The sequence below is a fragment of the Natrix helvetica genome (assembly GCF_964273705.1).
Source record: "Natrix helvetica genome assembly, chromosome: 1".
Classification (NCBI taxonomy): domain Eukaryota; kingdom Metazoa; phylum Chordata; class Lepidosauria; order Squamata; family Natricidae; genus Natrix; species Natrix helvetica.
The window spans coordinates 201980535-202084886 of record NC_138548.1 but is presented as its reverse complement, the minus strand read 5'-3'; the positions used below and the strand labels follow the sequence as shown (position 1 = coordinate 202084886).

Sequence of the window (104352 nt, the reverse complement as noted above, 5' to 3'; positions counted from 1 at the left end):
GATTGGGGTCAGCTGCTTGTAAAGGAGACGGACTGAGGCAATTCTGAGCCAGAACTCTGACCAGCCTTCATCAGCCTGGTAGTCCTCCCATCAGTCTGCCTGCGGCCAAAGAGCTTGCGATCTGGGGTAGGTGGGTGGATGATGGGAACTAGTTCAAACCAGTTGGTGGACATCTAAACGGAAAAGGCTGGCATAGAGTGCTTTCCCCATACCTGTGAGTCAGTTGGAATGTAATGACTGAAGCTGCAGATAGTAGTATCTGACATAATACATGCACGCGGTGGCCTATTAAAATGCAGAAAGCCATTGACTTGTCTGTCATATAAAACTTTGTAATTTGGTGGCAGCTTTTAAAAGTGTTCTTTTTACCACCCTCAAGCTTTTAAATGGCCACTGACAACCTCGAGGCCTCAGATGGTACATCCCTGTCAGAAGGAACAGCCATAGCCTTGCTCTTCCATTCGATTAAGAATAAACAGCACTCTCAAATCATTAAAGTTGAAGTTGACTTTACCAACAGTTAAATATGTTAAAATTGGAATGACATGATAACTCAAGGCCCAGGAACTGATGATGTACTTCCCAGTTCAGACCAGGCATGAAATCCACTTACCTTTGCTACCAGTTCAGAACCGGAAGCATGCATTGCGGCGCTTGTGCACATACACAGAGCGTCCCTGATGATGTCTGGGCAGGTGGGCGGAGCCTCCCGCTGCCGCCATTACTGGTTCGCCCGAACCGGGACAATAGCACCTCTAGTGCAGACTGATCTAAAGTGAGTGTACTTATAAAGTCCCCATGCATGATGATCCAATATTGCCTTTCCTAAGTGGGGAATAAAACGGCTCGTGCAAACTCTTTCCTGAGAATTCTAGCTGCCTCCTATATATGAAGTTCCATTCGGGCACCTGAACTTCAGGGCTTGGACACCTAAACCAAAAGTGGAAGATGGGGTCCCTAGAACTGTAGGATTCCCCTCCCCAGTCAAACAGGAAAGATGCAATTTCCTATTATGGGTACTGTAAAATGCAAACGGTTTTCAAAATCTGGGGTGAAATGCCAGCCCACAAGATAGTTTTGCCTACTTTGCTCTTAAAGTCTTCAGTAGCCCTCTTTCCCTGGAGAATTATTAAGGGTAGGCTGTTATGATCCAGAGATTGTTCATCTCTGGTCTAGAGGCAAATTTGCAGGCACGAGGTTCTGCTGATCTGCTTTATGTTTGCTCCCTACTTCTCTGGATAGTAAAATATTTGCCTAATAGGCATGAGGGTTTTTTATTTTAGAAAATTATCAGATGCTGGGAAATCTGGTCAGTTTCTTAAGAAACCTTCCTAGGGAAAGAAGTTCTAATGAAGTTTGACTGAGGATGCAGAAGGAGAGGGGAAAAAAATAGTGGGTGCAGTGTGGCAACATAATTACTCCTTTGATCCATGATTTATTCGAAGGAAGCAGATCTGGAGTATATGAAAATGGGTCATATTGGTGAGGTGCATTTTTCTTGAGGCTTGGTGAGAACGGGGCCCAATGTAGCATTCTGCCAGATATGATCCACCAGCTCAGATTGCAGATGACCGATTTGCTTCCTTGAATTGATCCTTCCCTCCCCCTGACTAAAGTAGAAAGTAAAACGCCAAAGACTGAAACCTTGGTTTCCGTGAGGAAGAGCGGTAGGTAAGTAGCATGGGATTGGGTCAGTCTTGAGATCTCCAGGTGGATCTAGAAAAAGCTGTCCTCAAAGCTTTTAAAGATATGGCTGTGGAATATTAGTGGCCAATGAACAGGATTAAATGGCATTTTCAAAAATTCATCAAACAGGCTTTCTGTGGTCTCCAATATTTCCTTACCTCACAAAAAGACTGGCAACTTATTCATAAGGATGAATACAGTTTAAAAGTAAGCAAAACTGCACATTTTGCTTAACTGATAAATTTTGGAAGAGCTAAACCACTGCTTTCAGAACATTGATTTTTTTTTTTAAAAAAAGTTGCAGAATCCACCCAGGGTAAGGTAAAATATTTGACGTGAGCTGTGGATGAACAGCTAGGAATCGCTGAGCCAAATCAGACCAGAGGAATTTCTGTACCACAGCCTGATTGTCTTCAGCATTGATTCTGCTCTACAGGATCCAGTGAGATGAACTTAAATATAGCCTGTTTTCCGGGTAGCTCCAAATGAATAAACTACTGCATATTTCTTGGGAAGCCCTAGGCCTCTCTTGGAACTATTAATTTTCACTACCTTGGGATTCATTTTCATTATTAATTTTCACTACCTGGGGATTTTACCACTTCTTCATTCTGGACTTGTAACCATACTGACAAATTTTTGCTACTTTGGAGGTTCATATTTGAGCATTAATTTATAATTAGATTAGAACCACCAGTAGTTGTTTGCTGTTATCTCTTACAAAATACTATTAACAGCAATAACTCTTAGACTTATATACTGCTTCACAGTGCTTTTACAGCCCTCTCTAAGCGCTTTACAGAGTTAGCCTATTGCCCCCAACAATTTGGGTCCTCATTTTACCCACCTCGAAAGGATGGAAGGCTGAATCAACCTTGAGCCTTATGAGATTCGAACTGCCAAATTGCAGTCAGCAGAAGTAGCCTGCAGTACTGCACAGTGCCACCGTGGCCCTGTTGTAAATATTGTGTGTTCCGTGGCTACTTCCCACAGAACATACAGGCAGGAATAATTGTCATGGTTCGCTTATCATGCTTAACTATGCGCTTATTGAAACCTACGTAGTTTTAGCACAATATGCTGAGCCACGATTGGACTAATAATGAACTAATAAATATCAATTAGTCGAAACTGATTTGATTCACACAACATGCTAACCAACTAAGAAAGCCACAATTATGTTTTAGCACAATGTCTAGACTCACTTTGGGGGTCCATTTCAAATGTAAGTTGAGATATTTGCTTGCTCCATACAACAGACAACTGCTATGGAGATAACTCTTCTTTTGGCACTTTTTTTTTCTTTGCTAGATATGAGAGATATGGTAATTATTGCTTTTTTTTTTAAGGTGGTCAGAAACACCCAGAGTTTTGTGAGTTTCAGAAAAAGGAAAATACAGATAAAGTTTGTTTGGACATACAGTGTTGTTTCTGCAGCTGAAGTATAGTATAGTGTCATAGACCAGAGGTCCTTGAAAGAGCCTGTCCTTCTTTTCATGGTATGCTTACTCTGAAGCCATTCTACACTGCCTGGAATGAGTTAAATGTACATTTTTCAATGCTTTCTTTCTTTTTTTACTCTTTCCTAAAACGGCAGCTAAAGCAGGGCTTTTCCTTCAAATAAGTTTAATTTCTAATTGGAGTTTGTTGCATGAAAAGAATTCAAAATAATATTCCCCCATCTTGGGGTGGGTTTTTGGGGGGGGGGGGCTCAAACTACATTGCTTGTTGGCATGATTTATTCTGGCTGAACGTATTTACAGATCTGGCTTAAGGAGCAAAAAAAGGAGGAAGTACTAAATAGGTCAGTGTCCTAGTTACTCTGACAACATTGTCGTAGCAACCTTGTGAAAATAAGAACACAATGTACCACAAACTGCTAAATGTTTTATCCTAGCTTATGGTGTCAATTTTGATATCATTTATAATTGATTGCATCCTGCAAATCCAGGAATCTGGGTTAACTGAGTAAACTATTGGTTGAGATAATTGGCTGAGGATGTAATTGAAACACAGCAAGTTTTTGTAATGTGCTTTTTAAAAAAGCCATTGTTGTTATGACATGGAATCTTTGTATAGGATTCCTCTTTGCCAAATGGGCGCTGTTTCCCCTAAACTATATGATGATCTATTAAGTGGACAAATGGAATAACTACTAAATTTTGGCTCTTCCCATAGAAAACATTCAGACATATTCTTTGCTCACTTCACTCCAGTCACTTTAGGTGGCTCTAGCTGGAAGGGGACAACTCTCCAATAACCAGAGCTTTGAAGTTGCCTTCCCTGATCCAAATGCAGTAGTCAGGAATAGAATTTATCCCCTATTGTATTTTCAGATGTTACCAAACCGCCACTCCAACATTTCCAGCCAGATCGGTTAATAATAAAGGATGCTAGGAATTGTGGTTCAGGGCTGTTTGGAAAGCCACGGATTACCCATTCTGGCAGTTTACCATGTTGGTCTAAGTAAAGGCGCCATGCTTAGCAAAGCTATCACAACCATCTAAGAAGTTGAGCTGAACTCAAGTTACAAAAAACCAATGGCATGCTCTCCAATCCTGCTAGATGGCTTAATTGGCCATCAAAGAGATCTTTCTTCCTAGGGATATCCACAAGGTGTCAGCAGTGTAAAAATGGGAGTGCAACTAGGTGACCATGCCCCAGTCTTTCTACATGAACCTAAGAGGGGTAGGACTTTGATCCTCCCCGTTGTGCCTGCCATTTTGCCCCCATCCCTGGTGCCCCAGCTGAATGTCTTTGAAGTCCTCGTTAAGTATAAAGAATTTGGGAAAACTGTAATAGGCAAATATAAAAAACAAGAAATCATGGGAGTTATATGCCTCTGATGTAATGGTCTCTTGCTTTCCAGGCAAACTTCATTTTCTAATCTATCCAAACTTGAAATGTGTTTTTTGTTATTCCTAGCAGATGGAATGTCCTAAGAGTTGACAAATCTCCAGGTCCCGTCCCCGACTGAGCTCAACCATTCTTCTGCTTTTTTCCAGGGTCTCAGCTAAAGAAAAAGGTTCTTAAAGCAGCAGAGAAAGTGCCACCCGAAGACTTCAGCAGCATTTCAGCTGTGATGCTTTTCTAGATTAACGGAATCTTCTGCCTGCGCTTACAAGATGCAGAACAATTCATGGCACTGAGTGCACACGAAAGACGGGGCTAATTTTCTCAGATGTGCCTTTTGGTTGCCTGATGCACTTTACCAAGCTAAACTTGGTCACCCATTTTAAGATCTGCCTCACGTACGGAGCTGAACCATAGGGGCCCCAATAGCAGTGAATGGCTCATTTAGATCAGGGCTGTCAAACTCGTGGCCTGCAGGCTGGATAGGTCATGCGCTGGCCAAGCCCATGCCCAGTTTAGCGAAGGGGTGGGGAAGTTGTGATACAACACGAATTTGACACCCCTGATTTAGATGATCAGTTTTATATCTTCCCAGAAGAGTAAAGGAGCTATTAGAGCCATTTTTTTTAAAAAAAAATGAAGCAATACCCTTAATCGATTGTCTCAGTAGCCTGGTGTACAATTTGAATTCTAAGGTTTGTTCCTAGTGTTTGCCAAATTCTTCCAGAAGTCTGTTACAAATTGCAACGCTAAGGACCAACTTCAGGGCTGGACTTTTTTTTTCTTTTTCTTTCTCCTTCCCTAATTCTGTTTTGTTTACAATGCAGCTGGGGTGGGGTGGGGGGAGCAGCTGATTTTGTAAGTTCAAAAACTTGTGATATTAATGTTAATTACAGAATGGTCCTATGTGGCAGTATGAGTGAATCCAGAAAAAAAAAATCATGTGTGAACCACCCTTGGCCCCCGATTCTTGTGAACTGAGATTGATTCCAAACCACCATTCCGTTTCTGATTGACGTCAGAAGAGCTGTAACTTGTCTTAAGTCTTTGACTTTGCTCCTGGTTCCACCTGAGAATCTGTAGCAGAGACTAACCCAGTCTAAATTCCATGGCTTCACTTTGCATCGCTTTCCAGAGCTGAGCTGGCAAAAGTCTGGCCTGGGCAAATCCAGACCGTGGAGATCAAAAAGACAACAACATATTGACTTTTCCTCGCTGTCCATTTCCGTTTCTCTTTGTGCACTGAGCCTTTTCCCTCCCCCGTACAAAAGGGAGAGACAGCATTTCTTTTTACTCCCTATCCCCAGCCATATATTTATGCAGAACTGTAGCATCGTATCAAGTATTAATTGCATTATAAAGGCAGTGTTGAGATACGTTATATGGAACTAATGTGTTACATTTTAAATATACTCACTTAGGCAGCTTTGTATATTTTATTTATTCTTGTAAAAACATAATACAGATTTCTAAAGCAAGCCAGCTCAGGTGTCGTCTGATCATTTAAGCAGAATCAAAGAGCTGCGTATCTTATAACTACTCGGATCTGGGGGGAGCAGAGGGCGGAAAGGTGCGCTGGCTTCCCTCACCTTGCCTTGGCTGGTCCTTATTGGCCAGACTCTACAAACCTGTCTGCAAACATTTTTCTTTATGCTATGCAAATATTATAAGCTGATCAAAATTGTTATAGGGGAAAAAATGAAGCGGGTTTTCTCTCCACTTCTTTTTTTTTTTTGAAGAAATTCGTAGTGGAATGGGGAGATAGAGACTGGTGAGGAGACTGTCCCCTGCAGAAGTTAGCAAGTCAAACATGTAACATTTCTTCTGCAGGGTGCACCGCCTCCTGAAAGCCCCAAAGATGTTGGGAACTTTTGCAGCTTTTCGGAAGCCACTGAACGATAAAAAAACCACCCTCTCTTACCGCTGACATGCCAGAGTTGTAGTAAAGATTTGGAAAGGCTACCGCTGGCCCAGTCTGTAGTCCAGAGGGAGTCCTGCTCTTGCAGCGGGCCTTGCAGAACTTAACGCACACATTGAGAGATAAAAGGAGGAGTGGGCATCTCAGTCCTGCTGCTTGGCTCGAGAAGCTTCTGCGTTCGCACGTAAGACTGCCCCAGGGCTTGGATAAGGGCGCTGCTGGAACAGTGGGCCGGCAGCTGTGGTATCTGCACCAGTCTTGGCTTCATTTCGCTTGGGCAGCCCCGTGGACCAGGTTCCCCTTGAGAGGTAGGAAAGATGCAGAAACAAAGTTGGCATCATTGGCTGCTCTCCGATCCTGCCACTGGGCCCTTATGACTTTGCCTCTGTTTTCTAACTTCATCTAGCCTTGGTCCTACTCCGCTGCACCCACTCTGCTACGTAGTTCTCAGCTCCTAAAACAGCCTGAAGTGCTCGGTGACTTTTAAAATGCCATGAACCACAGTAAGACACCAACTTATGGCACCAACACTTGAGCGTCTGATCGGTGTAAGTTGGAGAAAATGAAAGAATGTAGTTAGAGACAGAATTTCATTTCCTTATAACCCGTCTTTTCATAGAAAAAGCAAGTTTATAGTACCGATAGATCATACATGCGTTGATACCATTTATGTACAAACGTTATAAAAGTCTGCTAAAATATTGAATGGATAATTGCCTGAATGCATCTCATTGATAATTCCCGCAGACTGGGGAACATCTGAAACTTCCATAATATATCAAATCCGAGCAATGAAAGGTGTAGTCCAAAAATTAGTTCTGATTAGTGAAATCTCTTTAAGATCCAGCTACTCACAATTTCTTTTAAAAAAAACCTCCCACTTCCTGTTGTCTCTTTCAATCCTGGAATTGGAAACATTTGTCCTCTCCCAAGGGTCTACTGCTGATCTGCCAATCTAGCCCCCTCTTTCTGCAACGATACTCGGCTTCAGCAGTAAGGGGGAGCTCTCTATTGAGCAGACTCACCGAGGTGCATCTGAGTAAGCACTGGGGTCCATGGGGTCAAGTTCTTCGTCCTTTCGGCTCGCTGTAGAAGACAGACAAGAAGGATGCCAGAGGTTTTTTTTTAAAAAATCCTTTTTATTCTTAAATTTTTTAATAAGTTTTACAATTATCACCCCCCTTACCCTTCCCTCTTCCCCCATCCCTACCCCTCTTCCCTCCCTCCCTCCCAGAGCAAAATACAGGGTATAAACATTTAACAACCATACGCTAACATAAGCTAACTAATTTTAACATGTTACCATTCTTGTGCTTTAACTCCCCCTTTATTAAACTAGTTTTGAATAAATTGTAGCATTCCTTATGCCTTCATTCATAAGCTAACTGAAATTTTTTAGTCGGGCATTTGTTTTGAATGTAGTCAATCCATCTTCTCCAGTCCAGTTTGTATTTCTCATCTGAGTGATCCTTCAAATACGCTGAGATTTTGGCCATCTCTGCTAAGTTTACTACTTTTAACATTCATTCTTGGATAGTGGGCAACTCTTCCTTCTTCCAATATTGCGCCACCAACAATCTTGCTGCCGTCGTTAGGTTCAAAATCAAATTAGTCTCTATAACAGTACCAGAGTTTGATAACCTCTTTGGGGCTAAGAGGAATCCATTCCTCCAGGAGATACTGTAGGGCGTTAGCCGAAACACCTTTGGGTTGCGGGGGGGGGGGGGGGATATGTGCGCTTACCTTTTTTGCTCTTAGGGTAGGGGGCCAGTTCTTCCCGCCGGTGATAGCGACGCTCTTTCACCTCTTCCCGCTCAATCTTATCATGGAAGCGTTCTGTTTTGCTTTCAACATCTAAAGGAGATGAATAGTTTACTTTGCATTTTCTCAACAGCCTACCACTTGCCTTTTTCTTCTGTTTTTCTTTTGGTTGTTCTTAAAACAATAATGTATGTAAGTAGACACCGGACTCCAGCATATACAGATGGTCCTTGGTTAGAGACCACAATTGGAACCAACAGCTTAAGTGATTGCTACACACAACTTTCCGTATGATCTTACTTCAGCGTTCCTTTGCTTTACAAACCTCTGAAGGTTGTAAATCCTAACATTGGTAATAAAGTTACTTTTTCATTGCTGTAGCTAAATAAGGCAGTCACTAAATGAGGACAACCTGTAAGTGGAGTTCCTCCTGCTTTGGAAATGTTTTTGAAAACTGAATTGCCCACAAGCAGCAGAATTAATGGCCACCTTTTACCGCCTTAACAGCTCCAAAACCAGTTAAGTATCAAAATGGCGGTATGCATGGCTCCTTGTGAAAGAAAGGGAGAGAAGGTTATTCAGTCAGTTTTAATAGCTTTTCACTGCTGACGAACACTGCAAATACAATCATCTATTTCCTTTCATATAAGATGGCCCACTGACTACTTGCTGTGGTGCAACAAGCAACTGTGGCAGAGGATAGATGAAGCTATCCTTTTTCACAAAGTGAAGTATCATCTGTTAAATGAGCCCAAATCAAATTGCTGGCAATTAACTCCACATTTCCATTATCACCTCTCTTCATGATTGCACTTATCTTCTGTATGTCCCCATGTTTTGAGGGAGAGAAGGAGGGAGGGAGGGAGAGAGAGGGAAAGAGAGAACAAGAACTGTGGCTCACTTTGCTGGCAACAAATAAAGTGGGAGAATCTGGTATATTTCAAGATTTTAGATAGCTATTTTTTTTTTAACTTCTGATATTACAGTTGAATGTTTTCCCGCCTCAAAGTGATGGAAAAAATGCACCACTCAGTTTCAATCCAAAAGAGATCTACAGTTTCTTCTTCCTTTAAAAATAGAGGCGGGATCATACCAAGACTCATGGTTTCACTTTATTTAACTGAGTTGGTTCCAATTGTGGTCTTTGAGGACTACCTGTATATTCTTATTACTTCTGCACATTTTTGTTTAAGAACAGCCAAAATAAAAATACCAGTGCAGAAGGGGTGTTCAGAGGCCATATAGGTTGCACACCCCCACTTTGTAGCCTTAGGCATACATTCATTCTCACTAGAGGCCAGATAAAATCTTCTGTGCTTCCGGAGAGTAATTCCCCTATTCATTTAAGACCAATTTATAGTTTTCCTATTATGATCTATACTTATACCCAAAACACTATATAAAACAATTTCTTACCTAAATTGTTCTTCAGCTTCTTGGCTGCTTTGGTCATCACAGAGTTGGGATCGTTAGGCGAGAGCCATGAAACCAGATCACTTTCTATGTTCCAATAATAAGGGAGGCAGCTAGAAGCAGAAGAGAACTATATTTGTTACCTCTAGAGCCAATAGCAATAGATCCAAAATTCCCCCATTCTCCAAAAACCCTGAAATGTATTCTCAACACTTTTTGTCAAAAACCACTGGCATTTAACTTCAGAAAACTGAATTTATTTTAGTTAGACTGATATCCTACTGTTTCTTTCCACTATACCCTGCTCACAATTGGGTGTTGCTTTTAGGATTAGCTGTCAACTACTATCAGGCATGCAAGAAATAAGCTGCAGATTCTAGAAAGATCAAAATGACACAGGCAATGATGTCCCTGTGACATGCTATGAAAACAACACTTGGACTTTTAAGCAGGATAGATAGCTTAGATCAGGGGTGTCAAATGCAAGGCCCATAGGGTGCTTAGATCCGGCCTGCGGGGCCACCCTGGAAACAGCAACGGACTGCCCTGTGGTGCCTCTGGCAGTGAAAATGGAGTTTGGGAGGGAGCAGGAGGCCGTCGCAGCCACAAATGGAGCCTGTTTTTGCTGGCAGAGTACTTGGGCCACTACAGGCGAACAACACGAGTAACGTCGAGCTGGCCACACTCCCCCCAAGGTAAAACACAACCCTGATGCGGCCCTCAATGAAATCAAGCTTGACACCCCTGGCTTCATTAAGAAAACAAATCCATGGCTCAAGTAACATATTAATTCAGAGTTTTCACTGATTGCACGAATGATCAAATTTTGGACACCTTATGCAAAGACCTAGCTCTCTTGAAAAGTCTACAATGTTGGCAAAGGTGGGAGGAAGCAGAGAATGATCAGCAGCAAGCTGAACAGACTCAATTACAACAGTAATAGGTGCATGAATCACCCTTCATTCAGGAAGACCTGAAGGACCAAGCTGGAGAAAGATTATCCTAGAGAAAACCTATTTATGTGATCACTAAGATCAACACCAACTTCATGACGCATCACCACCACCAGAGCCATTACAGCTTAACTTTTCAGAAAGGCATCTAGCTACTTCCACACCACATTAATTGATTTTTGCGTTTATATCCTATTATATTAATACTGTATGTACCACAAGTCTTTAGATTTGGAAACCTATATGTCATAGTAATAATACTCTGCTGGACCAGAGATACAAAAAATAATAAAAACTTTGCCAACTCATTGATGGCTAAACAGTACCTGGCAGCCGTCCAGAACCACCAAATCTTTTCTCCTTTCAGAGATCAGCTAACACAGGGGTGTCAAACTCATGTTGTCACCGCAGCGTCATATGACGTATCAGGACTTTTTCCCCCTCTGCTAAACCAGGCCTGGTCAGCGCATGACACATCCGGCCCATGGGCCAAGAATTTGACAGCCCTGAGCTAACAGAACCAGAAACATGTCCCTGATTGGGCACCGATGAATAGTGGTACCAATCCTGCGAGCACAGACTAAAAACACTGTGATAGAAATCATTAGCAGGACATCACTATATGCTTACCAAACAGGGTCGATGACTTTGTACCAGTTTGGTGGCAGGTTCTCCATTCTTGTGGCTTCATAATCAACGTGATCATCATCATAATCTTCTGCAATTATTTCCTCTTCTGGCTCTTATGTGGAAAGAAACAGGATCAGGCTTGAAAAAAAAGACGGGGTCAACAGGTGGCAAAATTGCACAATCCAGAATGGATACCAATTTTAGAGAGCCAAAAAATGACTTGGGAACTAACCAACTCTCATTCCTGGGAACTATCCCTGATCCTCATCCTTGGTTTGTAGACAGCCTATACATCTTCCTCCTCATCCCCCCCCCCCCCCTGTACTTACCAGGTTCTACATGCTTAAGCAGGCCTCGCCTGGCTAGGCGGGACTGCAATGCCACCGGCAACGGCATCAGAGTGGAGCAGATGTGCAAATGTTGTTTTTCCAATCACTTTTCTATATTTTGAGCAGAGAGAGAAATATCATAATTACATTTTGCGCTTATCGCTGCTCTTTCCAGAACATGCACTCTCTCCTTAAGTTTTCATACCAGAATTCTTGAATACTATTTCTCAGAATATATGGGATTCAACTTCTAGGGTTGATGGTAGATATAATCCATCAGGGATCACTTTGGGGTGGTTTATACCTTTTTTTTTCTTTTTTCTATCTACTTGCATTTCCCTGGGAATCAAGAGCAATCTTTAAAAGTGTATTTGACTCTCAGCAACTTAATCAGAATTTGGAATGACATAAAATGGATAGCTTAGTGACTGCCCCACTAGAAAAACAAAATAGGAAATCAACTCCATAAGGCGGCTAATTTTTTTAATATTGCGATTGGGTATTGCAACAGAATCTTGCAAGTTTAGCCTCTACCTTAGGAATGCTCTAATCCAATTCTTACCAAGCTGATGAATTTGCTGCCACACCATGTCAGACTACAGGCAGGACTGTTCAGAACAACAGCTCTGATCTAGCTGGTTCAGTTTTCCATATACAGGTAGGCCTCGACTTACAACAGTTTATTTAGTGACCATTCAAAGTTACAACGGCACTGAAAAAAGTGACTGTTTTTTTTACCATTGTGACCTTTCCAGCATCCCCATGATTATGTGATTAAAATTCAGATGCTTGGCAACTGAATCCTATTGATGACCCATTGCTGTGTCCCAAGATCACGCGATCCCCTTTGGCGACCTTCCGACCAGCAAAGTCAATGGGGAAGCCTGATCCACTTATTTACTTAATCAACTGCAGTGATTCACTTAACCGAGGCAAGAGGGGAAAAATTCACTTAACAAACGTCTCAACCGCAGAAATTTGGGGCTCAATTGTGGTCATAAGTCGAGGACTACCTGTAAAATGATCGTATTTACTCTAACCGTGATTTATTTTTTTAAAAAAAGTTGCATTCTGTCCCCATATAATTGAAGAGCACAAATACGAGAGTTCTTTCCATTTTTAACATATTTTATCCCACTTCTAAAATTCCAAGAGTTTAGGACATTTGCACAACGAAGCTCTACTGATCATCACCATCTTCGTTTTCTGTGTCAGAAGTGAACCTTGAAACCCGCTTCATTTTCAGGCTCACAACAATTATCGCAAACAGCCTCAGTGGACGCTTCTACAATTCCTCAGCCTTTACCTTCTTATCGACCCGCAGAGTCACGCAGCCGCCCGCGCGCTCAATAAAACCCCGGCGTCCCCTCGCAAACGGCCCTTCCCCGTTGCCGGATTCAAAGCCGCTCCCGTTGCTCCAAGGAGCCCCCTGCACGTGACACATTCCCACCAATCCGCGGCGCAAAAGGAATTCCTCCCGCTACCCTTTGCACCCCCGCCTCGTCAAACGTCATCGTTAAATGAAAACCAACCGACCAATCCCCGGGGAAGAAGGCTCAATTAGGTCCACCCACTTCGGCGCCCTCTTTGGCCTATCGGAGCTGGTTTGCTCCTCCTCCGGCAGTGACGAAATACAGATCCGGTCGCATCCTTTGATGCCCCCTCCCCCCCCGCCCTTCGTATCTTCATCGGCCGAAGGAAAACACGAAGTCCCGATCTGCGTTGTAACTCCTCCCCCTCTTGTGTTCCTTAGTTGTCAACTCATCAGAACGTTTGAAAACCACGCCCCCTCTGTCGCTTTCCGCTTGGGGGGGGAAACCAACCAGCGCGTGACGTAAGCTACCTTCGGTTCCCTTCCGAAGCGCGAGTGCTTTCGACTCTTGCCACGTGCGCCGGCCGGCCAATAGGCGTTGGTCACGTGACTCGCCCGGAGGCTTCTCCCTTTTTCGCGTGGGCTGGCGAGCTGAAAGGCCGGGAGCTATGGAGGAATACGCCCGGGAACCTTGGTAACCGAGGCGGTGGGTGGGCGAACGCAGGGCTGGGAGTGGGCCTGGCTTCGGAGGAGTGCGAGCGTCTTTCGCTGGCCGACTTCAGCCCCTTCGAGGTCGCGGGGAAAGCGAAGTTTGGGGAGTCCCTCCCAGCCCTCCGTAGCCGGGCTCCTTCTTTATAGCTCGCCCCTCTTTTCCTTCCGTCTCCATCGGCTGCTCCTTTCCCTCGGCCCGGGAGGGAGGGCCGGTCGCCTTTTTGTATCCCATCACAACAGCCCTGCGAGGTAGCTTCAAGGTCAACGGAGAAAACGAACCGGCGTCCCATCTCTGTGCGGGGTCAATTCCTGAAAAGGGATTGAACCCGCAGTCCAAAGCCTGCGCTGGAGCCACCTTAGCCTTTTTTTTTCTTTTTTAAAGCAATGGCACTTAGGCTTCTTTATATACTGAAACGCTTTCCTTCCCTCTTTTTACTCCCCTCCTGGTTATACAAAAGCGGCCAGGGCAGAAACGCCGTTCAGGAGCATTGCATAAAAGGCACACAGAACCGAGCCAGGATGATAGAAGGGGTGGGGGTGGAATAGCGGCAAGGTCACCCCGTGAATGTTACGAAACACGAGGGCGTATGTACACGTACTTCGGTGTCCTTGATCCGTGTCCATCACTCTTTGCCGCCTCTCAAGGCTTTACTTTGCATGCTGCCTTCTGGTGTGGAGTGCTCTGGGATCGCTGCTGGTACTTGAGCATCTTTCCTTTTTGCTTATTAGCTCACATGTCGGTGTCAATTAGGAACTTGCAGATTAAATTTGGTTGAAAGTTACAACTGTAACTTTGTTGTCATGGATTGCACCAGTGAGGCTAAAACCAATTTCGTTGTATACATGATGTATAATGACAATAAAGGCTATATACTATACTACGGTGAAAAAAGTGTCATAGGACCAATGGTGGGATTCGAAGTTGATGGGTGTGGCAGGGGAAGGATACTGCAAAATCTCCATTCCCACCCTAATCCAGGGGAAGGTTACTGCAAAATCCCCATTTCCTCCCAATCAGCTGGGACTCGGGAAGCAGAGAATAGATGGGGGCAGGGCCAGTCAGAGGTGGTATTTACCCGTTCTCTGAATTACTCAAGATTTCTGCTACCGGTTCTCCAGAACTAATCAGAACCTGCTGAATACCACCTCTGCTTATTATCATTTTTCACACTTTTTGATCATTGCGGCATCCCCATGGTCACATGATCAGAATCCAGACACTTGCAACTGGCTGATATTTAACAACTGTGGCAGTGTTCCTGGATGGTCTGATCGCCTTCTGACAAGCCAAGATCAATGGAGAAGTCAGATTCACTTAACAACTGTGTTACTAATGTAATGATTGCAGTGGTTCACATAACAACTGTGATGAGAAGGGTCGTAAAATGGAACAACATTCACTTAACAAATGTCTCGCGTAACAACAGAAATGTGGGGCTCAGTTGCGATCGTAAATCAAGGACCCCCTGTGGTTGGTGTTGTTGTTAACAACCCAGTTGTCTTTTATTCAGAGGTGCATTTTCATGTTTGTGGCAGCATTTCAACATGTAGTGGCATGTTTAGGGAACAACTTGTGTGGGTCAATATCTGTATCGAGTAACTTATTATGTGTAGTGTGCTTTCAGCCTCATGTAATTTCTGCAACCCTTATGTTTTTGAGTTGTCTGTGATAGTTTTATTTTAGGAATGATATTTTCAAGTATTTTATGTAAGTAAATCAGTAAAAATGTATTTTTAATACATTTGAAATGAAATGTGATGCATGGACATTTGTAAATATAAATAAAAGCAGAGAATTCACATCAATTGGTTGTCAAGGAAGTGAGGTTTTTGAGAGGGAACTAGTACTGTAAGGCTAGCAGCTCAATACACTAGCCTTTGTGTTTCTATGCAGGTGATATTCTGTTGCAACTATTCTACACTTTTCCCCAAGCTGGTGTTTCTGTCTATACTTAGACTGGTAAATTGTTGCTTCTTTGTGTATGTGTGTGTGCTGTTACTTCTTTGTGTATGTGTGTGTGCTGTGAAAAGGAGATCACTTATTGGTTGCCAGTCCTGACGTTTTTCATTTGTTATGTGTTAAAACGTCAGTAAAACGTATCAGTATAATATTGAGGTAGTATAATAGTTCAGAAAAATTAAATTTAAATACTTTTACTATTTAATTAAACACAAATTCTTAGCATATCACAGAGCTTCCTATGTGAAGGGCCTACACTGACTTGTTTCTATCTGACAGCCCCTGGCGGATCGTGGATGACTGTGGTGGTGCCTTTACTATGGGAATGATTGGTGGAGGTGTCTTTCAGGCAATCAAAGGCTTTCGCAATGCTCCAGTGGTGAGTTCTACATATTTTATTTCTAGTCTTTATTTCATTTGATTTTATTATCTATTGCTCTCTTTAAGCAGCAGTAATGAGTAATGATCAGTAGTAAGTAATGAGGAAATGGAGTATGTGGGGTCAGAATTCTTGTTCCAGTGACATTTGCTATAATAAATTTAGAGGCAGTACTGGGATTTAATGTAAAGTATTTTGCTTTATGATTTAACAATATGAAAAAAATGGTTATCGTTTGCATCCATATGCAACCTTACTGTTCTGCAGTCTTGTTACTTATTATTGATTGAGCATGGAATTTCCCTGTTTATCCAAACAGTTCATTCTTAATTTCAGTTGTTATTGTTTGCTAATTGGTAAGCCTCTTTCAAAAATACTTTACCTTTTCCTCAGCTTGATACCCTCTAGGGCAGGAGTGTTAAACTCATGGCCCGTGGACTAGATGTCTCACACACACACGCACGGGTTTAGGGAAGGGAGAAAAGTTGTGATATGTCACATGACGACGTGATGCCTGCTCTAGGGGTTGGATTACAATTCTCATCTGCCTGACTTTTTAGGGATGATGGCATTTGTATTCAATACCTCTGAAAGATTGTAGCCTAAAAAGACTGACTGTAATTAGAGAGGTTCAAGTATACATTTTTCTTTGCAAACCACTGAATCCTAAAATATGAGTTCTGTGTGCATTGATTGAATTATGAGTCCTCTTTAAGTGTGGAGTTGATTAACCAAAAGGGGTTTTGCTTCTTCTTCGTTTTTTTAAAATTCAGGGTGTCAGGCATCGATTCAGAGGCAGCATCAATGCTATCAGAGTCAGAGCACCACAGATTGGAGGTAAGATAGAGGGTTTTGCAGGGGGAATGAATGTCATAAGATGGGGTCCCCAACCCCCCAGACTGTGGCCCACTACCAGGTCACAGCCTGTTTAAAAGCAGACCGTTGTAGAGATGGGCAAGTGAGTGTGTGTGAAGCTTCACTCTCATAAGTGGCAGACAGATGCGGGCGCGAAGCTCCATCCATGCGAGCAGAGGGTGCTTTTGCTTGCAGGCAAAGCTCCATTCACCCAAATGGAGCTTCTTCATGAGTGCAAGTGCTTGCCACTTATATGCTCCTGCTCTTCCCCCCCTTCTCCCTCCCCAATGCAGGGCTTACAAAAGATCAGGGAGAACCAAAATCAAATTCTGACACTGTTGAAGCAGAGGAGTGACTTTGGATCAGTCTGTTTTAGTCTGTTTTGACCTATAGTATGCCATATTTTTTTTGTTACAAGGATTTAAGTGTCTGGAAAAATTGGAGAATATAAATTTGGGACAGGGATATACAAAATTGTGTAGTCTATTTCCAGAATGTTCTGATGCTTCTCCATAACAAGCTGATCTAAGAATTTGAGAGAAATGGTTTATTCATTTCTGCAAGTGAATCTTCTGCAGCATAAAGACCTTTGTAGTCTTCTAGACTACAGACAAAGTATTTTTTGATGGTTCAGATGAAGAAAAATTAAACATCACAGGCATGTACCTTACATTTTAGAATTGGTTAATCCGATGGCGGGGGTGGGGTGGGGGTGGTCCTGCAGCTCTTACCCTGGTTTCAGAACTTTCAGCAAGCCATCATGTAAAAAATGTCTGTCCCAGCCTATGATGAAGGAGACAGTGGAGAGGGTAGCAAAAGACAGAAAAGAGAGGCTATACCAGGCAGAGAATGGGTGGCTTCACTTAGCCCAGAATGCGTTTCATCTCCTATATAACTTATATTATTATTCTGAAGAAAGTGGAGTGCCTGGTTGGCATTCTTTCCCAATCCTGGTATATATTTTTGAAAATACTCCCAAGCAATGGAAAATGGGAATTAATTGAGAAACATTTACTTGCTGAATTCATCTACAGCTCGGTGGCCTTCAGATGTGTTAGACCAGTTTGTAGAATTTCTAGCGTAGCCATACTAACTTGACACATTGGACATGGAAATCCAGCTTATCTGGTAGGCATCAAATTGGGGAAGGTTGGGTTTTCCCTTCTTGAACATTGCAGTCCTATATAGATTTGAGTAAAGTAAGTAAAGATAGACCTTGAGTTTGGATTAATTCATTCAGCAACTGTTTGATATTACAATGACACTGGATAAAGAATATACTTGAGGTCCTTGAAGTTTCAGTCATTGCAACAAAACTCACGTGTGGCAACCATCTCACATTTAATGACAGGTTGTGGCATCCTGCAATCATGTGATCACTGTTATTGACCTTCTCTGCCAGCTTCCCGTAAACAAGGTCAATGGGGAAGCTGACAGGGAAGGTCACAGGTAAGTCTTTCCCCCCAACCCAACCACCAGGCCCTCCGTTCGCTTGCACCATTACTCTCCTTCCTCGGCCTCCATGTGCTCACACACATGCACATTACATGCTCTTTCCTTAGCCTTTATAAACTTGAGCTGCACTGGAACACACACACACACACCCCATTCACCATAGTCTGTGCCAAGCCTCCTAGGGCACCCCACCCCGCTGTGCCAGTCCACATTCCTTACCTGGGACTCCCTTAACTTCTGACTTAATGACCCATGTGTCTTGGGGTTTGATGACAACTGGGATTGGCCTGCATTGATGTGGTCACATGATATCATGCTTTACAGCCACATCATTTAGCAGTAGCAATCTTGGTCCCAATTTCCATTTTACCTTAAGGATTACCCATTATACTAATTTCTAAGGTCATATTGTATAGGTAGTCCTCCACTAACTGCCACAACTGGGACTGGAATTTCTGCCATAAGTTGTGGTTTGTAAGTCAAGTCAGATCCTATTTTGCAACAATGTTTATGGTGGTTATTAGTGAATTACTGGGTGGTTACTGTGGTGAGGCACATGGTTGTTAAACAAATCCAGGTTCTCCCATGGGTGGTTTGTGCTATTTTTTGCTGGAAATCAGTAAAAAAAAAAAAGGTTGCAGATCATGATCATGTGACTGCAGGATGCTGTAATCCGTCATAAATGTGATCTGGCTGCCAAGCACCCAAATTGCAATCACATGACTTGATTACTTGCATCTGTGAGACCATTACTTGCAGTAAGCTGCTCTTTCTATTACTTATAGTGAGCTATTATGAATCCTATACCTGTGTAACAGTTTGTAGAATGAGATCACATGTTTAAAAATACCAATGTAAACAATACAAAATAAATTAAGTCATTTGCATTGTCTTATGCTTTCCTACTTGTTTATTCATACCGTTTTATTTTCAAGAAATTGACACATTTGAGATTGCAATTACTTTAAAAAAGGCAAAGTTGTTTCTGTCTTTCAAGGTTCAGGTGATAAATTTGGAAATCAGTTGCTCGGGAGGTAGAATTGCTGCCCCTTTTTGAGAAGCTCTGAATATCTTTGGCAATAATTTATAAGATTCTGGGTTGTTTTGATCCAATTCTCATGTGCACCCAACAAGTATTTATAATAAAGTTGCTTAGTATCAGGCAATGGGGCTTTTTCGATGCAAGCTAGGAACAATTCAACATTCAACTAGTGACTCAAAGGCTTTTTCTCTTTGTCTTCCCAGGGAGCTTTGCTGTGTGGGGTGGGCTTTTTTCTACCATTGACTGTGGTCTGGTGAAGATGCGAGGCAAAGAAGATCCTTGGAATTCCATTACCAGCGGGGCACTCACTGGGGCTGTATTAGCATCACGTAGTAAGTGATGTTTCTTAGCTCAGCCAAATACACACCACCCATTTATCATCACTTTCTAATAATTGCTTCCTTGGGGCTTACTAACTGCTTTTTCATTTAGGTGGGCCGTTGGCTATGGTAGGCTCTGCTATGATGGGAGGCATCTTGCTTGCCTTGATAGAAGGTGTTGGCATTTTGTTGACAAGATATACAGCCCAGCAATTCCAAAACCGTAAGTTATAATTCTGAGAATAAAAGGGTCTCAGAAGGAGGTGGGATTTGGGGGAAGCTGTGGACCTCCAAATATAGTTGCAAGAAAAAACTCCTTTTCATTGTTGGCCTTGATTCCAGGAATGCTGGGATTGAAATGTAATAATATCTGGAGAGCTAGAAGTCTCCATTACATCCTGGGAAAAATAGTTGGAATACTTTTTCATACTACTACTTATGTGTAGAGGACCTGCAGCCCACCAAACACTTTGTTGCATGCCACCTAGAGTCACTTGATTAGTGAAATGGGCAGCTATATATATTTGAAAAACAAATTCCCAGCAGCCTCAGCCAGCATTATCAATAGTGAGAGATGTCGTTCAAAATCCAAAGAGCCAGATGTTAACGCATCTCCCTTGTCTATCACCTTGTAATGATAAAATTTAGTGAGAATCTTATGAACCAATTGGCAGTAGAGCTGGGGGAAGTGGTGTGAAGCCAGTTCCACTTTGTGGTGAAATAAATTTTGGCTTTTCTAATCAATCCCCCCACCCCCAAAGTGATATTTCTTTGCAGTTACCCAAAATGCAAGAAATGTCTCTTTCTGATCGCCATATCTCTCCCTATTTTTATCCCAGATCTTGGTGCCTCTATAGGGAGGAAGCATGCCCCATGCCTGTGGCACCTCCATCTCCCTATTTTAACCCAATTCATTATGATAATGGCATTTTGCTGATGGTTCTATAAATGTGTTCCAGGGTTACACTTCTTCCCATGCTGTCTGGCACCTTCCTCTTCTTTATTTGCTGATTGACATCAAAACCTCTTTTGAATTTTCTAATAGTAAAAGTTGAGATTTTTCACTTAATTTAATGAATCACTTCTCCCTTAAACCCCCACCTTCTTTCCACCTAGCTTCACTGTTGTTACTTCTGCTTCAGAAAGTTTTCCTCTGCTGTTTCCTATCATGAATAACAGTAGCCTTATGTTTTCATGTATCACTAATGGGTCCTTCTTTTCTTCTTAGCCAATCCGTTTGGAGAAGATCCCAGTCAACTGCCTCCCAAAGATGGTTCACCACCTACAGGATTTACAGGCTATGGACAATATCAGTGAGCCAATGTGGGGCTTGAATCACTTCTATTTTTAGAATCGAGCAAGATTTTTCCCCTTGAAACTAAGACATTCACCCAAGAGTGCAAACAAAGCATGAAAGGGATTTGATTCTTAGAGCTTTTTTTAAGTTTGGCAGAGGGGAGGGGCAAGGAAAACGTGGTTGGGGGTTTGAGCTGTATAGTATCTACCTCTGTGAGGAGTTAAGAAGCTTGCAGTAATGAAAGGAGGTGCCCAGGATTAATTCCATACAATGACGGAACCAAAGCTTTTTAGGAGAACTTGGAATCCTAGGATGGTATTTGCCTGAAAAACTGGGGTGTGCAATTACAATTAATCGACTATGGCAAATTTTAAAGGGCTGTTTTCCTGACTTTCTGATGGAAGGACTCCTCCAATTTTCTCTGTTTGGTGGGAACTCCTTTTAAGTTATCTTTTAAAAGTCTGTAAACAAACAATGTGTTTTCCCAAGCCTTGGATGAAATAATTATTGTAACAAGGGGAAGCTCTGCCACTACCAATGATGATATCCTGTGATAGGTCTCTTCATTGTAGTTCAAATGCCCATATGCTATTGAGCCAGAATAAGAGATGCTGCTACCCTGAATCCTCACCCTTTTCCTTCACTTAGTAGTACTGTTGTTGCTGATTGCTTAGGTTTTAAAAAAACAAAACAGAGGGAATGATGGTGGATCAAAACAGGGTTTGTGGCCTTGGCTCACCTTAAAATACTGGGTAGGCCTCTCTTAGAACTAAGTTTTATTCCAGTAAAATGCTGTGCCAGTTCCATCTTTAGAAGAACTAACTAGGACAGATTGGCAAAACCAAGAGGGTGCTTCAGACTCTTAGTTGCCTAGAAGCCATCCAGGATATTGAAACAGTGCTATAGTTATAGATACCAAACAATCCAAAGCTCTTTTGGGATCTAAATTGACATTATCCCTCCCTCCCCTGCCCATCTAAGCCAAATCACCTCTAATCCGGCAGTATAATTTTAGTTCCAGTTTTATATACTTGGCCTTTGTGGGCTAAAGACCTCATTCAGAATTCAAACAGCCTATTAAGGTAGCATTAAAATTTTACAGATCTAGTAGTCCATTTTCTCCAACTTGAAGATCGCCTAATGGTGGGGCAATTTGTATTTCAATATCATTGTAAAGAAAGACACTGTATGATATTACAGATGTAAATACAAAACTGGCTTTTTTGCATCTGTTTTGGGAGAATTTAATTATCCGTTTGACAAAAATGATAGTTACGGTTTATAGGAAATCTCTCATCAGTCTTTCACAAGAAAGTTTAGAACCATTTGAACCAACTTGCTCTTCTGTTTCCCCCAAAAAAGAGGGCTAAATCTTCCTTCTGTTAATCAAAGGTCTTTGATTCCATTTCCCTTAACTAAGAGCAACAATGTCTTCGGCAAAGTTACAGGGCATCCAGCAATACAATGTTTTGTCCTCTCCTTCATCATGAAGTTGATGATAATGACAGTACAGAATACAATGTCATGCATTCTTCAGAAATGGGTTTTCCATTCTAACAGACTTTATTTCCTGGGATGGATCTGAAAAACAAGCCAGGATAAATTGTTAAATGGAAATTCAATCTCCACCACTATTTGTACAATGGGCTTTAAAAAAAAGTAACAAAACCTTTACAATCCTTAAGACTAGATACACATTTGAGATGCGGGAAAAGAAGTGGCATCCTGTGCAGACATGACTTTTGTCAGGGTTGTGAGAGACCTTACCTTGGTGGTTTTAACACGGTTTCCTAATGAACACATCCAGCCTGAGTTGTCGGGTAATGCTTTGCACTCCTCTTCAGCCTGGCAGGGCTGCATATCACACCACCACTTTCCTGTCACAATGGAGGCTATATAATAGAGGGAGACACTTGTTACCATCCCTCCTTAAAGCCAGGAACTTTACTGACATTGGCAACTTGTTCACTGCGGATGTGGCAATTCAATAGGTTTGTGGTCAAGATGGAATGCCTCTAGTCTATTTGGGCCTCTTGGCATCAAGAGCTTATAGACCGGAGACAAATGGGACTTCCTGAATTCCAAACTAGCTAACGGACTGTCCTGCTTGAATCCAGTATCTTGCTTTATCATGGAAGTCTTAGCATAATAAATACTCTGAGGACTTTTAAGACATAACCACTACATACATCTGGCCTGAGAGCCATTATATAGAACATGCATACAGTCCCCTAATAAAAGAGGCTACAACTACCAAGCCTGTCAATCATCTTTTCTTCAGTCTACATGCTATAAGCTTATCCTCATCCTCACCCATATCTGTTTATGCACATTTGGTGGGTTTTTTTCCTCTTTAGTTTGGATCCATATTTTAATCTCTTCCCAGGATTCTTATTGCTTAGATTCTTGGTCCTTATTTCCCCTTGGGTTTTCTTGCCACTTGGGGTTAGAGAAAGAAAGATCTTGGCTCCTCGTACTTACTATCCACACAAGAAGGTTTGCCACGGGTTGTGCCAGCTACTTTGCCTTGGAGACAGGAGCATTGGATAGTTTGGGACCGTTCTTCAATATGGTTGCGGTTGCAGCAGCGTTTGACAGCAATCACTTTGCATGTTCCCCCACCTATAGTGGGGAGGAGTTGAGAGGGAAGATGGGAGGAGGAAGCAGCACTGAAGATTTTTGTCTGCTGCACCCTTTTTTTCTAGCACAGAAGAGTGAAGGGTCTAATCTGGTGTCAACTTCTACACATGCACACGTACCCAGTATTTTACCTCTTGTCGTTTGTTTGTTTGGATTTATATGCCGCCCTTCTCCAAAAGGACTCAGGGCGGCGTACAACATTAAAAAACACACATCCCAAAAGTTTTAAAAAAATTAAATCCATATCCCAAAAAACAAACCGAATTGAAAAGACAATACATTTAAAATAAGTTAAAATTAACAGGCCAGGCCGGCTTGCTGGAAAAGCCAACTTTTTAGGGCGCGTCGGAAGGACCGGAGGTCAGGGATTATGCGAAGCTCCGGGGGCAGCTCATTCCAGAGGGAAGGCGTTCCCACAGAGAAGGCTCTCCCCCTGGGGGTCACCAGCCGATACTGTCTGGCCGACGGCACCCTGAGGAGGCCAACTCTGTGGGATCATACTGGACGGTGGGAGGCTACTGGTGGCAGTAGGTAGTCTCGCAGGTACCCTGGGCCTAAGCCATGGAGTGCTTTAAAGGTCATAATACCTTGAATCGCACTGGGAAAACAACCGGCAACCAGTGCAGGCCACCTAAAAGGGGTGTAACATGGGAGCACCTAGGTACCCCCATGACAACCCACGTGGCCGCATTCTGGACCAGCTGAAGCCTCCGGGTGCTCTTCAAGGGCAGCCCCATGTTGAGAGCATTGCAGTAGTCCAGGCGAGAAAGGACGAGGGCATGAGTGTCGTGTGACAAAACTGCAAGCAAATTGGAATGCATCTGGGTGATAGTTACTTGAAGTTGTTATTTGCATTGTCAAATTTGCTGTCATTTGGGTGGAGTGTCTTCTGATGCTTAGGGATTACTATGCCTATTTGGAAGACTCACCTCCACAGTTTAAGAACTGACGTATACAGTAATTCTATTTGTGCACAAATACAATTGGGGGTGCTCAAATAGTGATGTTAACCGAAAATGCCCAAACTATTATCCAATCAGATAATGGGGGGAAAGACAGTAGGCCCTAAGTTTCCAAAATGAAGGCTGGAGTTAATAACTTTTACTCAACCCTCCCCTTCCCCAGAACAGAAGGAACTCACTGATCACTGGGATTTGATCTACTGTTGTCTGGTACCAATATTGATCATGATGATGTTGACTCTGAATGGGAAACTCTTGAGCAAAGGTGCCTGGCCGCATGAGAATGATGGAGATCATTAAGAATGCTGGAAAGGGGTGACACATCGTGATAGAGCTGCAAAAGAAGGATGAGATTGCAGTGAGAAGGAGAAAGGAAAATGGAATCCTATTTTACCTGGTACTTTTTACTTAACCTTAGCTTTGGCAAAGTTACCATAGTGAGGAGAACAATTGTACCATAACTACTTTTGGGACTACTTTTCCATGAGAGGGGACATATTAAAATATGGAAGAGCTTGAAGACAGGTTCTTCCACCTATGCTTTGAAAGGGTGTAATAGTATAGTGTAGTCTTTATTGTCATTGTACAAAATGAATACAACAAAATTGGTTATAGGTAATCCCTGACATATTCCTTATCATTTGTTTTGAAGTTGTGAATTGGCTTCAGAGAATTTGACTGCTGAGTCTCATTTGACGATCTTGACTTGTGAAGTGCATGACCACAGAGGCTCAAGCTGACAGAAAAGAAAGGGACTAAAAAAACCAAAAACCATAGAGATAATTTTATGATACCTGTGTACTTCTCTTCAGGAAAGACTCCCCAGATCTTTGGAAGGCCTTTTCTCAATGTGAATTCTAGTTGTGTCTTCAAAATAAAAGGGGGGAAAAAAAGGGGGGGGGAGAAGAAAGTATTGGGCAAGTATCACCAGTACATTATCAAAAGTGCATACATGCCTATTAAAAATATTGTTAATTGTGAAAGTATACCATGCACCTACAAAATAGTATGTGCTAATTAGATGTATTTAATTTCCTAAACCACTTTAAAATGCAAAGTGAAACAAAGCTAGGATTCACTTTTCCAGAATTCTGTATTTGTTAGGACTAATATCAATCTTGTATCATTGTTTCTTTATTTGTCCCATATTCTCAATTTGTCCCAAATAAAATACATTTTACATTGCTTGACTTTCACACTTTTGGAAGGTGTAGGCTAGCATACAATGTGCAGCCCAGCACTGATCAGGAATAGCTTGAAGGCTATCTGACTGCTTTCTGTGCTGCAAGTTCAGGAAGATATTTAATACCTTCGACCAACCTTACTGACCTGAATGGGCACCTTATTTCTGAATCAGCACTTGAGCAGGTTCAACCACCAGCAGCACTTGTTTCAAAGGAGTTTGTTGTTTGTCAAGCCTAGATGAAAGAGGGCAGAAATCAACTCGGAAAACTTAAACAACCTAAGTACAACAACAGAGGAAATGTTTATTTTCAACGAGAGAAACAGAGATATGTTCGTGTGTTGATTTTTACAAGTACAAAGCACAGGTAGTCCTCAACTTACAACCACAATTGAGCCCAAAATGTATGTTGCTGAGACGTGTGTTAAGTGAGTGTTGTTCCATTTAATGACACTGCCACATTTGTTAAGTGAATCAGTGCAGTTGTCAAGTTAGTAACATAGTTGTTAAGTGAATCAGGTTTCCCCATTGACTTTGCTTGTCAGAAGGTTCTAAAAGGTGATCGTATGACCCTGTAACACTGAAACTGTCATAAATGTGAGTCAGGTTGTGAAGCATTACGTGACCATGGGGGATGCTGCAAGGATCAGAAGTGTGAAAAACAGCATGTCATTTTTTTTCGCTGTTGTAACTTTGAACAGTTACTAAGCGGAGTGTTATAAGTCAAGGACGACCTGTATGATTTGTTGGCGAAGAGAGTGGATCATTTTGTGATGTTCTATGGGGCAATGTTAATGTCATTCATTTTGTGGCATGATTGAGGGAGAAGACCTTTCTTCAGCATATCCATGGATCTTGTGGGGATTTTCTATTGGAAAAGTGATATCTGGTAATATAGAATCATAATAACTTGGAATTATTAACAGAGGTAGATCTCCAGTTTGTCTAGAATTCTCTTCTGGTCTACATGATTAATTCCCAGTTTTTCAGCAGGCATCCTATGGTGGAAGGAAATTGTCCTGTGCATTAATGTTACTTCAAATTAGTTTCCATAAATTAGTTTCCTGAAAACTTAGAAGTCTGATTTAAACACATAAGTTACTCATAATGCAGAGAAGCCATTTTCCCAGCTAGATGACCTGAGCTATTTCTTGAAGAAGCAATAAGCATCTTTTCTGTTGGCCCCCACCCTATTATCCTGCTGGGGGTGAGGTTCACTCCACACACTCTTGGCCTTCCAGAAGAGCACAAGTAAGTGATGCTGGGAAAGCACCTTGAGGGAATATAAGATGTTGAAGAAAACAGTTCAACCCCATCTAGAACACAACAAAATTTGTATACATGAATCATGGCTAGCCTTGATAATGCAAGAGATCTTGAGTTAACGATAAACAGTTCAATGAATGTATCAACACCGTGCCTCTGCTGTAAAAAAAGGGGCAATGGCATGTTACGAATGATAAAATAGATTATAATGTCCTTATATAAATTGTGTGACAGTGTCTGGAATATTTTGTGGGTTTCTGATTGCTACGCCTCAAAAAGGATACAGTGGATGGAGCTGGAGGAGGTTCAGAAGAGGGCAACTAAGATCATCCAGGGACAAGAGCTATCGTGAAGAAAGGCTAGAATGTTTGGGGGATTTTTAATCTAGAAAGAAAGCAAATGAAAAGTGACCTTACAGATTTGTAGAAAACTATATATGGGGTGAATAAAGTGAAAAGGGGGAAACAATTTTCCTCCTCCCAAAATACTAGAAGCAGAAAAAACCCAATAAAATTTGAATCCTAGAAAAATCCAGCAATGCATATAATAGTATCTAAGAGAGGGATATAAATCCCAGTCTAATCATTCCATCTTCATTAGATCCAGCCCCAGTGCTTCCTAATTATTTCACAAACAAAGGCTGCTTACAGAAAGCATGTCTTCTCATTTGGTCAAGCCAAATGGTTTAACTACGAGAAGCATAGTTTAAAAAAAAACAGTCCAAAAAACAGTCTCTAGTAGGAGAGGATGATGTTATACTTGGTCCCTATAACCACAAATGATACAGTATTAAATCTAACCCATAAAAACATTCTGTGTAAAATGTGATTAAGATAAATATTTAAAATGTTCTACTAAATGGTGGCTAAATAACAGTTCCTGTAAATAAGAATAAAGTCTATGCTGCTTTTATTGCAGTGGTCCTTTCTTGTACCCTTGGAGCAAGAATTGAACTGGGAGGTCACAGTAACACTATGCTTTTCTTCAAGGGAACAATTGAGAAGGGAGGGGAGACAGCCTCTCTCATGGTGTATTTTAAATCAGTATCTTAATTAGCAAATTCTCAAATCTGCCTGTATAGAGAAAATACCTGCTTCCAGAGACAAGAGTGTTTAACCCAACAAGAATTGCAGCTCATATAATCCAGCATTCATACATTTCTATAAACTTCTATAGTCTGTTGCTCTACAGTAAAAGACTAAAAAGATACTATGTAAATAATGGGTTGCATTATTTAGAATGCCAAAATAGAAAAGGTATTGATCAGTTAGTGACTTCAAGTGTTACTTGAAGCACTTGAAGTCATGCTTATGCACTCATAACATCTAGTCAAATGGAAATGCAATAAATTGTGCAATACCTTGTATAAGAGCTTTTCAAGGAAGGGCTCATTGAGCATCTTGTGCAAATCAAATCGAAGTCCTGGATTTGTTACTTCTGTGGGAATTGACATGTGCCAGTGACACATTTTATACCAAAGAGTTCAAAATGTGTTTCTCCTGCTGCTGGTAACTTACTCCTAACTTGGAAGCTTTGTTCCACTGCATTGAGAATATCCAAGTTGCATTCTGAATTTTTCAATCCATCAAATACTCTGCCATAGCGCTTTCTATGAATGCCCTCCCCACCCCCATGTTAGATGGGTTCAAATGCAGAAGGGGACAGAAATACAGAATAAACAATTTCTTATTGTGTAATAAGCAAGTGATAAAAGCTGCAGATTTAGTTCAAGTGGGGTTATTTTACTGTTTTATGTCAGGGACAATGATAAATGGAATTTTAATTTTGCTTGGAGATTTGAGACATTTTTAAAATGACTAGTTCATCCCACAAAATACTGATGTAGTTTATCATTTGATTGCCACTTCTCCAACAAATCATTACTGACCATACTACAACATTAACTGAACAAGCTTTTAATAGTCATCCAGGTCCCTTTCTCATTCCTTACCTGTGATCCTGTCCTTGGTGCTGAAGTGTTCTCACCTCTCTGTCCCAGCCATGGCAGCAGGGTCTAGGGAGCCTGGAAGCATCCTCTTCTTTGTTCGTATTAATTCTCTTTTTTTGGAAAAGATGGAGAAAAATATTCCAAGTGCTCAGAGTTCTGGAACCAAAGTCACTATTCTGGCAGCTTTGATTTGCCCTGATCATAACCTTACAATCTAGCAACTCACTGCTCTCTCAGCCAGATTTGGTGCCAGGACCAAATGTTCTGGCTGCCAGCCCTCCTTCTGTAATCCAGCAGATGTCTCAGTATCTGTGCAAGATTTTGAGTCTGCCTGTTCTTCAGCTTTGCTTTGACTGATATATGTATACACATGTGCCTGTGTAGGAGAGCTCCAGACGGCCTCCTTTGTGCTTTTCTCCTTTATGCTTTCTGTTCAGAGAGCCCTCCTGCTACATCCCACACAATGCTGCCTCCTCCAGAGTTTGTTTCTGACACCTCTCTTGCTGGGATATGAGCCAGCTTTGATGGTCTCTCTTTGCCTTCACTGCTTCTCACTGTGGGATGGTGTTAAAAAAAAGTTGTAGCAACAGAGGATGCATCTAGAGATTTCTGTAATTCTTTGATGAAAGGAAAGAAAAAGAAACGAGGGAGGGAAGGAAGGAAGGAAAGGTCATGGCTATTTTGCTTTCCTAGGATTGGTGACACATATTGCTTTTCTTATAAAACAATGGGAGATATGTTTTATTTTAAAGCATATTCTTTGAGTTGCAAAAGAGTATGTTTTGTATGAAAATTGCACAGGAATAAGGTGTGGTTATACTGTGGTAGATTTTAATCTATAGCTGAAATTTCTGATATTTTAGTGCTATTATCTCTTATTTTGGCAGCATATTTTCCTCTGATTCCTCTGATTCCTTTTCAATCTTAGCCACCCATCCCAATTTGAGGATCCAAAAGACAGTTACCGTATCTATGATTGAGATTGCAGACATTAATGGTGGAGAGTGATGGATCCTAGTGAATCCCATTGTTTTCTTTTTTCCAGGACCAATTCCATCATTAACCACAGATGGTAACTGAGTTGAGGTGGCCAGACTGAATTACAGTTTATCCTTTTAACCTTTCTCTTCCTTAACCTCATTCTGCATTGAAGGTACATTTCTCCACAGTTAAGCACCATCTTCACTAATATGCAGAAGAAATCGTAATTGTCAATGTAAGCTCTGGTGTCAATTGAAAATGAGGGTGTGAGGAATGAAATGTGATAAAATGTCCTCCTAGACAAATCTAGGTTTGCTATTGACCCAGTATCACTGAAGATGGTGAGAATAATGACAAAGTGTGCGTGTTGGTGTAATACACAATTTATTAATGAGGTCAGATATGAATAGGCTCTTAACTGTTCAGTTGCTTGGTGGGGTTTTATGAGAACTATCTTATACTGTATTGAAGTAGAACTTTGCTAGTGTGTCAACCAGTAGTAGGAATTTCAAAAAGCTCTTAGGGGTAAAAGGGCTTGCCTGGAATGTAAGCTACATTTTTCCACCAATAGGGCTTTTTTTTTTAATGTACATTATTTTATTAAAGGAACAGTGTTCCTTTGGCCATATCCAGACTTTGGCTTCATTAAGAATAGGAAAAATGAAAATTTCACCTCTAAATACAGTTACAACAGTTCATTTAGTGACTGTTTGAAGCTACAATAGCACTGGAAGAAGTGACTTATGACAATTTTTCACACTTATGCCTGTTGCAACATCTCCATGGTCACCTGATCAAAATCCAGAAACTCGGCAACTGACCTATGTTTACGACAGCTGCAGTGTGCAGGGGTGGGTGGGGGGATGATGAACACCTTTTGCAACCTTATAAGAAGGAAAGTCAACGGGGAAGCCAGATTGACTTTACAACCATGTTACTAACTTTACAACTGCAATGACTCACTTAAGAATTGTGGCAAGGCAAGTCATAAAATGGGGGCAAAACTCACCTAACAAAGGTCTCGCTTAGCAACAAAAATTTTGCACTCAATTGTGGTTGTGAGACGAGGACAATCCTGTAGTGCGTTTCCCCCCTTTACATTCAGGATGAGGATTGGCTTTGAAGGCAGGAAGTGCAAGCTGTACACATTCAGTGGTGGAATCTTCTTTGCGATTACTCTTATCAGACAAGCAGGTGTTGATCTTGTTTAAATCAGTCCCTCACTAATACAGCTCCCTCTTTCTAGGACTCCTTGAAGCAATACCACAAGACAGATGTGCTTAGAAAAGAGTTCTAGCTTTCAATAAATATCTGTATGCTACTCATGAGACACTGCCAACTACATTTTGCCAAATCTAACATTGTACTTCTTTTAAAAAAGCATTTCTCTTCTTTTTGTTCAGTCATAAGAGAAGCAATTGAAAAGGAGTCAAGTTGTGGTGTACTGTGTGTATAACAAGTGAATGAATACAATGGTGCTGTTGAAAACATTCAAGTTAAAATTAAACAGAATAAAAGCAGGGGCCCATTGTGCACTATTGAGCACCCAAATAAAAATACACACATATATATAGGAGGAGGAGCCAATGTCGCAACGAGACGACATGCGATCTTAATGCTCTGAGATCGCCGTCGATACTTTTGCCGCTGGGTGGTCCAATCAGACCTAAACCATCCCGCAGAGACGGTGAACAGGAAGAATACATCTTGCTGATCTCAGGGACATCGCAAAATCCCTGATCGATCCAAGAGAAGTTCTTCAAGCCGGCGACAAATTCCAGCCATTAGGCTGATGAAGTCGGGACGGCTCCAAAATGGAAGGATACGGAAAGAGAAAGTGTTTCCAGCTGGTGAGGAATTTTTACTGTTTTAAAAGTCACTGCCTATAAAAAACTTAAAATTAATTTAAATTGGAGAACAGAAGAAGTAAGCGGCGGAATTGAAGTTGGAATGGTTTTGGACAGTGGATTATCTTACTTTTTAAATGCTATCTTCATGAATGGAATTTATGCAAGCCTTTTAAAACAAATGGATTAAGTTTTCTTCTATTTTTTTTCTTTTATTATTCTTTGTAGCCTATGGACTAAAATTCTCCTCTTTCATTACTGTGGGTGTTCTTCTAACTCATTCAATAATTGGACTTTTTAAAAACTTCAAATACAAAAAAGATACCAAAAAAAAACCAAAGAAAATTGCAACAATAACACTGCTATTCGGAGGCTGGAGGTTTGTGTATTGGAAACAAAACACTCTTACTTTTCTCACGGATTATCCTAGCTTGGTACTCCAAGGTCTCACTCTTGTTTATAGAGAGTGATAAGAAGAAAAGCATACAGATGTCCCTTTGAAGTATATCTTTAACCAGAGAAAGGTGAAAATAAAATGTTATTGTGAATCTATGCTTAATCTTGTTAAAACCTTCCAAGCTAGAGCAGCAGTGTTTGTTAGCTGGAGATAATGGCACAATTTCAACAGCAGAAAGAAATTTTAAGTCTGCAAAAGATATTCTCAGAAGTACAGAAATTATGAAACACATATGAGAGGATAGAGAAAAGGTTGGAAGACTTAGAGCATCTAACAGCAAAATATGATGAAGAAGTTGGAGATGTTTATCAAGTGGAAAAAGTGGTGGTTAAAATCCAAAAAACCAAAGAGGAAAATGAATATAAAGAAATTAAAATTGCTGATATTTATGGTGATTAGTTTTTCTCTGAAAATGGAAAGAGTGGAATACTGAAAGAGGAATTAAATGGAGGGGAAATCTGGCAAGATGGCAAGACACAGAAGAAGAAAAAATAAAAGAATTTATGGATTTAAAGAGAGAAATTTTATTAGCAATATCATTCATAATACTATCGACAATCAAAGATAAGCTGATTAAGGAAACAGAAGAAGGGCATCGAAATTACATGAGAGATTTTATAAGCAAGGAGTTGCTAAGAGGAGTCCATACAAAGTTGATTAAGGAGATGATTAGAGGACTGATACCACAAATGGCAGAACATATGAGACTGTTTTGATACTGGAAAGATACAAGTTGATAGATGGAAGAGTATAATTTAAAACTAGTTAAACTTAGTGAAATTTAGTGACAATAGATATAGTTAAATAAATAATTGATAATGATAATAATGTATACAATGTGTAGTGTTATGATAAGTAATAATGGTATATGAATATTGAATGGTACCCATGAAAGGAAGATTAGAAATTCTTTTGGATTATATATAAAGGTTAATAAAAAAGAACTAAGTTAGATACAGTTAAATCTTGATTATTAGGTGGAAAATATTATGATGCAGAATATAGTTAAATAAAGGAGGGATAATACTAACAACGTATATACAGGTATGGGTACAACATAAGGAAACTGGATGTAAATTGTAAACAGTGATTTGGAAAGGAGGATTAGAAAAATTTGTTATTAAATATTATGGATGTTTAGCTAGAATAGGACATAAGGATTCAGTGTTATTGGAGGATTTTAGAAATAGTAAATGAAATGCCAGTATGTGGTTATGTATTAAATCTTGGTATATTTTATGAAGAAGGACATTTAAACAAGTATAGTCAAATGAAAATGGAGGTATGATAATGGTAACATGTATAAATATCTGAGTTAAAATACTTGAGTTAATATGAATTATGTTTGTTGACTGTGGAAGAGATGCATGAAAGCCTTTTTGTAACCAACTGATACACTTTCTACAGTATGTAAAGAAGGATGTGTTGTATTTGTTTTGAAAATTAAAAATAAAAAACTATTTAAAAAATACATATATATATGTATATATATAAAATATATATATATATAGACAATGTATTCCAAATAAAATGTTCAGATATTTTTAAGAGCTACAAGATAGTAGAGATGGGCGAACTGAAATACTCTGCTATCTGTTGGTAGATAAATTCAAAGAAAGCCATCCAGGGATGAAAAATGGAAGACAGCCGAATTGAATGTGTCTGCATTCAGAAAAGTGAGGAGAAAATCTAAAAAACCAAAGGAATGACTATGAGAGTGGACAGATCACCAGATCAAAGAGACAGAGATGGTGTCAGGAAAATAAAAGCTCAGAATGGTTGAAGGTGTGCATAGGAAGTGATATTTATAACAAAAGGAACGATATATTAATTGTTCAGTGAAGAATGCAGAAGAGAAAGGAGAAAAAACATTTAAAGTATTCAATTCCTAACTTGGGTTGGACTGAGAAAAAGAGTTTACTAGAGAAACATAAAGAAAGCAATTAAAAATAATTTCAACATGAGCTTGACAGAAATATAGGGAATATCTATTGATCTTTATTGAATTCAGATTTTCAGGGCCAGATAGATTGCATCAAAGCTGAAGAAAGCAGGCCAAATCTTTGTTTGTTTGTTTATTACACTTATTTATTAATTAAATTTATATGCCTCTCATATTACTATTCAACAACTCCCGGGCAGCTTACAAAATGGTAAAAAATATAAATTAATTAAAAATAAGAAAGATTAAATAGAAACTAAAAACCAAGAAGACAGCCAACATAGGGGTGGGGATCTTCTCTCTATCCTCTCAGCTACCCCCAGCACAGTGTATCCCCATCGGGACCCCAGGTCAATAGTCAAAGTCAGATTTTAACGCTTTTCTGGAAGGCCAAGAGTATGGGGGGAACCTCGACTCCAGCAGGAGAATCGGGTCTGAGCCAGCAGGAAAGGTTCTTCTTCTGCACCATCAGCTGAAATTCTTTGACAGACGAAATCTTCAACAGGCCTGCTGGAGCAAGTGGGATGAACCAATCCCATTAGGGGCAAGATGGCTCCTCAGATATTTTTATCCTTGAAAAATCTGGAGAAGAGGGGCATCCACTGAGTGGAGGATGGCAAACATTGCTATTCCCCCTGCTGCCGTCGCCCCCAATTTTATACACTATAAGACAGCTTCTCATGAATAACAGAGAAAATTCTGAAGGAAAATTTAAAGCTGTACACTTCTAGAAAATGGTTTGCTATCTACTAGAAATCAGCATGAATTTGTCATGGAGAAGATTTGTTGGATTATATTTCATGTTTTGAATAGATCCCTTCCCTAGCTCTACAGATTAGTCTGACAAGTAAAATATAAACTTTTGTCTTAATATCAACATTTCCCCCCACAAATAGAATAGAATAAAACAGTTTATTGGCCAAGTGTGATTAGACACACAAGGAATTTGTCTCCAGAGCAGAAGCTCTCAGGGTACATGCAAAGCAACAGAGTAATAATAATCATAATAATAATGATTCCAACAAGAGGGGTAAAAATACACTACTATGTTCCGCTTAGCAAACTAGACAGGCTGAAACTTAGACTGAGTGTAAGGTGTTTTTGACTTGCCTTTCAAAAGTAAATAGTATTGTCTTCACCATGCAATGATGACCTCCTCAGACGACAGAAGTTGTGGAATGTAAGAAGCAACACTTAGCACTGTGCACAAAATGAGGATTGGTCTTTTTTAGCATTTTCAGTAATCTTTGGATGTAGAGCAGTGGTTCTCAACCTGTGGGCCGGGACCCTTTTGGGGTCGAACGACCCTTTCACAGGGGTCGCCTAAGACTATTGGAAAACACATATTTTCAATGGTCTTAGGAACTGAGACACCAATTTTATGGTTGGGGGTCACCACAACATGAGGAACTGTATTAAAGGGTCGCGGCATTGGGAAAGGTTGAGAACCACTGATGTAGAGGTATAGGAAAGACCCATCAGATCTGACACACCACTGGGTAGCATAACTAAATCCTAAATTAAAAATAATATCAGTATGTAAGGTCTGAAAATGCTAGAATGGTTTTTAACAGAAAAAAAATGCAAACATCTTCACTAAGAAAACAGTTAGAGATGGGGATACCTGTGTTCCCTAATACTGATCTTAGTATTTGATTAAGAACTACATATACATTATGGAAGCAATAGTTTCACTACATACACTATATTGCCAAAAGTATTTGCTCACCCATCCAAATAATCAGAATCAGGTGTTCCAATCACTTCCATGGCCACAGGTGTATAAAATCAAGTACCTAGGCATGCAGATTCTTTGTGTTGTGTTTGTTTTGAAAATTAAAAAAAAAGATTGTGGGGTCTATTCCCATCTTAGGCACAAAGTCCCTGGGGTGGGGATTTGGGGCCAGTTCTTCTTTCTCAGACCTAGGAAGCTGAGTCCTCTAGGAAGAGCAAACCATTTCAGAAATCTTGCCGAGAAATTTGCAGTGACGTGTTCAGAATTGCCAGGAATAAACACTGACTAAAACACACACACACACACACACAAACACACACAGAAAGTGATGTAGAAAGATGAGGCCAGAATATGCCTTAGAAAATTGCACCACCATAAACTTTGCCATGGTGAATTGAGATGCCTCAGGATTTCATCCTGTTTCCCATTGTTAGATATTAGCATATATCGTGGCAAGTCTCCCCTCTGGTCCGCTGCTACAGCGGGAAACAGGTATCGTTCTGATTGGTCGAGGGGCGTACCCGATCCCTATAAAAGGGGAACCCTCCGACCACAGAGCAAGCTGGATCACTACTACTACTAATAAAGAGCTGTTAAGTCACTTCGTGTCCGCAGTCTGTCTCTCGTTGCCCAGATCTAACATTGGCGACGAGGGTGGGATCGAGAGGCAGATAGGACGAAGAACGCTACCTCCAGAATCTCCGGATTGATCCAGCCCAGGAATTCGGCAGAAATTCCGGCAGCCATCTCAGATCACCGCAGCGCGGCAAATTCAAACAGAGAAGATGGCGATGCATGCTCCCCCCGCTCCTTTCGACCCAGCAACCGACGAATGGGAAGCCTTCATGATTCGTTTCGAGTGTTTCCTCGAAGCGAACGAATACACGGGAATCACCGACGCGAGGAAGAAAAACATCTTCCTCGGCTACTGCGGAAAGGAAGTCTTCAATACGGCCAGAGACCTCACCGCGCCTACTCCAATACAGGCAGTATCGTGGACAACGTTGCAACAGGCCCTGCAAACTCATTACGCGCCAAAACCTTCCCGCCATGTCTGCCGCAAGGAATTCAACACGAGGAACCAGAGGGCGGGAGAATCCATAAATCAATATGTTGCAGCCCTACGAAAAGCAGCAACTCACTGCGAGTTCAGGGATCTGGACGAGCACATCTTAGCGCAGCTCATCTGTGGGTTAAGAGACATTTCACTACAAAAGAAGCTGTTGGCAAACCCGAATTTAACCCTACAGATAGCGCTAAACGAAGCAAGAGCGTCAGAGTCAGCGGAGAAATCCTCGGTGACCATACAACGAGGGGCCAACGTAAACCAGCCAGCACCAAGACAAACCAGAGTACACTACGAGGACACAAGCCCCGACTACGAGAATCCCGAGTTCGAGGACAGTCACATGATGCAGAGCAGTCACTTGAGGCCTGGGGGGAGACCCGGATTCCGTTTGCCGCCCTGCGCAAGTTGCGGAGGGAATCACCCCAGGTCTACTTGTAGGTTCAGGAACGTTGTTTGTTCGCACTGCAACAAACTTGGGCACATCGCACGAGTGTGCCGGAGCGGAGTCCCTGCCTCACGGCAGCCACCCATGTACCGCCAACAGAAGCCCAACCCAGGGGCTTGGCGAAATCAAAAAGGGCGCCCAGAGAGAAATCCACAAGTGGAGAAAATTTCCAAAGAGCTGAGCGAGCGTATCCCCAGAGAGATTACTCACAAGGAGCTGAGCGAGCGTATCCCCAGAGAGAATACACACGAAGAGCTGAAAGAGCGTTCTATCAAGACGCTCAACGAGAGTATTTTCAGGATGTAGACGATGAGATAGAGTTGACCCAGAGAGAGGAGTTGCGAACGTATCTCACCACAATACATCAGGTCCGCCCTAAGCGGCCAAAAAGGCTGAGAGTCACAGTCCTCTTGGAGGGCTCACCTTGCGAGCTAGAAGTTGACACAGGATCGACCCTGACGATTATTTCATGGGCATCCATGAAACAGGCTATCCCTAGCCTCAGAAAGAGCCAACTACGCGCTCCAGACGTCCTGCTACGAGACTACCAGGGGAACCAAGTCCCCATCGTGGGCCAAGGCACATTCCAAATCCGTTTCAAGGACATCGAAGCCCAGCTGCCCGTGACCATCGCCAGCGCGCCATTACAGAACCTTCTGGGGCTTGATTGGTTTGAAGCCCTGGGGTTAGAAGTCACCGGAATCAATGCCATGAGAAACAGCAGCGCTGAACAGATTTTTAAGGAGTTCGAGGATGTGTTCAGCCCCGGTCTTGGTAAGTATGTGGGTAAACCGATATCATTCAATTTAGACCCCAAAGTGGCGCCAATCCGACTTAAACCGAGACGAGTGCCTTTTGCACTCCGCCCAAAAATAGATAAGGAAATAGATAAGTTAGTGGAGCAAGGAATCCTTGAGCCAGTGGATCACGCGCGCTGGGAAACACCCATCGTGACCCCAGTCAAACCAGACGGATCAGTCCGCATCTGCGCGGACTATAAATGCACAATTAATGTCGCGCTACAACAGAGCGCATATCCTGTACCTGTAGTACAGCACTTATTGCACTCGTTGGGGCCAGGAAAGGTATTTGCTAAGTTAGACATGGCACAAGCTTACCAGCAACTGCCAGTTGATAGCGCCACAGCGGAGGCCCAAACTATAGTGACGCATAGAGGAGCATTCAAATGCAACCGGCTACAATTCGGTGTGAGTATTGCCCCAGGATTGTTCCAGAGCGTCATGGAACGACTTTTGCAAGGGATACCGGGAGTCGTCCCCTATTTTGACGACATCTTGGTGTCCGCTGCAAACGAGGAGCAATTAAATAAAAGAGTCAGAACTGTTTTGGCCAGAATCAGAGAAAAGGGTCTCCGCCTCAAAAAGGAAAAATGCCAAATTAACGTGCCTAGCGTAGAATTCCTGGGTTATAGAATCGATGGTCAGGGAATACACCCCACTTCAAAGAAAATTAAGGCGATCCAGGACGCCCCCACACCACGAAATCAGACCGAGTTGCAGGCTTTCCTCGGACTGCTTAACTTCTACAGCGTTTTTCTGAGGCAGAAGGCGACCATTGCTGAGCCACTACACCGTCTACTCCAGAGGAATGCACCATGGAAATGGGGACGATCCGAAGCTGCAGCTTTCGCCGGGGTAAAGCGCCTGCTCACCACTGACTCACTGCTTGTCCAATACAGCCAGACCCTACCGCTGGTATTGACCTGCGACGCATCACCCTTCGGAGTTGGAGCAGTCCTCAGCCACAGGATGCCCGACGGAAAAGAAGCGCCCATCGCCTTCTACTCCAGAACTCTTTCATCGGCCGAAAGGAATTACAGCCAAATGGACAGGGAAGCGCTGGCTGCTGTAGCTGGAGTAAAACGTTTCCACGAATACCTCTACGGCCGCGATTTTGAACTAATTACAGATCACAAACCGTTGTTGGGACTTTTGGCGGGAAACCGCCCCACTCCGGTCTCCCTTTCTCCACGCATGACCAGGTGGACTGTTTTCCTGGCTGCGTACTCATACAAATTGATTCATCGACCGGGCGCCACTCTCGGACACGCAGACGCACTCAGCCGTTGCCCATTACCTGACATTCTGCCAGACCCCACTCCAGAAGTACCGGTATTGCTCATTGACTGTTTGGACTCTGGACCGGTTTCTTCATACGACGTTGCAAGGTTCTCCTCTAAAGACAATTTAATAAAGCAAGTTCAAACTTGGGTTTGGAGGGGGTGGCCGAAGGGAAACGTGGGCCCGGAATTCAAAGTGTTTTGGTCAAAACGGGACGAACTCTCAGTGTTGCAAGGTTGTTTATTGTGGGGGGATCGAGTTGTTATTCCGTATGTTTTACGTAGGAATGTATTAGATGCTTTACATGTGGGTCATCCGGGGATTGTTAGAATGAAGGCGTTAGCAAGAAGTTACGTTTGGTGGCCAAACATGGACAAAGAAATAGAGGAGTGGGTGGCCACTTGCGACCCATGCCAGGAATCGAGACCAGCACCCCCGGAAGCGCCCGCCACAGAATGGGAGAAACCTAAAGCACCCTGGTCGCGAATACACATCGACTTCGCAGGGCCATTCCAAGGTCAGACTTTCCTTATAGTTGTGGATGCATACTCAAAATGGCTAGAAGTAGTCCTAATGACTTCAACCACGGCAGAGGCAGTCATTAAGGTTCTACGGCGACTTTTCGCCACCCATGGCCTGCCCGACCTCCTGGTCTCCGATAACGGGCCCCAGTTCACGGCCATGCAATTTGAGACATATTTAGCAGGTCAGGGAATTCGGCACGCCCTCGTCGCGCCATTCCATCCGGCATCAAATGGACAGGTGGAGAGAATGGTACGATTCGCAAAAGAGGCCCTCGCTAGGATGGGTCCAGGTGATTGGCAAACACGAATTGATCATTACCTTTTAATTCAGCATATCACCCCAAGTGCAACGACGGGTAGGAGCCCCGCTAAACTACTCATGGGCCGCCGTCTACGGTCTCACCTGGACCGTCTTCACCCAAATTACTCTGCCACAGCTCCCCCAGACTCCACAAAAAATTCGGTCTTTTAGCATAGGGGATTCAGTATACGCCCACAACTATGCAGGGGGAACATTGTGGATGCCGGCAAAGGTCATTGGCATCACGGGTCCACGATCGTATCTGCTGGAACTGGAAGATGGGCGGAACTGGAAAAGGCACATCGATCAACTTCGGGGTCGCCTACCACACTCAGACCTTCGAAACGAAGACGAGATTTTCCTGCCTACAGAAAGTCAGCCACGCGAGAGCCCAATCATAGAAAACTACGACACCTGCGAACCAAGCTTGGAACAAGGAAACACGCACGAAGCAGAGCAAACCCCAGGCAACGAAACCGAGCAGACTCCGGAACGCCCTAGCAACGAGGGTACGAAACCTCCCGAACGTGGAACGGGAAAAGCATCTGATCCGGAAACCATTTCTGACCAACCAGAACCACGACGTTCCTCCCGAGTAAGGCAACCCCCCACATACCTAAAAGACTATGTTACCTACCGCAACGTTCCGTCTAGGAGGGGAGGGGTGTTAGATATTAGCATATATCGTGGCAAGTCTCCCCTCTGGTCCGCTGCTACAGCGGGAAACAGGTATCGTTCTGATTGGTCGAGGGGCGTACCCGATCCCTATAAAAGGGGAACCCTCCGACCACAGAGCAAGCTGGATCACTACTACTACTAATAAAGAGCTGTTAAGTCACTTCGTGTCCGCAGTCTGTCTCTCGTTGCCCAGATCTAACACCCATGATATCCAACATTTAAATCACTAGAGGAAACATATTGAAGTTTTATCAGTATAAAGATTCCAGGAATGCTGTTGAAATTGTTAGTTAGTTAACTTTATTGTCATTGCACCTTGTACAACGAAATTAAATGCGCTCTTCAGTGTACAATGATAGTTCAGGTTGTGGTTGTCAAGGAATCATGTGCAGTCATTAAGTCATCAGGTGGTGGCTGGTTTCCTCATTGACTTGACTTATTGGAAGCTGGCAGTGAAGATCACAAGTGGTGATATGACTGTGGGAAGATGTGACCATTGTAACTGTGTGCTGGTTGCAAAGTGCCCCAATCATGATCCTGTGACTGTGGGGACACTGCGACAGCCACAACTTCAAGGACTGGCATAAGTCGTCTTGTTGAAAACTGTTGTAACTTCGAATGGTTGCTGAACAAGAAGTCACTAAGTGAGGATTACCTGTATAGTCAAAAGCCCTTCTCTGTCTTTCATGGTTGACAAAGCATAATGATACCACTGACGACAACAATCGGACCAACCACTTGGTGGGCTCCGTAGTACTCTGAGGTCTCTGGCCTGCTATGTGAGGGCAATATTGAGATGGGTGAGATTTAAGAAACTGAAACTTAAAGTGGGACAATGTAGAAATATTACAACTTTGGAAATCAAAGCTGAAAAGTGGATTACAAAATTACATTTGATTTTGAAAGGAATCATATTCTGCCACGGAGCTACAAGCATGCAGTTTGGGAATATTCCTTAATCTCTTCATTGTTAGTTTAAAAAATAAATAGGTTTTGTGGCCTAACAAAGTTTGAAAGCCCCTGCTCTATAGGGCTTCCAACACTGTCCTCCTGCAAAGACATCTTCAGCCACTCAAGATGCGATACTTGTCTTTAGAACTGGAATTCTGCATAGCTGTAATGGCAGCAGGTGGCAAGCAAAGCATTTCCAGTGATCTTAAGAAGATCGCCACCAGACTTGTAATTCAGCAACATGTGAATGGGCATCTTTAGGAAGGAAAAGTCCTATTCGTGAGTGTAAATCCATTAAAGGGTGATAATATTTATTAGGATCAACTAATTAAGAGAGGGACTTAAGAGGATTTTTGTTCAATTTAAAAGGGGGAAAATAGAAACGTTCCCAAATGAATGAGTACTTTTTAATTGTGTTCTTGTTCCTTCAATGCTCGTTTTGTCTTCTATACTACCCAAACTTCTGGAGAACTCAAAAGCTTTCATGTACAGACTTCTTTCGCGGCGCTTTGCTTTCAGAAAGGGGACCTTCAGGAACCGTTGGAGTCGGGTTGCTGGGCAACGCGGTCCCGTCTCTATAAACCGCAGCAAGAGTACTGCCTGGCGAAGAGGTAAATTGAAAAATCCCAGTTGTAGAGCCATCATTTCCGGTTCCAATTAGACTCCTCCAAGCTTGAAGCAAGGGTGGCGAAAGTACGCAGCCAACCTAAAAACTTATTCAACACATCTTTTTGTGGCAGTGTCTTCATCACGTGGGGCGAATTGCAGTTTATCGATCCCAGTTCGACATCCTCTTATAGCCTTAAGGCGTGGGAACCTTTTATTTACCTCAAATATGTAACGATAGATATTATACTGTCTTTATTCAGAGAAGGCAAAATACGGTAGATTAAAAACCTTGCGGTTTTTGGTTAAACACTGATTTATGGAGATGTGTAAATTATATTCCTATTTTTAACAACGGCATAGCAGGCATAGGATGTGCGAAGCCTCCTTGCTCTCTGCATTAGAGCTCCTCTATGCTGTAGACGGACGTTTTAGAATCATTAAACATAAAGATAATATGCCAAATGAAACCACTAACGGATCTTTGCGATTTTATACACCTCTCTTCTAAGGGATGTTTTTGAACCTTTCACTAGGGCCGCCTGAGTTTTTAGCGGGACAGAAAACTGGGTTTTGCCATAACCTGCAGGATTTGTTTGCCCGAAATATGTACATAAATATGGGTTTGTTTGGTGATTTTTTAAAAAAAAAGCACAGGTTGGGGGGAAAAACAGTGGCGAAAGGATTGCTTAGAACTCGACTGCGAAAATCCAGCAAAGTGTTGTGGGATCCTTCAGTTTCCTCTAGGCGGGCAGTGTTTTTCAAACCTGGCAACTTTAACATACGTGAACTTCAATTCCCAGGATTCTCACTGATGGCTAGGGAATTCTGAGAGTTGAAGTGCACAGATCTTTTACGCACGCGCACACGCACACAACTTTAGGAAAGGCTCATATGCGAAGTTAGGCTACTACTTTTCATAGAGCAGTGTGGACTTCAACTCCCAGAATCCCCCGGGCAGCATGGAATTGTGGGAGCTGAAGTCCACCCACCTTAAAGTTGAGAAGCCCTGCAACAGAGAACCTGAACTCTCGTGGAAATGCCGGGGAACTGCCACTTGCGGGAGCGCGCGGCATGCTGGGAAACGGCCATCGGGAATCTTTTGGCTGAGCAGCCTCCTGATTCTCCAGGGACCCGATCCGAGAAAGCGGGCTGGATGGCGGAGTCCTGCATCCATCTCCCTGGAATCCTTTAAGCGGCCCTGGGCGGGGATCCTCTAACAGGGTAAGCAGGGGTTTATAGGGTTTTGCATAAGACGACGCGGAGCCCCACTCCAATTATCCCTTCAAGCTGTCCCGGCTGCTTTTTATTTTGTTTTGTTTTCTTAAAGCGTCATTACTTTTAATGTGGGTTCCACACTTTTTTTTAAAAAAAAAGGAGCAGGCAACCACCATTATTACCATTATGCATTAGGAAAAGCGGTGCATCAGCGCCTTAGGTTAAGAGAGAGAGAAAGACAACTTACCTCTTTCACATTTTAAATATGCGCGTGCACCGTAACGGGAAAGTATGTAGGAATAGATTTTTTTCTATTTCTTCCGTGCAGTTAGATCTTGAGGACTTACCCAGTTGGATGGACAGCATAGTAGATAGTAGCAGCATAGAATTAGAATCAACCCCGTTTATTGCTTTAGTATATTATGATGGCTATATCTTACATTTTGATATCTCTGCAAAGATCCTAGGTATACTTGCAAAAAAACCTAATACCTGCAGGTTGTTAAATATTTCATAAAACAAGGAACCTCTATATTCCACAACAGTATACCACTGATTATGTTTGGGGACAGTCGAGAAATGAGAGAACAGTGCTGCTATGAAATTCTGTTTGCAGAACCAGTGATAGATCTCTATCTAATCCAGGAGAACTGCTGAAATGGATGATTTAATTTAGGATTGAAACTGCTTCCTATGTTCGTGTTTTGGATTAAAGAAGGTGGGGTGGATGATGGGATCATCTTGGCATATACAAAGGAATTTGGCATTTATCCTCTTTGAATCAACTATCTTAATATTTCAACTTGGATATCTGGGATAGGTTTTATGCATATTTCTCTTTCTAAATTATATGCCAGACTTGTATTTCAGAGTAACCAGGTTCCAGTTATTGAGAAAATTGCTTCTCTCATCCAAGATATCGCAATAGCACTTACATACCACTTCACAGTGCTTTACAGCCTTCTCTAAGATGTTTACAGAGTCAGCCTATTGCCCCCAGCAATCTGGGTCCAATAATGGTGTGGGGGGGGGGGATCACTTAAACAAGAGCTTTTGAATCTATTAATAAAAACAAGCTTATCAAATATTATTGAGGAATTGTTATTTGTTCTGATTGATGTTGAACTTGAACTGTTAATACCACATTATAATGCCTTGGTAAGGCCACACTTGAATACTGCATTCAGTTTTGGTCGCCACGATGTAGAAAAGACGTGGAGACTCTAGAAAGAGTGCAGAGAACAACAACAAAGATGATTAGGGGACTGGAGGCTAAAACATATGAGGAACTGGGTATGTCTAGTTTAATGAAAAGAAGGAGTAGGGGAGACATGATAGCAGTGTTCCAATATCTCAGGGGTTGCCACAAAGAAGAGGGAGTCACACTATTCTCCAAAGCACCTGAGGGCAGAACAAGAAGCAATGGGTGGAAACTAATCAAGGAGAGAAGCAACTTAGAACTGAGAAGAAATTTCCTGACAGTTAGAACAATTAAATCAGTGGAATGGCTTCCCTCCAGAAGTTGTGAATGCCCCAACACTGGAAGTCTCTAAGAAGATGTTGGATAGCCATTTGTCTGAAATGGTATAGGATTTCCTACCTAGGCAGGGGGTTGGACTAGAAGACCTCCAAGGTCCCTTCCAATTCTGCTATTGTATTATATTGTATTGAACTCCCATCCCATATAATATGATTTGTAATTAGTGTATTCTTATCCTGTTTAAATGGAACCTTTTAGTATTGACTAATTTATAATAGCCTGGGTTATTTTATGTTTTACTTTTCTGGAAAAAGAATTAAAAGAGTAGCCTGACTTTGCTTCTTCAATATTATAGTACCTTGTGAAAGAATCTTGAAATCAACACTGGAGAAATCCACAAAGTAATGTAGTTAATATCCTATGATGCATTTTGGAAGTTTACTTTGATTTAATTGAAATTATCTTCTATACCATCAAGAATTCTGACTTTTAAAAAATCTTGCCACTCTGTATATGTGCTGGAGCAGAGAAAGTTCATATTTATTTATAGTATTGAAAAGGTTTATAAGGCTACTCATCTTATACAATATTACCCTGACTGTCTAACAACAGCTACATAAAGAAAATACTATATACAACCAAAATAACATTATACTCCCATCCCAAATATACGGTATATGTGTCAACTCCCAGCTGGCCATGTGGCTGGAGGAACAAGTCTTCATGGCCTTATACCATCCATAGTATTTTCTTCAAATGCTGTGTGCATTTTAATGTGTGTATTATATTATGAAATTTGTTTTGATTCATTTTATGTTTGCCGCCAGGAGTTGCTTGTTGAGATGGGCATCCAAATTGAATAACTATAAAAAGAAATACGCCCACTGATTTCAATGAATTAATTCAAAGATAGAGAATTGCATCAAAGATTTAAGTCATAGTATGTTTTTAAATTTGATTTAACAAATTGGCTTCCCCATTTAGAAATTATGATCCTGTAAAGACCATGGTTTTTTTTTTGGTTAATCACATCTTTTCAGTGGCTTACTTTTCTTTGTTAGAAGCCAAATTAGTTAACCAATTTCACACAAAAAACAAAATAAAAAAAATAAAATAGCGCAGGAACATCCCGATAGAAATCGGCAGCTTGCAAGATGAGAGGTGACTGCCTTTTTTTGCTATTTGAAAATTTGTCATCAGATGTAGTTCTTTATTTTGAGCCTTTTGAACTGTTTGTAGTTTTATATAGATTTTAAAACTAATTTTAATTGTTTTAAATTACATTCACTTTTGGGGTGGTTAGGTTAGCAGTCTAATGTTAGCTTGAAAGAGAAAGGTGGGACATACTTTTAACAAAGAAAAAAGGAAAGACAGATCACAAGTTATTTAATAAGAATCCATGAATCTCCGGCTGGAACAGATGAGCTGACTTTTCTTTGTCTGTTTCAATTATTAGAAGGCACCATGGATCAATATAGCATTCTTGGCCGTATTGGAGAAGGAGCCCATGGCATTGTTTTCAAAGCCAAGAACATAGAAGTAAGTGGAATGTCAGCGTTCCAAATATCATCCAAAATTAAATCAGAGTCCAAGGCAAAGTATTCCTCAAAGTTCCAATTTATTAAGAGAGACCTGTTGGCACATCTGTGAAAACCCGAATCTGAAAGCTTCCCTGGTATTCCCACCCAGTTGAGAGTTCATGATCTTGCCCCCACACCCACAAGTCCATCACCTGGTCCAATCTTCCACTGCCATGCTGACAGTTTCACCCATCCAGTTCCGGTCAGGCTCAGAGGCGTAGAGAACAAAAGATGACCTTGGTTTCTAGAAAGGAATTTTATTTTGACAACAACACATTCTACTCCTTACTATTCCCCCTCCCAATTCCCCATTAATGAAAAACATAGTAGAAAAGAATTTTAGTGTGGCAGGCCAAAGATCCTAAAAGGAACCGTCTGCAGGCCTGACATGGAATTCTTTATGATCTCTGAGGCCAATGTAGCCAGCTTTAGTCCCCCGTCCCCCTCGGAGATGAACATCTGCTTCCAATTTTTATTTTGCTCCCTTACCTGGCAGACTGGGGAGACCGTGGCCCTGAAGAAAGTGGCCCTCCGCAAGCTGGAGGATGGGATCCCCAACCAAGCCCTGCGGGAGATCAAGGCTTTGCAGGAGATTGAGGAAAACCAGCATGTGAGTAGCTTGTGGAAGTGACAGTTCATGAGTTAACTGGATCAGTTAACTGGATTCTCAAGTTCTATCTCAGGTTAGGCCTCTAATAAACTAACCTTTCAGAACAAATTAGCCTGGTTTACATATCACTCTAAGGCAAAATAAGCTGAGGGAGAGTGTTGGGAATTAAGATAAAGCTTATTTTATTATTTATTTATTTATTTTGTCAAACATGTACGAAATAACAGGTATAAGTATAACCATGGACCTGAACAAGGAAAAAACTACAAATAAATGGGGACAATAGGACAGGGACGGTAGGCATGCCCCCGAGAGACCTCTTAGGAAAAGGGTGAGGTGTCCACGCTAGACAGTTTGAGGTTGAAGCTGTGAGGGTTTGAGGATGTAACAATGGAGTCGGGTAGAGCATTCCAGGCATTGACCACTCTGTTGCTGAAGTCATATTTTCTGCAATCAAGTTTGGAGCGGCTTACTTTGCATTTGTATCTATTGTTTGCCCGTGCATTATTGCGGTTGAAGTTGAAGTAGTCATTGACAGGTAGGATGTTGTAGCAGACAATTTTGTGTATTATGCTTAGGTCAGACCTTAGTCAGCATAGCTCTAGGTTGTCCAATCCCAAACTTTCAAGCTTGGTGGCATAAGGTATTCTATTGTGAGCAGAGGAGTGGAGTACTCTTCTCATGAAATACCTTTGGACTCGCTTGATTGTATTAATGTCCAATATACAGTGTGGATTCCAGGCAAATTATAGATGAACTGAGCCATTATAACTTTGCTGTAACTTACCCTTTCACTGAAACAACTTGCTGCCACTCCCTTGAACTTCCAGAAACAGATAAAAACTGCATATAATGATTACTAGATTTTTACCTAATAATTGGATAACCCATGCCCCATTGGGTCATTGTTTCAGAGACATTTCCTTACTTAAACAGAGAAGCAGAATGACCACAGTTGGACAAAAAAGCAGTGGGAGTGGAAGCAATTTCCTGCCACTTTTACTCACAAACTTCTTTTGGAGGGCTAATTGACCAGCTTAAAGACACTTAATGAAATGTGTTCAGCATAAAGATACAGTACTGTAGGTATTGGGGGGAATGATATAATTTAAGGCTTTGTGAACACCTTCAGATGGCTCATGCTATGTCAGACACTCAGTCACTTGACACGCTATACCGAGGATAGAAGGCTAGGTAAAATCTTCATTATATCAATTGTGGGTCAGGTCACCCAATATTGAATCCAACTTGTCTAACTTCTTTCTTTTAGGTGGTGCAACTGAAAGACGTTTTCCCTCATGGCACAGGGTTTGTGTTGGTATTTGAGTATATGCTGTCTGATTTGTCTGAGGTGATCCGCAACTCTGAACAGCCTCTTACTGAAGCCCAAGTGAAAGGCTACATGCTGATGCTGCTCAAGGGAGTGGCTTTCTGCCATGCCAACTCTATTATGCACCGGGTGAGGCCTGGTCAGATTTGACCCTAAGATAGTTTCCTTCTCCCAGGAAGATCACACCTTGCTATTTGACCCATTGATGCTGTGCATCCCGTTCTTCGTTAGCTTCTGACAGGTTTTCAAATTCTTGCCTTGTCGTTTCAGGATTTGAAACCAGCCAATTTGCTGATCAGCTCCACAGGGCAATTGAAAATTGCTGATTTTGGCTTGGCCCGAGTGTTCACCAGCGATGGAGATAGACTATATAGCCATCAAGTGGCCACCAGGTAAATAGCAATGGGCATGGACTATGGACTGAGCATTTAGCCAGGGAAGACAGAATCAAATTGGAAGATGCCTGTATCTCCAACTCGTAGTAGCCACAGCTAACATGTTTACTGGTAAATGGAAGTTGGACAAAATAGCTCAGCAACATTCCGAGGGGTCTTAGATTCCCAGTTCTGACCTTATTCCAAGAATTTTGAAATCAGTCCTAAATGTAAAGGAAGTGCTGGAGTCTTGCTGGCACCAGACTTGAATCTTATGGGGGCTAGAATTGAGTTACATTGTGAGAGATGAATAGAGATGTGTCTAATATAATTTGTGTACTCTTCCCAATTAGGTGGTATCGGGCTCCCGAATTGCTGTATGGTGCTCGAAAGTATGATGAAGGTGTAGATCTGTGGTGAGCAGCTTTGATCTCTTTCACTTAATCAGTCTGGATTGTATTAAGAGGGTAGCCTTGGAGTGTTAGAGATGCAGTTGTTGAACTGATTGAAAGCCTTGACCACAATGCCACCAGATATAATTGATATGCACAGTAGGTGGAAAATTGCCAAGGGAATCCACTTTTTAAAGGAGGAAATTAGAAAGCAAAGGTTGAAAGAAAGTTAGAAAAAAAAATCCAGGTTTCTCCAAAATGCTAGGAATTCATTCAGAAATACAATCATCAACATTTACCTATAATATATTTCCTAGATCCGGAAAAGTGTTATTACCATTATCCCGATTAATCAACATTGTTAGGGAAATCTGGAGGAAAGGAATCTTCCTTCAGAAAAGGGAAGCCTATCCCAAATGAGGAAAACAAAAAGGAATGCAAATTTACACAAAAGAAATGGAAGTCTATAAAATGGAATATTGAAACATTTGCATGGGGAAAAAAACCATATTGAAATCAAGAATCAAAGATGTTTCATTGCATAAGAAGCAGGAAACTGGTTAAAGAAGGGATTGATTGTTTGGATGACAGAGATGTTTCCCCTTATCCCTTCATCCAGCTACCTCTTTTTTTCTCTTTAACCAGGGCAGTCGGCTGTATCTTCGCTGAACTTCTCAACAATTCTCCCCTCTTCCCTGGAGAAAATGACATTGAGCAGCTGTGTTGTGTCCTCCGGGTGCTTGGCACACCTAATCAAAAGACCTGGCCAGTTGGTCCAATAATCATTAGCTTGCCCAAAGGGATAAGGGCCCAGGGGAGGAGTGGGAACCTTTAAAAGTGAAGAAACCAATAGCCAAGTCCCCCCATTGTTATTCTTTTGCTGGGACAGGAGATTACAGAGTTGCCTGATTACAACAAAATCTCCTTCAAAGAGAAGCAGCCCATCCCTTTGGAGCAGGTGGTGCCAGATGCTTCTCCACAAGCAGTGCAGCTCCTGAAAGAGTTCCTGGTTTATCCTTCAAAGCAACGGATGCAGGCAGCCCAGGTAAGGGGGAGCAGTGAGGCTGCCGGTATAGTGCTAGCATCCTGCAAAGAGCAAAGCAAGGAGCTTTATGGGATTGCGTGAAGCAACTAATTGTACACAGTGTACAGACAGTTCTCAACTTGGAACAGTTTGCTTAGTGACAGTTCAAAGTTACGACAGTGCTCAAAAAAATGACTTATGATAGTGTTTCATACTTACGATCATCGCAACATCCCCATGGTCATGTGATTTACATTTGGATGCTTGACAACAGACTCCTATTTATGACGGTTGCAGTTCCTGGAGTCATGTGATCACCTTTGCAACTTAACAAGCAAACTCAATGGGGAAACCAGATTTACTTAACAACCATGTTAATAGTTTAACAACTGCAATAATTCCCTTGCATGTGGTAAGAAAAGTTGTAAAATGGTGCAAAACTCACTTAACCGATGTCTCACTTAGCAACACAAATTTTGGGCTCAATTGTCATAAGTTGAGGACTACCTGTATTGGCAGAAACCAGTATGTATGAGTCTTTCTTTGAAACTACTACATGTACATTAACGAAGGAGTAGTTTGAGCCCCTTGTGACTGTCCAAACCCAATTAACATGCTCAGTAATCCATGCTGCTTTCTTTAAAAATACATTTTTCACACTTCAAAGAAAGTAGTGGACACATAATTTTTACAGGTGCCGAATTTTGATAGATTGAAGCTGTGATTCTGCTTTAGTAAAATTGCCTCTGGAGGTTAATGTCAGCTGCAAAACTACAAATGAAAGCAGATGAGTACAGTCCAGAGTTGAGATTGGATTGTCCCCTGCCATGGAGATCCTTTAGATTTACCCACTTGTGAACATCTTCCATCCACTCCCTACCCCAGGCTTAGCGTGTAACAAGGAATCAGGGAAAATAAGCAATGGCTTTACAAGCACTTTTGCATAGCATTTGAACCTGATCTAGGCTATCTCTTGGAATTCCCTAAGAGCGCCAAAGATTGTATCCTTATTTTGGATACTTGTTGAAAATCAACAGGGTGGTGTGGGGTGGTGTGGGGTGGTGGTGGTGTAACAGTTTACTTTTAAAATTCCTTGAGAAATTTTGCTCATTGAGAAGAAAGCAAGTCCATTCTGTATCACCAAAAGAGGGCACTCCAACCCACTTTGCTGTTTTGCAGTGGATATTTGTCTATGATCTTTTGCACAGCTAAGAAAGTCCATTTCCCTAAAGATGCTTCTCTAGCTAATGAACAACTTGTGGTAGTATTTCAAAGGCAACATGCAACTATTTCACCTTAATAGGTGTTTTCTTTTTAAAGAAACAATATTAAGCAATAGTGGGAAAACATGAGAAGATTAAAGAGGGAGATTACTTCATGTGAAATTCTGGGAATGAGGTGGAGGGATTGCATGGTAGAAGCTTGTTCAAAACCTTGTTCATCTAGCATGTGTGACCCATATCCCCTTTGTGCCGTTAGCATCTTTCCCTAGCTGATACAGGTAGTCCTTGATTTATCACCAGTTGCTTAGCAACAGTTCAAAATCCCAATGGACCTACCCAGAGGGTACCATATTTTTCAGACTATAAGACGCACTGGTATATAAGATGCACCAAGATTTTGAAGAGGTAAGTAAGAAAAAAAAAGTTTTTGCCTTCCCTCAGCACTCTGCAGGCTTCAGCAGAATTGGGGTAAGGGAAAAATGCCCCCTTTTTTGTGAAAAATGGGGTATTTTAAACAAAAATGGCATTTTTGCAAAAAAAAAATGGCCTGGTTTTGTCCGTTTTTCACAAAAATGGGATCCGTGGGTGGGGTTTCAGGAGGCCAAAAATGGCTATATTCTGTCTATAAGACATACCAACATTCCCATGCTCTTCTAGGGGCGGGGGAGATGTGTCTTATACTCCGGAAAATATGGTACTTATGATCTGGATTTGAAGTTCCAACTCTTGGACCCCTCACTAAAAGTTCGATCCCTCACGTGATCATGTGAAGACATTTCCGTGGCTTAGCAGTTGGGTTGCATTTATGCCCATTTGCAGCATCCCACAGTTTTACAAGGGTTTTGCTGAAAATTGGCATTTACTTCTGGCCCAGAGCAAACCATGGCCTTACTGAAGAATTGTAATGTTCATTTAATGCAGTATTTCTCAACCATGGCAACTTTAAGTCCTGTGGACTTCAACTCCCAGAATTCCCCAGCCAGCTGGCTAGGGAATTCTGGGAGTTGAAGTCCACAGGACTTAAAGTTGCCAAGGTTGAGAAACCACTGATTTAATGAGTGTTGCAAAAAGGGTCATACAATCACTTTACAACCATACCGTACAACCATACAACTGTGATTGGCAGGCTTCTTTACAATTGTAACTCCAGGACTACCTGTACTTCCCATAATGCTCAATCAGTAGAAGATCTGTGAAGTGTAATCCAATTCCAATGGTCAGAGCCAGGCAGATGATTTTTTCCTTTTCTCCTTAGGCACTTCTGCATCCCTATTTCTTTACGCCCCCTCTGCCGGCCCACCACTCGGAATTACCAATTCCCCAGCGTGGGGGCAAAAAGATTCGTCAGGGGCTCCAGCACCAGCGTGATTTCCATGTGGAGCAGCCACTGGAAGGGTCAGTTGTAGATCTCGAACTGGTGGCACCGTATGTGATTGATGTATAAAAAGAGAGTCCCTTTTTGCTCTCCTTTAAAGTCTGGCTTTTATAACATCTCCTGAAGCAAGTTTGGTTCTTCATCCCGAGGCACTTTAAATTCTTGTGGGAAGGCGCTGTGCATTTATTGGGCCTATGTGTGAGTAACCACAAGACTGTAACCCAGTGATATCACACAGGTGACTGAAATGAATCCAGGACTTTCAAAAGCATGAAGGTGTTTTAACTTTTTCCACCATACAAGGGCCTATTGGATGGCTGAATTCAGTGGTTTCTACTGTAGAACATGCTAAGCTGCCACTCTGGCAGAAGGACCAAGAAAAAGTGTTCTCTTCAAAGACTCACAAAACCCATCCTGTGAGGAATGTGACAAAACTCTCTCCTGATAGTTTTCCTTTTTTCCAATGATTTTTAAAAAAAAATTTTTTTTTTACAAAATTAAACTCCAAACAAAATTAAACAAATACACAAGAACAAAGCAAAGCTACATAAAACATGGAAACAAATGTGCATTTTAAAAAATGCATACACATAGTTTGTCTGCTATTCCCCCTGACCACATTTTCCCTCCTTGGGATAACAAAATATGGCCCAGATGTATTCAGGGGAACAAGGTCTCTGATTCTCTGAAGCAGAGTAGGGCCCAAAAGAAAAGGCCCAATTTCTTTCTTTCTTTCTTTCTTTCTTTCTTTCTTTCTTTCTTTCTTTCTTTCTTTCTTTCTTTCTTTCTTTCTTTCTTCTCTCTCTCTCTCTCTCTCTCTCTCTCTCTCTCATCTCCTTTCTTATGCAATGACTGTTATAAAGGTTGATAATTAAACAGGTAAGCAATCAATTACATTCCTGGGCTGTTTGTTGGGTTATAGATTTTGGGGGTGAACCCTGAGGAGCATGGTATCCAATGGGAACGGCTTGTTGGGATCTGTTGACCAAATTAAGAATACTTATGAGGATTTCTGCCGCTATCCCAGATCATGTGCTTAAGACCTGGCCTGATTTAAAAATCATCTGCCTAGATTTAACTCTAATGTTGATGAAGCAGGGATTTTGTGGGGAAGAGGAAAGGGGGGGAAATAAATAAATAATTGATGTTGTAGAAAAAGAAGGAATAACAGTTCCCCAGGTTCACAACCACTGAGGCAAAATCCTGACCTACCAAGAAAAAATAAGGTAAAATGAGCAGTCATTTTTGAGTCTTCCTCAAAAATGGAAGACTGCAGAAACAACAGCTAGTTTACATGTGCTCATGGCAATTGTTCTGTTTAACGAACTTGGCTGTGTGTTTGTGTATAAAGTTAAGCTCAGCTAAAAAGCAAACACAGTTGTTAAACTCAAACCAGGCTCATTCAAATAGTTTTTCCTCCTTCAAATTTCAATTGTAGTAAAATGGGCAGTAACCTATCCTCCCAAACAGTGGTGAGATTCAACCAGTTCGCACCACTTTGGCCGAACCAGTTCTTAAATTGCTGACTGGGCCTGCCCCGCCCCTTCCAGGAGTCCCCACACGCCCTGTTTTGGCGCCCCGTTTTGGCTCCCAGGTAAGTGCAGGGAGGCCTACTAGGCCCAAAACGGAGGTGGGGCGTGGCCACCAGTGCCCTGTTTTTGCTCCCAGGAGGCTGCAGGCTTGTTTTTGCTGCCTGGCCACACCCACCCAGCCGGTCATTAGGGCAGAAAACTGGTTGTTAAATTATTTAATCCCACCACTGCCCCCTGACACATTTTTTTTCTCCACATTTTCCCCTATGATTTTTAAAATGAATTTTTTATTTTTAGGGAGAAAGAGCTGGGGTGCCTTCTGACCGCAACCTGACTAAAATTTATTCCTTTTAAAAGGCTCAAAGCAACAGTTCTTACTTAAGGAACTCTAAATAATATAGAGAATCAAAATATCAGGTTTTAAATAAATATTTGCAGAATCAGCAAAACCTACTTTTTACTTTATTTTAATTTATTTATTTTGCAAGGTCTAGAAAAATTGTACATTTGCCAGACATTGAGTATTGATTTATGCACTCCCCTGGTTCCTGTATCTGTTCAACCCTTTTTTGTTTCCCATATTTTTGATACCAGGCCAGGATTTTAAGATTGTTTCCAAACAATTATTTTTTTGCCGTTCAGTTATCAGTTCCTTTTGCAAAGGCTTAGAGGGAGTAATTTGACTGGGGGAGAAAACCTAGCTTTCGCCAAACAATATTTCAAAATCATTTTTGGCACAAAACAAATAATGCAAGTTACACAAAGGATGCGGTTTGATGATTTGATCTAAGAAAGCAATCATTTTTGACAGTTTGCAAGTAAATTTCCCTTAGTGAAAGTAACAATAATTGCTCAGAAATGTTGATTCTGTACAAATTTAGTTGGGCTTTGTGTCTGACTGTGGAATGGGACATGAAAATAATAAAAGGAAGCAAGAAAAGCTGGGTAACCATCATAATTATAATAATGGTACACATCTGAGGAGAACCCTAAATACAGGTAGTTCTTGACGTATAACCATTCCATTAGTGATCATTCGACATTACGCCGACACTGAAAAAAGTGACATACGACCGGTTATCATACTTACAATTGTTACAGCATCTCCATGGTTACATGATCAAAATTAGGGCTCTTGGCAACTGGCATGTATTTACGACAGTTCCCTATCCTGGGGATCATGTGATCACCATTTGTAACCTTCCCAGCTGGCTTTCTACAAGCAAGCTCAGTGGGGGAAGCTAAATTTGTTTAATGATTGCATGATTCTCTTTAACAACACCAGTTATTCACTTAAAAACTCTCAAAACAGGTTGTAAAATGGCCAAATCTCCCTTAACAACTGCCTTGCTTAAAAAGAGAAATGGGGAGCTCAATTGTGTCACAGGAGGCAAGAAGGCATGCATGCGTTGTGCACATGTGCGTGCGTGTTGCACGCATTCATGTGGTGGACGCCGGGCCCCATTGCACCGTACCGGTTGCACCGAGATCCGGAACCCACCACTGGTCTCCACTGTTACAAAGAACTCCATATATAAGAGTTCCATCCATGCATTTTCTTTTCTTTTTCAAAAATACTTTACGTATGGGGAATGATCCAATCCTCAATTTAGTTATGAATCATTGATTAAATAACATGGGACTGAACGTACCTGGGCTTATTCTACACATTTGAATCTTGGTGCTATGTGCAGTAGTTGTTTCTAGATTATGGCAACTACCCTAAAGTGTCTCAACCGTATCTTCACTATCATGAAGTTTTCTTAACCATAAGGAGGAACAGCATTTTTTTCCCCTTTAAAGAATATTGATGATGTCAATTACGTCTACATAGCTGCAACGGTGTAGGAAAGAGTTTACAGCTTAAGTGAGGGACGAGAAAAACCCTTTAAGATTAGGATGGGCAGGATGGAAATTCTTCCTTTTTCATTGCTGAGAGTGGAGTTGAATAGACTAGGATGGATAAGCAGGCAGGGCCAAAGATCTTGAGGCTCTGTTGGAACTCCTTGGTCATTATCCTGGCTGGTGCTTCTTTTCACCACACTGCCTGGTTTCTAAAGATAACTTTTATCTCTACTTGTCTATCCTGCTGCATCATGGATTAGCTGCTTGTTTCCAGCCTATGGGTGGAGCTTGGGGTGCCTACAGGGCAAAGAGGCTGCATTTTTTGAGAACGTTTCTTTATTTTACATTTTTACTAGTTTTGCATAAGGGCTTTGCTTCTGCTTCTGGCATTTCTTGTTTCAGAATTGAGAGACGTAATACTTCAGCTTTGCCCAGATGGTGGGGGGGGGGAGAGGTACCCCACCTCAAAAACCACTCTTTGCATGTATATGCTATACATCTGATTTTACTTGAAGGAAAGGAACTTTCCACATTCCAGGATCATCTGAACCATTCTCTGGAAATTTAAAATAGGTACTCTCTTAACCAAAGTCTGTTATAAGGAGGTTAAAAACACTAGATTAAGAAGGAAGAGAAAGGGTGTTGTACAAATACTAATGTGTATTATTAATATTGAATTATTCTCTTTCAGATGGCTAATATATGAAACATATTCCTTCTAGTCTCAAATTATACATCTATCCCTCATAATGCTATTTTTCCAATCCTGCCACCAGCTGTATAGAATACAGTGCTGTAACATCTTAGCCTGATAAAGCAAACCAAATGCAATCAGAAAACAACATGGCTGCATTTCCAGAGTCTGACTAAAGAGATCATGATACTGTGGGGCACTTCTGACTGGAGCTCTTACCTTAAGGTTTCTTAATTGAAAGGTCAAATAAGGCTAGGGAGAGGTTGTGGATGGTGGAGAAGTGTTGATCCTGGAGATTATTTTTTTGTTTTTTGTTATTAAGTTTGGATGAAGAAATGCCTGAACTGGGGTGGTATCACACAAATGAAATAAATGTTAAAAGGCTGCAATTTAGTGGCCACATCAATTTCAAGCTCCCATTTGAGTTGGATTTTTTAAAATATACTTGATGATTTATCAACCTCGTGGATTAGCTCCTTCACCCATATCATCAGATTGTACAGCTTGCTTACACGAGAAAGGTTGTGACATATGTCCTCTTAAGCATCCCTTTCCAGCCTTTCTTTAAACTGAAGAAGCTTCTTAGATGAGAAGTGAAATGTTTTCAAAGGAAAACCCAAAAAGGTCCAGTTGCCTTTTGGGAAAAGCACCTTTGGGATAACCATGACCTGGATGATTGAGAATCTCCATAGACATCCATGAAGTTGTGCTAGCCAATAATCTCAGAGGAGAGACCATAAACCACCATGGAAAAAGCCTTCTCTTTGGAAGTTTCCTACCTCATCTGAGATGGCAGGGACATCCAGAGCTGGTCTTTTATTAAAAAGTGTCTGGATAGAGAAAGATATATAAATATGCCCAGTTTCCTCATAACATGCTCTGTAATGCTCTAAACTAGCTCTCACCCCATCACTTTCTTTTAAAACTAAGACTCTATCAATCACCATCTCCAGATATTCTCATGCAGTGAGTAGGGGTTTGAAGTGAAGATATGGGAGGGACATTAAAACCACAAAATAATTATTTTGTCCCCAAATAGCTTTAGCAAAGATTCCTTTTGAATTTCCAAAAGAGCCTCTCATGTGCAGGACTGGGTTTCTACCAATCCCTCTTACTCTCACCCCCAGTGACAAGTTCTTTCAATAGATCAGTGGTGGCTGCCATAATTAGGAAACCATCCGATGTTCTTTCTTAGCTTTGTCTGACTGATACTCCCAACAGGAAAGAGAGATTTTGTACTCTCTTAGTGAGCTAGTCTGGACAAGTCTTTGCAAGTTTCTTGGCCAGATTTTAGAAATGGTTTGTCATTGCCTGCTTCCTAGGGCTGAGAAAGTGTCCTGGGCTAGGTCCCCCAGCTGGCTTGATGTTTTAAGTGGGACTAGAACTCACAATCTCCCAGTTTCTAACCTGATACCTTAAAGTGGCTCCACTTTTAAGACTGCCACTGTCTTAAAGAGAAGGGGCCATTAATGGATCTCTGAATTTTATATAATGGTATAGTAACTAGAGTACAGTAAAACCTCGGGTCACGAATGCTTCTGACCACAACCAAATTGGGTGCCAACCCAAAATTTCGCAATTTTTTTGCATCTGGTCGCAAACAAATACTTGGGTGGCGATCATAGCCGTGGCGAACATAGCCGTGGCGATTTTCCCTGCTGCGACAATTTTCCCTTCTGCACCGTTTTTTTTTTTTTTTTGAATGCTCATGCCCAATCAGTCTTGCTTCCGGTCATGACCAAATCGAGTTGCGACCGAAGTCCTGGAATGGATTACGGTCGTGACTGGACGTTCCACTGTAGTGAAGTAGACCTAACATTAAGTCCATTCTTGGCTGTGGAAACACACTGGATGAATTTTGACCAGTCACTCTCATTTTGGCCTATTTCAATGGGTAGCTATTGAGGACGTAAAGCAAAAAGTGAACACAGACACACAAAAAATCCTGGAGCAATTTTGTGCAAATTGTTGAATAAAATAATTTCACCCGTCGTGGTGTTATTGGTAAAATTGCTAATGTGGTGGATAATGGGGATTCTTTAAGTGCTTTAAAATTATAATTATAGACCTTAGTACATTCTGTCTGTTTCAGGATTAGAGGGTACTGGTTGTGCAAATGGGGCAAACTACAAACCAACTGTAAAACTATGCCTACTGAGGTTGGCACCTATTTCAGACATTCATTTCATTACAAACATGAAGGTTAGAAACTTGAAATTCTTTTTTGAGAATGTGTTGAAGTTGTGGGACATCTCTTTCTTTCTGTGTAATGATATTGTGCCAGCCCTGTCTTCAATCTTAAAAAGAGTGGCAGATAGAGCCAGAGTAGGTTTCTGATGCAAAATTGAGATGAGGTGTCCAAGCAAATCTCTGAATATTGGCTTATCTCTGAAACCACAGGAGGAGAGCCTCAGCAAGGTGTGCCGGAGCGAATTCCCTGTCACTGCCTGGCAGCCTAAAAATGCACCAAACCGCCAACAGAGGTCCAACCAAGGGGCCTGGCAGAAGCCACCACGGCGCTCAGAGGGCGACAATAGAGTCACCTACCACACGTCAATCAGCCAAGTCCGCACCAGGTGGCCAAAAAAGCTGAAGGTCACAGTCCTCATCGAGGACTCTCCATGTGAGATGGAGATCGACACCGGGTCATCACTGACCATCATGCCGTGGTCTACCCTAAAGCAGGCTATCCCTAGCCTAAAGAAGCAGCATCTTCGCACCCCTGACATCCCCCTACGCGATTACCAGGGAAACAGGGTCCCCATTGTGGGCCAAGGCACCTTCCAGAAGACGTTCAAGCAGTTCAGCGGAAAACTTCCAGTGGCAGTGGTCAGCCTGCAGAGCCTCCTAGGGCTAGATTGGTTCCAAGCCCTGGGCCTAGAGGTGACCGGTATCAACGTCTTGAAAGACGATGGCGCTGAAGCCATCTTTAAGGAGTTTGAGGACGTCTTTGGCACCGGTCTGGGTAAGTATGTGTGGACTCCAATTTCCTTTAGTTTGGACCCCAACATAGCCCCAATAAGGCTAAAACCCAGGAGAGTATCTTTTGCATTTTACTCCAGGACCTTGTCTGCTGCAGAGCAGAACTACAACCAGCTGGACCATGAGGCTTTGGCTGCAGTGGCTGGAGTAAAGAGGTTCCATGAGTATCTATACGGCCGGGACTTCAAACTGGTTATGGGCCACAAGCTGTTGTTGGGCTTACTGGCTGGGGACGACCTACCCCAGTGTCATTATCACCCTGCATGACCAGATGGACCATCTTCCTAGCTGCCTACTCTTACCGTCTCATCCACCGACCAGGCTCCACTTTGGGGCACGCTGACGCTCTAAGCTGCTGCCCGCTGCCTGAACTTCTCGCTGACCCTACCCCCGAGACGCCAGTCCTCCTCATTGACTTCCTTGAGACTGGGTCTGTCTCATCCAGTGATGTCATTCTGCGAAGGACTCCACCATCAAACAAATTTTGAACTGGGTGTGGAGGGGGTGGCCCAAGGGGCCTGTTGGGGCTGATTTCAAAATGTATTTTGCCAAACGTGATGAGTTATCGGTTGTAAATGGCTGTTTACTGTGGGGGGACTGGGTTGTTGTTCCACCCAAACTGCGCATTGCAGCATTAGAGGCTTTACACGTAGGGCATCCTGGAATTGTCAGGATGAAGTCTTTGGCTAGGAGTTACGTGTAGTGGCCTAACACGGACAGGGAGATCGAAGAATGGGTGGCTACCTGCACACCGTGCCAAGAGTCCAGACCAGCTCCCCCAGAGGCGCCCGCTAAGGAGTGGGAGCGACCTCAAGCACCATGCTCTAGGGTACACATTGACTTTGCTGGCCCAGTTCACGGCCAGACATTTCTCGTAGTTGTGGACGCCTACTTGAAATGGTTAGAGGTAGTCCTGATGACCTCCACTACGGCAGAAGCAGTCATCAAGGTGCTACGGAGACTTTTCTCCATGCACAGCATGCCCGACATCTTGGTCTCTGACAACGGGCCCCAATTCACGGCCATACAATTTGAGACCTTCCTAGCAGCTCAGGGAATCAGGCATGCCCTGGTCGCACCATTCCATCTGGCCTCCAATGGTCAGGCGGAGAAAATGGTGAGATCTGCAAAAAAGGCCCTCTCTAGGGTGGGCCCGGGAGATTGGCAAACACGGGTTGACCACTAATTCAGCACATCACACCCAGTGCCACTACAGGGAGAAGCCCCTCCAAGCTTCTCATGGGTCGCCAGCTAATCCCACTTAGACTGGCTACACCCCAATTATTCTGCTTCATCGCCCCCAGACTCCACAAGCAAGATTTGGGCATTTAGCGTAGGGGATTCAGTATACGCCCACAACTACGCCGGTGGAACTCTGTGGATTCCTGCCACAGTGATAGGCATCACCGGCCCTCGCTCTTACGTCCTAGAGCTCGAGGATGGTAGGAATTGGAGAAGGCATATTGACCAACTCCGTGGCTGCCTCTCCAACTCCACTCTTAGACAACCAGAGGTAACTCCTGCACGAGTTAGCCAAAGCCCTACCCAAACGGAGCAAACACTCACTCCTTCCATGGCCAGCTCAAGCCCGAGGGTACCGGAAAACTTATCTGGTTTTTTTGCAGGCCCGCAGCGAGCTCCGAGTGAACCGGCTCTAGAAGCTCCAGCCGCGTCCTGTGAAAGGTTCCATGAGCTTCCACCAAGCTGTTGTTACCGTTAAGCCTGTGTGTGCCTATCCATTACCCAATCTAACAGGTACAATGTCTGTCTACAATAATTATAACATGATTGTCCAACAATGAGGAAAATGGGATATAAATAATGAAAATGACTAAGGCGCTTCACTTTTGATTGATTTAAAATGTGAGGACTAGCAACTTGACTTTGGCTCGTGTCTCTCTCACTGAGGTGAGGAATGATCACTGACTTGCCAGGAGGATATGTTCAGGCTTTGGGCCCTTTCCCAGTTTTGGCCTTTTCTAGGATGCCTGATAGTAGACTACAGTTTGCAACTGTTTTTCTTGCTCTGAAGGCTTCAGAGAAGCTGCTCCCTAGCAGTCACCCACGCAACCAATGAATATTTTGCTTCCCAGCTCTGCCCTGTCACTCAGAGCCCAAACCGTCAGTTCAGACTTCTGATAAGGCCTTATCAGAGCTGCCCAGCTCTGCTAACTCAGAGCTACTATGCCTTGCAGCTTTCGCACCACCCCAAGAGCTGGGCTGGGGAAAGCGGAAAGCTGCATGATGCACAGGCTGGGGAATTCAAGGGGGTGACTGAAAGGATTGGCTCGCAGGCACCACTCTGCTCCCTGAGTCAGCCAGGCCAAATGACACCTGTGAAATGGTGGCAAGGTTTGCAGAAACAAGCTTGCTAAAAGGAGGAAGAGCAACCCTGCTGGCTTGATCCCAAGCAACCCACAGGCAATTCAAGAGGGGCAATCCCAGATCTCCTCAGTGTTGCAATGAATGATGGGAACTATGGTTGCTTCTCTCAGAGAGAGAGAATCTCTCTCCTCACATCCTTGCAGTGAAAATGGGGCCTTCAGAAACATATCCTTACTAAAGTCTCAGCTTCTGTTCCCAGTTGTGAAGACTGTAAGGCAGCCAGTCAGAGAAGCTGATTTCTAAGCCCACTTTCCAAACAATACTGCAAGCAAGACCTATATTTTCTGTAGCATTTGCATTCTTATACTATAATGCTGTATTAAAGGTGGAAGTGTATGCACTGTATATATTCTTCCAACTGAAATCAAGCAAGATTTGGAAGAGGGTAGAAGCCTCCTGGGGCTTAGGACAGCCTCTTACTTCCAAATGCATTTTAATATTTCGCATGGTGGCTTTTGTAAGCCCTGATCCAATTGCAAATAAATACAGTATTGTAATGCATGGAAAATATATCCTTCCCTGAGACGAAATCATGACTTCGCAAGTCTCTGCAATGACAACAGTAATAACAAGAACAATAATAATAATAATATATTGCATCAAAGAAAAAATGATAATAATATTCAGCCAGACTGTGCAACCAACCAAAATAATACAACAGATTAGCATTTTTACTTTGCTGTCGTGATCTGTGCTGCACGGTCTTCTAAAATGAGAATGGACTGGTCAACTAAATATGACAGTTGCTTCCTAATAAATCTAGTTGTCCTTTTCAAACACCAGAACTTAACCTGATAGCACCTGCTGCAATTCACTATCTGAACAGGCAAACCTACAGTTGCAAGGAGAGGAAGGGGAGATTGTGCACTGCCGTTTTGCATCCATAAATACCTATTTCTAGGCATCTCTCCTTATGTCAAGAGGAGCTCTAGTTTCAAAGGCATTTAATTTCTTAGCTGGAGGAGAGAGGAACGGGGAGGGTGAGTTCCATTTATGAAAGGCACTACCCTAAAGGCAGGATAAGAGCACCCATGTTTTAACTGAGACTAATTTAGAAAGCCAAAGAAGCCAGTTATTGATTCTACTTCTCTGTCCTGCAGCATCACTCTCAGACCTATTTTTCTGATCAAGACTAATTACAAATAAAGCCAGAGCTCTGCTTTGAAGAATAGCTCTGCTGGACCAGTCACTTTGTGTAATAGGTGGCAAATAAATTTAATAAATAAATAAATCAGCCGAAGAACTAGCCAGTTCAACACTCTGTTCCCATAATGGCCAATAAGATGCCTTCAAGATGCCCCAAGCAACTTCCTCTTTATGTCTCCCAGAAATTGATTCCCTACTTCCAGTGCAGGTCACTCATACTTTTATGATCTACTATACAGCTGTGTATAATCTTCTCCACCACTAAATAAGTATCCTCTTTCACTTTTACCTCCACTGTGGTGTCATCTATACTTTTCAGTATCCAAACCCAGAAGTTACCACCCGCTGTCTATACCACCTTCTTTATACATGAAAGCTCTGGAGAACAGTAATACGAAGCTGGAGAAAAGAGAGAGGGAGGGAGGGAAAGACTACATCTTTCCCACCATGAAAGACTGTGCAAACGATATCTTACATTCCTGGATTCAACTAGTAAGAGATAAGACCGCAACAGATATGTTAACTTTGATGATTAACTTCCTTGTTTTGTTTTTAATTTGCAGAAACTTCAATTCCCCTGTTACGTTTGGATGAGGTCTGGAGTCCTGTCATCCATGCTTATCCTCAACTTACTAAATGCAGTGGCCATTTCAGGCTTTAATACAGGTTCCCCGAAGTTAGATTTCTACTCTCCAACTTCAGACTCTGGAGATTATCCTTGAATTGACTGCAGTGGGAAAGTGTTAATTTCTTTGGGTTCATATGGAAGCTGTATGAGTGTTCCCCCCCCCTCCACACACACACACACACACATATAAACATACATGCAGTCTTTTTTCCCTGTTCTTCATCCTCCTTGTCAGGGCCCTTTGGAGAAGGCGGAGACATCACTTGGGTGTCTGCTAGCGTTTTTTTTTGGTCCCCTCCCTGTTTCTCTTCGGTCTCCTCTGTCATCAACAGGCTGGGATCTTTTAAGAAGGCTCAGTTGAACAGATCAGCAGCCAGAAGTGGGAACACTTTCTCCAAGGTCAGCCCAACTTTTCTTATTTTCCAATTCTGTGGACCAAGAGACGTCCAGAACGTAGAGAAGGTTTGCCCTCAGCATCAGGTCAGTTTGATCCACTATATGGCCCAAATGCTGTGGTTTAAAACATGCCTGTTGCTTTTTGGTTGGGATTTTGATGATCGAGAGATGTCCAGGAAAGGCTAAGAAAGGGAACTAGTATTAAAGGGGGGAAAAACTAGACTGAAAAATACAAGCTGGAAAAGAAATGGCACCATGGTTGGCTAGAGAGCTGAAAATAAGCTCTATCTAGCTGAAGTTGGTCTTCTGAAATTGAAACATAAAACAGGGCTGGTTGTATTTGTCTGTAAGGGAAATGCATTTGGCACATGGATAGAGGTATCCTATCTTAGCTCTTGTTTTGCATACTTGGGTATGATAAAGGAAACAGGTTCTCGGGTGGTTTGGGGCAACTTCTCATGCTGAAGGCGGCTTCACACATTTATGTATGGCATAACCCCAGCTGTAGGCAATGGAAAAATGAGATGCCTCCTCTGCTGGAAGTAGTAAGATGGGTGGTTTACCTGCCTGCTGTCTCCCTTTTCTAAAAAAATTAAGGAAGGAATAGTGTTCCAACCAAATGCGTTAGAAATAATAGAACCATTAGAGAAAGCTACTGATTACAGTGGAAGAGAATATTTAGTACTTCTAAAAACATACGAAGTGGTCTTAGAATATGTAATGCATACAAATAAGTGAACAAAAAAAGAGGAGTATCTTAGTGAATTGAGATTGCTTTTAAAGCTGTATGTTTGGGGGACAATGTGGACAGATTACCAGCGATTCAGAAAGAGGTCTGTAAAAACTATAAAGAAGATAGATTTGATAATTGAAGAGCAGGATATAATAGATTCATAAATAAGCAGGTAGCCAATGCTTGTCAATTTCTTGCCAGGACAAGATGAGTTTCTGTATCTGGAGAATAAGTCTTAACAGATAGATGGGAAACATTCATACTTGGCATTGGGACCTGGTGAATGCATTAAGACTTGCTTTTGCCAAAACCTACAAAGAATCAGGTAGAGTGCGCTGGTATTCTGAATTCCTACAAAGTGGGTTGGGATTCTGAGTTTTTCTTCTTATTAAGTGAACTAGCATTCTGCATTCCAGTTGTTGGAAACAAAGTGAAAAAAAAAAGAGAGAATTTTTTTTGTCCAGTTACTATAAAAAATTAATGTAGAGAACATCAAGTGTGAGAATAAAGGGCTTGGCAGCTAATGGTCAGTAAAGAGGCTACAAGTTATTAAGAGAGCAAAATATAAATTTAAAAAGAAAATATACTGTATGGCGGTCAGAACAGAATGGCGAAAAGAGAGCATTGCTTGGAAATGGAGAAACAGGTCGCTCAAGAGTTGTGTAGTCATTTTTAGAAAACCTGGACTGACATACTGCAAAATAACTGCATTGAGCAAAGAATGGAAGGAAGGCAGCTGCCCTTTCTTGAATACACACAAAATGAAAGTGTGGGGTTGTTAAAATAGTGGATGGACCAGAGGCAGAATGCTAACAAAATGTTATGAAATAGAGAATTCCCCCACCCGCCCCAAAGTGTGCATCAATCATGGTCACTACACAATGCTGGAAGAATATGGTAGATGGTCCAAACATATCAATCTAACCAGTTCCTCTACAGAGAAACCTCATGTTCATATGGAGCCCCCTCCTACACCATAATTCCGTGCCCTTGTTTTTCAGCCAAGGAGGTATTTGCGTCCCTTTTTAGAAACAAGTGATCAAGCAAACTTGGTTTATGTCAGAAGGAACTGGCGCAGTAGTTCCATATAACTAAATCTAAAATCTGGCTGTTCAACTTCCTGGGGGAACATGGACCCAGCACTTAATGTGAGATTGGAATTGTGCAGTCTCCTGAATGAGCCTTAGAGACAGGGAACCTGACGTCAAGCCATGATTTAAACACTGATTCCTCTTCTATAAAATGGGCATAATATCCCAAATTACGCTCATGCATACATAAACAGGTATGTTTATTTTTAATTGAACATCTTTCTTAGGAGAAAAAAAAAGTGCCTCAAAAGTCTGCAATCAAAGAATGAAGGAAGGGAAGCATATTGGCGCTGGGACCCTATGACCGTGCTTAACTTTATGCTAAACAGAGTTGGTTATGCTATAATTAATCTGAATTTTAACGTAGCCACAAAACCCCTTGGCGTATTAACAAGATATAATCACAATTCTCATGGCACTGTGTCCTTGCAATGATCTCACAATGCAGGCCACTATTATTCCCATGTTGTGGTGGGCGTGTGGGCTAAGAAAAAATAGACCCCCCCCTTCCACCCAGTGAGTTACTTTCAGAGGCAATTTGGAATGGAAAATGTTCAAGCTTATATTCTTTGCAACTATACTACATCAAATATAAACACATTTGCTACCTATGCAAACTTCCAGGATAGAAGGAGTTATATTTCTAATGAAAATGCTTTAGAACCAAAAAGGAAAACCACTCTGGTCTAGTGATTAAGGCTCCAGGCTAGAAAACATCAGGCATGCAAGCCAGTGACTTTGAGCTAGTTAGAAAAAGTGATTGGAACAGTCCACCTCACGGGGTTTTTGCTATAGGGAAAATAGGAGAATGAAGGATTATTAGATCTTTGCCTTCTTCAGTTTTATAAAAACAATAAAGTCATTAAAAATACTTTCATCTTTAGTTATTGGCAGTAGAATGTTCTGTCAGCCTTGGCCTTATCCCGAGTTCTTCTGACACTGGCTTAGTTTTGTTCATCAGCCACAATTTCCCACAGTTTTTTTGTGGTATAAAGTACCTGACAGCTATAAAAAGAAAGGAGACCAAAGGAGTCAAGAAAAGCCATCATTATAATGACAGTTTGCTCTCCATCGTCACAAAAAGGATGTGATGAGCCTTTCTCTACTAAGAAGGACTACTGGAAAAGACTAAAAACATGAAATTGGGGAAGAAAAAGGCTACTTAAGAATGAATCTGGAATAAAGAGAAGAAGAAGAACAAAAATAAGAAGAAAAAAGAAAGAAGGAAGGAAGGAAGGAAGGAAGGAAGGAAGGAAGGAAGGAAGGAAGGAAGGAAGAATTGTAGCATAATGGTATATGGAGAAATGTTATAAGAAACTGCACGGATGAATAATAAAGATGAAGGCATAGACTGGCAACCTGGCTTGATAATATACGCAAATCTAGAATGCAGTGAAAGGGAGGAAATTCTTCTTAGTGTTTCTGTCTCTCTCCGTAAAGCCTCTATGCCAACTTCCTTCTGCTCCCAGAAATATTTGTCTGATTTATTTGAGTCTGATTCCTGGTAAGAATCCATGCAAAGTTCAGGAAATAGGTTAGATTTTCCCTGCATAGGTTTGTTTGTTTGCTTGTTGTTGTTTTTGAAGTGGTTTTCTTCCTATCCTGGTTCAGAATACTGCCGAAACTGTTTGGAGAGAATGATATCCATACCCAATATTTCCACAACCCTCTTTCCAAGCTCTTGATTTACCTTCCGCCTTGGCTCTCAAATCCCTGGATTCTTTCAAAGGCCGAGGCTCTGTTGTCCTGCAAAGTTTCTGATGGGAGATGCAGTGAGTTGAGAGAAGCTCACTGTAGGAAGCATCTGATCTGTTTCAAGGTGGATTAACATTGCTGCTTCAATTGCCCAGACACCCCAATAACAAATACCCTAGAGATTATTATCTGAATTATCTGGGGTTGGCAGTGATAAAATGCTATAATCATCCCTGGGACCCACATCCCTTCTTCTCCTTCCCAGCGTAGATCAGAAACAGCAGGTTGACTTATGGGTAGGACATCAACTGTAATTTGGGCTAAAATGAAATATTAAAAAGGAAATTTCATTCTTGCTGATAACGGCTGGTGCGGCTGAAAGATAAGGTGATATCTCCAATGTTTGTGACAGAGTTGGTTTGATGTATCACTGTTGAGGGGGGGGAGGGAATAGAAAATCTGGAACATTTTTACTCTTGGGGCTATATACTCTTGGATGTCAGCAAACATGCCTACCATTGCAAAATGAAAACAAAGAAAAAAACCCAGCCAAAACACCATTCTTGTTTTGTCCTAGAATTACTCGGCAAAAGTTGAGACGTGCTTCTAATAGCTCTCTTATTAGAAAATGTGAATGGACTGCAGAACAGCCTTCTACAACCATTATTGCTAAAGGAAGCTCCTATAAATGGGCAATTCCTAAACTAAAAAGGCAGATCTTGAGGTTCTGGAGCTGCGAATGGTCCCCAGAAGTCTTAAATGCAATTCCCAAGATTCTTCAAAAGTTGCTACCTATTGATATTTTTAAATATATGATCAATGGGAAATCATTACATGCATAAACTATGTTTATTTAAAGGCAATTCTATCTAAATTAAAAACAATTAGTCTAGTTCAGCGGTTCTCAGCCTGTGGGTCGCGACCCCTTTTGGGGTCGAACGACCGTTTCACAGGGGTCGCTGAGACCAGCACAATTCTGAAGTTTAGACTCCACCTCGCGTTCCTTGAAATCCCTGCGGATGGGCTCCTGAGTGGCCATGCAGAGCGTTGTCGCGGCTCCACGCGCGTGCACACCCCATACAATTAGCCTCAGAGACTTCGTAATGGAGGGAAAGTGTTCCTGCGAGGGAGGAAGGGGCTTAGGTCCTGCTCCGGACTGTAATTGTGCGGGATGTGCGCGCAGTTATGTTTTCCATGCCGCTGCCAGGTACTTTTAACTATATCTAAATCCACAATCAGACCTGTCATCAAGAGCCAAGCTCAGGAGCCCGAATTGGCCCCATTCACACAATGAAAACCTGCTTATTAAAAGAACCATAAACCATGCACAAAGGAAAAGAGCAAAAAAAATGTAATGCAAGATAACAATTTAAAAAATGATACAAGTGGAATTATTATTAGAAATAAAATACAACAGAGAATATGATATGTATGAAAACATAAAGTTGGGTTTCCTGAAATGCCACCCCGAGAACCCATCAGAGAAAGTAAATAAGCAAGGGCAACAACGGAAAGGAGGAAGGAGGAGGAGGGAAAGGAAGAAAGGGTAAAGCAGAGGGAGTAAAGGAGGTGAATCAAAAGTAGGAGAGAGGGTAAGAGGGAAGAGAAGAGAAGAGAAGAGGAGGGGAGGAAAGAGAGGAGAAGAAGAGGGAGGAAGGAGGAGGAGGGAAAGGAAGAAAGAGGAGAAGAGAGGAGGAGGGGAGGAAAGAGAGGGGAAGAAGAAGGGAGGAAGGAGGAGGAGGGAAAGGAAGAAAGTAAAAGTAGAGGAAGTAAGGGAGGGGAATTAAGAGTAGGAGAGAAAGTAAGAGGGAGGAGAAGAGGGGAAAAGGGGAGGAAAGAGAGAGGAAGAAGAAGAAATTTTATGGTTGGGGGTCACCACAACATGAGGAACTATATTAAAGGGTCACGGCATTAGAAAGGTTGAGAACCACTGGTCTAGTTAGTTTTATCATCATGCCGTCTGTCTAATTATTGAAATGCATATCAGCTCAATTAGTATGGCCAACATCTGGAAAAATGTTGCACACTTGGATCCTAGACTTACCAGTCAAAAATTACGAAGCAGCATTTTTTGTGTGGGGAAAACAACCACCTCCAGCAATGGAGTACCCACAATTCTAGCAGGCAAGCTATTCCACTGATTAATTATTCTTACTGTCGAGAAATCCCTTCTTATTTCCAGATTGGATCTCCCTCTGACAAGCTTCCACCCATTGCTTGTCCTGCACTCAGGTACTATGGAGAATCAATACAACTCCTCTTCCCTAGGACAGCCCTTCAAGTATTGGAAGGTGGCTATCAGGTTTCCCCTCCCCTAAGTCTTCTCTTCGTTGGGCTAAATATACCTAGTTCCATTCACTATTCACCATACAATTTAGCTTCCAGACCCCTTAACTTCTTTGTTGCTCTTCCCTGCACTCTTTCTAGGGTCTCAATACTTTTTGTATCATGGTGACCAGAACTGGACTCAGTATTTCAGATGTGGCCTCATTAGTATAAAGTGGCTTCCTGTGATCTTGATGTGATCCCTCTACACTGCTAACTCATACTTAAGTGGTAGTCCACCAGGACACCTTAGATCCTTCTCACAGGTACTACTGTTGAGCCAGGTACTAAAATAATTATTATGTCTCTATATAAATGGGGACATAAAATAACCTAGAGCCATGAGGGTGAACTGACAACATCACTGTGCATGAACACACGCCTCCCGCCGGCCAGCTGATTTTCGGGTCTCTGCCGCACATGTGGGAGAAAAGCACACATGTTCAGGGGGCGCAAAGGCAGGGGTCACACGTCCATGTGCAGGGGGAAAGGGAGCACGGGGGGATGTGGTGTGCCCCCCATGCTCCATTTTTGGTCCCAGGAGACTTCAGAGGCCCAAAATAGGGCAGGGGGGCTGTTGCACACATGCATGGAGGGAGAGTGGGGGGGACACGTGCACATGCGCAGAGGGTGGAGCTCATTGCATTATGGGTGTGGGCGTGCATGTGCGCTTGTTGCACACGCGCACAATTTTGGCACACAAAGACAAAAAGGTTCGCCATCACTGACCTAAAACATAATATCAGGGAGCAGTACTGCAGTAATACTCTTCATGAACTCATAAAACAACCCGAAAGGCAAGAAATCAGAAGAGTGCTGTGAGCTCAGATTAAAGACCTGTCTAGCCCAGTATTTTGTATCCATGGTGGCTAATAGGAGTCTGATAAGCCTAGAAGCAAGCGGAGGGGAAACACTGTTTTTTTTGTTTTTACTCACGAAAGTCAGACTGCCACTGATCCTGTCTCTGAGCAATTGTTACCTATCAGTAGTGATCATTGATAGCCGTATCCTCCCCCAGAATCTATGGAGGTTCTCAATTATCCAGATTGCCCCGAAGGTGCTATTCTAAAAGGCAATTGGACATTCTTAGTTTTTTTCTTGAAAATGTTTCCCTTTCTCATCCAAGAAGCTTCTTCCATTCTGTCCCTTCAGAACTGAAGAAGCTTCTTGGATGAGAAAGGGAAATATTTTCAAGTAAAACCCCAAGAAAATCCAGAAAAGCACCTTTGGGACCTCCATCAGAGTTCTTATTTTTCTTTTAAAGCTGTCCCTTTTCCTTTGTCTTGAGTAGCAAATTCCATAATTTAGTTCAAAACTTTCAGAAAATAAATATCATCATTAATCTGATTAATATCATCCCTTGCCCTCCTTTTGATATTTCCCTAAAAACTCAAAATTAGTAATGTGTGTATAAGTCAAGATATTTTTTCTTCTATATGGTATAGTTTGGTTCTTAAGAATAAGATTTCACCAGTTTGACAACATGGGATACTTTATTTGGATTCCCTTCCCTTAAATTCCAATCTTTTTTTAAAAATAGCATTACATTGATCTCTTTTCCAAACTTTCAGAGAGAGCATCTTACGTTTTGTTAATCAATGAATAGAGTCTTGATCAAGCAATTTGCCAACTCCTAGAACTGCATTTCCAGTCACCATTATTTATCACTCCACCTTGAAGTATTTTCCTGAAAATGTAAGTTGAGACTAGATCTCTCTCTTACATTTTATGTCATGAGAAAAACTCTCAATTCGTCATAAATATTTTTTGTGGTGGTGTTATTCTTTTAATTCTATATTCCAGCCATCCTCCTACAAGATGTTTGTTCTTTAGTATATTTGGCTATATTCAATTATGTCTTTTAATACAACTTGTTGTTTTTAAATCTTATTATTAAATTGCATTTCTTTTGCATGGGATTGCATTCCCTTATATCCTTCTCATTTAGATAAATCTTTCCATTCTTTTCTCTTGCTGATATAATTCCCAAACATTTTGGATATTTTTTTCTCCCTCCCCCCCTTTTCAACATCCTTTTTACAACTGCTAGTTTTTGAGGAAGCTCTTAGTTGAGAATCAGATATGTTGGTATGCAATTTTAAAAACACAAGAAAATAAAACTCCCCCTCCCTTTCCCAGTTAAAGAACAGGAGCAGCTTCTTAGACACCCAAAGGCTCTGGAAATAGAAGACCAAACCTTTGGGACAGGTTGGGCTCCTGCAAAAGAATATTCCCTAGGGGCAGGCAGCCACTGAGAAGGTCTCCCTCTAGTATACACCCACTTGATGGGAGGAACCCAAAACATTCCTTCCTGGTTGTGTAGGTGGATAATTAAAACAGTAAAACTGTTGTCTATGTAGTTGACCATGAGTTGGTTCACTTCTTTTTTGAGATCGGAATAGTTATTTATCCAGACAAGGATTAATTATAGACCTCTATTACTATAACTGTTTTTTCACCCCAGTCCCTGAACACCTCCTAGATTTCATTCCTGGTCTCACAGTCATCAAGGTTAAGGGGGAAATTAAATAACTTTTGGGTTGAGAATTGCATTCAGTCCCACAATGAGTCTGTGAAATAGCGTGAACTTGTCTAGTCGGTTTGATACTAGACCTTCAATGATCTGTATTCTTCCAATTTTTAAAGTCTGCATTTGGAATCAATTGAAGTTTCCAGCTAAACATTCTGTAAATTATATGTGTTACGATTATCTATGCATATGTGATAGTGATTTGATTTGTTTCCCCAGAGAGAGTACCAAATAATGACTGGCAAAGATACTGGTGGCCACAGCTCTCAATCAGGAGCAATAAGGAGTCTAAGAGCATACCCAGACTACAAAGGAAGTGCAATCTCTCTGAAAACAAGCTGTATCTGTAACCTCAGATTGGCTTACTTAACAGACCTTTCATGACTGACAAAAGGAACTTTGAACTTCAGGGATACAGTTCCATTGCTTTACATTCTCCATTGCTTTCCTCAGTTTCTTCTGAACTTCAAAAGTAAGGTGATGTTGGGATCCATGTAGGTTCCTCATGCTATGCAAACCCTAATTCCCCAAGATATTAGAGTCCCTATAGGAATACAAAGGCCCTAGTTTCAGAAGTCTTCATCAACACAAAGAAAGGTTTGCAGAGAACAGGATTAGCATAAAGATTATGATCCCTCTTCTTGAGTCTTAGCTAAACTTAGTTATTGGACACATGCTACTGCTATTTTTATTTATTATTATGCCATTTTTTAAAATTATTTTTCCAAATGACTCAAGGTGACAAACATATCCAACACACCTTCCTCCACCTATTTCCTCCACAATAAGATTGGAAATTCGCAAATGAAGACGAAGCTCAAGTTTGTAGTTTTTGACACCAGATGAAAAAGCTTCAATTATTTGATACCTCTGTGGAGGGAGGCAGTTACTGCTTGTGTTTAAAAAATGTCTTGAGATTAAGCATCTAATCTTCCCCACTGTTGTATTCCTATTCTCTTCCCAGAAAACATCCATTAAAAATGTTTTAGTTGAACAATGTGAACTTGAGAGTACTCTAGTTAGATCATCGGTCCATCTGTTTTGATACTGCAGCAACCTGTCAGATTATCAGAAAGGACTGCTGTCCTAGCTGTATGAACGTAGTATTATTTTACTGTCAGAATTTTATTCATGATCTTCTTTTGTTTGTGGTTGGAAGGCAAGGTTCCCTTTTAAAGAAATACAACGAACGTAGCACAGCCTTTCCTAAAAGGTTTCTTCTAAATATTTAAAGATTACAATTCTCAGAATTCCCAGCCAGCATTCAGAGAACACCAGAGTTGGTAGCAGATTGACAAGCTGGTGCCCTCCAGATATTTTGAATTGCAGGTTCCATAACCTTTGACATTTACCATGATGGTTGGATTGATGGGAATCATAATTCTGACATCTAGAGGAAATCAGGTTTCTACCTCTGACTGGAGAAAGTTCTGTTCATTATGGATAATAGGATACATATATCGGTTAATGAATGTTCATGGCTTTAATATTCCTCTGGCAGGCTTGCACAGCATGCTTGAAGAATGAAATGGGTGACAAGTTTGTGATTCTGTGGTTTGGGTGATAACATGTTGTCTGAACCGGACCAACATGCTAGGTCTTTTAATTTTTTATTTCTTTTAGCATAGCCCATGATGGTTAAGTAAGGACTTGGTATGTTGCAACAACCAAGTCTATGTATCATATTCCAGATGGCATCCAAAATTAGATTTGACTGGTGGAAGCAGATTATGAAGTTGGTGAGATATCTAGACATTGTTTATAATACTCTTAGTAAATTAATTTGCTTCGTATTTATTTGAAAAGGTATATGTCTTTTTTTTTTAAAGGAACACTGGATTATTAACATTTTTAACAACCCAGTGTTTAAAAATCTTTGGAAATTTTTCCTCAGAAGGCAAATTATGCTAAAACATTGTCCTGGGTTATTCCTTGGTTATTAGGGAAGGAGATTAAAGACGTTCAGGGGATGATGCAGAAGAGGCCTCGTCATTTATAGGAAATATTTTTACCTGGAACTCATTACTTAGACTTTGATGGGTGAAGCAGTATCTACTTGTCTGACAAAGGAGAGGTTTAAAATAGGAGTGGGGAAATACCTATTCTCCCCACCCATCTGCCATAAATGAGGTGGACAGGTTTGGAACTAAAGGTGAGCAGAACCATCCTCCTGTTATTTCCATGTGCCATAACTTTTCTCTTAACGCTTCAGAACTGCGCAGAAAGACCAGGTGGCAATTATCTGGCTTGTGAGCAAACAGCTATTTCCTCTGCGTCATTCCACGGACCACTTTCGGCTTTTCTTTTGCTTTTCTCTCTCTAAACTCCTCCCCACAGTTCTAAATTAGAGCAAAAAGCAAGATGAAGTTAGGCTGAGTGGTCTGCTTGTGGTCCTTAGCTGCAATAGTGTCTGTCCTGGTTTAAGAGAAACAGATGGAACTTCTTAAGTGGATCTTTGTCTAATCCACTTAACATTGTGACTGGCCCAGCGCCTCTGGAAGTTCAGAAGCAAAATAGGAGGGGGAAAAACCCATGGCAATTCTGGTTACATGCTGTATATATCCAGTTCCTCTGAGGTTGTCAGGTTTTACAGCTACACAGGAAGCTACCAAAGATAAGGTTGCTTATACACAAGTGGGGGGCTTATGTTTTATTTAATTCATACCACCCAGCTCTTAACCAATTCTGGGCAATGTATAATGAAAGCAAGCAAAATGAAAGTAGAATAATTATGAACGAAAGAAAAGAACTGATGGTGGATCTGACTAACCGTGCCCATACGCAATTGGCAGGGCCCCCAGGTGTCCCAGCCCAAGGCCTAGAACAGTGCAGTCTTCAAGGTTTTCTGACATGCCAGCAGGGTGGGAGCCACAGGGAGATCAGAGGAAACCTCATTTTACTTACTCCAATTTTGTTACTTGGTTTCAAATAGCCTTCTTCAGGTTGGCGTTTTTGAGCATAACTCCCATCTTCCCGAAGCAGCACAAACAGATGTTACCTAATACAGGTACTCCTCAACTTAAGACCACAATTGATTCCAAAAGTTATGTGGCTAAGTGAGAAATTTGTTAAGTGAGTTTTTACAGGGACTTAGGGCCTTTCCCCCCTTGCCGTTAACTGTGGGACAATATCCTGGCTGGTAGCATTTTTTTTTCTACCAAGCCCCTAGGATGCTACCCTACCAAGGACAGTCTCAGTTCCTCTGAAAGGAAACCAGGCAGACTGCGCCAGAGGCAAGATTGGAATAGGGAATGGGCCCATTCCGTGCCCATAGAGGTTTTTTGGGTGATTCTGGGATGGATAAACAGTATTTCTAATCAGTATAGGAAAGACTCTTAGCATGTTAAGTGAATTCAGCCAGTTGTGAATTAGAATAGAATTCAATTCAATTCTTTATTGGCCAAGTGTGATTGGACACACAAGGAATTTGTTTTTGGTGCATATGCTCTTAATGTACATAAGGAGAATAAAATACATTTATCAAGAATAAAAAGATACAACACTTAGTGATAGTCAAGGTTACTAATAAGCTATCAAATCATACTAGGAAACTAAAAAAAACAATATAAATTGAAAGATACAAGCAACATGACTATAGTCGTAAGTGGGGAGAGATAGCTACTAGGAAGGAATAGAATAATAATAATAATACAGTCTTAGTAGATAATTTGACAGTGTTGTGGGGACTAGTTGTTAAGCAGAGTGATGGGGAAAAACTGTCCTTGTGTCTAGTTGTTTTAGTGTGCAGTGCTCTATAGCATCGTTTTGAGGGTAGAAGTTGAAACAATTTATGTCCAGGATGTGAGGGGTCTGTAGATATTTTCACAGCCTTCTTTTTGACTCGTGCAGTATACAGGTCTTCAGTGGAAGGGCAGATTGGTAGCAATTGTTTTTACTGCAGTTCTAATTATCCGTTTAAGTCAACCTAGTTAATAAATGTGGCTAAGAATGAGCTATGAAGCCCATCCAAAGCATGCTTGAGGAAATTCTGTCTCAGTCCCATCATAAGCAGAAAAACCATTGATGACTTTCTCAAAGACTGATCAAAGGTGGGTATTTCTGATCTGCGTGGTTGCATCACCGTCATTACTGTTTTATTGTGAACAAAATTTTGAAAGAAGTGTGGGCAGAGAAGAGAGGCTCACCCAAAGTCATTTATTTATTTATTTATTTTATACAGGTGCCCCCATCTTACTGAAAGCAACTCTGGGTGCACAACAAATCTTCCTGTGAAATTCATGACTAAATGGGGATTTTTGAACCGGGGTTCCCCAATGTCTGACACATTGCTTTTCTGCATTATGTTCAGTGTAATAGTAAATTTCCATTACGGCACACATGGTCACACACATACCCACAACGCTAGTGTAGAAAAACACACTTTAGGGGGAAGGAACATAATCAGATGTGCATATTGTTATCTGAGAAGAAAGCACGCTCTAAAATGAGTTGTCAGTTCTGAGAAAGAGATCAGAGAGAAAGATAGAAAGATAAAAGTAATTTGGATGCCTCCATTTCTTATTTTCGGAGTAGTTTTAGACCAGGAATAATATTGCTAGTATCAGGGAAGACAACTGCACACTCTGCTAAACAAATAATTCCCTCACCACTGTCAAACCATTCACTAAGGCTGCATTACTATTACTATTAGTCTTCTCATCATTCCTGTTACCCACCTCCCACTTATGACTGCAGGACTGTAACTTTGTTGATTATATCCTTAGGATTTATATTGATATTGATTGTTTCCTGATTGCTTATTTGTACCCTATGACTATCATTAAGTGCTGCACCTTACGATTCTTGACGAATGTGTCTTGTCTTTTTAAGTACACTGAGAGCATATGCACCAAAGACAAATTCCTTGTGTGTCCAATCACATGTGGCCCATAAAGAATTCTATAATGCTGTCTTATAGGCATGGCTATGTCCAGCTGATGACACATAAATAGGAAAAGTATATGTCTACCCTGAAGTACCAATGATATACAGTACTTACCATTTATCACCTTTCGAAAGGAGACTTGTTAATCCACCAGGCTTATGCTAACGTCTCCTCTATTTTGTGCAAGCAGGATATTGTGCTATGGAAAAGGGATTTATTTTTGGATCAACTTATTAAGAGCATCATTTCAGCTGATAATTGGGATAATCCAAAAGAGAGAAATGTTGGGTACTTTTTTACTTTTTTAAACAGTGCTTGCATCCTTAATTAGTCCAAAAAGGCCTGGCCAGTTCAAAATTTGATTGTCACATCTTATGTCTACGACAATCACCTACAGAAAGCAGGGATCACGCAAATTATTGTCTGCAATTTCAGAATACAAACTGAAGATATTTATCATAACAGATATAAAATGATGAGAGTATTTATTTATTTATTTATTTATTTTATTAGACTTATAAGCCGCTCCCTCTCCTCGAAGGGACTCGGGGCGGCGTACAATAAAAAATACATATCACATGTTGCACGGAGGAGGTATAAAAAACTCACAACATCAATTATTACAATTCATAAAATAACACAATAATAATAGAGTTAAAAAACATTAAAATACCCTAAAATTTAAAATTGCCAGGGGGATTAGAGGATAGAGCTATAGTTGAGCCAGGCCGGCTAGTTGGAACAGGTGGGTCTTGAGTTTCTTGCGGAAGGAGCGGAGATCAGTAGTAGTCCTAATGTCAGGGGGGAGGTCATTCCAGAGGGCTGGGCCCATCACAGAGAAGGCCCTGCTCCTGGGCGCCGCCCTCTGGCACTGCTTAGTGGACGGCACCTGGAGGAGTCCCTTTCTGTGAGAGTAAAGAAGAGATTAATGAGAAATCATATTATAAATAAAATAGTAGGAGACGAGAGCAATTTCTCAAGCTATTTTTTCAAATACAGAAAGGATTTTGATAAAGTAGAATTAAAGTTTATCGGGAATATGAATTATTTCACCTGGTTGATTAGTTTGGTGAAATATAAGCAGACCCTATAAGAAACAATGGGTAATTTAAAAAACAGTTCAGGAACAATAATAACAAGCTGGAATATTCCTAGAGCAGTGATGGCTAATCTTTTCCGGAATGAGTGCCCAAAGTGCAAGCACGTGCGCAAATGTGCTGCCCCCCCCAAACACCCAAAATGCAATGCATGTGCGCCCCCCGCACGCGCCCATCCCCACCCCTGCACATGCCCCGCCCCTGAACACGCGCATGCTCCCCCCTCATGCGCCCCACTCCCGTGCATGCGCGCCAGAGACCCGACAATCACCTGGCTATTGTGAGGCCCACACACATGTGCAGTGGAGCTGAATTAGGGCAACGGCTCGCGTGCCCACAGAGAGGGCGCTGCGTGCCACCTGTTGCACGCATGCCATAGGTTCGCCATCACAGGCCTAGAGGACAGAGAAGGGTGACAATGATGGTAAGGAGTTTAGAGTATGAGAGAAGTGTGAGAAACAGTTGTAGGTGATGGTACACTTTCCTTTCCCACAGAAGAGGGAGAGACTGGATAGCTAATAGAGATTATATTAGTAAATTTTCTGCTATGGGATGTTCCAATAATGAACCTGGGATTAGACTGATAGAACGCCCCAAGTGCCTGCTGATTCAAACATTATAGCCTGTAAATTGCGCCATCTGGAGAGACATTTTGAAAACCATTAATTTGGAAATTTTCACATTACGCAAGGAAATGGAAGATTTTTCAGGAATAATTAGTCTTTACCTCACCATATGCTTTACGAGTTCTATAGGGAAATTTAAAATTAAATCCTTAAAAATGCAATGTTTCATAAGTGCAGAAATAGATCCCAGAGTTCCAGTTCCTATCATCCCTCTAAGCAAATGCTTTTGCAGCCTTGGCAAATTTAAGAAGTGTGCGTGGACATGAGCTTCCAGAAATCCCCAGCCAGCGTGGATGGCTGGGGAATTCTGGGAGTTGAAATCCACACGGGTGAAAGTTGCCAAGGCTGAGAAACACTGCTCTAAGTACTAAATTCTGAAATAATACTTGATTGCAACAATAGTATTGTTATACCTAGCATTTTCTGTTTTGTTTGACAGCCTCTTTTTTTTAAATGTAGGTTTATCGTTTGCGGAAGAAAGTTCTAAGACAAGACAATGGATTACTCCAGTCACGATTCTGCCCCACAATACATGGAGTCCTCTCATTTGCAAGGAAATGACGATTCAGACCTTTTCTTTACGAGTCCTGAGGGCATTGATTGCAATGCTGTGCCCACATATTTCTCTCGCATGCCTGAATCCTACAGGCACTCTCCAGGTAGGTGTGAATGTAACAACTGGAAGAGGTTAGGCTTTGCTCCATTGAATCCATGGATGGATGCTGTATTTTGGAAACGGATCTGTTTTTAAAGAAAGGCTTGGACACCTCAATTTCGTCTGCAGCTTTTTCCCAATTTCAAGTCATACAGAGGTTTACACTAAAGCCAGTGATGGTGGTCATTGTAGCCTAACACATGGGAGGATATCATCTTAGGAAACACTCTTCTATTCAATCACGGGTGGTTGTGCAAATCTGTTGTGTTGGCAAAATTGCTCACTAAATTCTCAAAATTATTTTTGCTATGGCTTTCTTTGCTACAAGCTAGATTTGAGACCCAGCATTACAAATGAATTCAGAGCCTAGCACTGGTAAGCCTTAGCTTAGATTAAATTCTCTTGTAAGGCTCCTTTTTTAATCATAATATTTTTGCTGTTCTACATAATGTCAACAGGGTTGAGAGATTCTGGCTGCTTGGCTGATATTACCTAAGTTCACACGCAATGTTCAGTTTAGTGAATTGTATAAACACAGCCATTGTGGTTTATAAACCAGAGTTTATGGCTAAGTATCCTGTGTGTATAGCCAGAAAATGTGATTTATTCAACAAGCCACGTTAAAAAAGATTGTGGCTTAGCATCATGTGTAAACCCTAACTGTTATTGTTGTGTTTTCCTACTGTAGACTGTTTTTCTGTTGCAATCTTTTCCAAACGTAACTAACTGTTAAAGCCTCATCATATTGAATCTAAAAACCTGGAATTCTAATATAAATAATTTTAGACTCTATAAAACACATAGAAATGCAGAGATACTCATGCACATACGTTTGTATGTTTATGTATATATACTTGTGTGCGTGGCAACCATGCTTTTCTTTCATTTCCTGTTTGGAAATCTGTCAAGCTTTTCTTCAAATGCAATCAAAAGCAGGTGCATTTGTTGTTCAGATTAGACTGTGGAAACCGTGCATAGCACCTTATCTACTACATATCTTTCATTAGGCAGTGTACTTTTTCCTTAGTCTATATGCGTGCAAACACATGCTCACTATAGTGTTGTTATTTCTTGCATATAATTATATCACCACCATCATCATCATCATCTCTACATACACTACTATTATGTTCCATCTCTACAACAGTGCGGCAATTATACCCTCTTCTCAATGGTTTGCAATGGGGGGACAGCCATCCCTACAGCACAGCAACCTGGGTCTCCAGTGCCTCTGGGAAAACCCACACTGGACTTCCTATCTACACCTCTGCCACGTCCTCCTACCACACCCTGCATTCACCACCTTCTCCCAAGGACCTTTCCCCCGATGGCAAGAGCAGCCCCAGATATTTGGAGATGTTGAAGACAGAACGGATCAGCCCCACTCATGCTGAACTGCTGCCCCTCGGGACCTCAACTGGCGCAGCCCTAAGTCCTTACGCTATGGGACAGGAGTATGGATATTTCCCGATGCCTGGAAGCCCCCTGGCAACTGGATATTCCCCCAAACTCCGAGGGACAATGCAGCTCTCCCCCAGTGGTGAGATCTTCTGTTGGATATTTTTGATGTTATAAAATAATTGCAGGTTTGGTATACTAGAACCCTAATCACAGGCTTACTTTGTGCTAAAAATATGTGCCATATGCACAGTATTAACATACAAACAAATAAATAAACTGGAGTGTATTTTTTTGGCTGCTATGGACATGGATTTTAATTTTAAAAAATTATTCTGAGTTTCCAATGTTAGCAAATCCGGTTATGTAGCAATTTGGATTTGATTCTAAAAAGATGCTTTGGAGCAGTCTGAGAAATGAACCAAACACCCATCTACAATATCTTAAACCTGTGTCTTTTCCAAGAACTGCACACTGGATTCTCTAATAGCAATAGCAGCATTCTAAGAATAATACGAACAGAACAAATTCTATCCAAGTATAATCGCCTTGTGTCACAAATTATTACATTATATAATGAGATAAAATACACATTTCCCAACCTTAATCTTGTTTTGGCTAGCCCCCCCCCCCCCCCCCCCATGATCCCAGGAAAAGATTCAGCTATTGAACAGATTTGCAGACAGCTGTTACCTTCATAACCTTGCACACTCCAATCTTTTTGAAATTAAATCTATTAAATCCATGGCATTGCCCCCAAGAGCTCCACAATGCGATTTCTCCCATTTGGAATCTCATGAGGACAGACCTTTCCTGTTCTACTGTAGTAGAGGTACTTCATGAACATTGCAACATTAAGAGCAGATGCCACTCCAGAGAAAGTCCATCTGCAGCTAAATGCAAGATGATGCCTGTCAAATGCAGCAGGATGTCTTCCGAAACCTTTCATGGTTGAACAGGTCATGGTTGGGTGATGAGCCACGGTGGTGCAGTGGTTAGAGTGCAGTACTGCAGGCTACTTTTGCTGACTGCAATTTGGCGGTTCAGATCTCACCAGGCTCAAAGTTGACTCAGCTTTCCATCCCTCCGAGGTGGGTAAAATGAGAACCCAGATTGTTGGGGGCAATATGCTGACTCTGTAAACGGCTTAGAGAGGACTGTAAAGCACTGTAAGGTGGTATATAAGTCTATGCTATTGCTAAGTGCTATTTAAGCCTTGTATATTCAAAGCAGAATCTTCTTCCTGATTTGACAGCTCATTCTACAAAATAGGTTTTACCAATTTCTTGCCCTCTCCTAAACTGCCCTTCTCCAGCACAACATTGTTTCAACAAGAACAACAATCTTTCCTAGAAGTGAAAAATCATATCGTATCCTCCCACCTGAACTACCATGTTATCTTCTACTTGAACGTCTGTTTCCACCTCTTTCCGCAGAGGCACGTGAGTGTGTGAACTGTGGAGCCACAGCCACCCCACTGTGGAGAAGAGATGGCACTGGCCACTATCTTTGCAATGCCTGTGGGCTCTACCACAAGATGAATGGCCAAAACCGGCCCCTCATTCGGCCCAAGAAACGCCTGGTAGGTCAACATTCGCTCTCCAGCAAGTGGATACTGCTCACCCTTTTAAGAATTCCATCTCAACTTTGCAACTCTCTGCTTATTTAAACAGTGTCATTTTTAAAAAATACATGCTCTTTTAAATGCAGTAAATGATTGTAGCAAAACCTGGCACCCTCAGACCAAGCTAAAAATGGTTGCCCATCCATCCTTCAATGGAGAATCGTCTGGGTCAGGAGTGAAGTATCCCACTTTTACAGGGCAGTGTGCTCCTGTGTTGGGAAACATAGGAAAGGCCTGGCTACTTTCTGCCAATGTCCCTTTCACATTTCATCATGATGGGACCTTGAGCCAACTCTCTCTTGATGCTTTTACAAGGTGGGCAGGTGATAGCTAAAGTCCTTTGATATCACATTGCCAAAACTTTGTAGGTAATAAACAGCTTATGAATTGGATCTGGAAGATCTTTGACAATCATTACAGAACTGGGTTTTCAAACACTAGTTGAGAAATATACTATCAGGGTTCCAAGTAATACATTCATACAGAACAGAACTCCGAGGCAGGTAGATTCCTCAAATAATAGTTTTATTGGATATATCATATTGGCACAGGCTGGTGTAAACCGATTCTGAATGTTCCCATGGTTTTCACCTAATTAAAAGTAAAAGTTTTGTCTCTTCCCCAAACAATCAGTCACATGGTTCAATCAAGGTGTGTGCAGTTGCCGGGTAACTTCACTGCTCCTCTTTCCAACCACCTGTGGGAATGTCCTTGGTTCTCTGGAGAAGGTATTTTGTTTTGTCTACAAAAACCTTAGCTATCTCTATTCCCCCCTCTCTATCCCTCAGCTCCAGTGTGGCAACATTGAAGTTTCAAAATGGCCTTAGTTCAGTTTAGGGTTGACATACATTCTACCAGATTCTACTGTGAATTTACTGTATGGATTAAGTAAACATCATATGGTCTACTTGGGACTTTAGCTTCAACCAGTAGAAATTTCTGTAGATATTTAGATTTTTTAAAATTAAATATTCTGAGTTCAGTGTTGAAAGGGCATTCTGTGGTTTCCATGATCTGCCATGGTTTTCTTCCAATCAACTGAATAAAATCTCAATGCCTCCTCTTGGGGATATATTTCATATCAACCTTCCTGGGAACAATCACAAAGTCAAGTTTATGCCTCTCTTTGGAAGGAGAAAGGCATTATAGACATTGCTGTCTTTCTTCCCAATAACACATATCTAAATGAGTGAATCTAATTGTACTGTTGGCTTCTCTTTGAGATCTTAGCTAGGCATAAGAGGTCTTCCCTCTCACCCAATTCTTACTGCCCTGCTGTATTATTAGAAATTAAGACTTTTAGCACAACAAAGAATGTTGTCACTTGATGCACCCAGCCTGTCGCTGCGCTACCACGGGTTTTCTGGTTACTCCAGATGACCCGTTGAATCCTGATCGTTTGGACGGTCCATTGGACCCAAGCTGTCCCGAAGAGACAGTGGGAGGTAAGGGGAAATTCCGGGGGACCCAGAGACACTCGCAAAGTCTCTGGAAACCCTGGTGAAACCCCTTTTTGCCTGCGGTCAGGAGCCAGCCCCCGGGCTGCCAAAGCGGCTGACGGCTCCGTGAAGCAAGAGCAGGAGAGAGAGAAAGCATGCCGTGGTTTGGTGAGAGTACTTGAAGAAAGTTTTTCTTTTTTGCTTAAATTATACAGAGGACACTCTTAATTTGGAAGATTAAAGGAAATAGAAAATAACCGATGACTTAGCGGCGGGTTTGAATAGAGCTAATTGAAACCATTTGGGCTTTTTGTTCTTCCCTTTTTATTTACTGGAAACCAGACGGGACTTTTATTACTGTTGTTACAATTGCGGTTGAAGCTCTCTTTATTTTTAACTCCCCCTTCCTTATTTTTTCTTTTTTTTTTAAAGCGACTTTATCAGAGCCTTTTTTCTTATATACCTTTTAATGCCTGAAAGATTTTTTTTTTTTCCTCTTTGTGCTGAGCTTAACTTTCTCTTTTAGGCAGCGCTTCGAGGGGCTAGGGACTGGATACATTTTAACACTGTTACTTTAACACTGCCATCTAGCGGACTTTGAAACATTGTTGCCAATTCCTACAGCTGGGATTATTTTGAGAAAAAGACATTTATTCAAGGTCAGGACCTGATAAGAAGCAAGGAACACAGATGGTTTTTGCAGGCTGTTCCTTGTGGAGCTGTAAGGTCTGGAAACTTATCTTGGAAGACTTATAAGAGAAAACTGGAGTGACTTTGGAAATTACATCAAGTGTTTATACTATTCTCCTGGGGATGTGATGACTTTTTCCCTTTTCTAGTTGGTGCGTGTGTTGTTTCTTTCTTTCTTTCTTTTTTTTTTGAAGTCCTGGAGCCTGGAAGCGCTGAACAATTTTTTCCTTCTTTTTTTTTTCTTCCTTGGTCTGCAATTTTTTCTTTTTCCATTTTTCTTATTTCCCCTTTTTTTTTCTTCTTGAAATAACAGAGATACATTTTTTTTTCTTTCTCTCCTCCCGCTCCATTTACCCACCCTTATTTTTCTTATACAGATTGTCTTTTTCTTTCCCTTCCCACCCACTTTCTCTCTGTGCCCCTTTCCCTCTTCTGCCTCTCTCTTATATCCTATATCAAACCTTGCTTTCTCCCCCTATTACTTTTATCTAACTACTATACACTCTCTTCCCCTATTTCCCCCCCCTCCCTCTTTTCCCCTTTCTACCTTCTTTTTTTTTCTAGTGTTAACTGCAATTGGACTGAACCACAAAACGAAGAAGAAGAGAGAGTAAAATAGCAAGATGAGTAGAAAGCCAACACCAGTGGGTTCTACAACAACAACCCCTGCCTCCTCACCGGCAGGAGGACAAAGATCAATACAATCTATGATCCAACAGGAAAAAGAGAAGACCATATCATTAGATTCAATTATGCAAGCAATACAGAAACTTCAAACAAGCTCTGATGAAAAATTTGATACACTTGTAAAGAAGTTGGACAATGTGGAAACGAAGATGGAGAACATAGAAAAAAAAACAGACGAAGCAGAGAGAAATATAAAAGATATACAACAGTGGGTCAAAAAACAAGAAGATGTTATGCAAAAAATTGCTGAAAGAGAGAAGCAGAGAGAGAAGAGGGATGAAGAGTTTGATTCCAGATTGAATGAAGTGGAAACAGAAAGCAGTGTAATAATTGGACTGGAGATGGAGCGCTCTGAATATTTTTTGAGGTTTCAAAATATAGTAGAAGAAAAGGGTGAAAATCTGCCACAAATAATATCCCAAATTCTCATAGAAATACTAGGGATACCTGAGGAGAAGATAATGGACGGGATAGATGAGACATTTCGAGTTAACACAAGATATGCAACGAGGAACTCCCTCCCAAGGGAGGTCCATGTAAGATTTACGAAAAAAGCACTAAAACTACAAATCCTGCAAAACACAAGAGATAAAAAACTGCAATACAAAGGCAAGGAGATTGCAATTCTTAAGCAAATACCAAGACGGGTGAGAGAGAAAAGAAGAAAATATCAATTCTTGACTACAGCCTTACTTAAAATAGGAGTTAACTATAGATGGTTGATTCCGGAAGGCCTCATGTTTGTATGGAAAGGACAGAGATATAGAATTGATACAATTGAGAAGGCAGAAGCTTTCTACACAGAACATTTGAGAGGAAAGCCAGAAAAGCCTGGAAATGAAGAGCCACCGGTGCAACTGCTGGATCTACCCATAACCGAAATTGAGAGGACAGAGGGTGCTGTAGGTGGAATTGACATTGAAGAAGGTGCTGTTGGGGGTGTAGAGAGTAGAGCACAACGGGAACCAAGATCAACTAGAGCTATAAATCCTATATATAAAACATAAGGATGGAAGGAATAAAATTACTCTCAATTAATATAAATGGACTTAATTCGCCATGTAAACGAACGAAAATATTCCACAAATTAGGGAAATTAAAATTAGATATAATTTGCTTACAAGAAGTACATATTCAACAAAGTAATAGTCATTTATTAGTACAACCAAAACTGGGAAAAAACTTTACTTCGTTAGCGGACTGTAAACAAAGAGGTGTGACCTTCTACATTAAAGATAAAATCCCTGCGAAACAAATCTACACAGACGAAGATGGAAGAATTTTAATGGTGGAAATAATGGACAATGCTAGGAAAATACTGCTAATTGGAATTTATGCCCCTAATGAAAAACAAGATGACTTTTATAAAAAAATTCACAAGAAAATTTCTGATCTAGACTATGCTGACATTTGCATGATGGGAGACTTCAATGGTATTGTAGACCAGAAACTGGACTATAAGACCCACAAAACAACAAAACAAAATAGAAAAACACTCCCAAAGTCCTTCTTCAGGATGATGGATGAAATAAATCTAAAAGATGTGTGGAGAGAAAGGAACCCCATTAAAAAACAATATACCTTTTATTCAAATAGACACTCATCGTTCTCTAGAATTGATATGATTTGGGCTTCAACGGGCATATCCAGCAGCGCACTAGATGTGGAGATTGAACCAAACATCTGGGCAGACCACAATCCAATGGCAATAGGTTGGAGACAACAAAGAAGAAGATCGAGATGGACACTAGATAACAGGATATTGAAAGAGAAAGAATTTGTAAAGAAAATGGAAAAAGAATTGACTTTCTTCTTTAAAGAAAACAAAAAAGAAGATACGTCTTTACAGAATCTTTGGGATACAATGAAGGCCTTTTCTAGAGGTTTGATAATAGACTATATAAGAAAGAGAAACTTAAAGAAAAGACAAGTGTCTAAGGATCTAGAAAAAGATTACAGCACATTGGAAAAAGAACTACAGAAATCTCCACAAAAGAAAGAGATTAAAATAAAGATGGACACAATAAAACACAAACTTGACCTATTGGAAAAGGAGGACCTGGCCCAAAAAATCAGAGGCGCCAAACAGAACTATTTTGAAAATGCAAATAAACCAGGCAGATGGCTGGCTTATAAACTGAGAAAAGAAAGAGAGACCAAGAAAATACTACAACTAAGAGATGAACAAGGACAATTGCATCATGGAAATATGGAAAAAAGGAAAATTATTCAAGATTACTATGCCAAGCTGTATGAACAAGAGAACATAGAAGAGAAAGAAGTGAAACAATATTTACAAAACGCCAAACTCCCCCAAATACCAAATGATACTAGAACTATATTTGAAGATAAAATAACAATGATGGAATTAACTGAGGCCCTTAAAAGACAAAATAATGGGAAGGCCCCGGGACCGGATGGCCTTCCTGTGGAATTCTATAGAACATTAGAAAAATCCTTGGCCGTTCCATTACTAGAAGTCATGAATGAAGTAATGATTGAAAGTAAAATACCTAATTCATGGTTGGAGGCATATATTACATTAATACCCAAAGAGGAGGCAGACCATACGCAAATTAAGAACTATAGACCTATCTCCTTGTTGAACTCAGACTATAAACTATTTGCCTCAATACTGGCAGAGAGACTGAAAAAATACCTAAATGGGTTTATCCACCCGGACCAAAATGGTTTTTTACCAAAGAGGCAAATTAGAGATAACATAAGGACAATTCTAAATACCTTAGAATATTATCAGGTCCACTCTGAGAAGCAAATGGCTTTGATTTTCTTGGATGCGCAGAAAGCCTTTGATAACGTGAATTGGACATTTATGACTCAACAAATGGAACAAATGAATTTTGGCAAGAATTTTATTCAAGCCATACAAACGATATATCACAAGCAAACAGCCAAGATAATGATAAATGGAGAGCTGACGGATCCAATTGAAATTAAAAGAGGTACGAGACAAGGCTGTCCACTGTCACCACTGCTTTTTGTTTTAACATTAGAAGTACTAAATAGAAAGATTAGAGAAGAGGAAGAAATAAAGGGAATGATCATTAAAAAGGAAGAATACAAGTTGCAAGCATTTGCTGACGACTTAGTCTTCATCCTTGAGGAGCCATTTCAATCTGCACCTAAACTGATAGGAGAAATCGAGGCGTATGGAAAAGTTGCAGGTTTAAAAATAAACAAAGACAAAACAAAGATTTTAACAAAAAATATACCCCGAAAACAAAAAGAAGAATTGGCGGAAAATTTGGAAATGCAAATCACAAACAAAGTTAAATATTTGGGGATTCACCTAACAGCCAAGTGCAGCACTCTCAAAGAAGATAATTATATTAAATTGAAGCAACAAATTGTAACAGACTTGGCGAAATGGAAGAATCTTCAATTATCAATGATTGGTAGAATCGCAACAATCAAAATGAATATCTTACCTAGACTGTTATACCTGTTTCAGACTATTCCAATTAAGTTGGGGAAAGGATATTTTGAAGAATTAAATAAAATAGTGTTGAAATTTATATGGCAAGGGAAAAAAGCAAGAATAAAATGTAAATTGTTACAAGATTCCAAATCAAGGGGAGGGTGGGGTTTACCTGATTGGGAGTTATACTATCAGGCAGCTAGTCTGATGTGGATCAAGGAATGGATAATGCTAAGAAATGATAGGCTTTTGAATCTAGAAGGTCATGACTTGCTGTTGGGATGGCATGCATACTTATGGTATAAAGGAACTAAAAAACATGGTTACTTTAGAGACCATTCTATAAGAGAGGCTCTGTTATTAAACTGGCAGAAGGTTAAGAGGTCGCACTACTTGAAAATTCCAGTCTGGATATCAACTATTGAAGCCTTTTCATATCCAATAATATTTAAAAGGGAAGAAGCAGTTAGATATGCTGAATTATTGAATGCAGAGGGTGAACTTAAATCTATACAAGAATTGAAACAAGAAGGTATTGAACTCAATTGGTACTCATATGTGCAAATACATTCTAGATACAATGAAGATCGAAAAAATGAGGGTTTTTATGATAAACTGACTGAATTAGATAAAATTTTAACAGGTAACGATGAAAAATTAATTAAAAAATTTTATGATTATTTATTAGAGGTGAAATTATATGAAGAACAAGTGAAAGGAACTATGTTAGCCTGGGGAAAAAACTTTGGACATGGGATTGATTTAGAAAAATGGCAAAAATTGTGGACTCAAAATTATAAAATGACAATGTCAACTGCATATAAAGAAAATTTGTATAAGATGTTTTATAGGTGGCATTTATCCCCATCGAGAATAGCAAGAATGTCGAAGAATAAGTCTGAAAAATGCTGGAAATGTCAACATACACCCGGCACATATTACCACATGTGGTGGACTTGTCCTGAAGCTAAGAGATACTGGACTAAAATACACATGTGGTTGGAGAAAATGATACATAAACATATAGACTTGAAACCAGAACTTTTCTTATTGGGAATAATACCAGAAACATACAATAAAGACTTGAAATATTTGATCATAAATGTCTTAACAGCTGCTAGAATTGTATTTGCTAAATACTGGAAAAATGAGAAAGTACCAACAGAGGAGGAAATTGTTTGGAAGATAATGAACTGTGCAGAAATGAGTAAACTTACATTTGAAATTAGAGAATTAGAGGATGAGCAATTTTATAAAGTATGGGACTTGTTTTATCAATGGTTGGATAAAAAAACTTGGAAGTGAATCTTTTCTTTTTCTTTACCCTATCTTATATGTAATAATAATAGAAAGTTATACTTAATGTTTTGAAAAAATCTCTCTCTTTTTTCTTTCTTTTTTTTTCTTTTCTCTTTCTATACATATTAAGCCTTTATTATGAAATAGACCATTTACTTATACGAGATAAGAATAATAATGTATTTAATATGTAAGAGTGAGATGATTTAAACTGTTAGGTATGATTATGGCTGGTGACTATTTTATAATATAAAATGGAATAATGATGATGTAATGAACAATGGATGTGAATATAGATTAAAATATTTAATGACTACATGGATTGACAAATAATAATGGGAAATTAAATTTGGAGTTGAGGATGATTGGAAACTTTAAGATTAATGGAAAATAGAAATGTCTTATATGAAGTAATGAGTTTCTTTTTTTCTTTGACTTAATCTCCACTTTTATTTTTGAGAGAATGGTGATACAATTTTATAAAGACCTATTGTTACCTAGTACATAATTGTAGAGATAAAGAAATAAGGGTTGTCATAAAAGAAAGAATACTATGGTAACTTGAACATGCAATGCTCAATGAAATATTTAACTATATTTAATGGATAATTAGTGAACGCATCCTTAATTGTAAAAACCATCGCACAAAAACTTGTAACCAAACGACATGCTTGATGAAAATGTGTTTTTTTTTTACTTCCCTGCTCTTGTATCTTATGTGTTGTCTTGTCTTTTTAAAGAAAAATAAATAAACATTTTTAAAAAAAAAAAAAAAAAAAAAAAAAAAAAAAAAAGAATGTTGTCACTTTTCTCATCTCGTTAGGAATCTGTGGGTTTAAAAACCTGACTTCTAATAGCAAGTCATGGATGGTTTGGGGACAAATAAATCAGGAAGTGAGACAAGAACTTTTATTATCTCTATTACAAAGGAACAGAACAGGAACAGGAAACTTCTGACCTCAGCAGATACAATAAAGTTCAGTGTCATCTAGTGGCTAGGCAATAGAGTGGCCATCTCTTGCTTTCACAGACATGTGCAAACATTTATATATTTATTCAATTCTATAGCTGCCCATCTCAATTAATGACTCAGGGTGGCTTACAATTCAAATATATACAGTACATATATACATACATCTCACCATAGTCTAAATCCCTGGTTAAGCTTACTATATCTCTTTAGTAACAGAATTCAGGTTGTACTATTAATTACAGCAACTGAGACTGTAATTAAAATTGGGGAAGGGACGGGATCTGACCACCAATTAACATCTCAGTTGTTTTGATTTGTTGGGTACCTTTGCAACTGACTAGACCCCCTGACAATAACTTTAAATACAAAACATATTCCAAATTTTAGTTTTTACTATTTTAAACTTCAGAGTAGGGGAAACAATATTGAAGTTGGAGAGAGCCATCGAAAGGGGGGGGGGAGAAAATGTATAAATGATTCAATATTTATAACAATTGCTCTTTTCAGAGGTAAACTATTGAATCCTAATAATTAAACACATTAGATTTTAACATTAACTCTCTGAGGGGGATGGCTGGTTGAGAAGTGTCAAATATAAATGAATACATTTTCATGAAAAAGCCTATATTTTTTAAAATAAAAAAAAACAATAAAGAGAAAAGTGACATTATTTAAAATTATTTAAAATTCTTGCAAATATCTTTTAAGATCTAGCAAATAATTTTGATTTCACGGACCTCTGAGAGAATCTTGGGGAATCTCCAGGAGTCCCTGGATCACACTTTAAGAAATGTTGCTCTAAAGAAACACAATGGGCCCTGGGTATCATTTTCAAAATTAATAATGTGAGTATCTATTTCTCCTCTTTGTTCCACGATGCAGATTGTCAGCAAGCGAGCTGGAACGCAGTGTAGTAATTGCCAAACTACTACTACAACTCTTTGGCGCCGCAACATGAATGGAGAACCTGTATGCAATGCCTGTGGCCTCTATTACAAACTGCACAATGTAAGACAATAGGAAGAGAGTGGAGGAGGGTATATGTACATGAAAGAGAGGTGCTTGAATGGGTGAGTGGGAGTTGGTTGCTTCCAGGAAATACTGAAGAAGGTTCCAAGGGTAAAAGATATGGGTGTTTATTGTCCTTACATGCCATGTAACTCCACACTGTTGCTCATACCCCAACCATTTAGCAGACAAGAGGCATGGTCCTAGATTTAGGCTGAGAGAATAACATCTTATCATAATGTAATTGTATTGTTTTAAATGTATTATAATAACATAATACCTCTGAATATTATTGCCAGATGAATTTTCTCTGAGATCTTAATCTCACCTTCATTTTTTTCTCATATTGATACCATACCTAGGTGAATCGCCCCTTGGCAATGCGCAAGGATGGGATTCAAACAAGGAACCGCAAGGTCTCTTCTGCCAAATCCAAAAAGCGCAAAGGAAATTCTGGGGAAACCGCAATCCCCGCAAACACATCCTTGGAGATGATGCCGTCTTCCTTGATGGGGGAAGAAGCTGCTGCCCTTTATCCTCTCAGCCCCATGATGCTACCAGGACATTTGCTGCCCTTTGGAGCCAATCCTCATTTTCTAGGATCTCCCACAGGTTTTCCTCCACAGGCTTCCCCCGTCCCACATGGTTCCCCAGGTGTGGTCTCCGCTCTGGTGTAAACAGCCTTGTAGCCTGTGCACGCACACACAAACTTTTACGCACACAAAGACTTTGGGAACGCAAATAGGGAGAAGAGTCTCCTAAACAAGGATAGCCTTTCGGCATAACTCCATTAACAGTTTTGGCCACTTGAAAATGGTTCCTGTGGGTGAGAACTGAGATTCCCCCAGGTTATCACAGCAGACAGAAAGTAACAGTGGGGAAATTCATACAAATAATGGAAGAGCTGGTGATTAAGGGGCAAAACTGTTTTCTGGGAAAGCAAGGGATCCTTTTGAAGGACCAGGATGGATTGTGGAAAGCTGCCCCCCGGGGGGAAAAACAATTGCTGACTATAGAAAAAAATCATGGGGAAAAAATTAGGCTCACATTCTGGTTCCCAGGATCAATACTTTTTTATGTGTGAAAGTTGAATTGTTTGTTAGTTTCTTAATTCAGGAAGTCCTCAAAGTTTTGCCATTTTATTATACCCCTTCATCAACTGTTCATGCCAATTCGAATGCAGACTGAAGTAAGGTAATAATGCTCTAATAATCCAACTCGCTACCCCACCCAGAGGTGGGATCCTACTGGTTTAACAACCGATTCGCTGAGCATACGCAGTTCAGAGAATACTTACCTTCCGGGTTGCTGCTTGGGAAGGAAAACAGCTGAGGCGCGGCAATCCACTCTGCCACGCGACTCAGCTAAGAAGGTAAAGGTAAGTAAAGCGCAGGGGCAGGCAGGTGGGCCCACCCGAACCAGTCTGAATTGGTAGAATCCCACCCTTGATCCCAGCCCCCTAAATCTGTAAATAATCAGCTCCGTGACTATTTTCTTTCCTATCCACTCTGCAAGATATGCATTGTAACCCAGATGAGTATTTCTGACCCCAGAAACAATCTGTACCTGCTTCTCCTTACAACGAAGTATTTCTTGACGCATGGCATTTGTGAAAGCACTGTGGATGCGGGTGGATGTTTCACCTTGACTGCATGGCTATAGATCTATCCCAAGAATTTCTCCACCATCAGCTCCACTATTGTCACCACTTGGCTTATTGAATTGGTCCATCATCAGCAGGAAGCATCGTTTTGAACATTGCCATTTACTTCATATTTGGGAGGCTGACAGATACAGAACTCCAGTCTGTTGCTTGTGAAAATTAGGGTCTTACTGATTCCAGTTGCCACCCGATGGAGAACTGATCCTGCCCTTCTCATTTAGACATTCACTTTGGTTATATTTTAACTTCCCTATATGATCAAGCCTCTGATATGTTCCATACGTGACAAATCTTGGACATTGCAGAATGACCATTTTGAAGGAACATCCTCCCAAAGGTTAAAGCCTATTTGTCCTCACAATTTTCATTCCAAGGACTCGCTTGTCAAATACACGTTTTGTGCACCAGCAGTGTGTTTGGGGACTTTGGTTCCTTCTTTATTTGAAATCGGACTCCACTTTAAACTGCTTATCTCAACAATAGTTCTGAATCAAGAAATGGATTGGTGATTTTTTTTTTTTGTGGCTCTTTTTAAAAGGTCCATTGGTATGTTTTGAATCTATGAAGAAGGAAACATTTCTTAACTGTTTAAACATAACTAAACTAATCTGAATAATAGCGCTTTCTTTTTAGCCCATTTCTTTGTGAATAGAAAATCCACTTAGATAAAGTAGACCAAAGTTTACTCAGGATTATTTGCAAGAATCTTAACTCCCAACAGTGGCAACTAGGTGATCCCCTTAAATTCTCTCATAGATTCATTCCTTTCTTTCTTTCTTTCTTTCTTTCTTTCTTTCTTTCTTTCTTTCTTTCTTTCTTTCTTTCTTTCTTCCTTCCTTCCTTTCCTTTCCTTTCCTTTTCCTTCCTTCTTTCTTTCCTCCCTCCCTCCCTCTTTCTTTCTTTCTTTTTTTCTGTCTTTCTTTTCTTTCTTTTCTTTCTATGACTTCTCTCTCATCCTTTTCTTATCATGCCAGCCCACGCCCAAACACATCTGTCCAATATCACTATATTCTTCCCTTGATGAGTTATTTTTACTGTACTCTCACCTCTGAACCACTGCAGTAGAGGAAAAGAGAGGACATATCATGTTCTGGCTAAGACACTTACAGGATTTGCCTTTTTTTTTTACTCCAATCTCTTTGCCAGATTTACATATTTGCTGGGTTTATATATTTCTATGGATTTTCCCTTCTATGTTAACGACAGAGGGACAAGGTTGAAATGCATTTCTTCAGAGGCAACGTCAGCCTGACATGAAGAAAGTTCCCCCAAAGAATGAGTGTCGCTTAAGTGTCTTTGAAAAATATTTTTATCATTAAATGTATGTTTTAAATAAAATCTCATGGGGAAATGGGAAGTACTTTTTTCTTTATCTTCTCTGTGATGCAAAAAGAATGCTATCCCTTGATATTCTAACAGCAGAAAATTGACTAAATGACAGCCTCCTTGGGCAAATTTAACGGGAGATGGTTGAAAATGTTAGTTGATTTGTGGTAAGTGATCATGTTATTGGCAAGCTAAATTGGTTTGGGTACGTGGGAAAACATGCTAGTTATTGTGGGGTCACTCAACCTATAGCTCTTCAATGAATGATCTTTCCTGAGCACTAAGCACAGAGAGCAAATGCAGAGAAATACTAGCCACGCTGCGCTTGATGGATATCAACTGGCATACGGTAGCTCTAAAATAAAAGATAAGAAACCCAGCAATGAATCCAGCAAATACAGCTTATTGGAGCAAGGATCAAATCCAGGTATCTTCCCCCAGAACTCAGGTTTTCCTTTAATTCAGAGGGGAGCAGAGTTCAACGTTCAGTGTTGTTGAATACAATCATCATTGGAAGTATGGTCCACACTGAATTTACTGAAATGCATCAGAACACTGCATCTTCCTTGCCCACCCGTGACTTACGACCACAATTGAGCCCAACACTTCTGTTACTAAGCAAGGCAGTTGTTAAGTGAGTTTTGCCCCATTGTCAGCTCCCAATGTCATACTGAGAGAAGGAGGGAGAGTGCATTCCATGCATACTGTTGGCTGAAGTTGGATCTCAGATTACCGCAGCAGGCTTGGGAGGGGTGCATCTCATTGGGGGAATGTGATTTATGACACAGACTGAGGGGAGGGAAGGAACAGGGTTGAAGTTCAGCTATAACTCAAACAAAGCTTAGACCTGACTGTCTGTAAGGTTTCCCAAAAATGTCCTAATTAATTCATGAGTATCAAGTCAAGTTTCAATACAAAACTAGTCATTTATTAGGAGCATCATCATAGGCAAGATCTTTTCACAGCCAGGTCTAAGCTTTGCTTGAGTTATAGCCGAACTTTAACCCTGTTCCTTCCCTCCTCTCAGTCTGTGTCATAAATCACATTCCCCCAATGAGATGCACCCCTCCCAAGCTTGCTGCCGTTATCTGAGATCCGACTTCAGCCGACAGTATGCGTGGAATGCATTCCCCCTCTTTCTCTCACTATGACAACATTGGGAGTTAACAACATCCTTTCTTGCCACAGTTGTTAAATGAATCACTGCAATTGTTAAGTTAACATCATGGCTGTGAAGTGAATCTGGCTTCCCCATCGGCTTTGCTTGTCAGAAGGTCACAAAAGGGGATCACATAACTCGGGACACTGCAACCGTCATAAATATGAATTAGTTGCCAAGCATCTGAATTTTGATCACGTGACCATGGGGATGCTGCAATGGTCGTAAATGTGGGAAATGGTCACAAGTAAACTTTTTTCAGTGCCATTGTAACTTTGAACAGTCACTAAATGAACGGTTGTAAGTCAACCTTATTGCAATGAGTTTTGAATGCACTGAGATGTATCTTCATAAGAAAGAGTTTTCTGAGCATGTATGAAAAGTCTTCTTCTGAGTCACTGATTAATCACAATCAGAGGTGGGATTCAGCAGGTTCTGACCAGTTCTGGAGAACCGGTAGCAAAAATTTTGAGTAGTCCGGAGAACCGGTAAATACCACCTCTGACTGCCCTCGCCCCCATCTATTCTCTGCCTCCCGAATCCCAGCTGATCGGGAGGGAATGAGGATTTTGCAGTAAACTTCCCCTGCCACACCCACCAAACCATGCCACGCCCACCAAGCCACGCCCACAAAACGGTAGTAAAAAAATTGGAATCCCACCACTGATCACAATCACATGTGCTAGGTTTTTTTTAAAATAATAATGATGGATTTGCTTGTTTAGATTTAGTAAATGGGCTTAAAAATTTAAGCACAGCAGGGGGATTGGGAGGCTAAAGAAACATTGTGGAAAAAAACAATGACAGCATCTCGATCTTTCGGTTAAGAAGAGCACATGGATTTATCCATGAAGTTGTCAGGGTCAAGCTTGATTTGAAGAAAACTTTACTTTTTATACTATGTTGCAGGTACAGCTAATAAAAAGAATTCGACTTCATGTGAATTTGCAAAATTTGTACTTGCTTAGGAAACCATATGGGAGGCCTCTTTCCATATGTCTTTAAAAAAGGGGGGGGGGAGAGAACAAGAATGCAATTACCTTGATTTGCTTCTACTGTATAAAGTTTTCTCAAATAAAAAAGTACTTGCCAGGATGCCTGCGTTAATAGCTTAAAAATAACCTTGTTGTTATTCCTTTCCTATATTACTTATTAATCTGTGCTCAGACAGACTTGCTCCTTGAATTTTTCTGGTTTTGCTTGCTGCTTGAGATGTCTGAGAGACTTCTTCAGGGATATCCCCCCCCCCCAATTTCCTAATCTAGTTTATATCCCTGCAATTATTTTATCCAAGTAACAATCATCCACCATGGCTAGTTTTGTGATAGTTAGGGAGCTATCAGATGGGGCAGAGTTGGTTTGCAAGATTGGTTGTGCCATCTCCTTCTGCTTTGATTCTTCAAGAAAGCACCATTTAGTTAACTGCGGAGGTGGAAGTACAGCAACTTTACTTGATTGTTGATTCTCCACTTGTTTTGATCATGAGATGATTTCCTTAAGTTGTAACTAAAATTTAGGAGAATCCCTCCAAAGACAGCCCTAGATGAAGCATGGGTGGTGAAGAGTCTTATCACCCAACATCTCTGCTTCTCTTTTTCCCATATGCTTCAATAGAGCCATCAAAGGAGGCTGTGGGATTTTATCTTTCCCATCAAGTCACTATGAGATCATTGTTTGTTCCCCCCCACGCAATCCTCTCCTTTTTGGATAAAGGGCTGGCAGAGCAACTGGGAACAAAGTTTCCAGGGTTGCAAAAGACAGAGAAGGATGCAGATTGGCAGGCATCCCTCCCTCTTTCCTGCCTCCCACCCATACATAAGCATCATTCATCCATCCAGCAAAAGTTCGTGGCTGTGTTATACTGCCTTACTAAGGCACATCCTTCTAACCAAAGGAAGTTAAGTAGCTGGAGAAGCCAAAAGATTTGAAAGCACAAATTCATGATCTTACCTGCTAATCAGAGTTGGGTCCAATTTTGACATAGATGCTGTAAGTACTTGGCACCTATATCAGAACTGTATACTTGTGGTTCTTAAATGAACCTTGTTTTTTTATAAAAAAACAAATACAACACATCCTTCTTTACATACTGTAGAAAGTGTATCAGTTGGTTACAAAAAGGCTTTTGTGCATCTCTTCCACAGTCAACAAACATAATTCATATTAACTCAAATATTTTAATTCAGATATTTATACATGTTACCATCATCATACCTCCATTTTCATTTGACTATAATTGTTTAAACGCCCTTCATCATAAAATATACCAAGATTTAATACATAACCACATACTGGCATTTCATTTACTATTTCTAAAATCCTCCAATAACACTAAATCCTTATGTCCTATTCTAGCTAAACATCCATAATATTTAATAACAAAGTTTTCAAATCCTTCTTTCCAAATCACTGTTTACAATTTACATCCCATTTCCTTATGTTGTACCCATACATATATATATACGTTGTTGTTGTGACCCAGCAGGAGCTGTTGGAGCTGCAACCAGACTCCGACGACGAGGGATCTGATGAGTGGGCTCTGGAAGATATGGGGGACCCTGGACAGGGTTCCGACTCCAAGCAGGGATCAGAGAGGCTGGTTGGCCACCAGGAGGCACCTGAGGCATGGAGCAGTGGTGAAAGCCAAAGGGAGTGTGCTCCTGACGTCATGCCTTGGAGCAGTGGGGAGGAGACAAGGGAGTTGGTCTTGGATGCTCGGCAACGGAGTGCTGATAGACGTACAGAACAACTACGCAGATACAGAAGATAATTGGACCCAGGTGGTTGTAAGTAGGCTCCTCTCAAGATTGTATAAAATGAATAATTTTCCGGAGGCTGGTTGCAGAGTTCAACTTATCTACCAACTCTGGACAGGCGTTCTCGTGCCTGTGTCTTATCTTGGAAGTCTGTATTTCTGCCAAGGTCTAGTCAGCGTGTTAATTTACTGTGAATAAATCTTGTAGCAGTATTCTTGTCTTGGAGTGCTTTGGTGTGCGAAGAGGGGTGGGGGTCAGAACACGTTATCATTATCCCTCCTTTATTGAATGAACCTTGTTTTAATGTTGGGTTTTGAAAGTCTTTTAAGAATACTAAACATTGTTTTTAGTTTTTATTTTATGCATCCACTCTGGGTTCCTCCAGAAGGAAGTGTATTAATAAATAATAGGAAAAATAGTAGTGATTAGAAAATAATAATGACGACGATGACAATGAAGAAGAAGAAGAAAATGAAATCCTGCCAGGCCTGTGCCCACAGGCAGCTCTGAACACTTAGATTTTTGTCCACTTTCCTCATACGTCATTACCATAAACTCTCTGTCAACTCAAGCACTAGCTGGTTCACAAACAGCAGCAAAATGCATATAGGACAGTATGCGAAGACATGCACTGTTGGTATATTGACTTCAGTTCTCATCATCTGAGTAGCAGGACCATGTTTCAGGTAGTGCTATCAGTAGTTAAAACAATGCTAATGCCCAAGACCTTGAAAAACAGTAAAAGAGATTCTAGGTATTCCAAGAGACCAGAGTCAATGCCTGATTTTTTAAATCCACTCCTGATAAATCACCACATCTATTTGAGTCTTGCTTTGGAGAAATGATCACTTAATTAATTAATTAATTTTGGGGGGTGTTTTTTTTTTGCTAACAATGTTAACCTGAAGTACTTACTTGAGCAGGAAAGCAACATAATTTGTTGATTGATTGATTGATTGATTATCTTGCTTTCTTGCTCAAATAAGTACTCCAGATTAACACTGTTAGCAAAATAACAACAATATAAAATAGCATGCATGGAAATTTAATTAAAAATTATATGCCCAGCAAAAATGATGGATCTTAAATGTTCTTCTAAATGTGGAAATGTGGGGAATAGGTGGAGCTCCTATGGAAGCACATTTAATAGCCTCTTTGCTGGTTGAGAAGGATAGGCCATCATTCTCCACAGTTTCTTTAAAAATTGCATCTGTGTGGGAGTGGATGCTTCATAATGCCAGTGAATATGATTATGAATGCAGAGACAAAAATCCTGGGAGTAAACTCCTATTATGAATAATAAAAAACTACCATTCTTGCTTTTTCATTCCTTTATGATCATACATTTTTCCTTTATGAAGAAATCTGAAAATATTAGTAAGCCCTAAAAAACAAACAAGTAAAATTCTGTTAGTTTCAGGCAAATTTAACTGTTAGTTTCTGTTAGTTTCAAATTCTGTTAGTTTCAGCTAACTAAATACACTCAAAACTGCAGAAATGGTGGTGGGTTTTAGAAGAAAACCTCCTATACTATCACCTCTTACAATACTAGACAACACAGTATCAACAGTGGAGACCTTCAAGTTCCTACGTATAGCACTCTAAATCAGAGACTCTCAAATTCTGGGCTGGGACTACCAGGAGTTGGACATGGGTAACACATTAGAAAAAAATTGCTCAGGCTTTCATGGTTAAACGAGAGCATTATCAAAATTTAACCTGGGCCTTGGTCCCTGCATTATCTGCGGAAGCTTTGGGCTGTCCTTGTAACAATGCTATTTGCCTGTGGGGGCAGAAGGATTAGAAGAATTCGTTCTAGCCTTTATTTCGTCTTCATAAGCCTCCAGAAAGCAAGTTGAGACAGATAGATTAATCTGTAATTAATATATGGGTGATATATCTTGGTCATCTCTAATATCCATGTCCATATAAACTGTTCAGAGTTGGGAGTGACAGGAATAGCAAATACAGGTAGACTTTACTTGACAACTGCCCTGTTTAATAATTCAAAGTTACAAGGTTACTGAAAAAATAATTGTATTACCAGTTTTCTCACTTATGGCCATCACAGCATTCCCCCAACCACAATTAACATTGAGGTGTTTTGAAAATGGCATGCATTTGTGACAGTTACACAATCCCACAGTCATATGATCATCATTTACATGCTTCACAACTGGCTTCCCACAAGCAGAGTCTTGCCGTTACAATAATGTCCTGGCTTGCTTAATGATTGAATGTCACATGATGTCATTTGATGACATAGTTGCTGGTCCCAAATGTGGCTGCTACAGGAAGACTACCTGTAAACTCTAGTAAACAAATTTTAAAAAGTTATCTATACAGGAGAGTTGGACAACGGTGCAGATATCATTTAAAGAGATTATTGTTCTGCAAAGTTTCAGATTTGCTGGTCTGATTATGTGCTGTCAAGTCAGTGTCGACTCTTAGTGACTACAAGATTTTTTCCTTCATGTTTTTCACTGATGCAGCCATTGCTGTTGTAATTGAGTTCATCCACCTTTCTGCTGGTCATCATTCTTTCTACCTTCCCCATCATCAAAGCCTTCTCCAAAGGGCAAGGTCTTTGTATAATGTATCCAAATAATTTGTCCATAATTATTTGATAATTTGAGCCTGGTCATTTGTATCTCGAGTTAAAAATTCTGGGTTGATTTTTTCAATGACCTGTTTTCTTGGCTATACACAGTATTCTCAGGAGTATTTTTTCCAACACCATTCACTGTCTTAGAAGGTAGAAAAAATAATGATCCTAATAGGCTAGCTGAAAACAATAATTAAAATGTAAACCATAGGTCTTCCTTTAAGAAAGAACTGCCATATCCTGGATTCTGGAACTATATCTAATTACAACGGAGTAAGAGTCACTGGTTTGATATGGCTTGCAAAATTTAGGCTGCATCAATAAAAACATACATATTAGGAAGTACTTTTTCTGTTGTAGCCAGTAGTTGGACCCAGCTTAAATGGCCTGTCAAGTTCTGAGAAGGAATGAAAGAAACTGAAAACAGGTGTAAAAGTCAGCAGTCTAGAGATGATCTGGGGATGAGAATAAGTCTTTTGAGGAGTGGTTGCGGGGGCATATTTTCAACAGAAGGGAAGATATTTATTATTAGTTTTTTTAATGCTTTTATTTTATACACCGTAGTTTTCGGAGTATAAGACGCAACCCACCCCCCCCAAAAAAAGAGGGTGAAAATTTGGGCGTGTCTTATACACTGAATGTAGCCCCACTCACCCACCGTCCTCCACCCTTTGGCCTCTGCCTCCCAGCAATTTACCTCCTTGCAGCAAATGAGGAAAATGGGGCTTGCGGAGGCTGCAATAGGCTATAGCCGGGATGGCGAACCTATGGCACGCGTGCCACAAGTGGCACAGGGAGCCATTGTCAGGGCACGCGAGGCACTGCCCTGTCAGCTGGCCAAGGCACATGTGCACGCTGGCCAGCTAGGTTCACCCTTTTTAAAATCCAATTTTCGCCCTCCCCAAACTCCAGAGGCTTTATAGGAGACTGGGGAGGGTGAAAAGAGCCTCCACCCCCCAGAGGCCCTCCAGAGGCTTCATGAGTTTCTCTGAAGCCTCCGGAGCACAAAAAAACGGCCCTATGGGCAAATCGGAAGTTCGGAAACGGACTTCCGGTTTGCTCGGAGGGTCGTTATGAGCCCTCCGAAGGCTTCAGGGAAGCCTCCTGAAGGTCACTGAAGCCTTCGGAGGGCCTCCGGGGAAGGCGGGGGAGGCTGTTTTCGCCCTCCCCAGGCTCTATAAAGCCTCTGGAGCCGGGGGGAGGGCGAAAAAAGCATGCAAAAAATGGGGGGGGGGGGAGCACCTGTAGTGTGTGCATGTGCAGTGGGGGTTACACATTGCATTATGGGTGCGGCACGCCCACACACGACCCCCCTGCGCTCCCCGCACTTATGGCACGTGAGCCAAAAAAGGTTTGCCATCGCAGGGCTATAGCAATCCCTGCAGCCTGAAATAGCTGATGATCGGGAGGCATGCTTAAACTGAAAGTGAAACTTGCTGTTTGCTCCACTAGGCAAATTGCTGTGAGGCGGAAGCAGATTTTCTTTCTTGAAATTATTAGCCTTATTTTTTAAAGACTGCTTTTTTATTGTTCTAGACAGCTTAACAAAATGAAGAAGCTTTTTAAAATAAATGCTTGATCTGAAGAGGCTCAGTGCTATTGTATCTTCTTTTAAATAACAGAAAATAACTATACTTCCAGAAAGCACATCAATTTTAACAGCATCTGTACAAGTATAGTTTGAAATGTAACACTACAAACAGTGTATATTGTCTGTATTGTTTGCTCTTTGTTGCAAGGAGGCAAATTGCTGAGAGGCAGAAGCAGATTTTTCCCCCTTGTTTTACTCCCCAAAAGCTAGGTGCGTCTTATACTTCGGAGCATCTTATATTCTTAAAAATAGGGTAACTGAGGGCAACAGTTGTCATCTTTAAAGCGCTCCATGGCTCGGGACCTAGTTACCTGCGGGATCGCATTCTACCCCACACATCCCTGCGACCAATCC

General features: G+C 41.1%; 7 protein-coding genes across 15 annotated transcripts in view; 5 read left to right on the top strand and 2 right to left on the bottom strand.

The window, feature by feature from the left end:
- SLC35A2 (solute carrier family 35 member A2) overlaps nt 1–6273 on the top strand; it is a 15563-nt gene extending 9290 nt beyond the window's left edge. Inside the window, exon 5 of the mRNA XM_081954007.1 lies at nt 4692–6273. Coding sequence (XP_081810133.1) covers nt 4692–4719 — 28 coding nt within the window. The 3' untranslated portion in view covers nt 4720–6273. The remainder of the gene's footprint in view (nt 1–4691) is intronic.
- PQBP1 (polyglutamine binding protein 1) lies at nt 5962–13039 on the bottom strand. The gene is made up of 7 exons (XM_081954044.1): nt 12850–13039; nt 11544–11654; nt 11215–11326; nt 9635–9744; nt 8201–8311; nt 7483–7543; nt 5962–6757 (listed from the first exon to the last, which is right to left on the bottom strand). The coding sequence occupies exons 2-7, from the start codon at nt 11608–11610 to the stop codon at nt 6601–6603; spliced, it is 618 nt and encodes a 205-aa protein (XP_081810170.1). The 5' UTR covers nt 11611–11654; nt 12850–13039; the 3' UTR covers nt 5962–6600.
- A 358-nt stretch (nt 13040–13397) lies between these two features.
- On the top strand, nt 13398–22102 carry TIMM17B (translocase of inner mitochondrial membrane 17B). Its single transcript, XM_081954055.1, has 6 exons — nt 13398–13549; nt 15806–15905; nt 16679–16742; nt 19461–19589; nt 19690–19800; nt 20806–22102. The coding sequence occupies exons 1-6, from the start codon at nt 13524–13526 to the stop codon at nt 20892–20894; spliced, it is 519 nt and encodes a 172-aa protein (XP_081810181.1). The 5' UTR covers nt 13398–13523; the 3' UTR covers nt 20895–22102.
- On the bottom strand, nt 21745–25797 carry LOC309392646 (chemokine-like protein TAFA-1). Its single transcript, XM_081954076.1, has 4 exons — nt 24656–25797; nt 23356–23496; nt 22642–22766; nt 21745–22455 (listed from the first exon to the last, which is right to left on the bottom strand). The coding sequence occupies exons 1-4, from the start codon at nt 24798–24800 to the stop codon at nt 22438–22440; spliced, it is 429 nt and encodes a 142-aa protein (XP_081810202.1). The 5' UTR covers nt 24801–25797; the 3' UTR covers nt 21745–22437.
- A 17717-nt stretch (nt 25798–43514) lies between these two features.
- Nucleotides 43515–53166, top strand: CDK20 (cyclin dependent kinase 20). The gene is made up of 9 exons (XM_081954021.1): nt 43515–43714; nt 46645–46727; nt 47265–47378; nt 48649–48837; nt 48979–49100; nt 49436–49498; nt 50120–50243; nt 50364–50519; nt 52977–53166. Exons 2-9 carry the CDS (start codon nt 46653–46655, stop codon nt 53163–53165), a joined length of 1032 nt encoding a protein of 343 aa, XP_081810147.1. The 5' UTR covers nt 43515–43714; nt 46645–46652; the 3' UTR covers nt 53166.
- Nucleotides 53167–56670: 3504 nt separating this feature from the next.
- Nucleotides 56671–60830, top strand: LOC309383077 (uncharacterized protein). The gene is made up of 2 exons (XM_081935233.1): nt 56671–57046; nt 57165–60830. Exon 2 carries the CDS (start codon nt 59517–59519, stop codon nt 60414–60416), a length of 900 nt encoding a protein of 299 aa, XP_081791359.1. The 5' UTR covers nt 56671–57046; nt 57165–59516; the 3' UTR covers nt 60417–60830.
- A 3736-nt stretch (nt 60831–64566) lies between these two features.
- On the top strand, nt 64567–95918 carry GATA1 (GATA binding protein 1). Of its 9 annotated transcripts, XM_081953938.1 has the most exons (11): nt 64568–64788; nt 72120–72243; nt 73298–73550; nt 74702–74817; nt 75022–75230; nt 76928–77127; nt 80146–80345; nt 81489–81881; nt 83176–83321; nt 92773–92898; nt 93261–95918. In XM_081953938.1, the coding sequence occupies exons 7-11, from the start codon at nt 80183–80185 to the stop codon at nt 93573–93575; spliced, it is 1143 nt and encodes a 380-aa protein (XP_081810064.1). In that variant the 5' UTR covers nt 64568–64788; nt 72120–72243; nt 73298–73550; nt 74702–74817; nt 75022–75230; nt 76928–77127; nt 80146–80182; the 3' UTR covers nt 93576–95918. The 9 variants fall into 9 exon arrangements, with proteins under 9 accessions (XP_081810067.1, XP_081810066.1, XP_081810064.1 ...); XM_081953941.1 differs by lacking the exon at nt 76928–77127 and adding an exon at nt 78154–78251 and having other exon boundaries at nt 64567–64788; nt 73298–74817; XM_081953940.1 differs by lacking the exon at nt 76928–77127 and having other exon boundaries at nt 64567–64788; nt 73298–74817.
- The last annotated feature ends 8434 nt before the right edge of the window (nt 95919–104352 follow it).

Coding starts and splice junctions, on each gene's coding strand:
- PQBP1 (XM_081954044.1), bottom strand. CDS start 11,610: ATGCCGTTGCCGGTGGCATTGCAGTCCCGCCTAGCCAGGCGAGGCCTG. Junction 11,327..11,543: donor GCTTAAGCATGTAGAACCTG/GTAAGTACAGGG, acceptor TTTCCACATAAG/AGCCAGAAGAGGAAATAATT. Junction 8,312..9,634: donor GAAGCTGAAGAACAATTTAG/GTAAGAAATTGT, acceptor CATCTCCTTTAG/ATGTTGAAAGCAAAACAGAA.
- TIMM17B (XM_081954055.1), top strand. CDS start 13,524: ATGGAGGAATACGCCCGGGAACCTTG. Junction 15,906..16,678: donor GCTTTCGCAATGCTCCAGTG/GTGAGTTCTACA, acceptor TTTAAAATTCAG/GGTGTCAGGCATCGATTCAG. Junction 16,743..19,460: donor CAGAGCACCACAGATTGGAG/GTAAGATAGAGG, acceptor TTGTCTTCCCAG/GGAGCTTTGCTGTGTGGGGT.
- LOC309392646 (XM_081954076.1), bottom strand. CDS start 24,800: ATGTGTCACCCCTTTCCAGCATTCTTAATGATCTCCATCATTCTCATG. Junction 23,497..24,655: donor AGATCAAATCCCAGTGATCA/GTGAGTTCCTTC, acceptor TCCCCACTATAG/GTGGGGGAACATGCAAAGTG. Junction 22,767..23,355: donor CAAACCTTCTTGTGTGGATA/GTAAGTACGAGG, acceptor TCTATTATATAG/CCTCCATTGTGACAGGAAAG.
- CDK20 (XM_081954021.1), top strand. CDS start 46,653: ATGGATCAATATAGCATTCTTGGCCGTATTGGAGAAGGAGCCCATGGC. Junction 46,728..47,264: donor TCAAAGCCAAGAACATAGAA/GTAAGTGGAATG, acceptor CTTACCTGGCAG/ACTGGGGAGACCGTGGCCCT. Junction 49,499..50,119: donor GATGAAGGTGTAGATCTGTG/GTGAGCAGCTTT, acceptor CTCTTTAACCAG/GGCAGTCGGCTGTATCTTCG.
- LOC309383077 (XM_081935233.1), top strand. CDS start 59,517: ATGAGGTGTCCAAGCAAATCTCTGAATATTGGCTTATCTCTGAAACCA.
- GATA1 (XM_081953940.1), top strand. CDS start 80,183: ATGGATTACTCCAGTCACGATTCTGCCCCACAATACATGGAGTCCTCT. Junction 81,882..83,175: donor AATGCAGCTCTCCCCCAGTG/GTGAGATCTTCT, acceptor CTCTTTCCGCAG/AGGCACGTGAGTGTGTGAAC. Junction 83,322..92,772: donor TTCGGCCCAAGAAACGCCTG/GTAGGTCAACAT, acceptor TCCACGATGCAG/ATTGTCAGCAAGCGAGCTGG.